The sequence below is a fragment of the Erithacus rubecula genome (genome assembly GCF_903797595.1).
Source record: "Erithacus rubecula genome assembly, chromosome: 3".
NCBI classification, from domain to species: domain Eukaryota; kingdom Metazoa; phylum Chordata; class Aves; order Passeriformes; family Muscicapidae; genus Erithacus; species Erithacus rubecula.
Genome location: NC_136689.1, coordinates 145,265,279 through 145,409,457, shown reverse-complemented (window position 1 = coordinate 145,409,457; position 144,179 = coordinate 145,265,279). Strand labels below are relative to the sequence as shown.

Genomic DNA, 144,179 nt, shown 5'->3' with positions numbered 1-144,179 from the left:
TTGCTCATGTAATGATTCTTTACAAACTAGTACAAACCTTTTCCTTGGTAACTGCTGGGTTAATGGAAAATTATCACTGGTCCATGATAATCATTGTTATTCTTATATTTTGAATTGAAAAGGGAAATAATTGTCACTCAGATTCTTTACTGTGTATGTTTATAATCCTTCTTTCAAAACAAAATTAAATCTACTAAATATCCAGAACAAAGTTCCTAAAGGTTGACATTTCCCATGGGCTGGTGCTTTTGGCTTAAACACTTTTCCTTCATTTCATCATTGATTTTACTTTGTCTGGTCTCAATATGAAGCTCACATTTTCAGGAAGCAAATAGTAAAAGGACAAAAATGATAAGTCCTGAAACGTAAAAATTGGAATTACTCACAGCCATCAAATCTCTGCATAAGTTATAATTATCTCTATTTTTCACCCACATGACAATTAGTAAAGGATATGTTCAACTACTACACATAACCAATTATACCCAAATGTATTGAAGAAATGTAACATATAGTAAGTGCTGATATGTCGCTTAAAAATGTTTAAAAAATGAATCAGGAAAGACACATATTCCTCCAAATACTTTGTACAGTTCTGTCACATTGTCTGATCACACAGATGGACCAGATGAATATTTATTTCTTGATAAACACACAAACACTCAGTGCTCAGTGCTGGTGTTTCCAAATGCAGCACTGGGGAGCTGGATCAGACCTTCTGAGGGGAAGGAGAGAGGAAAAAGAGCAATCTGCAACTCTGACAGAATTTAAAGACTTTCTGAGCCACAAAATATGGTGCTTCATGTCTGCCTTGGACAAGGTCAGGACAGCATGGAAAATTTTAGCAAAGGCACAGAAATTCAAGCTCCAAGAGTTTTCATCATTAAAAGCTGTGCAATAACTAATTTATTAGCTAAATGTAAAAGTTCAAGTCATAATGTTCCAGTCATGCTCCAGTTTGAATAATTCCAGTCTGCACAGCTGAAACCCCTTTCCTGGTTGAGTGGGCATCATCTGTGGGACACCCATTCCTCAGCCTTCTTTAGCACACTTACTTTCCAGGTCTCCTTCTGTTTCCATATCTTTATTTTGAATTTCTTTTGCCATGCATGGGCTAGCTTGAGTCTTTTTCCATGCTGAGTTTCATTTTGTTATTTTCAGCTCAGCTCTGAATGAGTTAGATGATGCTCATGCTGCAAAGCATTGCCAATCTTGTCATACCATCTGTTTCAAAAATTAAAGAAGAAGCTGAATCCCTTAATGGGATGAAATAACTGTACTTTGCTCTGGGAGTTTTCTTCATGGGTTCTGTTTTTTGTTCACTTGTTGATAGTTTTATCCTTTATGGCCCTGTAATTTAAATACCATTATTATGTTTTCTGCCATTAAGCCTCCCTGAAAGCTTAATTTTGCCTAAGACTGCTGATGCTCTCTACAATCTAATTTATTTTGCACTTAGAAGCAGAAAAGTCTTCACAGGTATTTCTAAAATCTCAAGTAGTAACGAAGAACAGCATGTTATATGAGACAATAACTAGATGGTTCTTCTACTGATTTTTAAGGCTGTATCTGCATAGATTTCTATATCATCACCTAAAACAGTAAAAATAAATAATTTTATAATTCCTTTTTTCAAATGGTTATGATTTTTGCTTGAACTGAACCTTACTTATGTTCTTTTGTGAATCCTATTGCTTCTGCCTTAGATTTGGAGGATTTCAGAAGGTCCAGTGAGAATGTGCTCCTCTACCTCTATGGCAAACAAAGAAAAAAGGTCCAAGAGAAAGGTAGAGCTATAGGAGTGAGGAAGCAATTTCTCCTCTGTGTACATCTGAGCATAAGCTTGTTGCACAGCAGTTATACTCCATCCTCCTGCTCCTCTTAGCAAACTGGCACTAAAGGTGAGTTCATAGGTCTGCAACAGCTGGACAAAATGAATTTTTATTTTTTTTTTAAACCATTGAGCATGTATAATACAATTAAAAGCTATACTTTCTCCTAATACACTCCTATTTATGTATAAAAGTGTTGTGGGTTTTTTTCAAAATTATTTCCTTAATTTCAGTGTTTTCTAGTGACTGATGGGCCCTGGTTCCTCCAGAGGATGGCATCTTCCTCATACTAGGGACAAGGAACAGAGCCGAGCTGGAAGAATCTCATTACATGGGCATTTCAGCAAGAGGGCCACCAGGAAATTTTCAATAAATAAATAAACAAATAAGTAAATAAACAAGAGAATGACTGCAGATTACTGCAGTGGCAGGGGATTCAAAAGGACCTGAAAATTCAACACTTGTCTGAAGCTCATATAACAGCTGACAGATTTCTCTGCTTCCAGCCCTGCTACAAGCTGCTAGTGATGGGGAGAATCACAGGTCCTGTAGCTCTTTTTCTCTGCTAACCAGGTTCATCTTCAGCATTTTAAGCTTTCTTTTTTCAATTGAACTTTTTCTCCTGCTGGACTTGCTAGTTCTGGGAAAACAGAAGACAGCTGTGTCTTAACTTAAGTGCTGAAGGCATGAACCACAGCACCAAGCACAGCTAGAAACAAGTGAGGAGTAGGGGTCTGTGGTGTGTCTCAAGCCCATAAACCATCTGCATTACCAGCCCTGCAAAGCACCCAAGTGAGCAGTTCCTCAGCCCATCACCTCTGCACAGATGAGAATTTCTCTCTTCCCTGGGGCTGGGCAGTGGAGGCAAAGCCACTAAACAGTTTGAACTTCCCTCCTAACTCTTTTCTTCATGAAAACAAACCACAGATTGTGAAGTCATGAGAATGGACCCATCCTGCAGGAAACAAACAAATTCAGAGGAGTTAAAATGCCAAGATTTTATGGCATCATCTTCCTTTGTAAAGCACTGTTATAGTTTCAAAGCAGAAGGTGCAAAAAAACGATTAGAAAATAATAATGTCTATTAGGAAGGATTAGACTACAGCTTCAACCTGAGAAGCAGTTTTTCAGATTGGATAATTTTTAGTAAAATGCTCATCCTTCCCCCATCTGATTTCATTTAATAAGTCCTGAAGTCTTCCCTTTCATAGGCAAACTTCTTGTTTCTGTGGGATTTTTTGATTGCATAAGGACTGCACATGTTCACAAGATTTGAGTTATTTTGAATTTTTTATAATCTCTAAGATTAATTATTTATAAGCACTTTTTAGAAACTTTCAAGTTTGGTGTTACTAATTTAATGCATCTTTTCTTCCCAAATCCTTTTGGTAGTGCATTATTATGCAGCTCATTTCAATCAATAATGAAACTTCATTTTTTCATTCCAATTAGTCATCACATTTTTAATAGCCTACAAAATAAAAATGACAAGTGATTTATTTTTCTGAGCCTGCAACCAAAATTTGGTACATATACCCTAAACCACTCTTTTCCTCTAAAGTGTAAATTAGTCTGTGGCACTTCAGCATGTTATCTGCACAAGACTGGACTGAAGCAGATAACATGCAAAGAATTTTGAATTCCTACAGCATCATATGTTTTGTTAGCAGAATAAAATTATTATTAGTATTATTATTATACCATTATACAATACCATTCATGCTGCCTAAAAACACCTTTTTACCTCTTCCCACAGCAGGCTCTCTCCTAAGAGAAAATATTCTTATATTCTGTTCTGTAAGTAAAAGTCAGCATGGAGTTCAGTGCTCTAAAAAGTCTTTGCCACCAGGACTTTCTCAGAAAAATAATGCTATTATGGGGATCTTGCCAGCCAGGAAATTGAGTAGTTAAGCATCCAGTAATCAAAGTTCTGAGCTCATGCTTCTTTGTGAAAGAAATGGGCCATATAGACAATTTTCTTCTGAATCTGTCATTTTGGATTATTTATATATACTGCTTCATCACTGAGGGTTTGGGGGTTTTTGGGTCTTTTAAATTTTGTTAAAGACCACTAAATAATTTGAAACTGAGAGAAGAAATTGCCTAAACACTGATTTATGGCAGGCAGTATATGATGATACCTGTTAGCCTTTGCTGCTAAAACAGAGCTAGTTCTTGAAAATATTACACGAAAATAGACAAAAATTAAAAGATAGTCTCACATAGTCGCTAGAAACTTCTAAATTTTTCTAGGTTTCTTTGATTATTTATATTTGTAGGTGCCTGAATTACCATGGATCCATGTTGACATTTTTTATGGTTTATATGCTAACAGTCTTTAAGTGTTTTCTAAGAACAAATCCTCTTTATTTAGAGAGTTTTTATTCCTTTAATGTTTGCCAAGGAAACGTCCAGCCCAAAACAAGGATCTATCTTTATATAAAACCAGTGACTTTCAAGGAAAAAAATAACAGTGAGTTAACATCATCAGGATGGCTGAGTTGTAAGAAAAATACAGTTCCATAAAACCCTGCTACCCATATCCCTTTTTTGATGTTAGTAGGTGAAATTTAAGAGGTTTCTTTCCCTGCTACATCAACCTCCTTGCCAAAGCAGCTAAATGTACATTCTTACCTCTCAATAGAGGAAATGGCTCAGTTTTCCAGTCCTAGTTTCCTTTAAGAATTTAAGATATGGAATTGCCTTGGCTGGGATAAAGGTTACGGAGGGCTGAGTTTTGATTTGTGTTGGAAACAGCATTGATAACACAGGGATATTTTAATTATTGCTGACAGGGCTTACACAGAGCCAAGGCCTTTTCTGCTCCTCGCAGAAACAAGTGCAGAAGGAGTTGGGAGGGGACACAGCCAGGACAGGTGACCCCAACTGACCACAGGGATATTCCAGGCAGTGTGTGCTGTACTCAGCATATAAAGCTGGGGAAGAAGGAGGAAGGGGAGACGTTCAGAGAGGTTTTGTCTTCTCAAGTCACTGTTATTCACAAGGGAACCCTGCCTTCCTAGGGATAGCTGACCCCTGCCTGCCCATGGGAAGCAGTGAATGAATTCATCGGTTCACTTTGCTTGTGTGCTCAGCTTTTGCTTTACCTAGTAAACTGTCTTTATCTCAACTTATTAATCTTCTCACTTGCACTCTTCCAATTCTGTCCCATCCAACTGGGAGAGAGAGCAGGTGGCTGTGTGGGGCTTTACTGGCCAAGTGTTAAACCATGGCAGAGGTTACATGGCACACTCCTTGGCATATCTGGAGTACTCCTGGGATGCCAACATGGAAAGGTTTCTGACAGGCAGTTTGCCCAAGTGAACCATTCTATCTAATCTAAGGGATGTAAGTGGTAACACCCTGCAGGAGATGAGTGCATTGATGCTGTAGCCTTCAAGGAAGACAGAATAATTTTACTTCTACAGATTCATAAAAGCAAAATACTGTGCTACTTGTCCCAGTTTGTTGTTACATTTATCAAGAGGCTGGGAAGGAGGAAGGAGGGAAACTGCATTGCAGAGAGCAATCCCAACGAGAGATGGTGCTGCACATCCATTCTAGAGGGAAGTTCTATCTCCTGCTAAGTTAGGAGAGAGGGTGGGAGGCAAGTGCTGTCTCCCTACAACACAGTTACAACCAAACCACTTCTTTACAAGAGCAGTACAGTATCAGTTTTCCCTATTGTGGCCAACAGAATTTATACCCACTCTGTGAGATCTGTGCAGCATAAAGTGTGCATCATCTGATTTTTGTTCGTACTTCATATCAGTTACAAATCCAAAAATGACCTCTGAACACTTTCAATTGCAGTCTTCCACAGCTTCAGTAGTACATGTTTTTGCTGCCAGTGATGCAAATATTCACTTCTGTTAATGAAATTATACTCCATAAGCATCTTGGCATAGTAAATCATTATAGGCAGTTCTTCAACTACCACACTTGGAGATAGAAGGTTGGATTTTAGGTATCTAAGTCTCTTTATTACACAAGAAAAATGGAGGCTATACTTAAAAGATAGTGGATCCTATAGGGAATGGTGTGCTGCTCCTTCATACTAACAATCAGGGAAGCCTTGCTGGAGATGTGAAGATTGAGGGCAGCCTTGGCTGCAGTGACCATGAGATTGTAGAGTTCAGTATCAGATGAGGAAAAAGCAGGGCAGTGAATAAATTTGCAGCCATGGGCTTCAGGAGAGCTAACCTGCTGCTCAAGGTGGATCCGAGGTGAAGCTCAAGGTGAGCTCCTTCAGGCCTTGGATCATGAATGAGGCTGAATACCTTGTAGGCAAACTAAAAAACCTGCTAGAACTTGGTCAATTGCTTAAGGGACCTATCCTGAATAGCCATGATCTCAGTCAGATCCATTTGGACACGAACCTCCCAGTGACTGACCCAATGCTTCTCTCAGCCATGATGGCCTAGATATGGGCCAAATACAGAAAGGTAAAAACTGGAAAACTATGAGAGACATTTTAGGGTACCAAAGGGTTTGTGATGCCCAATGAGATGCTGAAGAGCAATCAGCAGCTGGTGGATATCACTGAGAAAGTGAAACCAGAAATAAGTCCAGAGGGAATTGGCTGATGTGGTTGCCATGTCCCTCTTCATGATGTTTGAAAAGTCATGGCAGTCAGGTGAAGCCCCGGGTGACTGGAGGAAGGGAAACATCATCCCCATCTTTAAAAATACAGTGGAGGTTCCTGGGAACTACTGACCTGTCAGCCTCACCTCTCTGCCAGGGGAGATCATGAACAGATCCTCCTGGAAGCCACGCTAATGTATATGAAAAACAAGAGGTGATTTGGGACAGCCAGCACATTGTCACCAAGGCTGTCCTGCCTGATCAACCCAGTAACCTTCTATGGTGGAGTGACTGCATCAGTGAACCAGGTGACACAAGGGAAGGGCTGCAGATGTAATTTATCTGGATTTCTGTAAAGGCTTTGACACAACAGACCCCACAGCTTCCCTCTCTCTAAACTGGAGAGAGCCAGATTTGATGAGTGGACAGATTGAGCAGCCCTGCCAAGAAGGAATTGGGGGTGCTGATGGATGAGAGAATGGACATGACCCAGCCATGTACCTGAGAGCCCAGGAACCCAAACATGACCTGGGCTGCATTCAGAGCACCATGGGCAGCAGGTGAGGAAGGGGATTCAGCCCCTCTGCTCTGCTCTGCTCTGCTCTGCTCTGGTGAGAACCATCTGCAGTGCTGTGTCCAGCAAAGGGAGGACTCCAGCCTGTTGGAGTGAGTCCAGAGGAGGCCAGCAAGATGATCAGAGGGCTGGAACTCTCCTATGAGGAAAGGCTGAGAGAACTGTGATTTTTCAATCTGGAAAAGAGAAGGCTTAGGGGTGATCTAACTGTGGCCTTCCAGTATCCAAAGGGAGCCTACAAGAAAGATGGAGAGAGACTATTTACAAGAGCATGTAGAGAAAGGACAAGGGGCAATGGGTCTCAGATATCTGAAGGAAATAAGAAGAATCTAATTCTTCCTATCATTGCTTAGATCTGATGATAGTTAAGCCAGGCTCATGGTTTTGAAGAGGCAGGAAAATAAGCACAGCAGATTAATATATTTTCAGTGCTTGGATCAGACCTGCACCATAACAGCCAAGATAGCAGGTAGGAAAACAGCCAGTTTGCAATATTATCAGAATGTCTTTCTCTGGTACAAGTTCTTTGTATTAGTGGGAGAGAATGTTCTTTATACATGATGTTGCAATTACTGGTCCTGCCTCAAATATGAGGAACCTAAGAACTGATGCCCCTAAGAACATAGAAGGGAAGGGGCGGAGTCCTGAGTCACTGCTCATGGAGAAAATGTTTATTTGTGACAAGAGTACTTTGCATAAACTATATTTTTCAGCCAGCCAACAAGTTTAAGGGAAGGGTAAATTTGTGGCAAAATGTTCTGTTAGTTTATTTCCTGCAAATATACTTATTAATCCAAACTACAGAATGTATAATAAATGCTTTTGCAATCTGACTGTGTAAAATGCATCATAGACTAGTGCAGAATCTAGGCATCAGTGTCTCAGCATATCCCTAGAGATCCTGAAATTAATAGCTATATTTATAACTGAATAATATTCTGAATCTTAGCAATGGCAAGGGACGTTGTGTATGAACTGAAACACGTTGCTATTCTAGTGAGATACTGTCTCACTAAAGAAGGAACAGAACTGGGTCAGCCCTAGCAAAGGCAGAATTTATGCCTGGAAGAGGGCTACTGCTATCCCTTAAATATTTCTGAAATTTCAGTGCTTCCTTGTGGGCAAAACACTGGGGATTTGTTCTGTGAAATGCAAATATTCAAAGCCTGGTGACTCTTTCCTGCTTTTGATCTCCCAGCTCCAAATGTACCTCACAGCTTGCAGGCACAGTGTCCTGTCTATCCCTCTCCCTTGCTCCCATCAAACAGCAGTCCCTGAAGGCTGCAGGAAGTACTGTGAAGAATGGTCTCAAGCCTCCCTGGTGCCTGAGACCTGCTGATGGGGCCAAAACCAGGCTCTTGCAGGACCAGTAGAAGTGGATAATTAAGGAATGGTACTGACGTTCCCTTCATCCCTTATGTTTCTTTCACCACAGCTTCATCTTTCTTGGATTCTCTCCAGAGACAGAAGTTATCAGAATAATCTGAAGTGTTCTAACACTCACTGTAACACTGAAGGGTGAGTCAGTGTGTCACAGATGAGGAATTGTCTACCTTTTATTATCAATATGCTCCATTCACTTATGCAAGTCTTACAATGCATCCATAAAAGTTTATTTTATAAACATAGAAGTCTATAATACAGATTTGTTAGCACATTCAGTATGCTGAATTAGGTTAAAATTTAAGGAGACTTCACACATTAGGGGAAAAGCTGTAATGGGTGGACTTTTTGAGCTGCTTGTCATTTTGAATTAAAAGTCACAGCAGAACAGTCTGGGTGACCTCAGTTACTGTTCTCAATTCTTTTCTCACCACAGGAAATCTACCACCCCACCACCTAAACAGCATGAGTGTTCAGCTAAGATTTTCATTTCTTGTAGCAGTTTCCTGATCTGTTCTGGGTGTTATTCCTCAGCAAGGCATGGGATGGGAATGTAAGCAGGTCACCTTTCCAGACAGCCATCACAGCTGGAGACACAGCTGGGAGGAAATGCTGTGCCTGAAATAACATTCAGGGAGCAGCACAGGCAAATTATTACTAGTCCTCAAGTTCTCCACTAACCTTTACCTCACCTCCTGTCCCCCACCTTGTCCCTGCCATAGCTTCACCCAGCTACAGTTTAGTTAATGATATCATGGTAATCTATTCTCATAAAGAAAGGACCTTTTCAAGCTCTGCTGATCAAAGTTGTTATCTGTCAAGAATTTAAAATACATAGAGAGTTGTGGGAAAATGCTCATCAGGTTGGACAAGTAATCACATAAATACATTTCTAATGAATACTATGGGACAATAAAAGCAACCTCAGATTAGGGAACCACAAACCCCAACCATTTCCATCTGCTAGGACTCCCTAACACAAGCCTAAGAGACTGAAGGTGAAAGGTTGCTGGAGTCATAATTTTGTTAGTCTTCTCTGAGAAGTAAAATGAAGGTTGAAGTCAAGGATAGATACCAACAACTGTTGGGGTTTTTTTTCAATTTCAACTTGCTTCAAATCCACAATATTGCCTCTAATGGCAGGTTGCTGGAACAAGAGGATCTCTAAAGTCCAATCTAAGCCAAACCATTCTGTGATTCTATAATTCTTCTGACTTGTAAGTAAAGTTGCTTCTTGTCACTACAGAGTTCCTGGAAAAAAAATCAAAACCTGTTCCATCATTTATTTTTATTCTTTCTTCCACTTTATGAAGTTTTGCTTCATGAGAGGAAGCAAAATGATAGTTTGCTGTCAGCCAAGTGGAAAGGTGTAATTTTATGGACCACTTCTCTGTGGAATGGGACTGATGAGGTAGGAAATACCAAGTCTCATAGCACATGGCTTCTACAGCACTATATCTAGAGGGGAAGAGGGATTTATGCAAAACTGTTCCCTTAAAAAAGGTCAAATAGGGAGACAAAGTCTTCCCTTCAAAAAGGCTTTGACTATGTGACAGCAGTGCTTTCCATCTACCCTTTGAAAAAGTACAAGAATACAGGGAATATTGAAGTAACTTCTGAGCCAATAATAAGTAGAGGCAAGATGAAAGTGACTGAGTAATTGCATCAGAAGTTTGCAATTAATGACCAAGATCTGTCTAAAAGTAGTAGGAGAACATGTTAATCTTTTGCATTTTATACAGTACCAGGGGAAAAAAAGTACAGTTTGCTTCTAACATTGTCATTAAAAATGTTATTATTCACAAAATAAAAGTATGTTTCACTCTGCTTTCACTTAAGAAACAAATGTGCAAGCACTAGTTGTAAACTAGGGCCTGTTCTCTGTAGATTTTTAAAATACAAAATAAAAGAGCAATGCTGCAGATGTAGGATGATGCCTGAGACCACAGCCCATTTGTGTGGGACCAGAACATGTTTAGATTCCTTGACAGAAGTCAGATCAAACATTCAAATAAATTCTTTGGACATTATCCAAAATGAGCTCCTGCATTTGGAGATAATAGAATTGCCAGTGTAAATCAGACTGAAGATGGATTAGACTGCAAATGCTGTTAATACATCTGGTGGGTGACACACATCAACTATGAGCAGTGATAAGCAAACATTTTATCCTATGCTTGTAGAAGCTAAACCTGGTTAGATTTATTTGCAAGTGTATTTGTAGTTGCAAGACATTTGGAGGTGGTCAGGAAATGACTGATGTGACTGAGAATTACACCAGGGCTCAGAATTTTTTGGTAGTAGCTGTGGGTTACTCTCCAATATACATGTGGACAGTTGTTGTTTATTTTAAATGACTGATTTCTGATAATTATTTCCATGGTACAAGCAAAGCAAATTTTAGGTTGGGTCTAAGTGAGAAACACTCTCTATAAGCAATGTTCTTTTACACTAGAATATACATAACAAGGTTCATTAAACTTAATATGAAAGACCAGATGAGTGTAAGACAGAACTTCCATTTTGTTAAGCTTTATTCCTTGTGAAATCAGCTTTTCTGTTTTCAAAAACCATAAGGATATAGTACTGTGATCTAAGATTAGTCATACCAATGCAACACATGATGGAATTACTTTCCAACTGCAGAGTGAATGTCGTCATAGAAAAGGGAAGGAGGGAAGGAATGAGGGAGGAAAAGAGGCAAATCTGACAGATCTGCCTTCAGCACTATTTTGAAGTCCTGAAGATTTGATTAATGTCAGTAAAAGGCTAACAGATGAAAAATCAGATGTATCTCACTTGGACCATATTGTGCACAATAACCAAGAGAGTGATTATGTGGTAAATTAGAATCCCACTCCTGTGTCTTTAACATAGAAGTATTTTGAACAGGCCTTTCTGTAACATTACAAAGCATTTTAACAAGGTCCTGAAAAGGAAACTTTTATTTCCAGATGACCTACACCTGTCTTCAGAAATTTTTGTTATGTAATATTCCTGGTGTTACAGTACATTTTGTCTTTGAACCACACATTTTACTATTGCATACAAACCACTGCACACCAGAGTAAAAATGCAACACACAGTAAAAGTTGCACACCATTTTTGTCAGCTGATTCTATGAACTTATCCGAAAAACAAATGGATGTTAGTGGGAGGACAGAGATGACTGCTATTAAAATAGCCAGTTATACTTCCATAAATTAAAAGTAAGAAGTCTACAGGACATTGCTATAGTTATAACATGGTATATTGCTTCTAGGAGTCCTTTAAGATAAAAATAGATATTAAGTTTACTTCATTTTGTTCTTCTGAAGATTCAAAACATTACATAGGGATAAAAGTCTATACTTAAAAAAAAAAAAAAAATCGTGACAAACAAGGAATGGTGCTTCCAATGGTCACACTTTCTTTCCTCTCCATCTATCAACAGGTTGTGAACCTGCTCCTTTCTGTAAAGGAAGCAAAGAGCTATTCACCTTTTCCTGGTCTCCATATAGAAACACAAGTACTTCCAAAAAAAAAATTCAGATACTTAAGGAGCATGATGCAACTGCTTTTTAGACACTGACCCATTTACAGCTTAAATGGCATTTATCATGAACAAGACACCTGATAAAGGTTTGGAACACAAAGTAGTAGTGAAGAGATTCTTGCAGAGTCTATACTTGTAAAATCTGTCCAGCTTCTCTGGATAAAAGGCATTATCACAGGATCATAGAATGGAGGTCTATGAGTCCTTGAGTTGGAAGGGACCTTGAAGATCACCTTGTTCCAACTCTTGCCATGGGCAAGGACACTTTCCACCAGACCAGGCTGCTTGCAGCCCTATCCAGCCTGGCCTTGGACACTTCCAGGGATGGGCATTGCCCTGAACAACCTTTTCCAGTGCCTCACCACACTGACAGTAAAGACCTTTTTCCTCATATCTAAGCTAAATCTACTCTCCTTCAATTTGAGCCCGTTTCTCCTCATCTGTAACTACATGTTCAATAAGCAAACCTAAGGTTTGTGCTTAGTTCTGTTCGTGTTTGGGCTGCAGAGATTGTGAATGTAATCACTGTTCTGCTACAGTCAAAGGAATATCTATCAGTGGGATCATGGTTTATTCACATTTACGATCTTAGATTAAGGACAGAATATCTCCAACAGTAGAATCTAAAGGACTAAAAACTTTAAGTGCTATTATTGCTGCAAGTGCTGAGAACTAGGGTTGACAATCAGGCACAGTAATTTCTTTCAATGACACTTTTCTTAGAAAAAGAAGTCACATTGTTATTTTAACTCAACTAAATTTTTTTGTTTGTTGCTTTTATTTTCTTCAGTACTATGAGATTTTCAATTTAGAAGATTAAAAATGCATACAATCTCTCTTGCTTCAGAAATTCTGAAGTAAAAACCAGCTCAAGATCGCAAAATAAAGATTTTATTCCTTAGAAAAAACAAATTGTTGCTATTCCTGAAATGAAAGTCATAGCTTCTGCAGGCTATTTCAAAAGCAAATCAAATATCTCTTTCATGCTTTCTTTAGAAGGCAAATCATAAAGCCAGCAGAAAATAGAAGCAATTGGAATATATAAGCAATTTAGAGACACTTGTTCAATCTCAGTAATTACCTATTCACAGAAGCAGGGTTGGTTAGACTAGGGCTATAGATATTTTTCTATTTAAAACTTTAAAGAATTTTCTGAAATGTGTTAAATACAGGATAACTGACATCTCTCTTCTGTCAAAATCATACTGAGATAAAGAATAGAATATGGTCAGATAATATTTTCTGCTGCAGTCACAGCAGATGAACAACTCAGAGCTAAATTTTGTCTATTCACATGTATAAAAATCTTGCTTACTTCACTGAATTTCCTTCTGTCAGGCAAAATGATGTCAGAAAGCAATCCTGTCAAGGACTTTCTGAACAGCATTTCTTGAAGTGGTTTTAGAGTTCAGGAACATGAAGAAGCAGTTTTAAAACTATATCCTCTTTATGTTTTTTGTGTAGTTTGGGTTTTTCAGTATTTAAACACATGCTCAGTCCTTCACTCTTTCACTGAGCATCAATCAGCTTGGGAAAGTCAGATGAATTTGCTCCCAGAGAGCAGGAAGAAGCTTCAGAGGACTAAGATATACACAGCACGAATATGGCACTTGGCTAGACGAGTTCTAGATCATTCTGGGCAAAATTAATACATTCCAGTGCTTAAAGAAAAAAAAAAAAGTGAATGATAGACAGCATCAGGCTACTTTACAGACAGCAGTAACCTAGCTGTGGAAATGCTGGCATTCCTGGCTGGCAATTTTTTATCCGTTTTGGCCCTAAGAAATTTTGTGTTCAGGGTGGCACCTACTGTGAACCCTTAATGAAGGACACATGGCTCACAGAATCAGGTTGCAAGCACACAGGAGCAGCTGGCACACCTGAGAGCAAAGCTGAATCCAGCCCCAGATTTGGCAGTCACAGATGTCATGTCAGGGCATGACCTCCTCCCAGGCTGCAGCATCCAACATAAACTAGATAAAGCAACACCTTTACCACTGTTTTCTATTTATGAACTTGGCATATTCATGGCAAATCCATGAAAAAAGGGAGAGGAGAGGAGAGGAGAGGAGAGGAGAGGAGAGGAGAGGGAGAGGAGGAGGAGGAGAGGAGAGGAGAGGAGAGGAGAGGAGAGGAGAGGAGAGGAGAGGAGAGGAGAGGAGAGGAGAGGAGAGGAGAGGAGAGGAGAGGAGAGGAGAGGAGAGGAGAGGAGAGGAGAGGAGAGGAGAGGAGAGGAGAGGAGAGGAGAGGAGAGGAGAGGAGAGGAGAGGAGAGGAGAGGAGAGGAGAGGAGAGGAGAGGAGAGGAGAGGAGAGGAGAGAGAGGAGAGGAGAGGAGAGGAGAGGAGAGGAGAGGAGGAGAGGAGAGGAGAGGAGAGGAGAGGAGAGGAGAGGAGAGGAGAGGAGAGGAGAGGAGAGGAGAGGAGAGGAGAGGAGAATACCTTGCATGTCTTTGGTGTCAGCAGCTTTTAATCAGCATTTCAATTCACTTTATGGCAGTGGCAATGTGGACAGGAAGCAGGGAAAAGGAAAGGAGTGGATGCCTGGAGAAAACCATGAGAAATTCATGAAGGGGCTGAGCAGACCGAGGGGCTGTGAGGCACGCAGGGGAATTACCCTGCTTTTGGGGGATTTTTGGGGGGCTTTTTTTGTGGGCTTTGGCAGTGAATGCTGAGTGATGCCAGTATGACTTGAAGACTTTGAGACACATTTGGTCACAGGGGCTCTGCCTCCACCCACTCTCCTCTTCCTCAGCTCTCCTGAACTATGGGTATCCCCACCTCTCCCATAACACAAAAACCCTATCTTGTCCTTGGCAACTATTTGCATTTTTGCAAATTTTTCAAGGAAAGATTCAACTCACTCCTCTCCACTCATAGTGGTGCAGAGATATTAATAAATGAAATTAATTTTAGAGGTAGGAGACAGGACTAGAGGGGAAACCTCTAGAGGCACTGGAAATCAGTGGATAGTTTATTGACAGTGATTGCTTTTCTGCAAGGGGCCCCTTGGTAGAGCAGTCACAATTGCCCTTCTAGACAAAATTACAGAAAGAAAACCCAAGTTCTCTGCATTGCCAACTCTATGTCCCCAAACTTAATCTGTCTGTGCCTCAATTCAAATTAGGTAAAAGTGTTTTATCTACTCATCTCAAAAAAGTGCTGCAAAAAACAAATTAGCATGCACATTTAGAGAGAAAATAAGTATTGATGAGCACTAAGGCAAAAGTCCACCAGGAAATTAAGTTAAAAAAGCAAAATCTGAAGAGGTAACAAATGCTCCACTGGGGCACACACTGAACAGCAATGAGCAAACAAATTAGGGAAGAGTTTCTCATTTGGTAAACACTAATTGTTATGTACCTCAAATTTGGCAAAAATCCAAGTGGAAGCAAATGCATATATATGATCAGGTATGTACGTGCACTGCAAAACTCTGCTTGAGTCTGAGGGAGGAAATTAGGTGGGCACACGCCACCTCCTGGCACTTCTTAAATAGAGCTTGTGGCTTATTTATCTATTGCCTACACTGTAACTTTGCAGGGAAATGCAAATCTGATGTGTGTGCCAAAAATAAAGATTAAAATAAAAATAAGAAAAAAAATATATCTACTCTGTTATTTTCAAAACAAAATCTCCTGCAGGTTTCGCTCCATATATCACTATTTCAAAATTTATCTAAAAAGACAGAGTGGGTTAAACATTATAATACAGCTGAAAAAAAATCTTCTGGACTCACCTGCAGATGAAACAGGGGTACTTTATTTTTTAAAATATATGAAATTATGTGAGTTGACCCAAGACATTTGTTAGCCACCCTTAACCCCAGTATTTCAAGCTAGCCAGCATTTCCTGCAAAGATGAGTTATCAGCAGAGGGGCAGTGGGATTCCTGTGCCTTCGTGTCTGTTCCTAGCACAGGGAGAATGCTGTGGTGAGCAGAGATTGTGCATTTCCACCTGTGCATTTCAGCCAGGAGGGGCTCCCAGGTTCTGCTCTCCCAGTGCCACCCCCTGTTTCTTGGTATCACTGAGCTCTCTGCACAGTCCCTGTCTCCTCCTGGTGTCTGTGATTCTGGCTTTTGCCCCAGCCCAGGTCTTTTCTCAAAACTGACCCCACTTCCTGACACAGGGTAAAGAAATCTGAAAAGTGTTTTGGGATAGAAAGGGGTGAATATCCTACTTAATTTTTATACTCTTAAATTAGTCGATATTTTACTTCCCTAACATAATTTTATGTCCATTTCCCCAACACCTATTCCTGCCTTTTTCTTTTTTTTTAATATATATTTCCTAGGAAATATTTTTGACATCCTAAACCAGTGGGCAAATTGGCATTAGGTCGGCACAACTCAATTAATTTCTTATTAATCCTGCCAGTTCACACAGGCTGAGAATCTGGCCCACTGTGACAGGAAATTAGGTCTTTTTTTACTCAGTGGAGGCTGTCACCCACAGGCCGTTTAGAAACATATTTGGTTATTTTTATGGATGTGACATATTTTTATCCAAAATGTATTTTTTTTTCTGTGAACAGTGGAATCAATAAATCTTTATTTTGCATGGGATTGCATGCCTGTACCTGTAGCTGTGCTGTGATAATTCAAATTTTTCTCTTGTTTTCATCATGATCTCATTCCACGATATTTTAGTAACCCCCCCACATTCCCTCACTGCCATCTGGGAAGAAAGAAGCACAGTCAGGCCTGGCTTGATGCTGTATCTGCACTGTCTGCTGTTGGTTGTGTCTGTAGCTCTTAAGCACAGCATGGCCAGGCCAAAAAAAAAAAACAAAAAAAAAAAAAACCTGAGTTATTTGATGGTTTTTTTTCCTCAGTGAGATCATTAATTCAGTTCACTTCTGCCTATCATTTTACAGATTTTCACAAAACCTCCAGAACCATTTTACCTGTGAGACTTCCATCATTGCATTGTCTAATGTGATTAAAAAATTGACCTGTTGATTCCCAATTTACAAGAGACTGGTCAGTGTGATTGCAACAGCCTTAGAAACCAAGAAAAAGGAAAAAAAAGTTATGGGACACAATGTGCATTATTTGTTGTCAGTACTTTAAATGACACAGAATAAATAGTTTTGCAGCAAAAGCAAAGATTCTTGGAGCACATTCATTCTTTTCTAGTGGGTACTAATTGGTTCCCCCAAAAAATGTAATCTAGCCAAGACTGAAAATGGAAGAGAATAATTAGATTCTATTTTTTAATGTTATGGTAATCAAAATTTTTGACATTCTTTTCCTATTTTACAGCAAAGGGAAGAGAACACTTCAAGTGAAGATCCACAGAATATGCCAAGGTACATCAGCAGCTCAGTAGAACAGAGTGGGAACTTGACTAATACATAAAATCACTGATTTTGGAGCATAAAATACTGCAGTGTGACCATCTGTGCACGTGGCTAGCTCTCCTTACAGACAGCATCTCAGGAAATCTGAGTTTCACATGGAATCAGGCATGCCATTGCCATCCACTCCTTTGGTAAAACCTCTGTGCTTCATTCTCCTTTTGCCCTCAGCTGGACAAGTTAAATTTTAATCACACAGACCTCACTTGAATATGGTGCTATAACCCCACTTACTTGATAGAAACACTGCCTATTCTAAAAATAAGATGTATCAAGATTGCTTCAATCTGCCAGAAAAATCACAATTATAGACACTCATGATGACAGAAAGGATAAAAAACGTAATTCAATGGAATCAGAACGTTTCCTCTGAATAATTTTGTTGCAAAGCATCTTTAAGGCAGTTACTCATTTAGGAATAAAATCTCTGTTAATCATAAACTATTATTTGTTACCAAATGTACATGTGTGTAATTATATGTCATATGAGAACCTTTCTTACTCCCCTGAGGATTCTGTAATACTGACATGATGTGGAATTAACCCTCCAAGTATATATGGCCATGGTTTTAAAAGGAATTTGGGGATTTTTGCTCTGAGACATCTGCAAGGCTTTTCTGTCAGTGGCTGCTCAGCACTTCCTGGGAATTTCTAAAAAATGTAGCCATCTATTTTTGCTGTCCTTCTGACAGCTGTCATCCCAGTGAGCAGAGCTGTCATGGAGAACTCTCACTTGAAATGAAACTGGGGAAAAAAGCTGATATCAACCAGGAAGTGCTGGATGGTCTGGGTGCAGAATTGGCATGAACTCTCTGCTTTGCTTTTCACGGCTGGTTAATATAGTCAGTTTGCATCCACCATGGCTCCTGACAAAATCAACAATGACAGAGTGAAAGTCCTAACACAGGCCCCAGGGATTTTATCTCTGCAGTTCAACAATGCTGTAATGGATTGACCTTGGCTGGTTGCCAGGTGCTCACCAAGCTGCTCCATCACTCCCCATTAGGGCAGGTGAGAGGAAAAAAAGATGGAAAACAGCTTCTAGGTTGAGATAAGGCAGTTTAGGATCTGAGAGTGTAGAAGAAAAGGGAAACAAGAATTGATCTCTGCTTCCCATTGGTGATCAATGTTCAGCCACTTCCTGGGAAGAAGGGCTTTAACAGGGTTGCTCTGGAATGCAAACATTGTTAAATAATAAATGCCCTCCTATTCCCTCTCCCTCCCTTAGCTTTTATATCTGAAGTGATATCACATGGTATGGAATATCCCTTTGGATAATTTGGGTCAGCTGGCCTACTTGTGTCCCCTGCCAGGATCTTGCCCATTCCCACCCCCTTGACAGGAGAGCAGGGGAGGAATGCTAGAGAGAAAGAGAGCACAGATGCTGTGCCAGCACTGCTCAGCAGTAGCCAAAATGCTGGTGTGTTATCTACTCCCCCCCAGCTACCAATGCAAAGCACAGCACTGTCAGGGAACTCTACCTCAGTCAGACACAATCCCACATAATTTATATATCTTCCAAGTGTTCCTTTCTATTTATTTTCATTACTGGAAGCCATTCTTAACTACACATACAACTTAAAGTACATCCCTAAGTCATCTCCATACCCAACACAGATTTTCATTAACCTCTATCCCCCATTCTTTCACAAATAAATATTATTTTGTCATTTCATGTGCTTATTTCACCCCTCCAGATCCATGACTTGGGCTCCATTTCATCAGGATGGGTGGTCAGGACAGGAGAAGCAGCACAGTTGATCATTGGGCACCAAAAGCAGCCTGGCTCAGGTCATCATTGCATTGTCCTTGTTCCTCAAAAAATTAATTCTGATCAGTTCATGTCATTCCTGATTTTAAACAGACTACTTACCACGCAGTAAACAAAAAGAATTATGAGTAGATTAAAGAAATACAGTGCATGATAAAAAGGTATCTACATTACAGGTAACGAAGAAATAATATAGATTAGGAGTCAATGTAACTTACCACTGAATTGATGATGGAGTACACATAGAATCCTTTCACTCAATTCCCAGGGAAGTAACCACAAAGTTTGCATCCAAACTTCAGGGGCAATCCTACCTGTTTCCAGGGTGTGTGTAGGAGACCTCTGATTTTAAAGAAGGTTTGTGTAGCTTTTATAGTTTGTAAAGTGAAGAGTCTGTCAGTCAGAAATTCCAGCTTATCACTCTACATCCTGTTCTCAAGGTCAGATGTTTATTGTCAGCTGGGAATTCTACCTCTGGCACCAGAGAACTCCCTAGCAGAAAAGGTGCAGCCTGGGTTATCTCACCAATTCATGTGAGGGGGAGAATGCCCAGAGCTGTCACACCAGCTGATAGAACAGATAAGCTCTTCTGTGGTAGGGAAGAGAGTCCTACCACACCTGTGCAGATCCCTTTAGCTTACTTTGCTTTATGGCAAGACCAGCTTTCAGACAAATTTGGATTATTTTCTTTCTCAAAAATGTACTTATTCTGCTGTATTGCCCCAAACAATGATATCATTGATGTATTGCAGGTATTCTGGAGCTTCACCCTTTTCCTTTTGCAGTCTGGATCAGTCCATGGCAGATGGTTGGGTGTGTTTCCACCCATGGGGCAGTCAATTCCAGGTATACTGGACACCCCTACAAGCAAAAACAAACTGTGGTCTGTACTCTGCAGCCAGAGGGACTGAGAAAAATGCATTAGTCATACCAACTGTGGCACCATTTGGCTGCTTTTGACTCCAGCTCATATTGGAATTCCAGCACTGTGGCATTTAGAGGCAGCATCACTTCATTTAGTCCATGATAGTCTCCTGTCAGCCTTTATTCCCCTTTAGATTCTGCACTGGGTACATGGGGCTAGTAGAAACATCTTCTATCATCAATTACATTTGGATAGTAATAATATGTTGTAGTCATCACTCATTTATAGACTCAACCATAAAAATGCAAGGTTGGAAAAATCACTAACAAACAAAGTATTAATAAATATTAACTAAATTATTATCTGGTGTCTTATTGTATAGCATGTGTATATATGTTGTATTGTATGTATAACATTTCATTGTCATTTCATGAAATGCCTGTGGTGGCTGAGCAAGCAATAGAGCCATTGCTGTGAAAACTCCTGTTTTTTCACTACTGAAAGTTGAAATTAATGTTAGAATGGATTATAACTGTTCAGCAAGTGGATTAATAATGTTCACTAATCCAGCCATTACTCATTCATTTTAATAAGTACTGAATGTTTTCTTTTCTCTTTTTCTTTATCTGCAACATTTTTAACTTAACAATATCCTTCTAACACAGGTATAAAAGCATTATCAACCCTCTATTATTCCTGCATTATATCATTGATGGGGAACATTAATTTATTTGGTATTTTTAAATTTTTCTTTCTTTTCTTTTTCTTTAAAATTCCTTGAAGGGCTCATTCTCTTAGACCATCTTAGGCTAACTAATAATTCCTGATACCCTTTGAACCTCCATGAGGATTTCAAACTGAAGTACGTTTTGCTTCTTGCTGCAAGTACTGAACATTTGATTGCAGTCTTAGGTGACTTAGCAATCCAATCAGAAAATGTAGAATTGCTGCTGCCAAATTACTTATGCAATTCACATTTTATTATTGGCTGCTGAACAAGAGGTTTCTATCTCACACTTTAGATGCTACTCAAGTGAAAGCTCTAAAAGCTCTGCTAATATAATAATCATAGAATCACAGAATGGGCAAGGCTGGAAGGGACCACTGTGGGTCATCTGGTCCAACTTCTCTGCTTAGGCAGGGTCATCCCATAGCACATGGCACAGGATTGTATTCAGACATTTCTTGGATATCTCCAGTGAGGGGGACTCCACAAACTCTCTGGACAATCTGTTCACATGCTCAGTCACCCACACAGTAAAGTACTTCCTCATACTCAGGTGGAACTTTCTGGGCATCTGTTTCTGCCCATTGCCTCTTATCCTGTTGGTGGGCAGCACTGAGCAGGCTGGTCCATCCTCTGACACCTCCCTTCAGACACTGATGGGCATTGATGAAGTCTCCTCTCAGCTGCCTCTTCTCAAGGCTGAACAGGCCCAGCTCCCTCCAAATATCTCTGTTGCCATCCCCTGCTCCCACCACTTTTTAAAGAACTGTAAAAGCAGGTCACTTGGGCCATGGAGTTTTGTGCATATGTGGACCAGTAAGTGCACAAACTGTTGCTCCAGGAGATTTAGGAGATGTTCAAGCAAAACTGGCCAGTCCACTTAGACAGGCTTGGGATGATGGGGTGTAAAACCAGATGGTTTGGCTGCCAATTAGCCATGCAGCAATGTTTTGTGTATACAATTCAACTTTTTCTTCATCTTACTGGGTAGTTTGATTCTCAGCCTAGATGTGGCCAAAGGATCAGGTCCATCTTTCATTGACAGTAAATGAAAAATTGGTGTTGGACAAAAATGGTGTCCAGATATTCTTCTGATGTCCTCACTAAAATGAAAAATTCTTGTAATTCACAACTAAATTTGCTATCCATTACACAGCACATAAGGAAGCTCAAAGAGATCAACACATACATGTTCACAGATTACAGCTGTTTCCTCTGTTTCGAAGCTGTATTAAGAAAACAGTTGTTTTAAACAACAACACTACAATTATGATAAGGGCTTTATTGACTTTTATTGAGTATTACACACCACATGGTTTATGCAATAATGTAATAAAATAAACCTTCTTTAAAACATATCAGATGTCTTCAAACAAACCTCAATCCCAACAATGTATTTATTCTGTTATCTGAACTTTGTAAGGCTACTCCATATATACACAGATGTGTTTAAAACAATGCAAATGGGGGAAAACACTTCGAAAAGCCTCAGGGAATAAAGAATTATCATTACAGAAACAGGAACTATAATGTCAGGCAGCTGAAACTGCTTTTAAACTGTTTTAGAGAAATCAGAATGTTACTCACAGTGTTACATTTAATATCTGTGAGCAGAGGCTCCGACCTGACTTGCTGCTTGTTTTGTTTAGACAACTAGTAAAATCTAGCAATTGCACTACTTGCCAGCATTTTGCTGAAACCATATGGCATGATGAGAACATTGGAGCCTGCACACCCTTATGCACAGACAAAAGAAAAATAAGACAAATAGCTGGAATGAAACACTTCAGTAAAGAGAGAAAACTGCCTGTAGCTAATGGCTAGAAGGATGATCTTTGAACTAAAGGTGCATCTGACATGACTTAAGACCATAATAATGCATTTGAATTTTTGGTCAATGAAAAAAAAAAAAAAAAACCTTTCCTCTAGGTTTCAGAAAATGAGGAGGATTATTATCACCAGCTGTACTTAAAGAACAAAGGGCAAATGTAGATCTCTGTAGTTCTGACTGTTGTTGGTAGAAACCTTAATAAATTGGCTAATGCCAACATGTTCTGCTTTGCAGGCAGTGACTCAATACACATATCTATGGGAGGCTGAACTGTTCACTGTCTTATCACTTTAATTGTGTTTGGCCCAAAGAGTTCAAAGCCATAAGCTGTATTTCAGAAATCATATAAGTGAATAAGAAGGACTACAGTTTACTCCTTTAACTTGCTGAGTTGCACCCACATGTGAGAGTCTGTCCAATTTTTGCAAATTAACACGTTTTGGATACTGCTGAAAACTGTGAGACATGTAGACATCTCACTTGCTCAGTTTCACATTTTTAGGGGTTATTTTCAAGAAACATAACTGAAACACTGATCTTGTTTCTACTATTGCTGAAAAGAAAGTTTCAAGTAGTTTCAAAAGTGTAAGAAAATAAAAGTTTTTAACAGAGGCAACACAAGCAGAACTGAAGTCAGTAAAAGATATAAAATCAAATGGATTGGCATGTAAACTCAAATGGATTGACAGAAGGAACTACAACAACAGGAAATGGGCTTTTAGTGCTATAGGCTGGATCGATAACCCAAAACCAATTGTATGAGGTTCAAAAAGGCAAAGTGCCAGCTCCTGCACTTAGGGCACAACAGCTCCATGCAGCACTGCAGGCTTGGGAAGAGGGGCTGGAAAGATGCTGGTGGAAAAGGCCCTGGGGGGCTGGTCAGCAGTGGCTGAACATGAACCAGTGTGTGCCCAAGGGCCAAGGAGGTCAATGGCATCTGGCTTATATCAGCAATAGCATGAGAACATTGACTGTCTCCCTGTACTCAGCACTGGTGAGGCCACAGCTCAACTCCTGTGTTCAGTTTTTGGCACTTCATGCAAAAATGATACTGAGGGGTTGGAGTGTGTCCAGAAAAGGACAACAGTGCTGGGGAAGGAGCTGGAGCACAAATCTGATAAGCAGCAGCTGAGGGAGCTCGGAGTTTTTAGCCTGGAGAAAGGGATGCTCAGGGGGATCATTGTGTTCTCAACAGTCTGAAGGTAGATTTTATCCAGGTGAAAAGCAACAGGACAAGAGGAAATGGCCTCAAGTTGCACCAGGGGAGGTTCAGGATGGACATCAGGAAAACTTTCTTCACTAACAGGGGTGTTAAGCATTGGAAAAGAGTACCCAGGGTGGTGGAGGTGTTCACCACTGGACGCGCCGCTCAGCGCCGGCTTGACAAGGTGGTGTCGGGTCATAGCCTGGGTTCAATGATCTTCGAGGTCTTTTCCAACTTAACGATTCTAAGAAAGAATTCCGATTTCCCCTTCCCTGTCTGGAAAATCTCGCATCAAAGGCATCAAATTTGGAAGACGGCTGTATTATTTCAAGTAAAGCTAAGAGACTAAGAGATTGTGCTGTCTTGGGTTTCACTGATTTTCACCGGAGTTTGGCATCACTGTGGAGGTGCGGCATGGTCTGCGGAGGTGCGGTAGAACTCCGGTTTCAGGGGAGTGTCCAGCACCGCTCGCCCTCCCCTGCCCCTTCCTTCAGTCCATGACTGAAGCACAGCACGGTCCCGTGCCCGGTCCGGACCCACCGGCACCGGCACCGGCACCAACCCCCGCCGGTGACACCGACCCGCCCTCCCGGCGGGGCCGGGCACGGACAGGGGAGCGCCGCCCCCTGGAGCCGGCGAGCCCCCGCAGCAAGGGCCTCTGGGAATTGTGGTCCGCCTGCCGCCTTCCGCCCGCCCGGCCCGCACCTGGCAGGGCTCAGCCGGCCCCATGCCCGGGGCTGTACCCCCGTGCCGTGTCGGGGCGCTTCTTCGTCCGCAGAGACTCCTCAGCGTCCTCTCTGTGTGGGAGGGATGAGTGGAAAAGGGCACGGAATTATTACTGATAGAACTACATCTCCCGGCGTGCACTGCGCCACGGCGGACTCGACGGGATGGGGGGGGGAGGGGTGGGTGAAGATGGCGGCTGCTAAACTGAGCCGGAGGGGAAGCTGAGGTGAGTTTGAGGCAGCCGGGCAGTGCTCCCAGTACTCGTGTTCGCCCTCGCAGTCGCCTCCTCGTCGCGATCATCCCCTGCTTCGGGGTCGGGAACGAGGAGGACGCGCCGGAGGGGGGGCGCCGAGGGAGCGGCGGGAGGCTCGGGCCGCCCGGCTGGCGCGGGAGGAGAAGCCTCAGGGCATCGCCTCAGCCGGAGCCGCCGTGGCAGCGGCTCGGGGGGTCCCTGTGGCCGCTGGGTCCCGGCGGAGCGGCTGCCAGGATGGCTGTCCGCCTGGCAGGGGCTGCTCGCCACCGGGGCTGTGGGCACCGCGGGGCTGGGCACGGCGAGCGGATCCTTCCGCTTCCACCGGACGGGGCTGGGGCTTTGGGAGTGCCCTCAGCAGCTTCTCCTCAAATGCACAGCGAGATGTTAACCGAACACAATGAAAATGGACAGGAGGACGACACTGCGAGCTTTCTTGGCTTCGTCTTTAAAGTTAATCGTGCATCACGGAGCCATGCTTTAGAGAGTTGAGGTGTGGGTTCACAAATCCTATTCCTGAAATCTATAGCACAGGTCTCTTTTTGGATACATCTGGAAAGGTATCCCGTTGTCTTTCGAGCTGAGATACAAGGAAGAAAAGTTGAGGTGTGGATTGTCTCTGTGCTGTTGTAGGACTTGTAGAAAACCTCGAACTTTAAACCAGTTTTAGTTGCTCCATCAAACAAAGCTCATTTTGCTAGCCCGGGCGTTACGCTTTGCTAAGCTGCATCAGCGTTTGCTGCACAAACTGAGTCGGTAAGCTAAACCCAGAGTTAACAGTCATGACTTTGGGATTTTATAGGTAATTACTTCCTAAAGCATTTGTAATTAATTCTACATAATTTGAAATATTTTCTCAAGTAACTTCAAGACATCTTTCTTGAAGACTTGGTGTTAATGCTCTTAAAGATATGGTAAAATTTCTTAGAGAAATTGGTGGAGTTGAAATCTTGATTGTAGTGCCCTGATAGGCCTAAAGGCTTATCCATATGTTTTATATAAGCCTTTTGATAGCAATTTTAGTGTTTGTCTAAAAAAGGCTGCTAGAATGAGATTAATTTCTGATTCAGGAAAAAAAAAACCTCAAAAATTTTAATTAAAGTATAGTCTGTGATTAAACAACTGGTTTAGATATTGCAGATGTTTGTGGTTCATGATGGACAGTAACCTCTCTCCTTCTGATCCAGACTTGTGCAATAGAAAAGAGTGAACAAATTTTATATTGCATGCAAGCTGAAGGAGGTATGAAAATACAATTCAAGTCTGAAAAGTGATCACACTTCTAATTATAAAATCTAAATTATAAAGAGTATGGGCTAGAAAGAGCTTTTGTTGATTTCAGTGACTTTTAAGTGCCCAGCCTAACTCTGTAAGGAAGTAATCCTTGTAACATTATCACACAGCTTTTAAACCATTTTGAAGATCCATCATTTTTGAAGTGAAAGCAAATCATGTTTTCTGTAGTTGTATTCTCAGGATAGTCTCATCAATTCAGCCAGCTTCATAACATGGCATTGTCTCTCCACCTGAGAAGGGCAGTTCAGACTAAAGTCAGGTACTTTCCCAGAATTACACGGTATGTAAATCCATTTTATACTGCATTTTTTGAGTTCTGGGAATTGTAGTTGGAGCTTAACTGTCTATATTTAGAAATGAGCATGTGATTTATTAATCTTATATTGCATTGGCCATTTGCCTACTTTCAAAGCTAAAGGCGTTGATTAATTTTTCAAATAGAAAGTATTAGCAGGGAGCTAAGTGATCTAAAAAGTAATTGTACAGTGTTTTTTTAATTTTTCAGTTCAAAGTGAGTGAATGTGAGGGGTGCTTAAGCCTCTGCCCTTATTTGGCTTGAGTTAGAGGAATGAACAGGAGCCCAGCTGGCAATTTAATTTTGAAGACTCAAAATCAAGTTAAAAATTTATGGTGTTACATAATAACATAACAGAAGGCTTATTGGAAAAAAATAAAAAATCTCAGGTATGCTGACTTCTGTTTCTTTACCTGTAGCACAAGGTTGTATAATTTTTCCATTTTAGGTCTTTTAAAGAGGTCCATTTTATGCAAACTATATTTTTATCCTTGTTCTGATGAAGAATGAATTGACATTGGGTTTCCTAGCCAAGTGATGTAAAAATCTCAAAACAAAACCGAAAGTTTTTCTTTAGAAGAACGATTTTATGAGTCATACAAGTGTTCTTCTGTCTTTTAAGGTACATTCACTGTCTTTGCACTTTGATTCTGATTATGTTTAGAATTATTATTATATCCTCCACAGAAAAGTAGATATGATTTTGTTTACCTTCTTAATATCCAGGAGTCAGTTGCTTTGGTGAAGAAAACATTGTGCAGTACTTAATATCCATAAATTGCATCTTGTGATCTGTCAGATGTCACAAATTGACATGGGGTATGTTAAACAGTAAGTGTTAGACTATGAAGCTAAATGCTATCACATGATTTTCCATAGCTCTCTTTTAATTAGCTAAAATCAGCTTCATCAAATTCTGGGGTGGGTGGGGGGGTCTCTCTTATGTAAAATTTAGTGACAAATAGCTGAGTGGACTCATAGTGAGAAGCTTTTTGGTTTAGTTTAGTTCTGTTCTGCTGTAACAGGTGACAGCATCTGTGGATTAAACTTTGTCCTAGGTCAAGTGAAATGGTGATTGAAGATTTTATGGAGAGGAAATTGAGTGGTCTGTTCTGCATGTAGGGGCCAAGTCACCTCCATATGGAATTTTTGGTCCTCTTACAGATCATAAAATCACTAAAAACTCAGTAAATTATTTAAAAACAAGGTATTTTCTACATGTCTTAATTGATTATACCACTTTTCTAGTAATTCTGCAGAAAACTCTTCTAAGAATCTTCTAAAAGTGAGTTGACTTTGCTGACAACAGTAGTGGTTATGTATTAGGAAAATGTATTAAATTCCTGATTGCCAGAGATGGTCAGTAAAACACTCTTGGCTCTCTGGCACTTGACTCCCTGAAACTCTCACCAGGTTCTCTGCATTTTTATTTTCTTATCTGTCAGTAAATCTGTGTTCTGTATTGTTTCATCTGGGTCCATAATTTCATTCTCAACCAGAGATTTTGCCTTTCCATGTGTCTCTTGAACATGATGATCCACAGCACATTTCCTTTTATAAAATTACACTACTTCTCATGCTGCCTTTGGAGAGAGACAAACAGCTTTCTAATAGATGGGATATTTTGAATAACTTACTTTGAAATACTATTTTTAATCCCAGTTGCTGTCAGCAAATTGGAACCTTTGATTGAAATGCATATATGAGAATAAAATTTATTTTTAGCAACTATGAGCATTACTTCAATATGTGGTCATTAAAACATATGTTGACCAAATGAAATGTTTATTCTCACATTATCCATTTTTTGGGTGTATTTGTACATACAATTATTAGCTGAATATCTTTTATTTAAAATTTTATTTTTTAAGAGAGCAGCACTTACTGTCTAACTGAGATTTTGTTTCTATTTGTAGAAAGATGCATTTATGGTGAGTTTGCATTTGGCAATTAGTAAAATCCAAATGCACTGCCTACAGAAAAATCTTCAAATGATTTGCATTTTGGTGCTAATTAATTAAACAATAGATTTAGCTACTTTTATGTCCAAAATAGATTGTCGTAACTTCAGATGAGTTCATTTTATGAATGTATTTAATTGCATCAAAAATCCTTTGAGCAGCTGTTGTGTATAGGAGGTTACACTCTCATCTGAAATCTGCCTTTTTTGATCCTGGGAGAAAAATGCCCTAGAAATTGCCACTGAGGTTTTTCAGTTGTTTTTCATAGTGTTGAACAGAAACCTCTCAGGCATTTTAACAGGGAAGTGCTGTGGTTTAGATCTGAAGTGGAAGCATCCTGTGAGACTGTGCAGGATTTAGCACCCCAAACAGTGACACTTGGAAATGTCACAATACACAACAGAAAAATATTTACTCCAGCATCCAAGGCAAGAACAGAATGACTGCATTTCAGGAACTGGCAAAATCTGCATCTAGTCTGGTCACCTAGGAGGATATCTGGATTTCTGTGGTAACAGCCCCTTTGGTATTGGAGCTGAAAAATGACTGGCTTATTCTGCATGAGTTACTGAAGATATTTGGGTGTTGATTGTCTAAAGCTCTAATCTTGACTTTGTTTGTTTGTTTTCTTCATAGTTTCTTGTATTTTTGCAAAATTGAGGACAGATCCCTGACTAACAATGCCTGGCAGTAAGTATTCTTAAGTACATTAAGACAATATTTAGGAGTGTTTGCTGTTAAGGTATTTTCTTTGAGGTTTAAATTTTTAAAAAAATATTAAATGGAAAAAGAAACATTATACTTGCTGTCATTTATAAAAATTTTAAGATGTTAATGTTATGTGGTCTCTGCCTTTGTAAATCTCTATATATTATTCAAATAATAATAGGGGCTCCGCATTTGCCTTTTTACAGCTTCACAATACAACACTGAATTTTGAAATTTAAAATATGTTCTGAGATAGTTGGATTAAAAAACTAAGGAAGATATTTCTGATACAAAAAAGCTATATTTTGATATAGTTATAATCCTATATTTGGAAAATGACAAGTAGCGTTTCTAGAAGATAGCATCATTATTTAGAATAAAAAGTGATAAGACTTAACATTTTTGAAAGACTTAAAATTCAAAGTGAGATTTTTGAAGCAAATATTTCTAAGAATCAAATTATTTACTTTAAAGAGGAGCAAATTTCTCAAATAACTCAAAGGATCAAGTTATAATATGTATTACAAAAGTATAAATTAAACTATTCCTATGATTAGTTTCTCTGTTTGGAGAAAATTTTATATCATCTGTAGTAACATTGCTAACATTATTCTTTGAATAAAGCAATCTGCTTTATCTAGAGGATAAAGAAGTATTCATAAAGCTACAGTACCAGTCATAATGAGTACCTTCTAATATAGGTTTATAGTGAATTTCATGGATGCTGAATTTCATGAGGAAGTTTTGGAGCATTTGTCCTTTGCTGTGATTTGCAGTGAGCTGTGGCTGTGGGTATTAGAAATGCTTTACAGTAGTTCTGTGTTGTGTTGTGTTGTTTGAACCCTGATCATGTAAAATACCTTATTATAAATATGTCACACCTGTTATGTGAAGGAATTTTTTTAGCAACTAATCTAGAGAAGTAAGATTTTTTTTGTTGTTGTTAATACCAGATGTGCTTATGTTTGGGGTCATTAATATCAATGCATGTAGAGTTTATATTACAGCAGTCAGATGGGAATTAAAGGAGACCAAAAGAACTGATTGCAGTATTTATCTGCAGCAAGACACTCAGAACTACACAGCCATTTATTTATCTTTGCCTGTATTAATGAGTGTAAGTGCATGGGTGAAGAGAAGGGAGCCTAACAGACATTAGTATGCACTGCAATTCTTGTGAAATAACAGTGTTTTATAATACTTTACTTCCAAAGGTTATGGCAGTGAAGAAGTATGATTGGATTTTAAGACAGGCAAGCATCCTTTTGTGACTGGTTGTACTTCTAATAAGTAGAGATACAGCCTTCAGGAATTCAACTCTGTAGCATATGGAAAAGAAATCTGCCTGCTAATTTAGGCTTTTCTAGGGGTTCCATAGGATTTTTTTCAAAGCATATTGATGAAATAGGCTGCTGCTGCAGTGTTACTTTGAAATCTTAAAGCATTTGTCCCTGAAATCTGAAAAACACAGTTGTTTCTAAAGGCAGATGGGTTTTGTGTATTTTTTTATTTTACTTTATTTTCACGTGGAACTCTCTCATCCCACACATCAAGAAGCACATTGACTGTCTTTAGGATTGAAACTTAGAAGAGGCTGTTACAGTGAGATATTTTTCAAAAATATTTTTTGTTGTGTTGCAGTGACTTCTTTGCAAGTGAAGTAGAAAAATAATATCTAGTTAACAGGAAATTTTGATGGTGTTGTTGGGTCATACTGGGTCCAATTTGGGTCCACCTCCCTTATCCACTATTGTCCTGCTTTGTTTCCTGGGTCTGTGTAGCAGTTCCTGGTGGTAATTTTACCCCCCTCCTTTTTTTTTTTTTTTTAAACAGTAATTGAATGAATGTGTAGGTCTAAAGGCAGTGTTTTGGAATATCATGAGAGATTCAGATAACTGGCATTGCATAAAGACTGAGTAAAAGCTTATTTATTCTTTCTGAGGAATTCAGCTGTACCTGGTGACACTTTAGAAGTCAGTATTGAAGTTACTGTGCATGAAACATTGACAGGACAATATGGTTTTTTACTCCTTCAATATTAACTGTGGAAAAATAAGCATTAGTCAGAGCTAGACTGTGGTGCTGAGAGGGGGAGAGATGAAAAAATGTCATTAGCCAGGGGTGATGGATGCTCTTCTCATTGAACCTCAGCTCAGCCATGGCTGCTGGGCTCTGCACAAATTGTTCATTGCATATTTGGATTATCACATTTTCTACTGATGTTTCTGCTCAGCAATTCCTCTTAGGAATGTGGGGATTTAGTGCTGCATAGAGTCCTAGAAAAGGTTATTATTTTAGTCTCAATGCATTTGTAATAGCCTAAATAGAAAATGTTCAATCTGCTCTCTCATGCTTGAGATGCAAAAGTGCTTGGCTTTGACCAGCCGTGACGTGGCAGTTGTGTTGATGTCTGTAGTGGAGATGTGATGCTCTATCATTGCTGCAGCACTTGGATCAACCTTTCCAAGGTGTAGCTTTTCTTTGTAATTTTTATGTTTAACTTTATATTATGGGTTTGTCTTTTGTACAAAACAGGCGTGTTGATGTGAGTGGTTACAGGCACGGATGGTGTCTTCAGCTGAAGTTGAAATACAGATTCTGAAATGTTGAAAAAGCAAATGTGTTTTCTCATTTCTGTTGGAGTACAGTAGGAGTAGGTTTGAACTACATGTTTTAGTAATTGTCTAAGCTGTGCTTTGTCACAAACTTTGGAGTAAAAGAAACATATATATATATACATACATATATATATATATATATATATATATGATACATATATAGTGCTTTTATATAAAAGCACACCTGGATAACTTAAAACCAGATAGTCTCTGCAGTACAAGCAGTATATGTTTTTCACTTGCTTTGTGTGTTCTCAGTTTCCCTGTTGAATAATTTGTGCAGGTAATATCATTTAGCATACTTTTGTTATGGAACATGGGTGGTTTTGGTAGATTTTTTGCTGGCCACATTCAGATTGAAATGTTATAAATGCTTCTGCTAAGGAGAAGAAGTGACAGTTAAGTCATATCAAAATATTTGTTGAAAACTTTCTTTTTGAACATTATGTTCTGGATATTCACAATTAATCAGATGTTTGAAACACAGCTTGGTAGATAATGAAATTTTTCTTTTCTAGAAACAGCTCACCTACTTACTGGATGTATTCCCTGACTTCAATTAAATGTTTAACCTAAAGTCAGCTTTTATACTAGAATGAAATTGCTTGAACTAAAAGAATTATGTATGCCACAGGTGAGACCACCTGTTGACTATAAAAATATATTTTACTTGTAATAGCTCTGTGTATGACTTTTTTTAACTTTGTCTTAGTTTATTCTTTTCTCTTTTGGCTTATGCCATGAACATAATTGGATATTTGGTTTTCAAGATTTTGTTAAATATAGTTGTTAGTTAAATTGTTTTTAGCTGCTGGTTAGCAGGTCCTTATGACTGACTGCAACATATAAATTAAGGAACAAATAAATAAAAATAAGGGTTTTGCCCAATGTATTTTTCCCACATTCTTCCTTTGAATCATGACTGGGAAATTTAGTAATGTGAACACTTCCCACACTCTTCTGTCAAGTATTTGCTGGTAGGAAAGGGACCGTTCTGATTTAAGAGATACATATATTAGTTATGTGGAAAATATCCCATGATTTGGCATGTTCATGGTTGCAGTGAAGAAACAGTTTTGGTGACTTCAGAATGGCTACAGACATGCTCATTAAACTACATAACATTTTGTTTCCTTGGTCTTCCAAACACTGTGTGGCTTTTTGCCACTTGTGTGTGCAGAGGCAGCTCCACTGACAGCAAAGTGGCTTCTGTGCTTTGTGCAAGGTTTAAACAAACAGAAAATTGAACAATTGAGTAGTGCTTGTTAGTTTCTGTATTCATGCCTGGTACTGATTTCCTTGTGTTTCTTCAGAGTCTTTAAACAAATAAATGACCCATCCCTCCCTCAAACCCAAAAATACCCATCAAACTTTTCAATTTATGATTTGCTATGTGCACAGAGTTTTCTTGCCAAGTGTAGGAGGGGAAAACAGCACTTAAAATGGAATTTGAAATGAGTGAATTCTTACATGGCATTTAACGTTTTTAACACATTTTAAAAGGCAGATAACTTCCTCATTTTGGTTTCTCCTTTCTCAACAGCTTTGGGAAATTCATTTATTTGTGTTTTATGATTTTAGTTTTTACTAGGTATAGTGAAGTATCTACAAGATTGGTGATGGGAAGATCTATCACCCTGAAATAAAAGTTCTGAAATAAAAACTCTGTGAATTAATTCTGGTGAAATAAAATTCTGAAATACCAGTGGCTGGAGTTGTCTTCCTAAATGTGTTGATATAAATATTTCAAGGACAAAGCTTTTTAATGTTTTTTAGTAAAAATCAAGCCATAGTTCTTGCTAATTACTGTCTCCACTCCTTCCATCCAGCATGCTTTTTCCCTCATCTGGAATATGCTTCTCATGTAGCCTTCACACTTTACAGTAGGAGCTGCTACTTAATAAAGTACATTTTGTAATTGCTTAGTTTATTTTATAGGCAGGAGAAACCCTCTTAATTTTGACAGCATTGATGACTACTTAAAATAGTGTTAAATAGGTTATAATTCTGTAACATTTTCATATTTCAGCTATTACAGAAGAGTTACATCAGGGGTGTCTGAAATTGTTTGCTGCATGATTCTGGTGTCTTAGGATGAGAAACATCTGAAGGCCTATCTCATGTCCTTTTCAACTGAGGATCCATGGAAACTTGGAAAACAGCTGCCAGGGGAAGGTCATGGTCATGGTTTTAGGCTTCCTTTGGCAGCTTGCCACTTGCTAGGACTAAGTCAGAAAAGGGAAATAACTGTATGTCAGAATGTCTGTAACTATTATAGTACTATGGTTGCAGAATACATAATGGATTCTTTGCATAATAATATACAAGAAATGCTTTCAATATATTGAAAAGAAAATGTAGTAACTTCTCCAAATATGTCCTTGATTAAGCTAAGAAAAGAAACAAAACAGGAATTGTAGCTGGAAAACTCTTTGTGCATCTGTTTATTTAATTCATGGTACCTTAAGGAAATTTGTGTGCCACCAAGCTGGTGCTTCCTTATTTAATGAATATGCATGGATTTCTTTAGGACTTGTTAATTTGGAGCAAGTGTTCCTTTTGTTGTTTTCTGTTAGCTGTCACTTCTATGTACACATCATCCTAGACCCATTTGGGAAAGTTAATGTTTAGGCCCAGTTCCATAGAGAGTCAAAAACACTCATACTAAGACAAGACATGATGAATGATATCATAATCATCATTCATCCCTCCATTTCTTCCATTTGTTTTGGAAGAAACTTCATTATAGCCAAGAAATGAACAATTACATTTTGTCCATTCCTTGTTAAAACCTGAAGAATTTATTTTTTCAGTTGTTACTTATGTATGCACAATCTCAGCATCTAACATAAAAAATGAAATTCTTTAGATATGAACTTCATTCGGTGCCCATCAAAGCCTTTGTGTGCTTTTAAACTCTACGTGGACATTCCCCCAAATATTAAAATGTAACTTAGTAATTTTCTGGGGCTTTATTAAAATATGGCTGTCGTTGTTATTTACAGAAATGGCTTTGCAACTATCAGTCGATTAATCTTCATGGGCAGCCTTGTTTGCTATTGATTTCTGAATCATGGGACGAAAGGGTAAGAAGGCTCATGCTGATTGTGCATGCAAGTGTCCTATTTTTTTATGCATGATTACAAAGCAAAATTGATTTTGGGGAGCGGGGGTAAGAATTCCATTATATCATTAAGTGCATGTCTCTGGAAAAACCATGGTGAACTCCTTTTAAAAGTACTTTGGCTTTCCCTTTCCTTGCTATATGGACTTTCCTTCCCACCGTTGGCCCCAGTGAACCTCAGTGGCTCTCTAGGGAATTACATTCCATGTGGATTGCTGAAGATGAAAGTTAGCTGTGTACACCACTCTTGGCTTTTGAAGAATGCTATTTAATTTCCAGAAAATTGCATTATTCAAGATTTGATTCATGCAGGAATTAGAGAGAAATTCATAAAAGGTGGGGTCAGTAGATAAACGAACCTCTTCCAAATCTGCTGAGAGTTCAGGAAGCATTTGGACAATGCTCTCTGGCACACAATGTGTTTCTGGGGCTGTCCTGTGCAGGGCCAGGAGTTGGATTTTATGATCTTTGTTGCAGCTCTTTGTGGTCAGAATATTGTACAATCCTATGTTGCCACATCTAACAACCTGTAGACCCCAAGACTTCAAAGATAGTTGGTGCCTGTATAAGTCATGTCCAGCTTGAGTTCTATTAAAGGTCTCAGTCCTTTCATTTTTCAAGAAGAAGAGCACAGTTGTGATTCTAAATTGTACTTGGACCTGTTATGGTATTTTGTTGATAACAGTCTGTACTTTGGCTAGAAATGGGCACTCTGAGTCTTTAATTGTGGTTTAAGAATGCTTACTCATTCCTTAGTTAGAGAGAATGAGAAAGGAATTCCAATCTAACAGTAAGCTATGTAATTATGCTAAGTCAGTGCTCCTTCCTGATACTTGTGTAAAGCTGTTAATAAGTAAGGAAATTGGTGGAGATAAAGCTTCATGGAGATTTTGTTAGAAATGCACCAACAAATACCCAGTAATTTATGCTATTAAAAAAAAAAATCCTGTGTTCATTAAACTAGAATGTAATTGTGTAATGATTAGAAAAGGACTTTAGGATGATGATACCCCATTTATGAACTATATATGTAATAAAATATGAATAGTAATAATTGATCTGTGTCTGACATGATTGACCTAGCAGAGTTCTCTTGTCTCGTCATAAATGCAGTGCAGGCTGTTTTCAAGACTTTCTGTGTGCTTGTGATTTTATTATTAAATGAGTTTGTGATTTGTTACTGATACTGGTTTAGACATGTACTTGAAGTTCCTCAGAACTGCAAAAACCTAATTTTTGAAAATTGAGTTTGGTGTTGAAATTGCAGTGTGGTTAGAAGTGCCGATTGTGGGCAAGAACTGCTGGATTGCTGCAGAAACCAGTGAGCCTGTGTGCCCACATATTCTGTCTGATTTCTACAGCAAGCTGAGACACTCAAGACTACAGGTTAACAAGATGTAGTTATAAAACAACTTCTTTGTTGTTTTGACAGATATGAAGCTGTGTGTCTCCTGCACTGACAATCTTCTAGACTGGCCAGTTCAGTTTGGTAGGAAACAGAAGTTGTGGTAGAAAAGGGTGCCCAGAAGAAAAAATCTGCTGTGTCTATGTTCCTCTCTAACTCATTAGACATTACAGGAGGGGAGAAATTGCTTTTTAACCAGCTGGGATATGTGGTTCTAGATAGGGATATGTTCTAACCTTATATCCCTCTGTTTGGGAGAAGAGCTGCTTTTCAGTTCATTTGGGATACCTGAATTCAATGTGAAGTGCTCTTTAAAACTAATGAAAAGGATAACAGCCATGAGGATATTTTATAATTTGTGCTGATCTAGAAGGAGGTTGTTGATTTTTTTCTTCTTGTGTCTGTGTTTAAAACTGTGTTGCATATACTTCTGTCTGCTGGTTTATTCAAAAGCTGCTCTTCTGTAAGTGCAGGATGACCTAGGTAAAACTATTTGCAGAGAAAGGAAAACATGTGAAATGGAATGTATTAGTAGCTCCAAGGATCTGTTCTTGATAATGTGTGAAGAGATTTATTTTCAAATTTTTGATCCCATATTCTTTTAACATTCTTTTTCTTTTAATAGAAACATGTATGTTTCCATGTCCAAATGGCAAGATCTCATTTTATAAATGCTTTCCAGGAAAATGAAACAGCTAGGAATAGACACAAACAGAGCATTTAATCAAAGATTGGCTTCAGAATTCAAATTCTTGTTTAAATATCACCAAAGTATCCTCTGTGACTGTTTTATGAAGTAACATTTTTGTTCAGCATTTTATTTTTCAATAATGTCAATAACATTGAAACACCTTTGTTACTGAACAGGAACTGTTGCTTTGCCATGTTTTGACCATTGTCTGTGTGCCTCAGCAGAATTGCTGCATTCTGTTTTCTCAGCATAAATATCATAGTATGGTTCTAGATTCACAGAAACACTGTCATCCACTGTTATGTTACTTTCTGTGTCCATTGTGTATGTGTGCAGGAAATAAAATGTATGTAATGTGGTCTTGAACTAAATTGTGAACAGAACTTTTTCTTTAAATCAGGAAATGTTTTTCACAATCTGTGCACATGTGTTGATGCCTGTGGCTGGGTTTGCTCATATGAAGGTAAAACTTGTTTTTGAAGCTATGGCCATGTTTATGCTGGTATTTGGGATGTTTTAATAGATATTGATCTCCGTTACGTATCCTATGGACAGGTGAGTGGTTTATGTTGGACTAGTTAAAGTCTGGTTTCCTGAGCTAAGCTTACCTTCTCCATTAGCTCTGAGGGTTCCAGAGAGAAGGCCTGTGAACTTTTGCTTCCTCATCCTCAGGACTTTCATGCTTTCATCAGGATGTTTCACTCACGAAAACCTTCTCGTGCCTTGTTTTTCAAGTGGCAGTGTGATACCTGCTCCTCTGGTCTGTTACAGCCCCGTGTGCTTGGGCAGGTGAGCTGCAAGGCACCCTTGGGCAGGAGTGCAAAATTAAATCCTCCCAGCCAAATACTGCAGGATACCTGTGATGAGGGGGTGATGCAATGGTTTTGAACATCCTCTTTTCCAAGGAATAAGATGGACAGCAGAATAAGATTCTGGAAGTTCTTACCACTACAGCTGTATTCCTTTCCTGGATTGGATTACGAAAGCAAACTGCGTCATCTTAAGGAAATGGAAAAAGTAGCAGTTGTCAGAAAAATTCTTCATGTGGCTTTTAATTCAGGTTTTTCAATGCAGAAAGCTTCAGGTGCTTTCCTTCTAAGAAGGCTTGAAACCCTGGGAACTTGTTGACCGGTTACTCATTGGTTTGAAATGCACATATTGTCTGTAGGGCAGGTGATAGTTTATCAGTGCCATCCTTATAGCTCTCTTCAAATAATAAAGTATTGACAAAATCTTCATAAAATTCTAAAAGTAGGGAGTGTTTGACAGTTTCATCAGTTTCTTGGTGTAGGGAAGCAACAGCTTCCAAAGCAGAAGACACTACTCTGTAATGCAGATTTCAGTTGACTGAGAAGATAAAACTTTAGACGTCTTGGCAACTTTTGTCTGTCTCAGGGGCCATTCCAGTTTCTTTTGTGATGCTAACCCTGGAATTAAAACATCTGAATAGCAGAACTGTTTGTAGTGTTGAGTTGTTGTTTGTGTACTGAGATGCCAAGTAATCCCCATGTGCTGCTGCCTAAGCTTGAGAACTTAAAGGTTCTGTTAGTTGTAACTCCTGGATTTGTGTTCAGACCTGTGCTGTTGACCAACTTCCCGTTGATTCCCCTCTCATCCTCAGATATACAAGGGAATGTTCCTCTAAGGGCAGCAGCTTAATCCACGAGTTCCTGTAGCAAAACAGAAGTGAGCAGCAAGTATTAAAATAACTCTTTTCCTTGCTGAGAAAGAGGGCTGTGTCCAGTAGTATAAGGAAATTAAATGGACGGGGAACTGTGGAGCATCTAGATTAGAAATTTTAAAACTAACTGGGCACAGGCAGAGTGGCACAAAGAAAGTCCCTGTCAGCAGTCTGCTGTGCTGCCTGAGGTTGGGACTGGGAAGAAAATGTATGACAGCTCAAGCACCTGTAGCCTGGACTTAATCACCGAAGTACTGACCCTTTTAGACAAGTATATATACATATATATATATATTACCAGCTGTTGACAAACCTGATCAGAAGTATGGTTTGAAGGCTCCAGAGGCAGACAGTGACGCTTTTGGAATAATTTTGCCTCTGGCAACCCTCTAGAATTTGCTTCTTACTCGCCTCTGTCCACCTTGGACATAGCCTAAGTGTTGCTGCTTGGCCTGTTGCCTTTCAACCATGCCTTGTGTAGTGTCTTCCCTTCAGAGTCTGTGTCAATCCAGAGATGCACCAGCCTCTTCTGGTCTCCCATGTTAGATGTTGCTCCTTAACCTGCCACAAAGTGAGAATGAGGTGGTAGGACCAGGTGCAGGTGTTGCAACCCCTCTTCTCAGTGGAGTGTTAAGTTAGGTAGCTTGGCCTTTGAGCACACATGATATTTACAGTGTTCTTCTCTGTCACCTGCAACTGTGTTCTGCACCTGGAAAGTGTTTAAGGATGCAGCATTCTGAAAATGGCTCATCTGTTTAAGAGAATAGCCTAGGGTCAAGGTGAAGGCAGGCTTTGAGCAGGATTGTCTGGAGCTCTGAGGCTACTTCTATGCCATGATTGTCTCTGTGCTGGGCACATTTCATTCTCTGGTACCCATGGATGTTGGGAGGAGCCAGGCATTTGGACAAAGTGTGTGAAGTAGCAGGAGTAATGCCTATCCTTCTTTACTACTTTTATTCAGAGTTAAATAGTAGCTGAAGAATGTCCTCCTTGTTCAGTGTGTTACTGGATGTGCCCAGTGAGTGTTTTGTCAGTGTTAGGAGTCTGCTCCATGCTCTGCTTTTTGCCTGGATGGAGGAATAATAGCATGTCATGTGCTTCAGAGAATACACAAAGCACTATGACCCTCTTTCACTGTCTACTTTAGTCCAGTAGTTTATTTTTCACATTTTTCACTGATTCATGAAATCAGTATTTACTTAGAAATAAAGGTAAGATGAAACAAAACCTCAGTGTGTGTTTTTTTTTTTTTTTCCTGTCTGCTGGGTTTATCACCTAGAACTCATTTCCTAACTGCAAACCAAATACTGAAAGCAGGAATGAAAGTTGGACTTTGCCTGTTCACTTTTTTCCCTGGACAGATTATCAGCGCCAGCTGTGATGAAGAGGGGTCAAGGAGATTTATGTAAATGTGTCTTTCTAGTCTTCTAAAGTCTCTTTTTTGTATTGCTTCAGTGATAGTAATCAGAGAAGCAAATTACATTGGCTAGCCTAATAGGAATATAAGTAAGGACAGGTATTCATAGAGCTTTTTCCACTGGAACCAGATTAGTTTTAGGTAATTTTGATTCTGTATTAAAAATAGAGAGTGACACAACTATCTCAAAGCAGGAGAGGAGGAGGCAGTGTTCAGGGAACAGAAACAAGCAAGTAAAGCAAAATTACTATGTGAAACCAACAAAGGTGGGAGAAAGTAGAGGCAGTATGGAAACACTGACAGTGTTGGAACTTAAGGAATGCAACTGGAGAACCTGATGTAATGGAAAACTTTCTTTTAATGGATTAGAAGTCTTTAAAACATACTGTCCCAAAGATAGTATCTTCCTGGGGGATTTGTTCTAATTGCTGCTTGCTCTGAAAAGAATACTTCATAGTAGAAGCTTGGTGGTGAGCGTTATTTGACTAGCTTGGGGTTTTTTCCTATTTCTTATTAGTAACTTCACAAGTTGCACTAGGGTGGTTTAAATTGGATATTAAGAATAATCTTCACAGTAAAGGTCACAGTCACTGGGTTAGGCTGCCCAGGGGAGTCGTGGGGTCACCATCCCTAGAAGTGTTCAGAAAACATGTGGATATGGCTCTTCAGGACGTGGTTTAATGGTAAACCATGTGCTGGTGTTGGTGCTGGGTTGATGGTTGAATTTCATAATCTTAGAGGTCTTTTCCAACCTTAATGATTAGATGATTCCAGTTTAGAAGAACTCTTCTTGAAGTCGTATCACACCGGAATTAACTTCAACTTTTTAGCTTACTATGAGAAATTCTAAGGAGAAAGCTGGGTTTTTTTGGGTGTTGTTTTCATTAGTTTCAAATAAACTGAACACCAAAATATTTTTTAAAATAAATGTAAAATTGTCAAACCTAGGTATGGATGGAATTTCCCCAGTTAGATGTTACTGAGGGTTTGCTGTCATGGGGGTCGAAAGCTCACATCACAAGATGAATATCCTCTTCTCAAGACAAAAATTGTGTCTGCATGTTGGACATTTTCTTTGGTGCATTTTGGTGGAGAGAGGCTGGAAACCAGCCCCTTAGAAGTCAGCTGGCATTTGGGAGAGGGGAGGAGAGGCTTGATCCTGTCTAGGTGATGAGTCCATTGTGCCCTCTGGGAGTGCATTCCAGGGACATGGCAATGGCTGATCAGTCTGTCCTTACAGCAGTTGCTCTTTTTATAGCAGGTTGAAGAATATTTTTAATTAACTCCCTTATATGGCTGGAATAATTTCCTTATTATAAAATATCTGATCTCTTTTTCATAGTGGAATGTGAATGCCCTTGAAAGTCATTTTAGGTTCTGAATTAAATGCATGAATTAACAGTTCAAAAATAATCAGGTATACTAAGTTATGGTTATTTCATGCACTTTCATCAGGATATTTGAAAGAAATTTACTTATATTTCTCGTCTTAGATACAGAAAAATAAGTAAAATTAAATTTTAATGTCTTACAGTCTTAATTTTTTACATAGTTGTATTTAAGTACATTGAGCAACCAAATGTAATTTTAATATTGCTCTGTTTCTTGATATTAGCAAAATATGCATTTTTCTGTATATTGAAACTTTATGTTAATTATATAATTTTTTGATAGAATAAGATTTTTTTAAAAAAGCCTTGGACAATTGCAAATAAAATTTGGGATGATCAGATCCAAGCTTGGAACATAATCAAAATATTCAGTGACTGGACATGAAATCTTGCTTCAAGTTATTAATGCTCTATAAACAGTTGACAACAATATTTGACAACACGACACAACTTTGGAAGGAATTCCAGCATTAGATAAAACAGATGATTTCTTTTCCTAGGTTTTGATGAGAAGATGTGGCAGTTTTAAACTCAGTTGACAGAACTTTATCTTTTATGTTTAAACCCATCTTGAAGCTTTTGTTTTCCTGCAATTTTGTGTAAGATATAGCACAAATATTCAGACACGCTATTTTGAAATACAGCTTTATTGTAATGTGAGTTTTCTAGTTTACAACACAGGGTTTTCTCCAGTAAACTGTGTGGGGATATTTTCTGTGCAGCTCAATGTTTTCTCTGAGTTTATTAGCACTGATCTCTTAACTCTTGAATAGGTGCAGAATTTTTATGTAGTGGAAATTATTAGCTGTGTTTTTATTAAAAACAGTACTTATAATTTCCAGGGCTTATAAAAGTGTCTGTATGAAAATCGTGCATTTTTATATCCCAAGTGGATGTAATGTAGGAAGTGAAACAGTAAAATGCTGAGAATTAATAGGAAGCTGCAATATAACTTCAGAATTGCTTAACTCAAAATTGATTTTCTACCTGATGTATCATAATCATGTTAATGATTTACATTCTATAATCCTTCTTAAATTCTATAATACTTCCTAAACTAGGAAGGATTATTAGAAATAATGTTAATTTTGTTATTTTTAGGTTGTTTCTTTAATCTTAGATGTAAACCTTTCTGTTTGAAAAAGTCTTTTTGGTCAGTTGTCTGCCTTAAATACATTTCTTTCTGTCCATTCTCCAGGAAGACCAAAGGAGTAAGTTTTGCTAAAATATTTATCACTCTACAGTGATATGTGGCAGCTGTCTGATGATAGTTTTTCCTGAAACTTTGTGGAATTTTTTTACTTCTAGTCAGAGAAGTAATGAACTATGTGTTCCAGGCAAGTAGAAGTAACGAAACTTTCTGTACAGTTTCATTGGAGCAGCTGTGAATCACACATAGACAATATATCTTTTATTCTTTTATCTTTTCTTGTGCCTGGCCTTGTTAACAGAATTTGATACTGAAGTTCTTCACGTGTTTGGTGGCTTTGTGCAGATGTCATTGAGCTGAGCAGATAAGCTTACAGTGTTGCAGAGCCCTCCCGGGAAGTAACCACAGCTATGCCAGTGTGAGAGAGCAAATTTCTGGGAAAGGAGACAGTTCTCTGGGAGTGAATTCATATCCAGGATGAGGCAGTATGTGCAAGTTCCAACTGTTGAGCAAGAAAAAGCTTATGATTATAATTCAGCTTTTGAACCGAGACCGTGTATGTGTTTGGGTAGGTGAAATTCCATTTTCCGATGGTGGGGGCTGTGTCATTCTGCTGTTGTGTAGAATAAATAGGTGTTAAAAGAATTACCTGTGCAGCTGGTAAATGTGTACACTTATAACATGTAAAATGCAGATTATAGGACTGCTTTAGCAGAAGAGAATGTGCATGTTTGAGCTTGATAAAAATCACACTATTGGAGAGACAAGCAGTATTTTTAAGCCTTTTACATTAACTATCATGTTACAGTGCAGAATTCTCTGTAGATATTGCTTTAACTCTAATATTTACTTGCATAAAATGATGTAAAGAGGTGTGCAGGGGGGAGGCCATTAAAATGCAAATTTTGTCTGACACTAAAAAGGAATTGTCATAGGATTTTTCCTCAATAAAGCTGCATAAATTAGAACAGTTTTGTTTTTTTAATCTGTGTTCTATAGACCTACAAAACAGTTTATTTATGTGAAACAAATGTAGTTACTTGAATAAATTTTTATCTGTGTTAAGTTGGTATCGAAGGAGTAGGGAATTGTTTTCAGTTAGCCAGATTCTAACCATTTTTGATAAGATTAATCTTTTTGGTCTATGTAGTAAAATGTTCCTAAATTTTATGGATTACTTTTAATGTAGTTTGTTGGTTGATGTTTTGGGGATTTTGTTTTGTTGTCTTTTTTTTTTTTAATATTCATACATTCTTTAAATGTATTCCTACATTTATTTAATCTTTCACAGTTATATCAAAATTATGTAACTGAGCAATGATTAGTTGTTTTTTGCACAAAATCTGTGTCATGACTGTTGACTCTTCTGATTTTTGCTTTTGGTTGTAATTTCTGTGTTGTTTGGAGTACCTGTCAGTTTTATTTCTGATAGTGTTCTGCTTGGAGGCTGAAAGCTTTGACAGAATAAATCTCACTTTCTGATACTTGAATGTTCTGTTTAATTTAGGAAGTTCTTTTGATGGTATTAACATCATATTAATTTTAAGTTTATACTTTGACAGTAAAGAATTTTTTACAAGTTTATGGGTTTTTATCCTAGTGAACATTTCCTTAATTAAATGCATAGCAGTGAAAAGATACTACCAAAATCCAACAGGAGGAAAAAATTTCAAATCTTATGCATTCTTACTGTTAGGCCTTTTTTTGGTGTCAAAATTCACTGTGAAGAGCAGTATTTCAATAGAGCAATATTATGTTTCCTTTAAGTGAAACCGTCTGGTAAGGCTGCCAGATGAGTTTATACTATTATCTGATCTTTTTTATCCATCTCAAAGAAGTAACTGTTCCAGATTTTATGTTAAGTTTATGTAATTAACACAGGTTTGAAACTCCATTTTAAGATTTAAATTGCGGTTCTTTGCAAAGATTTTCCTCTTTCTGTCACTTAAAAGAGGGAGAAAGTAATTCGAAAAAGTATTTTTGATTGCCTTCTTGCAATAGACTATTTTCCTGCTCTTCTTGCAATAGATTATTTTCCTGCTCTTGTTACATTTTAGATAGTTGTATCAAATTATCTTGCTACAGTTTTTGTTAGAATATTTAGTAGCAATATATACTTAGTAGCAATAAAACATTTTGTTTACAGTGGACTAAAGTTAATGGTCAACCATCAGGTAGAAAACCAAGTACAAAGAATGCTGAGCCAAACAAACAGTGCTGCAGACTTGCATACCTAACTAAAGAAATATTTAGCAATCTTATGTGTTTTTTGGTGTATTTTGATGGTCTTACTTGAATTTCCCAATATGGAATGATATACAAGATACTAATACAGTAATCCTTTCTTATTATGATTTTACTTTTAAGATTTTGCGCAGCATTGCTCTCAATAGACTATTTTTGTAGAATTGTCTACATTATTTCTATTTTTAGTCAAGTAGGATTTTAACCTCTTTTTATACCTACATTTTCCAGTGGCATATTAAAGAACTTGGATTTAATCTACTTCGTATTTGCAGCTTTTACGTAAATATAAATTTTTACATTTGTTAGACCTCCATGAGTATGACATTGGCAGAAGTGGCATGAAGAACTTGACAGTAATAACAAAGTACTATTTAACAAAAAAATTCTTATTATTCCAGTTGTTTATTCCTTGAGTGCTTTTTGTTTTCATAATTATGTATTAAGTCAGTGTTGATGTCACTTGTGATACAGGACTCTCATTCCTGAGCTGGGCAGAATTCAAGTCCATTGGGGAGAACTTGAAGTTAATGCACAGTTTTAAAATCATAGATCTGTCTTCAATAATGGTTTTTGATGAAATAAATTGTAAGAACTAAATTTTCAAAGTATGAGCAGGATGCATTTTTTGTCCAAGAGATAATAGTATCAGAAAACAGATGTAATGGAGAATGGCTGCTCCTGTAGTCTTGTAATTAAAACTAAGTACAGCAAGTGAAATCTTTCTCATGAATCTCCCAGATATTCTGATCAGTATGGTTAAAAACCACTAAGGTAACTTAGATATCTTAAGTAAAGAAATACAAGTCTTGGTTCTTTTGCAGAGAAACTGTAATTATCAAAAGTTTCTGCCAAGATACCCTTCATTGGTTTGCATTTTTTACTACTTTTAGCAAAATGTCATAAGATTTTTTTGAGTATGTAAATAGATATCTTTAATAAAACATCTGGAAAGTATTTAGGTGTTGGTTGGTCTGAGGCTTGACCAATTAGTTAATCTGATAATATGCCCACTAAAACATTTAAAACCTGATTTGTCAAAAAATTTTAAAAACAAGGGGACTAGGTCTACCCTGATGGACAGTTACCGAGAAAGTTTATTTTTGGGTTTTTTCCCCTTTTTTGTTGTTTTTTTGGTTTTGTTTTGGATTTTTGTGCTGAGTTTTACCCTGACTCCAAAGTTCTAGTAGGTCTTAGTGTTAGAAAAAAGACCAAACAATGTTTCACAGGTTTGTTACCTTTTTAGAGCAGGCAGTATGACTTTTCAAATTAATAAAATTGAAGTTACATGCATTGGTCTGATTATATGGGTTAGTCGCAGAGTAGAAATGAGATAAAAAAAATAATTTCTCTGCTTGAAGTGACTGTCATTTCATCAGTGCCCAGTAAAAAAAGGGATAAGGGAGTCAGAGCTTGTTTTGTATATTATGGTTTATATGAGTGCCTTTAAAACAGATTTCATTTTTGTTTTCCTTTTTTAGAATAGTGCACATAATGCACATTTGGGTGTTTTGAAGCAGTCATTCAGAATGAAGATAAACCTGCAAATAAAGTAGCTTTGGTTTTAATGTGACTCAGTTTTAAAATGCCTTGAGTTTTCTGCATGCTTTTAAGTATGGATGACAGGTGCATTCCTAGTACCTGAGATCCTTGCATATTTTCTCGTGTGTTCTAGTGTGATAGTCATTTTGCTTATTTGACTTGTACTTACTTTCAGTTCCCTTGGTTCTGCTTTATTGCTGATAGCAAGCTGAATTCAGTGTTATCTTCTTCCTCCATGCTTGTCAGCTTGCCCCTTCAAATGAGTCCCTAGAGCAGCATCCTAAATCCCTTTGGGTGAATCTCTCTGCAGGAGTTTGCTGCTGCTGTGCTGCGCTGCGACCTCGCTACAAGCGTCTGGTAGACAACATATTTCCTGAAGATCCAAAAGTGAGTCATGACTTTAGAATTTTAAGGGATTGGTGTTTGAAAATCTGTGGTTATAGCATGTGCTTCAAGAATTTTTTGAAATTTTCTTTTTTTCTTTTCGCTTTTAACATTTTACCATCGAATCTGCTTTAGCATTTACTAGCTTTGAGAGAAGTTAGTAGAATAATTTATCTGGAGAGGGATCCATAGAGATATCTGGTCTAATTCCATTTCCAAACCAGTGCTGTACACTGAGGAATGAAACTAGTATGTTTTACTCAGAAAAACAGAGATTTCATTGAACAAGGTATTTTTCTGCAGAGGTAGCACTTAATTTCATCACTTTTTAGAACCACAGACGCTTTCTTGTGGTTGCAGATGTGAACATTTTCTGGCTTTCTACAGGATTTTAATTTTTTAACTCTCAGCTTACTGACTGTGAACCTTTTTATAGTTCTGGTAGACTGTTGTGACCATAAAAGGTTTTTCTGGGTTTTTTTTTTGTTTGTTTGTTTTTTTTGTTTTTTTTTTAAATTTTTCCAAGTGCTCATTTACAATTTTATTTCTTCATTTCACTGTAACATCTTGGAGCTATATTAAAGCCTAACTCTTACTCGCTGTGAAAGTAAATGACTTCTGTGTATCACTGAGGAATACATATGTCTACACATAATCATTTGGCAGTTCAGACTGATATGGAGCTTATGTTTCCGCTGCTCTTATTTTTTTAAGTGTGTTACCATATTTTTATATCTCTTGTTACAGTAGAAGTAAGCAGCACAGTCAGTATTTGCATAATATTTGGCTTTTATGTTACGAAGTATGTCAGCTTTTTTTTTTTAATTGTGTTGTTACTGAGTGTCAGGGATTATGTAAGTGCATATTACTGGCTTTAAAGGAAATGTGTTCTGTTTATACAATATATTGAATGCATGGAACAGTATGGTTTTATAGGTTTATTTGTTCTAATCTAGTTTTTGATGCAGATGTAGAAACACCTGGAGATGCTACAATTGTAGTGTTATAGTTTAAATCTGACTCAGTAGCTCTGAGTTGGCACTTAGTCTCTGCTCAGGTTAGTATTCACTAGATCAGTGGAGGACACAGGCCAGTCCATGATGTTTCCCTTGAGTTGGAGACATTCTCTAAAGTATTAAAAGATTTGCTTGATAAAATTCATAAAACAATAATGAATGTCTTAAAGGCTTCTAAGTAATTTATTTGAAAAATAAGTGTCTTTATGTTTTACAGGGGAAAAAAAAAGATAAAAAGACAGAAAACCTTATCCTGCTTACGTGATCATTATGATTATAACCTCATCTGAGCAGATCCATTTTACAGTTCATGTTGGAACTAATATGTTAATCTTTGATCTTGTTCTGACAATTAGCCTCAAATGCCTGGTGGTCAACTTTGTTCAAGATCTGACACTGAAGAAATAAAATATTTAAACTACAATATTAAATATTTAAGCTACAATCTTGTTTTCTATTTTATCAAAATTATGCATTGAATATACTTGGTGGGGTACAGGAAGAGAAAAAAATTACTTTGTCCTATTAGGTAAGAAATGTGTCTTAGAACTGGTCACATATCTCACTGCATACCTTCTCTTAGAATACCTATTCCCTTAAAAAGAAATGAAGCAAGCTAGTTGCTTCATTTCCTTTAAAAATATTTTGTTTCATGTTGCTGATTTTTGCAGCTAAGGTTATGGCAGTTTTGCTCAATGATTTGGGTTTTTTTCAGTAGCTTGTTTCTGTTTGTAAGGCTCTGATCTTTAAATGATAACCAGAAAAAAAAGAAAAACACTTGAAAAACTTTATCTTTCCTATGAACTCTTTAATTATCTGTTTTGTATTTCTGTTTCTAGGATGGTCTTGTTAAAGCTGACATGGAGAAACTGACTTTCTATGCAGTTTCTGCCCCAGAGAAGCTGGATCGAATTGGGGCTTACCTGGCAGAGAGGCTGACCAGGGATGTGGTCAGGCATCGCTATGGGTAAGGAGAGAAGTCATTAAAAATAGATGCTAGCAAGTCATGGAATTTCATCATGTTTGTTCTGATAGAGTCTGGAAAGCAAGACAAACCCAGTCCCTTTGTGGACAGTTAACCTTGTCTGGCTGCCAGGTGCCCATCCAGCTGCTCTCACTCCTCCTGCTCAGCCAGATGGAGAAGGAAATAAAATGGAAAGCTCATGGGTTGAGATAAGGACAGGGAAATTACTCAGTTCCATCATGGGGAAAAAGGGAATTAACTTGGGGAGTGTTGCTTTAATTATTGCCAATTAATGACAGAGTAGGATAGTGAGAAATTAGAGCAGAACTTAAAAACATTTTTCCTCCAGCCATCTTTCCAGGCTCCACTCCAATGGAGTGGAATATAGGGAAACAGAATTATCTTTCTTTTCAGCCCTTTTGGCTAAATCAAATATTTAAGTGAGAAATGTTAAGTTTAAAAAGTGGCAGGAAAGCAATATCCATCACAGACATCCATTTTTTGGCCTTCATGGCATCCAAAGCTGTTTTTTAACTTTATAGAAAGGCTAAATGGCCAAAACTCAATTCTGTACTTCCTTCCCTCCTACACCACCCTGTCTCCTCCCAAAAAAAAGAAAAAATGAGAGAAAATATAGATGTAGAAAATAGCCCTAAGTGTCATTTTTATGTGGTAGGAAATATGCGCCCTTCCATTCTTTCTTTTCTATATTTTATGATAAGATCCTAAACTGAAATGATTGAGTTAGTGATAAATGTAATACATTCTTATATGAGTCTCTCTGATTAATTTTCAGTTATGTTTTAATTGCCATGGAGGCACTGGACCAACTTCTAATGGCTTGCCATTCTCAAAGCATAAAACCATTTGTGGAAAGTTTCCTTCATATGGTGGCCAAGCTTCTGGAATCAGGCGAACCAAAGCTGCAAGTCCTTGGGACTAATTCTGTGAGTAAGCTCAGATCAAATCGGAGTCAATCTTTGCTTGGGAAAGCAGTTTTAGAAGTCTTAAATGATCTGCCAGTTGACATGAATTGAAAGATGCTCTCTGTATCATTTGGGGCTAAACACAGAGAAGATAGCAGCTGGAGGCAGATAAACTGTTTTCCTTCAGTGTCCCAAATTCTTTTGATGTCTGGGCTCATTCCCTCCAAAAATAACTCCTGGAAGGAACAGAAAAGCTATGCTGTGAGTTCATATTTTGAGTTTTTAAGCAGCCTCCTGAAGCCAATATATAGGTTGCACAGTGTTTTGTTTTTTGGCAGCTTAAGCTACACAGAAAGATTCCTGTTAGCTGAAAAGTAGCTTTGGGTATTGCAACCTCACCATCTTATCAGCTTAAATATTTCAGGATTCAGAGTCAGGCTTGAAAGGCATAACTGAAAGTGTCACAATGAAGATTTAGAGGCCTAGTTTTCCAATTAAAGTGATGGCTAAAATCAAAGGTATAGCTCTGTCATAGTTGCTTTCCAACCACTGTATTTTCCAGCTGGTAAAATTGAAATCTCATAAATTGTAGGACTGTAATGTGGACTGTTTTCACTTGGAGTGATTGCTTTTACCTGAGTATAGAGTACTTGCTTTTCCTGTAAATTTTTGCCTTTGTCAACAGTGGGAGGTTTCTTTGTGGAATCAGTGAAGCTGTTGGATTTTTGGGTTTGGCTCCTGGCTGATGAAATTTAATGGAGTTGAAGTTCAGGAAGACAGGAGGGTGTAGTCAAGTGATCTTACCCCAGACAAGATTTCTTGTTATGATGGAATAAAGAGAGTTTTGCTGTAATTTATCAAAGTGTCCCCTTGTTCACCCATGAGCAGGGCAGCTTTACTGAGGATAATGAGACCTATATCTCATTAAACATATTAAATTTGGTTACTGCAAACCTCTGTTCTAATGTACAAGGCTTGTGTCACTTCAAAATGCATTTACAGAACAGGACTCCACCTTAGGGTAATCTGTTTGATATTCCTGATGGTTCCTTAGTCTTTTGTGAGTAAAGGAAATTAATGGACTTCCTGAATTAGGAGATAATTTGTGTTTATCTTCTATAAAACACAGAAAAAAAGAGTTTCCCTATATAAGAGAAGAAACTCTGTGAGGAGAAAAGATTTTTATGGCTCTTGAACAGTATTCCAAAACCATATTTTAGCCTAACTGCTAATTTCCCTCGTGCCTGCCAGAGTTAATGAAGAAAAAGGATACAAATCTATTTGTATTGACTTAGAAGGAACAAAGGGTAACAGCATGTCTGTTACCAAGGGCACTGCTTACTGTGTTCTTAAATAAATTTTATTAGAGTAACAAGGAAAGTTTACTGCCATAGTCACCCATTTTTCTCTCCTCTAGAAGGAAATAAACAAACAAAAACCAAAACACAAGGGGAGGTGGTATGGTGACTGAATAATGCTTCATGTGCTTTAGTTGATGTACCACTCTGGAGTGCAAACTGGTATTCTCTAGAAGAGAAGAATGGGTTGTATATGAAGTAAATGTCTATAAACTGGTGAAAAGTCAGGCTGGAAAATGTTGCATAGTATTTTTAGGAAACTCAGTTTATGGCCCCTAAAATGTATGGAGTATGACTGTGGCTCTAAGTAGATTTTGATTACTTTCTACTCAAAGCTTCATTGAGAAAGAAAGGCAGTGATGTCTTTAAAGTAAAATTCAAACCTCTTTTCTTGAGCTGTAGGGTTTTTCAGCCTCACAGGTTTTGCTTCAGCTGTGGGGACTCTTATGATTGGTTAAAAGGGTTTCAAATGAAGCAAATCTCTGTGCAGAACATCTTTGAGTAGTTTAAAGGCTTGGAAAGATTTGGGAGTTCCCACTGTGTTCTGATTGTGTTTTACTGACTTCAGGTATTTGGTTTTGGAGGCAGAAGTTGTTCTACTTGGTGCCCTATATTTTAAGAAAAAAAAAAATGAAACTTTTACTTAACTGTTTGTCATCCTAAGTTAATTTTGGAATTTAAATTTCATTTAATTTATAATAAAAAGTAGATATATTTTTGAAAAACAAACCTGACAAATGACTATTTTAGATAAATAATTGTTTGAGTTTTATTTATGTACATAAGCCTGATCTTAGGGTTACATATAATCAATTCCTGAGACATTTTAATATGTTGCATTTATAAATTCTGTTAACTTATTTCCTACAACAGCACTGTTTTTTATTTTTTTTACAACATACTTGTAAATCTACTTATATAAAACAGATACTTAAAAATGGTAAAAATCAATGGTGGATATAATGAATAGGTATTGGGGTTTTTTTTTATGTAGACCAAATTTCAAATTGATAATGTCTGTGTGATGCAAAATGGCTTTTCCTAGCACTGAAGATATTTTTGTAGGCCATGTGCTAGGATAGCATATGCTGGTGAGGAAACTGAGAAAATGTGGTGGGAAAAAGTGATATCCTCTTGGCTTATGTCTTAGAGGATCTGAAGGCTGACTGCAATAAGCTTTTCTTTAGAAATTTATGACAATACTTTATTTCTCTCTTTAATTTTTTTGCAGAATTTCAGTAACTGAGTGTCATGTAATGTATCTCCATTGTTCATGTACAAAGAATTTAATGTTTTGTTCAGGTCCATAGTGTTTGTTACTAGGATAGAAATTGCAAGCTTTAAAATTTTGACCTTGTGGTCCAAATTTTTTGGAATCAGAGATCCAATTTATATCTATTAATCTATAACCAATTTATGTTTGTTTCTAAAGTTTTTAAAGAACGTTCAAAAAATTGCTTTAGTGGACAGCTGGTCAAGAAAATCAGATGCATAATTTAGTAAAACTTACATTTTAATCCATATTTACAAGACTCAGTTAAATAAAAACATTTTAAGCTAATTTGGAATGCTGATGGGATAAATTCTTTGTATTTTGTCAGTAAGATATTGGTGTTTCACGTGAAAAATAGCAGATAATATGTGGAATCCAGTATCACCACTTTTAAGTATATACTACAAATGCCTCTTTAGTTGATAGGGTGCTTCCTTTCATAAAGGCAGTTTCTTTGTAGGAGCAGTGAAATACTGATCCCATCAGTGACAGTGTTGAGCTTCCTGTGCATGAGGAGGTGGCTGTTATTGCTGGTTGTCATCATTTGTTATTTAAAGGAAGATAAGAAGACTCCCAGGAGGAAAAGTGATCAACCAGTGCCTGAGACAAGACTTACATATTTGTTAGTGTTGGCTTATAAAAGTGGTTGGTTTGAGCAGAATTAAGTGCATATATATTTAAAAATAGTACAAAATGTCAACACTTTAAAATTAAGCTATGTTAGAATTAATATTCCCAGCAGGGTACTTACCTGTTTGCCTTTTCTACAGTTTGCTAATCTGGAAGAAGCAATGGAAACTCAGCCTGTATTACAAGATGCTTCTTTCATTCCATGTACCAATACAGAATTATGTGTGGTAGTGATTTAATACATAATGGAATAATTCCATCTCTAGGATGTGTCCTGTGTCTGTTTAATAGGACTTAAATCTCAGGGAGACAGATGAGCACACAGCACTCTTTCTCATCCTGTGGATTATTAAATTATGTTAGAAATTGTGTGTCTGCATCTGCTAGAATTTGAGTAAGACCTTTAGGGTCACTGAAAGTTAAGTATTTCTTTCCCCACTTGCACTTGTTCTCTCTGGTTTTGCAGTTCCATGGACACAGTACTGTGGCCCTGTAAGCCAGCATTCCATTGCTGATTTTGTTGCACAATTGTACATGTGGTAGCTAGAAGAATTTTTATCCAAGGGGCTCAAAGTAAAATAGAATGTGAAATTATACATCCTATTCCAATAAAACTGAAAGTGTCTGATGACCCTAAGTATTAATTAATAAACTAAATCACCAGTTTTCATTGCTGAGAACCTTGTAATAATTTTCATACTGTCTTTGTAAAGTTAATGTATCCTGTGTGAAGTTAATGTATCCAGTGTCTGAACCCTTTCTCTTTGGGAAAGTTGAAGTGCTTGTTCTTCTGGCATTTGTTTGTTAAGTGCATGCATAACATTCACACTTCTCATCAAGGCTGTACTGTGTGGTTTGTAAGAGTCTTATGTTTATAGGAGATCATGACTTCCCATGTGACAGTTTCATAATAATGAAATACACTTCCTTGGCCTATAAAAGGTGGCAACTGCCAGTATCAGCACCCTCTTTCCCTGTTTGAAATGAGAAAAAATTGCAGGCTGCAGAAGGCAGACTAGGGAGCTCAGATATGAAAAAAGTAATGCTCAAGTCAAGCCTGGTGTTCTTGCAGAGAGATACTTGAAGTAAAAAGACCTCAAATATGATGGTGATTATTCTTGAATAAAATTGACCTTTTTTAAAGACATTCAGGGACCATTAAAAGTTGCAATTTTTCTCCTAATGTGCTTGCTACATAACAATGATAAAATAACATAAATGTATAGAAGAAATTCTGTCCTTAAGGACTTATAGGATTCACTTGCAGGGCTTGCACAATTTCTCTCTCCCTGGTAGTATGATCCAAGTTTCTCAACTCAGTCTGGAACAAACATCTTTTTAATAAATAATGCGTTTCTTCTTTACCTTGTGATAGATTTATATGGTTTTATACTGATTAAATAATATTAATTTCAAAATAAAAGGAAATAAGGTACTACCAATGTAAGTTCCTTTCTGTACCTTCTGTATTATAAAATATAGAAGATGCTTGTACTAGTAAAACTTCCATAAGTTACCATTGTATGCTTGCAAGCATTTACTGTGGCTGAATGACATGTTTACATCTATAAAAGCTTTGTAAATAGTTCCTAGGCAAGTGCTTGGACTTTCATAGGAGTTTTATCCATTTTTAGGTTGAATAATTCTTATATTTGAAGTTTGTTTGAAATTATATGCTTAGGAGTACAATATTCTTTAATAACAATGGCAAGACCACCACTGCAAAGTATAGACTGATGTCTACTGTAAAATTTCTATGATGGAATGGAATTTTACACTTTACTGGATGATAGTGCACAGCTCAAACTGTTACCACAGACAGCTCTCCTCTGGCCTAAATGCTCAGTCATCTGAATGCTGATCCTGGATTGTGCTTCAGAAATGCTGTATGTTCAGTGGGTGAAACTGTTTTGTTATACACATGAGGACACAAACAACCTTTGCCCTTTCTGGAGCTCTTGCTGTGCATGCTGTTTAGAAAGCTGTGACTTTCATGTGTTTGTGTCCCTGCTGCAAAGCTGCACCCTGATACAGGAGAAGTACTCAGAATGAGGGAGTCCCTGACACTTGCTTGGCCTAAATTCTTCATTTATTCTTACAAAGCAGTTTCTTGATGCAATAAATCTTACAGCTAGCAAAGCAGTTATTAGAGTAGATTAAGCTTTCCTGATGGGAGATCCTGTCAATCAAATAATTAGTACTTCAGATAATAATAGTATTAAAGGCTGATACTACATGCAATGTGTTTTAATATTCTCATTCTCACAGCCACTCCCACAGTGCTCTGTGTTCTTCAGACTTTTTGTTTCCATTTTTTTCTATGCTTTTATGTAAGTTTTCTGGGTAAATGAAAGCTTTTGCCAGGGTCTATTGAAAATGAAATGGTCATTTTTATAATTCTTTTAGAAAAAAACATATGGGTGCTGTTTGTAGATCATCTTTCAGTCTGTGGCAGTGTAAATACAGAATTAGATTTTGACTTCTCTCTCTTTTTTGCCACCTTAAATACAGGATAATTTCTAACAGAAGGACTTGTAAAATGGACTTGCACTATACAATTTTGCTCCATTTTCAGTAAGTCAGCTGAGAATATGGTTTTATGAACTGTATAATTTTCTTCTGTTCCTGTAGCTTTTAGAGAGTAACTGTTAGTGCAACTGAAAAGGATAAGTGTTCTAGATAAAATAGAAAAAAAAGACTAAACAAAAGAGTAGAAAAAAATGGTAGGGTTTGGTTTTTTTTTTCTGAAATGCACAGCTTTCACTTCAAGCTTGAAAACCTCAAACCCTCCACAAATCAGTGTGCCGTAGATTATGCTAAAGTGCTTTGGGCACTGGACGTCCATGGGCAATGTGCTGATGAAAGCAGGTTTTGCATTGTGGCAAATACAAAGGAAATGCCTCAGCCTGTGCATAGGAATTGATAACAATGTTGTGAGTAAAAGCAGAAGGGTCCCTATAGGACATCACCCCACTTCAGGGCAGAATCAGCATGGTATTCAACCTTTCCTGGCAGTGTTCCGTTTTGCTTTTTATTTCCCTCTGTACTCTGTTTTTAGAACTGTTGTGATGGAGAATCCAAAAGGTCTTTAGGCAGTCTACTGACTTTAGAAAGGAGGGGTTTTAATGTCTGACTTAGGCTTTGCTTCAATATAAGCCTATTATTGCTGTCCTATTACCATTGGTCAAAGAAAACAATGTATTTATTCTCTTTTTATAGCTGTCTTCTGTACCTTTTAAGACTGATACTTTTTTTGGCAGCTGTAGTCTAGGTAATTTAGTGTATTTCATTCTTCTTTTACAGATGTTTATCTAAAGCTTTGTCCATCTCTTGAATGATTTGAGAACTGTGTCCATTATTCACCATTTTAGGCTATGATGTTTCAGCTAGATGCACCACTTCATTTAAGGGCTTATTTAGCCCAGTTAGATGACAAAAGTTTCTTCATGGGTGTCACATATTGTTCTGTTTGCCATGCCATCTTATTGGCATTGACTAAGTTCTTTTTGTCCAATCAGCTGTTTTGGCTCAAAATGCTGTTTTGCAGTCACCATTCCCAAATTGCTTTCTTGGTTTTCAGGTCCTATTTCCAGTTGCTCAAAAAACAGGCATTGAGTGCACCTACAGCTCTGGCCAGCTTAGTGTTCTGTACAAATTTGATCAGCCCAGTCTGCTCATCCAAGTCTCTAGTGGAGCTCAAATCATATTTTTGTACTGTAATGATTTACAAGTGTTCCCTTATTTTTTCCAAGCTCTTGTACATCTCTCTTATGGGGAGTATTCTTTTGATAGTGTTTTTCTAACTTCCCTTTGAGAATTTTGTGTATTTTTTTGTCAACAGCATCAGTGAAGTTTTGACAGATGCTTCTTCATCTGGATTCATCAAAGTTATTTACTTGTCACAGGAATAAGATGGATTGATGTGATTTGTTCTTGACAAACCCATGTTGACTGTTATTTACCCCTTTGAGACTTTTTCTGTGTTGGCAAATTGGCATTTTTTTCCCAGTGTTTTTCTGTGACTGGACTAGAATTATAATTCCCAGACTCCTTTTTCCCTTCTGTCAAGATAGAATTGACAGAACACCTCCAAATTTATTTCCCTTGAATTTTGGTACCTCAGAATGTTGCTGGGTAACCTGGTAGTGACAGGGTTGTGTTTGATTTATTGGGCTGCTCTCTACAGCTGCCTGAGAGAGGGTGTAGCAGGGTGGGTGTCAGGCTCTCCTCCTGAGCTCAGAGAGACATGAGAGGAAATGACCTCAAGTTGTGTCAAGGGTTGTTTGCACTGGATATCAGGGAAACTTTCTTCTCTGAAGGAGTTATCAGCATTGGAACAGGCTGCATGGGGAAGTGGCTGAGTCACCATCCCTGGAGTTATGTAAAATGAGATTTAGTGGTGGACTTGACAGTGCTAGGGAAATGGTTGGACCTGACAATCCTAGGGGTCTGTCCCAACCTAAATGATTCTGCCAGTTGATGACACTCACTGTTGAAGTATTAGATGTTTCCATATTGCATAGTTTGTTGTATTTCACACTTCCATAGCTATCTAAAGGAAGTTCTTGTGGAAAGACTTTAAAAAGAAAACTGTCCTATTCAGATTTTTCTTCTTTGAAGTTCCAAAGTTTTGTCAAAATTGGGTTCTTACCTTTAATGCAGTTACTTTATGTTACTTGTTAAATTCTATTTTAGGAAATTGGTATTAAAAGCTTTTTTTAATGTATTTTATTTTCCAGTTTGTCAAATTTGCCAACATTGAAGAAGACACACCTTCATATCACAGACGCTATGACTTCTTTGTGTCCAGGTTCAGTGCCATGTGTCATTCCTGTGACCCTGATCCAGAAATACAAAATGAGTAAGTGTCATTCTGCAGGAATTTCTGAAAACTGTTGACACATTAATATTGTCTGTAAGGCAGCTTTTATTAAGGTGTTTAGTGGAGTAGTTAATTCCATATGAAAAAAATGACAGTCTGACTCTGAGTAGCACCAAATATTCAAATCTTAGGTAGTTAGAACTCCTAGGATATTTAGGTATAATTTTACCTTAATAATGCATCTTAGATTGTGTGGATTCCCTCCAGAAAGGGCACATATTACTGTAAATGCACGAGTTCATAACTTACTTGAGATATTAATGAGGCTACTTACATGAAAAGCAAAAGCATATATTAAGTCTGCTCTTTGAGAATTAGTCATTAAAGCTGCATTTTCTTAGCTATCTGAAGTATGCTCATGTGTGTGAAACTCAAGAGCCTCTGTGAATTCTATTTTTTCCCGTTACATAAGTGCTGCAGTTTGTTTTGCTGCAGCTCCCCCCTGGAGGCTGTGTCCTTCCCAGGAGCAGCTTTTCTAGATGTTTATACCTCCCTCCTCTTCCTGCTTTGTGTGTAGTGCTGTTGAAACTATCTCAAAAGGTCTAGAATGAAATTGGATTCGTCTTGAATGCACAAGACTTTGTTCAGAAATAGCTAAAATACAAACAGCTACAGATTAATTGTTTACAAATTGAAATCTAAGCAAAAATATTTATAGAATGTGGTTCCCTCTGTAGTTCATCTTAGAAGTGTTTTAATTTAGCAAATTTGACTGATCAAGAGCTAGTTAAGTGTTGTCCATAATTGAATCCAGATTTTGAAAATGAAGGATGGATTTTAATAGAAATAATTCAAAATTTTAGTGAGGCTTGTACTTATTTCATTTGATAGCTGTACCAGCTTCTACTTGTTTTTAGGAAGTGAATTCTCTTCCTACCATTTATTATAATGGATAATTTGCTATTATCACTTAAAAAATAATATTTTGCTATTAAAGTCATTGCACTGGTTCTCCTGCAAGATATTTTTGTTTTATAAAATAATGACAATAGCTAGACCAAGTCTTTTTGTGAACTTACGCTTTTTTTCTTTTTACTATTTTATTGCTTTTGATTAGTTCTCAGTCAATTTAATTCAAATTATTCTAGAATGAAAGTTGTGGTTCCTTTTGTCCATTAGGCTTAAGTTGACAAAATTTTCATTTGCTTTTCATCTTGTGAATCTTTCAAAAATCTTCAAAGATCTTTTCTGACAAATCCTTAGTCTTAATTACACCCTCTAATGACACAATCACATGGCTGTGCTAGATATTACTGCAGCTGTATTGTGGTAACTTCCCATTTTTCTTCAATTCTGGAATAGGCTGAGGCTGTGCAAAGTCTCAACTGATGGGTGGGTGATAGATGGGGTAGAGTTAGTGGGGTGCTGTGTTTCTCAGCTTCAGTAGCTCCTCTGTTCCTTCCTCAGGATCCGAATTGCTGGAATCAGGGGCATTCAGGGCGTGGTTCGGAAAACAGTTAATGATGAGCTTCGAGCAACTATATGGGAACCCCAGCACATGGACAAGATAGTGCCATCATTGCTGTTCAACATGCAGAAAATAGAAGATATTGACAGGTAATTGTATTCCTTGTCACTGGCTTGTTTTTTTAAGCGATCTCTAGGCTGAATTTTTATGATGGATAACCTTTTCTTTTTAGTGGAAGCAACAACTCACCTCTATCAGCTGAGGCTCCTTGAAATTGATAGTATAGGTCTGCACAATGGTTCTTAATGTTTCTTGTGTTTAAATCATTTCAGCCACTTTTTTTGTTCTGTTGGTCTAAAAGTTATTCTAGAAATTATGTATCCATATTTTGACTTGATAAAAATTGTAAACTCTGTGTTTTATTCGATCAGATGCAGAGATGAGTAAGCAAAGGCTTTTAGGTGACTCAAATGATTTTGCTATTTAGATTTGTTAAAAATTGTTTAATTCCTTTAGCCGTTAGAAAGAACTGTTTGTCCTGGCTGAAACAGTACTTGGAGTAAGGAATTAAAGTTTTATTTATGTATAGACTGCCTTCTCTTTTTTACTTTGAGTGGCTCCTAGGCATATTACTTGCCACGTTTGCAAAAAGATACTCAAAAACATACCTGTGACAATTAAGGTTAAGGAGATGCCAGTCACCTTACAATTGAAAAGTAACTTTTTTTTTTTTTACTCCTTTATAAAACACTATGTGGGTGTAAAAACTGTTTATTAGGAGCACTGGGAAATTTCCATAACACCAGCTTCAGCAGTGCAAGCAAATTAAATATTCATTCCATGTCCAATTCTGGCAGCTTCAGAACTTGCCTGCTAAGAGGCTCAGCAGCCTTCCTATAGCAACAAGCTTTTCATGCTTTCACTCAGCTTTCTAGATCTATTAGTTCTTGTTTTTTGGTTTGAGTCTTGGCATTTAGTTTTTAATTTCTCATCTTTATATTTGTTCTGTTATTTCTGACTGCCAGTACCTATCTCATCTCTAAATTTTCAGACTGAATAACTAAAATCAATACTTATCTGTCTGTCCATGCCTTATCTATTTACTGCATATAACTGAGGGCCCACACAGTATCTACAGAAATATCCACTTGAATTTTACATCTGAAGAGTGATCTGAGTAAGAGAGAAAGATTTCTGGAGCTGCTGTTAGAGCAAGGAGAGCCTGGTTTGCCTTTGCTTACTCTTACAGGACTTCTAGCTGCAGGTGGGCCCTTTCCTTTGCTACTCTTACAGTGCCCTCGGGCACACTCTTTCCTTTTATAGCAGAAGTAAATTAACTATTGATGGAAAAACTGATTGAAGTGGGATTTGGGTTAACCACTTAAAGTGGATCAGTTTATATGTACTGCAGGAATGATTTTTGTCATCTATGGAGCAAGGCAGTAGTAGTGGTAGAAAACAAATTGTCAAAAAGCAACTTAAATTTCTGAATTGTTGTGCTTGAAACTTGTCCTATTGCGCACACTGAACATGAAAAAAAAGACTAATAAGTGGTGGGTAGGAGCATTTTATGATGTGCATATGATAGAAAAACTGAAAACAATGTTCATAAATTGTTACCTGCTGGTCTTAAATCATGTTACAGACAATTTCTAATTTTGTTTTATGTGTGACTTCATATTTGTGGAGCACAGAGACATCTTGAAGAGTAGGAGTAAGAAGCATATTGTTGTGACAGATGGAGTTAAAGCATTATTTGAGAAAGAGCAGAAATTCCAGAAAACACTCCCAACTTAATTCCGTAGAAGAAAAACCATTTTTGGTTAAAGCTGAAGTACATGTAGGTACTTACCTTGAAATTCAATGTAATTTTAGCTTGTGGAACTTTACAGCTTAATTCAAGGTTCTTTTGAGTACATACCAGATGAGATACTTCCTGGAGTTAAGAATTTACTGTTTAAATAACATTTAAAAAATATAATTGCATTTGTGAATGTCGTTATTTGTGTATCTGAGTGCATATTCTATTTAGGTGCCTATCAGACATTATGCTATGTATATATCTATTTATATGCATCTTCAGAATAAGGAAGGGATATATGAAATTGGTAATTCCTTTACTTTGTAATGTATTCTTCATAACTGTGGTACTAAACCTGCCAGCCTTATTTTAGGCAGAAGTACACTCTAGCACTTAATGTAAACTTGACTTCAAATCCTTCTGATACATCTGTTATGTTCATACAAATTCTGTTTTAGGGGAAAGTCAGAATTTCTTTCTTTCTCAGGATGAGTGAATCATAGTCAAACATTCCTGTATGTATTCTGCTCAAAAGTGGTGGTTAAGTCTCACTTCACATGTCCTGTCCTATCTTTGGGAAAAATGTCCTCATTTTGTGGCACTTGAGAAGTCTCATGCTTAAGTTGCTGAGTTGCTGTGGACTAGTTTAAGTCTGTGATTGGGTGTTTGCTATGGAAACTGCTGTACTTCAACACATCCTCCTTGGTGCCCCTTCTGATAGAGATTGCCCACCAAAAAGCCAGTAGTGCAGCTAAAGGGAGTTGTCCTTGCCCATCTCATTGTAAAGCACATTTTCAGCCCTCTTGCTGAAGGGCATTTTAAGCCCTCTTTCAGCTCTCAGTAGTACAAAAGCTCTAGATGCAGGGGAATACTGGTTTTTTCTTAACTGTTGCAGTTGGATATCTCAGATATTTGTTTTTTATCTCAGATCTTGGATTTATGATATTTCTGTAATAGCCAAGTCAGTGAAATAAATGAGTTACTCATTTGAATCTAGAAACTTAAGAGGCTGTACCGACCTTTCCTATAAAAGTAGAGTATTCAGTATTCATTGTCTATTATCTGACTATGCCAAGGAACATTTACTGAGAAGTACTTTGAAGTAGGTGCTGTTAAAATTCAAATAAAATATAATTCCTGCAGACAACACAAGACAATTTTAGACATTCTGATGTAGTCAAAGAATAACATTTTATACTAAGAAGATTCACCTAAAAAAAGATTTCCAAGCAGTGCTGAGAAGTTCACCTTCTGTAGGTTTGCATATACAAGGCCTTAAAATATACCTTATTTTACTTCATTTTAACTGGAATTCTTTCAGACAAACTCTGAGTGCTGTGCTTTCTTCTTTCCTCCCCACACACCCACCTTTGCAATGCTGTTGTATTTTAGGGAATCTGTGTCAAAACAGCAATGGAAATGACAGTCCTACACTATCTCTTGTACCTTCTCTGTGCTGATAAGGGTATCCATCTCTAGATCAGAGTCCAGGCTGTATAGGGGAAGGAAAAAAAGGGAGGTTGGGTGGCACAGCAGTTTTATAAAGCTGGAGTTTTGTGGTACTCATGGTGGATTGTATACAAACTGTTATACCTTCTAAAATTCTAATCATGCAGCACTTGTAAAACTGTTTCTCCTTATCTAACAGGGTTCCTGAGGCTCTTTTGTTATTAAAATTTTACAAGCTAGCACTGTTGTGGTAGCTCCTGAAGCACTGATGTTTCCAGAGGCAACAGGATTTTCATATGGCCAATTTTAGATTTCAGTAGTATTGAAACATTACAAAATCCTTTTCTATCAAAAGGTGTAGTACAGCTGTGATGTTAACATGTTCATTTGACTAGTGATATTTCAATTTTCAACTTTCTATAATGCTCTAAAGCTTTTACAATGCTTCACTAAACTGAATGCTCTTGGTTGACACTTTCAAACTTACTTAGCACACATGCTTGCACTGCAGAACTGAAATTATTTGAAGTTTTAGGGTTTAGGGTGCTGGTTTCTGCAGTCTAAAATTAAAGATACATAATGTTAATGTAAGTGAATGAAGCTTACTTGAGTTCCTATAATGTGTTTCATGAGAGGAATAAAAAGGTTGCCTACTTGCAGGTCCAGTGACTCTTGGTAGGTAATGGAGGTACTCCAGGGGGAGCTGGCTTCCTTTCTTTGTGAAACCTGTGTTCACCACAGTGCCCACAGCAAGGGGCTCAGCAGTGCCCTGTCCAAGTAATGGTGGAAGACAGGTAGCAGGTGACCAACTTCTGCACTGTCTATTTAGAGGTAACTGTGTGGGTGATAATGTTCTAATTATTTCACTCAGACATTTTTTTTCAACTCACAAGCCATCTGTTTGTGCAGAAGTATTGGAGTTTTATCTAATGCTCACCCACACAGTATGGACTCAGTAGCAGGCAGGTGAATGAGATCATGAATCTGAACAATATTACTAAGATTCTGTCTAAATTTTTCTAGTGGTTCCACAGGCTTCATTAATTTTTAGCAGCACACAGTGTTTCGTCAAAATGTGATAGGTAACAAGTTAACTGAATATTAGCAGCTTTTGTATTTACTATATAAATATTTCCTAATACAGTGGTCAGTACTGAGTGAACAGATGATGATCTATGGTCCTGCTATAAAGGAATAAAATGCTTTGTTCAGAATTCTAGTTTGATTCATATTGGAAATACAGTTCTTGCCTAGTTCAAGAGTGTGACTCATGAATGTTTTAATACCAAGGGTGGATTCAGTAAAGGAAAGGTGAGTATTAGTGAGTAATATAATCAATGTATTTTGTCTTATTTTAGCAGAGTAGGCCCTCCATCCTCTCCTTCAGCAGGAGTGAAAGAAGAAAATCCTTCTGTGCTGGCTGAGAATTGTTTCAGGGAACTGCTGGGACGAGCAACCTATGGAAACATGAATAATGCTGTCAGACCAGTTTTTGCGTAAGTTGAAAAATCATAGATGATCTTAAGAGGTTTTCTTTATTTCATCTTCAGTTTGGTTGCATTAAATTTCTTCCTACTTTTCATCTCAGAAGTTTCCATTCACATTTGTTAAAAAAATTGGCTCTCTTTTATCTCTCCTCTTTTCTGCCTGTCTTTAGAATTGAAGGCAGTTATGGGGGAAAGCAAGTCCTACTTTACTGATTTTAGAAGTGAAATACAATAATTTACATGAGTTGTTGCTTCATCTGGCCTTTTTTTTTTTTTTTTCCAATGGGAAACTTTATCCAAAGTAATAATGTCCCATAGATACGTGTCACAATCAGTGGAGAGACAAACCAAGTAAAATACAAGTAGCACAAAGGAATATTGTGCCCCATATAGTTATAATTTATGTTTTCCTGCCATTTTCTTCCAGGACCTGTTTCAGTATATTTTGAGGAATATCTTTAACAGCTCATTTAGGAGTGCATGGCAGATATGCACACAGTATGCACATTATGTACAAAACCACACAGTACAAATTATACCTGATGTATTAACACTCAGTGCTACCACTTTCAAACCCTGGCTTTTCCTGGGATGAGGAGATGAGGTGATGAGGAGACCTGCTTGCTTCTTCTTGCAGATTTTTCAAAGTGCATCCCACATACAGGAATACATTCCCTTATATGGCCTAGTTCTTCCCACCAAGATTAAGTACTTTATTTACACACTGAAAGACCTTCAAGCTACCAAAAGCCATTTTCAAGTTACCAATGTTAAGAACAGAAATTGCAAACAAAGATAGGGTTGGTGTTGAGGGCAGAAAACTTCTGTAATCCCATGTTTATCCTGAAAAAGCATTGACTACAAAGAACTCTATCATTCCTTTACTTTCCATATGTGTCTGTTATACAAACCTGGTAGGAGTTTCTGTTGCAAAGCTGAGTGTTTTTATTAAAAAACACTCATTCTTTCCTAGATTTAAAATTTGCATTCCTCCAAAATATCTGTGATCACAGTGAACACCTAGGTACTAAAGAGTCTGGATGGACTATTTTTACTGTGCTGCAGCTGCTTTCTCACCACTTCTCAATTCTTTTTGCGTGTTTATCTCAAAACTTCATCATCATTTGCAGTTATTGCAGTCTTTTGAATCATTTTAGTATCAGGGAAGTTTCCTGCAAATAATTCCAGATTCCACAGACTAGAGGTAGTGCTTGGTTTGGGATTTGAGAAGGCGTCAGAGTTGTTTTTCCCGTGGCTAATCTAAAGCCTATGTCTCTGAAGTATTATTTCCAGCCTATTTTCATTTCTTACATGCTATGACTCTAAGGAGCCAGTTGACTCTGTGTGCACCTCAGTGTGCCAGCTGCTGCATTTATTCACCAAAATGAGTAGATAATAACCAGTTACTCAGAATATGTTATCTCTTCTATGAATAGAGAGTCTTTGTAGTCACCATTTTTGTATTCCACTTTGAGGACAAATTGCCAAATGTGTCTTTTTAGAAATGACTGCTGTAAAGGTTTAGTATTTTTGAAGAACAAGAGATGCAGAAAATGCAATTTCAAGCTGTTTTTCCTGAACAAAAAGGGAATGCTCTATCTAATCAGCTTCACTTTGTGAATGACAGAACAGTTAGAATGAAAGTTTGAGATAGACTATTTCACTTTTTTAGATTGAAAAACCTGACTTCTGATTAGAAAACAGTTTCTTCTAACAATGGTCAGCTATTTCCCAGCTTTTAAGGAAACTGCAAATAATAAGGCCTCCTATTACAATGCTAACATGGAGGTGCAGGTTCAGTTCCCCTCCTGAGAGCTTGCTCTGTGCTGCCACTTCTTTGCAAAACTGAGAGAGCAGTGCTGCTTGCATCGTGAGACAGGATTTTTTCAGTGATAGATGGTTTTAAATATAAAGAAGAGAGTAGAAATTTGAAATCAGTCTGCTGTTAGAGGTTTGGATTTACATTAACTCTCCTTGTTTTAGGCAGAAAAATCTCCATGGTTGTAAGTGTCTACTTCTAGGATTAGCTAGAAACTCTCAAATAATAATTTGTAATAAAATCGTACCCATCAATCTCTAATTGCTTAATGGAAGTCAAAAAATGTTACATTAACATTACCTGAAAAACCTTTTTATGTTGTGTCAACAGTCAGAAGTTATTGAGACATACTTAGCATGGATTTGCAATGGTGAGTAGATTAGAAGATTTAGAGAAATCCAGAAATCTGGTAAAACTTCCCAAGTGTGACAACTACATTCCAGTCTTTTCAATTATCACATCTCGTCTGCAGGGGTTTGGAATATTAACAGATTGGTGTTCAGTATCCTTTCATACATGAAAGATGTATGAATGATGCATAAGCAGACTATTTTATGTATTTCCATGCATACATGCTCCTTGGTATCAATTTATCATCTCTTACTTTAAGGATTACTTGCATGTGTGGCCCTGAGAAGGAATTCAGGGATCATTAGTGGATCTTTCCCCAGAAACATTCACTATTGGTTCTCCTGTTCCTTTGAAATTGAGAGATCTAATGGTGCACACTTGCTACATATCTGCAGCAGATCTCAATGGAAGGCAGCTTGTAAATCCAGCAATAGAATGTTTTTGCAATCTTTATTAGATATCCTTTATTGAAGGGAATGTAATTTGGGGAAAAAAAAAAAAAAAAGGAAGAGAGTTAAGATGGGACTTGATTTTAACTGAAGTAAATGCACTATACTAAAAATACCCTTTTGCAAAAACAAAACTGCATTGAATACACTTATGATCAGTAAAATACATCACCTTTAAGAATCTAATCCTGCTGTCCTTAGGAGTATGAAATATGCTGCCCATTGAGCTATAACACAGAGCTTTAACCAAGTCTGTCATCTTCCCCCTGCTGTCTTCCCAGCAGTTCATTTACCTGAAGCAGCCAATACTTGGTCTTTCTGGCAAAATAATTCTGTGTTAAGAGAGGATTTTTTTTTTCTTTTTTGTTAACATGATATGGGTTGCAGTTGATCATAATCTACCTGAATGGATCTTAGGGGCAGATGAATAGGAACTGTCAAGGCTAACAGAGAACACATGCTGCCCTAAAAGATTAAAGGATCAGTTCCAATCAGAAGACAGTGGAGAGTATGATTTTCTATTTGATGAGACAAATAAAAAGCATTAGCTACTATATACAAGATATGATAGACTGTACTGGAATGCTATTAAGAGAAGAAGACATGAATAAATGCATTATGAGCCACTAAGCCTTGAAGAATTACAGAAGTAATTTTGTTTGGTTTTCTCTCCCAAGTCAAGATTAAATACACCTGTGCACAAGAAAGGCAGCTATCCCCAAGAGGTACTCAGGTTGGATATTTAGTAATGCAAATTTGCTGTTGTCTTGGCAGACAAATACCTTTAAAACTCCTGACATTCTTTCCTTTAGGGATTTCTGTTAAAGGTATATGATGTATCAAAATGGCAGAACTTTTTTAATCTCTGCAATGCAGTGCAAGATAATTTAGGGCACAGGAGATGCTTTGTTTCATCTGGTTTAATCAGCCTTGAAGGAGACCTGTGTACGTGGGTGACTGGGCTGGGAGCAGCTGCCCAGGGAGGGAATTGAGATCTCCAGATTCTAGGCAGAGTAAGTTACAGCCAGAACTCCTGTGTTCACTTCTTTCACCTCTAAGGCTTTGGAGTTTGTTGTTTCAAGCAACTTTATATGTTGCCTAAGTTCTTTGAGAAAAGGGAGAGCAGTGATGATTCTATAGCTGAGATACCTGCTTAGGAATGCAACTTAAATTCATTTTGTGTTACAAAGTTTTTTTGTTGATTTGGTATGTTTGCTGTTCATTGGTAAATTTGTTTGTGGATTTGTTTTGGTTTTTTTAAAACTTAAATCATACCAATTAAAATGAATCCAAAATTGCTTTTTCTTCAATCTTCTAGACTGAAAAAACACAGTGATTTGTTTCATGCTTTTTCAGCGACTCAGATCTCTGTATTGCAAAAATCTGCGTTCCCTGTTCATAGCCTTCAACATGTCTGGTGTAGCAGAATATTTTGTATTTGCATGAAACTCTGATTTTCATTTGTGGTTCCTGTTCCATTTAAAGATAAACTGATGCATTTATTATTTGTATTTTGTTTTGATATTTCTTGCAATAAGTGTTGAAATGCTTCAGAGTGTAAAGGCCATATACATATGAAGAGCAGCTGGTTTTTATTTTCCATATATTTGTTTAGGAAACCACTATGAAAACAAAAATATCTCTTAGAGTTTCTATTCTGGATGGAGCATTCAGCCTAATTATTTTGCAGTTTGTAATTCAAAACAGCTTATTTATCTTCTGTAGAGTATAACTTTTCAAGGTGTTACTACCTTTAGCAGATCCCTTTCATGTAAATAAGCATCTAATGTCACAGCATTCTGTGTGGAAACTGTATCATCTTAACTATATATGTTTGGTGTAATTAGGTTCTTTAAATTTCTGGAACAGGAATTTCTGTTCAGCCAAATGTTTTGTGATCACAACCTAAACCTAGAAAACTAATGCTTTTCTGAAGTTCTAAATTTCTCAACTAGTTCATAAGTTATTGTATTCAAGTTTTATCTAAGTCAGTAATCCTTTTGAGGTAAATTTTGAGAAAATTTTTAAGATATACTTTATAATAACTGCAGAATGTAATTATTTCATTATGTCTTAATTTTTTCTTGCAGGCATTTAGACTATCATAGACTATGGGATCCTAATGAATTTGCTGTTTCCTGCTTTAAAATTATCATGTATTCTATACAGGTAGGATTTTCTCCTGGATTTTTTTCCTTGAATACATGTTTCAAGCACATGAGAGTGGTTTCAATGCTCATCTCACCATGCTAGTGGTAGTCAGTAGATGAAGTCAAAGAAGCTAAAAGATCCAAGAGAAGGTAGTGGGATGGTCCTTCTCCAGAACAAGGAGCAGGGTAACCATGCTGGTGCAACATTGTGCTTGACAAAGAAATCTCTCAGGTTGGTTATTTCTCTATGCAAGTACAGCTGTGCTGCTTTTCCAACCCAGGAAACCAAGTTGCAGCTATTGTGCTGAAGATTCTTCGTGGTGGACAACCTGTATTGTGGCCTTAAGCAGAAAGAGGGAAGGTAGAGATTAGGATATTAGGAAGAAATTCTTTACCAGAAGAGTAGTGAGGCACAGGTTGTACAGGGAAGCTATGGCTGCCCCATCCCTAGAAGTGTATGAGGCCAGGCTGAACAGGGCTTTGAGCAACCTGGTCTAGTGGAAGGTGGCCCTGCCCATGGCAGGGGTCTTGGAATAAAATGGTTTTTAAGGTCTCTCACAACTCAAGCCATTCTATAACTCTATGACTGTTGTAAATATCAAGGTATTCTTTGATTGCATCAAACACAGATGCCCAGAAGATAAGAGTACAATTTCAGGTTTGTGGGAGAAGGATGAGTTTTCTCAGCATTTGTATCAATGGTGCTGAATTATTTGAACTGCAGTTAGCTGAGTGAAGGACCACTTCATGCTTCCTCTGAGCCTGTAAGCATTCCTGGATATTTTAAGACTCCAAGCTTTTGTACACAGGGCTGGCTGAATGAACATGTATAGCTTCATCTCTCATAGCAGTTTTTTGAATACATATTTAGTCATTAATTGATTGCAATTTTGGTAAATTTCTGAATTACAATGTTGCAGAATGGGAACATGGTCATGACCATAGATGAGTGCTATGTGAACCTATTCTTGTTAAAGTCCCAGATGAAGTTTTTCTGCCTGTTTTTTTAATAGGCACAATATTCCCATAATGTAATACAAGAAATCCTTGGACACCTTGACGTCCGCAAAAAGGATTCACCACGAGTTCGTGCTGGCATTATTCAGGTTCTTCTGGAGGCTGTTGCAATAGCAGCTAAAGGATCAATAGGTATGTTGTATTAAATTAAAGGCATCAGGTAAAAGGATGAATTTGCAGGGTGGTCTCATTTTCATTTTGGTTTCAGACTGATTGGAAACATTTTGAGAAGGTTTTGTATATATATTAATTTTTTTGTGCACTAAAGTACTTGAAATCTTACTTGCTTTACTCAAAACATATGTACTTGGTTGGTTGGTGGTTTGACTCTTATATAATCCTTTGGGTTGAAAAAATGAGTGAAAAATTGTGAAAGGCAGGTGTTTCTATTTGGAAAGAAATCATAAAGTTGGAGATCTGTGTGTCACTACAAAATGTCAAGAGCATTATTGCTTTGTGATGCAGCTGTGACCTGAGTATTGCAGGAGTAGAATGATCTTTGAGAAATTTCACCTTACTGATTGTGAAGCAGCTGAAATAAGGTGAAGTACATAATTTAAAATTAGGATAGTTCCTTGAAATAAGAGTGATTATGAAGAGATATGCACTCAAATGCTCTGTCCCTGATGTTCTTTGGTGTTCTGCTGAAATATTATTGTTTAGCTTCTTTAGCTTGACCCTGAACCTGTCCTTCCTCTTTACATGAGATCCACTTGCACGCAGAGACTTTTGAAATATTTTACCGTATGATAAAAAGAGCTCATTATTTGATCCAATGTATAGAACTGAATTTTAGTAGCAGGTTTTGAAATAACTGAAGTTCAGGGGCAAGTACCTGCAGTTTATTTTATTATTGATGCTTATTTTCAGCAACCACTGCTATTTTGTATCTAACACTTGCATGGTGAGTTGACTGTGGGCTGTTTGCATTCCCAGGACAGGGGAAATGTAGAAAGAAGGTGAGAAGTTTCATGGATCAAAATAAAGACAGTTTGTTGGGTAAAGCAAAAGCTGCATGCACAAGGCAAATCAGGTTACTTTCAACCTGGCCAGACCCAGTAGTGAATATTAATGGATTATGCATACCTACCTGATTGTATTTTCTAATTCCAAGTTAATTTCTAAAATATCAAGGTGTAGGGACACCTCAAGTTTATTTCTAGTTCTGATGCCTCCAACACTATTTCACTTCATCGTCCTGCTCTCATTACTTGTGAAAATGCATTGAAAAGTGTAGTTTTAATTTTCTTCAGACATTTTCCCCTTGTCAGGTGCAATCACTGTTATTTGTCGTTTCCAGGCCCAACTGTTCTGGAGGTTTTTAATACCTTGTTGAAGCACCTGCGCTTCAGCGTTGACTTGGAGCTGAAAGACAAGCGCAGTTCAGCAGAAAGTGTCACTTTAAGCACAAGCTCCAAAGAGAATGATGAGAGGATTGTCCAGAATGCAATTATTCAAACAATTGGTGAGTAATGCAATTGACACAGGCTCACTTAAAATTCCTCCCTTTTCCCTCTTCCCCGGTGAGATGATATTGGATCAGCTTGATGATGAAGGAGTACTACCAAGTGTGGTTTCTCTGATTGTATTTGCCTCTCATTCTCAGGCTTGCTTTATGTGTTTGATTTCTGAAAGGTTTCTCTTTTAAATGTTAACTGAGCACATAGCCAAGAAGCTTATGAAAATTAAAAATGCTGGTGGACTTAACTTCAGTTGTATTATTATGTGGCCTTTGAAATGTAGAAATCTCTACCTTTGGTACAGAACTGTTGTTAGTCCTTTTATGAAAATCACTGCAAACAGTTGTATACAGTAATATATATTTTAGTAGGCACTACTTAAAAATTGATATAAATGAATGTTAAACATAGTAGCAACAATGACACCTAATGGCCACTTGTGCTACCGTGACTTCACTGAAATACTTTAATGTGCAGCACTGGAAATTATTTTCTTAACAGTGTCTCCTCCTTTCTCAGATTTTCCCTGTGTGATAGTGATGTTGTATATTGGCATTTATGACAAGTATTCCTGTTCTTAAAGAATAAGGGATGTAACTTAATTGTTCATTGATCTGTACCTTCACTTGCCATGAAGCTTTCTAGAGCAGTAACAAGCATATGCTAGATTAATTATTTCTCACTATTTCAGTAAAGCTCCCAAGTTAAAATGTTAAACCCCCACAAAAACAAAACAAAAAAAAAATCCCAGAATCCACATAAACCAACCTTTTAAAGTGAAGCTTCTTTCTACTGAAGTCAACATTATACTATTGCACAGGAGTAAAATAGAATATCTGGAGTTGGAAGGGGCACATAAGGATCATTGAGTCCAACTACCTTCTCCTCCCAGGACTGCACCATGTGCCTGGGAGCATTGTCCAGATACTGCTTGAGCTCTGTCAGGCTTGGTGCTGTGACCACATCCCTGGAGGGCCTGATCTAGTGGCCAAGCTTCTTTTCAGTGAAGAACCTTTTCCTAATGTCCCATCTGAACTTCCCCTGATACAATTATCCCATTTCCTCATGTCCTGTCACTGGTCATGAGAGAGAGATTAGCACCTCCTGTTTCCACTGCCTTCATTGAAGGTGTTTGATGTTCTTAGATCAAGGCAACCAAAGTTTGGACTCAAGGAGTGCAGATGGGACAGTCATGTCCTCAGACAGCTGGTGATGCTGTGCTTGCTGCACCACAGGGCACAGTTGGGTCTTTGGACTGCCAGGGCACACCTGATTCACACCTGACTTGCAATTAACCTAACCCCCTATCTCTCTCCATGGAGAATGTTGGCAATAGCAGTTTTATCTCAGCTCCCTGGGTGCACTGCCACAGCTGTGCCCACTGCTGTGGCTGTGCTGCTTTGTAAGAGCAGGGCCCAGCCTGCAGCATGGCAGCTGTTCAATTGGAGCTGTGTCTGGGCAGCTGCTTCAGTTGTGGTGGATGCAGAGCTGGGAGAGGACAGGGTCTTCTGCAAGTGGAAACCATTTCTCCTTGGTTGAGCTGGTGGAGCTGCAGTGCCCTTCCTGCCAACTGATGCTAGCACTCTCTAATAGATACTTTTAAGGCAGGGGAGGTGTGTGTGCATCTGGCATTTCTCCTGGCCCTGCCCAGGTTTCCTCTGCCATTGTGGCTTTTTCTGCTGCTGTGAAGTTGCCCTGATCCAGGAGCCTTCCCTGTGCCCTGTGCTGGAGTGCTCTTTTCCCATGGTGCTGGCATGGAAGCTGCTCACCTCATCACTCCCCAAGAATAGCAAGAATCATAAAATACTTCTATGTCTCTGGGATTTCTGTCTGCTCACTTATAATATTTATTGGAGACTTAAAAGTAACAATACTGGGTGCCATGAGAAATGCTTTCAGTTCCTCACTAGGTACAAGTTAATAGACTCCAGATATTTAATTTTTAAATTGTATATTTAGAGAAGGATAAAATCAGAAAGTTTTCAAAGATATTCAGAGATGAAAGTGAGTATCATGAAAAAGACTCAGTAAAATCAATCATGAGATTATGTCCTAAAACAAGTCATGTGTTTATTCTTCATCTGTTTTGACCTGTTAATATATTCCTTGTATTTTAAAGGCTTTTCTTATATGGAGTATATATAGCTCTTACTCTTCTGTGGTTCCATTCTGTTTTTATTTAGGATTTTTTGGAAGCAATCTCCCAGATTACCAGAGATCAGAGATTATGATGTTCATTATGACCAAAGTACCTGTTTTGGGGACAGCTTCACAATCACTGGGATCCAGTAGGTTTGTATATCTTACATTTTTAAATTTCAAATTAAAAATCTAGAGTTTAGAATCGTGATAAATGAAGAATTGAAAAACATAAGAAAAGTGAAATGCAAATTCTCACTCTGCAGGGACTGTATTAAATACTATGCAGAACTGAGACGAGCTCAATTTCATCAATAGGAAATCAACCTACAGACATGTTACTGATAAATCTTACTCAATTGGAAGGCAGTTTATTTTTCACTAAAACACTGTGCATTTGTACAATTTTTTTCTGAATTTTCTGAAATTATATATTTTTATGTTTGTTAATTCCATAAATTTTTATATGTAAGTTTTGAGAATGAGAGGAATTCAATTATAAATACATATTTTTAAACAGCTGCATAATTCACAAACTATTTCTCAGGTAGTTTCCTTTTTTAATTCTATACAAGTTGACTTCAGATTAAGAAACAACTGCAAAAATTCCAGAAAAGTTTGGATTTTCCCTATCTATTTAGAAATAGGAAAAAGCTATAAGTGGGCAGACTTTAATAAACTCACAATTTAAAAGCTGCCTTACAATGAATATTTGTCCCTGTAACAGAAATATTTTTTTTTAAAAGACTGCATTTCCTCAGTATGGGGAAGTCACTGAAAAGGCTGCAGCTGTTCTTTCCAGATGTGCACAGACATTTTGCACCACATAAGTGGTCCCCTGCTAGATTAAGTAGGAAGTCATTGTCATTCTCCAGCTTCTTGATAGCTTTTCATACAGTATCCCTGCAGCATGGGATGCTATTTCATGGAAGATACAAATCTGTGCCAGGCAGTTGTCACTCATTAGGGAGGTATTTCAAGAAAAAATGCATATGGAAATCCTTGCTTGGATTAACTGTTGGGGCTGGTAGTTGTTTGTTTTTTAATTGTATGATTTTGCAGTTATGAGATTGTGTGTAAACATGTGCCTGAGCAGTGTGTTAGTATGATGTGCATATGTCACTCTGAGCAAAGAAGGCTTTCTGATTGCTAATAAAATCTTGCATTACTTAGAATTTTGGTTTTAGCTGCCCAAGACATTTGAATGATACAAACAGCCATGTTTGTAGCCCATTAAGGTAGAAGTTTCCACTGTTATGTACAGGCCAACTTTTGTGAAGAGGGTTGATCTTCCTTTACACTATTTAATGGACAAAATGACTTGTACCTTTTTTACTTTCCTGAAAAAAATCTCTTTGAATGGAGCAATTTATGCCAAGTGTGCTTTTATGTCCTAAGATCTTGTCAGAATAGTGGCTGTATGCCTTTAGCTGTTTAGCTGCTTTCAGTATCTGCAGGAGGGAAATAAAAACAGATGAACAGGTCATGTAGTGTTTCATGTACCTTCCTGTGATATAAAAGCTGAGGAGTCTTTTAGTTTTTCTTAATGGTTTTGCCAATAACTTTTTTCCAGTCTCAAAGTTTTGAGGTCTGACTTAAAGAAGAAGTGTCTGCATTTCTTAAAAGACTCAATTGCATTTTAATCCAGAAGAAATTTTCAGTGCTGATGCTTGTGAAAATAACACCAAGCCAGTAGTGGTCAATTTTAGAGATTTCTAAGTAAAACAAAGATTTATATCTGCTTCACATATACAATTTAATTTTTTCTTCTACTGCACGTGCTCCATTTTTAAGCCTTCTTGTAAATTTGTCTTTCTTAAACATTTAGTTATTGCAACTCAGTTGGAAATATTTTCCTTTATCTACAGTCATCCAGCATCCCTTCCAAGACTGCTGTATTCATTTGTCAAAAATGAGAATAATGTCTAGAGTAGGATAATATTTCAAAGATATGCAAGAAAACCTAATTTGCAATTTTTTTTTTTTTTTCTGATTGTAGAAGTCTGGGAACCAGGAGGATTCAAATCATGTTATTGAGATCTTTACTTATGGTAAGCCTTCTGTGATCAGTATTCTATGTTATAAACACACAGTGTTTCACTTTATGTATATATCTGCATATAAAAGTGCAGTATGACAACACTGGATTATGGAAATCAACATACATTCATATTGCATGGACCTGTAATTCTATTGTGTAATATTGTGAAAGCACTTTTCCAGTTTACATTGCAAACAGCACAAGAAATACACCTCCACCTCTTAGAGCACTTCAGTGAATGTCAGTTATAATTGGATCTGCAGATCCAAAAGAACATCCTAGAGTAGGTTGAGTTCTGCCAGCAATACTGGCAACATCAAAGTGAAATCACTTTCATCTCTGAGCCTGGAAAAATCGGAATTAGTAGAATGGCAAATATTTTTAAAACCAGAGGAATGGATACCTCAGACACTGTTGTTCTTTCTTTTCTAAGGTTTCCCAAGTTTCTTGCAAGGTGTGACTGAACTTTTTATCACAAATACATTTTTCGACTGTAAATCTTCAAAGAGTATTTCTGGATATAGACCCAGATGGTAAAAATCAGAAAGTGGGTAGTAAAGGATGCTCTTGCCAGAATCCTGGCCTGTTTTGTTGCAGAAGCTGAAAATTGTTTAGTGACTCAAATAGGGGAATGATTTCACAAGCTAAGGCAGAAGAATGTCCTCCAGGAAACTGAGTTTCTGTCTGTGCTTTGACATGAAACTGATGTATGGTGTTAGGTAAATAGGTTAAACCGTTCTTGACTTATCCAAATCTGAAATCTTAGACTCTGGTTTGCAAAAGAGCTGGGCATTCAGAGTTGCAATTTAAGGATAGAAAACTTAGGAAGTTAGGAAGGACCTCAGGTGGTCATTTTGCACATTGTCTTCATTAAACATAGACTCGGCATGTCTGTGTCATGTTCCTGACAATATTCATCTCACCAGTATCAGACTTCCACTAAAATAGTTAAGCATTGTACTAATGATTTTGGTTGCTACATAGCTTGTAAATATGCTTTAAGGGAGTCAGAGTGTACATGCTGAAGGGATTTAACATTTTGGACACTGAATTTTGGTTTATGTGTCTTTTAGAATATGGAAGTAAAGTCCCATAATGGCACAAAGGCATGAAAGTCATTGTTCTCATACTTAATAAATTAGTCATTGATAAATATTGTGGAAAAAATTCCAGCATTGTACATCACAAAAGAATAATATTTCATAACATAATTAGTCTGTTGTCATGCATACACAGACAAGTTAATGCTGTATAGACAGTTGAAATTTAGCACTTCATTAAAAGTGTGCACTTAGATTTGCAGCCTTGCTGCTTGTAATATCAGTCATTTTCCATTTTCAGAATGATTGATGGGATACCTTCCTGGCCTGTGCTCCTGTCAGCCACATCCCTGTGAACCCCTCAGTTAAGCTGTGGGCACTGTGCTAACTCAGAGGCACCAGGGCCCCAGCCACTCACTCACTCTCCCCAGGGGATGGAGAGAGAACCAGGACAGCACCAGTGAGAAAAGCAGATTGAGACAGAGACAGTTTAGTAACAACAAAGGAAACCAAGAAAAACAAAACCAAGAAATGAGAAAAAGAAATAACAAAACAAAACTCCCAGCTAAAAAAAACAAGTTGTTTACTACAGGCCAAGTAATGGCCAGTCAGTCCCTGAGCAGTGGCAGCTCTCACAAACTTCCTCCTGTTCTGCTGCTGAACATGACACATTTTAGTATGGGATATCCCTCTGGAGGTGTGTAAGTCCTGCTCAGCTAAATAATCTCTGTGTTACCAGCTCTGGTTTGGTCACAGATATAGAGCACAGTAACACATGTGCTACTATCAAGAAAATTATGTATCCCAACCAAAACCAGTACAAGACAGTTCATATGGAAAAGCTGTAAGGGTATGGAATATATATAAAGAGGATACAATTGCTATGTAAGTCTTAGATGAAAATACTATTGCATTTGTTATAATTAAATTTAGAATGATTCTGCTCCCCTCATCATCAAGAAGTTATATATACTCTAATATATTTTGGGAACGTAATATTCTGGTAACCTCCATTTTAAGGGATGGTAAATTTTAAATATTTCTGACTACTGTAGATGTTCAGCTAATTAAAATTTGAATTAGTAGTTAGGGAGAACTTTATTTTTCTTTGTGTACCTGCAGAGTTTGCTTTAATTAAAAGTAATTGAATGAGACAAGTCAGAGGTAGTATTAATTTTTAAAACACTATGGTACCAGATTTCTAAGAAGGTGGTACTTGCTTACTTCATGTTTTGGAATAAAGTAGTATGTGTAAATCTTTAAGGTGTACATATAGGTTCAAATTTCTTATATTTTATTTCACATGAGCTTACTCTACCATGTGTGAACAACTCATAACCTGAAATGGAAAAAGTCTCTATTGTAATTTTCAACTAGAATTACTGTCAACTTTAGTGTATGCCCAGCAACTTTTCATAGGCCATATAAAAAAAATTATCAATCACACCTCTTTGATTTTTTTATTCAGGGTATGTTTTTAAAGGAAGGATCCTAAAAAATCCTTTTAACATAAGGAATTTAATTTGAAAATGTGTGCTAAAGTCCTTCCAAATTCATACTGAGGTCAGGAATTTTCATATTTACTACAATACTTCAATTTAAATCTACCTTGCAGATGCCAAAGCAAACCCTCTAAAAAGTGAATGACAGCTGCTATTAACTCTTATGATGTAATAATGACACATTAATTTTATTTCCAACAATGAACAGGTGACTTCAGGATACAAAGCCACAACAATAAGTAATGCACTTCCTGCCACCTTTCTGGACCCATTGCTGTCTCCTTCACTCATGGAAGACTCTGAGCTCAGGCAGCTGGTCCTGGAAATCCTGCACAACCTCATTGATCGGCACGACAACAGAGCCAAGCTGAGAGGAATAAGGTGGTGCTTTCTGTTTATTACCTACTTGAAATTCCATTCATTACCTGAATGACAGGCACTGTTGACTTTTAAATGTTTTTGCTAATATGAATTATTAATGTACTGTTTTGGTAAATGCACAGTGCTCAGTGTCATTTATTCATGGCAAGTGTTTTACAGGTAAGCCTCAGCACACTACCTTAAGTAACCATTACAAATATCAGTTCAGCTGTGTAGAAGACAGAATTTTATTTTTATTTGATGTAGGTAAAAAATACATGATTGTCATGATTCTCTTTCTGGTTCTTCCTCTTCAACTGAAATTTGAATATCCTTCTTAAGCATGAATATAATTAAAATGAGAATTGGGTCAAGATCTGTTTGGATAATTTCTGTACTCCGCATTCTCTTCAGTTCCAACATTTTTTTCTTTTTCTTTTTTTTTTTTTTTTTTTTTGTTGTTAAAACAACACATTTCTTTCATTTGTAGAATAATACCAGATGTTTCTGATCTGAAGATAAAACGAGACAAGATTTCAAGGCAAGATGTGAGCTTCATGAAAAAGGTAATAGAATGAAACATCACTTTTCTATAAGTAACTGAAACAATGGTTTTGCTTTTCTTCTACAGTTGTGATTCTTGCAGCTAGTCACAAAGATCATTTTAAAATTACTGTAATCAAGTTACAGTGATTTTAATGTTGAGGTGCTCTAGGTACTTGAAAAATAATTCCATCCAATAAAATGTTAATTTATGTCTTCAGTTAAAACCTTTATATGTATGAAATTAGAACAGCATATGTCAAAACCATCATTCTGAAATGATCTCCCTGTTGTTAGATCCCTGCACAGCATCTAGTTTTTGCTAAGTAGCAGTATTTCACTTCTATGGCTTTTATTTTCGCCATATTTTTGTATTTTTAGACAAATTTTTTTTTGTTTACAAATCTTGTTGTAGCTGTGGTACGGGGACTTATGTCTTATGTTTTAGGTAAAGGTGTCAAAGAAAGATAACTTTGCACAAAACAGTTACCTTTTAAAAGATTATTTTCACAGGACTTTGTACCAGGTGATCTCAGTATATTTGGTCCTAGAGAAAAACAGGGTTTTTGTAGATGGTACTTACATGGAGTGACATTGCTTATAGTAGACACCTTGGATTTTATGAGGGAAAAATTAATAAAGCTGTCATTCCTGACTGTGGTTTATCTGTGCAGGAATGTAAACAAAAACCAGAAAATACTGAAGTAGACCAAAATATTGGATGTGTAATAATAAGGAAAATAGAGTTGTACAGCATTCAAGTAACATTGCAAGATAAATGTTCTTGCAAATTTAGTCCAGTTAATATTCTTTCCAGTACATGTACAGCTGGAATAATACAAATATGAAAAATACTCCAACATTGGCAATTATTAGTAATGTGTCTTTTAAAAAGTGAATTAAATTGTAATTAATTTATTTAATATCTATGCTTTAAAGCAGTTTGGATAAGATGTATTTTGCTAGATTAAAGTTGTAGCTGTCAAACTAAATATTTGAATTGTTAATATTGATCTGAAGAAAAGGGCAGAAGAGGAAAAGAGATTCTTTATGATCATACAGGCTTCCAAAAAATATATTTGAAATATATTTCCCTGGGAAATGGAGTCAATCAATGATTATTTGTGTTTCAGGTGCCCCCCCACAGATTAAGAATCCTGGGGTGGTACTGAGCTGTGTGTTCCATACAACACCTGCTGCTTATCCTGTGTTTCTTGTGTTTGCATTTTTCTTTTGTGTTGAGGTAATAGCTTCTTAACAGAGATTTGGTTAGGCACAGTGTGAGAAGTAAGTCACTTTTGAAGTGGAGAGTCTTTCAGTAAATGACCTCTTCACAAGAGCTGCAGCCTCCCTACACAAATCAGTAAATGAGCCCTGCTCACCTTCTGAAACACCTTCTAGCAGAAATTTTTTCTTTCTTTGCTGTTTGAGGGGAGTTGCCTAATGAGCAAATTTGATGCCTTCACGAGGGTAACACTTGGAGCTCATCAGTTACTCAAATGTTCTTGAGAGAATTTCAAGATTACTTTTTGGTTACTCCTTTTCATGAATGGGCAAATATATTTTTTCTAATATTTCAACAGGAAATTAATTCCAACATCTGATAATGTGCAGTAATCATGCAATTCTCTGTATCATCTTCTCTATCTCTACGTTTGTGCATAAAATAGAACATTGCAGTGTCTATAAAGAAGCTGTTGTTAGAAACTTGATGTCTGTTTGATTAATCTGGTACCTGTTTATGTGTGTATGTGTACACATATATTTTATCCTTTTTATTTTTTTTTATTCTATCTCCTATAATCTAACATCAAAGTTGGCCCTGTTTGGTATAGAGAGTTGGACTAGAAGACCTTCAAATATCCTTTCTAGCATAAATTGTTCTATTATTTAATACCCATTTTCCCTTTTATGTCTTTTATAGCATGGCCAGCAGTTGTACAGACACATCTATTTAGGCTGCAAAGAAGAAGACAATGTCCAAAAAAACTTTGAACTCCTGTTTACATCTCTAGCACTTACCACAATTGAACTGGCCAATGAAGAAGTGGTTATTGACCTCATCCGATTAGCTATTGCCTTGCAGGTATGAGTCTGTGCTGGTTCACTACTGACAGTTTATGTGTGTGATTGGAGATGAAATCTCAGAATTTGGTCTGGACTTGATTGATCACTAAGGAAGTGCACTTTGTATGTACAGTTACTAATGAGGAAACTTCATAAAATCAATTTTGTAACAAACGGCCACAACATGTGCTGTTCAGGAAAAACAGCAGATGTGGAAATTTGTTGAAGCATTTCTTAGAATTACTGATACTCATTAGCAGAATGACAGGGTGTTCTCTCAACCTATGATCTGGTGTTCTTTATAAATATATGGACTGTCTGCACCCAGGATGAAAACTTCTGTGTAATTGATTGGTTGGGAAAAGTTACTAAACCAGACTATTTAATCTTACCTTAGAGCAAAATTCTGTCAGTGCCTTAGGATTTATTCCTTAACATTTCATTAATAGGTTCACATATTAACTCATACTTGCATACAGTCCTCAGGGAAACTGGATAACTTACTAAGTTTATCTGTGTTGAAATCAAAAATAAAGTAGAGCTAACATGTGCCCTGGAAATTTGATGAAATCAGGCCCTGTATTCCCAGTTCACTCTGTCATTAACCTTATTCCCAAATGTGCAGCTGCATTATGAAACATCTGAAATGCAGTGTGCATCCTTAACTTTAAAATACAAACCAAATCTTTACTTGATGGAAATGACATTGGGAGTTTTACTAGAGCAAAAGTAATGCAATCTGAATAAACATGGAAGTGCTGTTATGCATTAAATAGTTCTCTCTATTGTGCTCTATCTGTGAATCACACTGGTGGTCTTTATGATCAAACTGCTGTTTCTCATATTCCTGAGAAAATGTTATTATCAACAGGTGGTCAGGACAAGAGACTACCAGTTATTAATGTGTACTTCTGTCTGAGAAACAATTTTGAGTTGAGTAAATTTATTTCTCTTCATAATAGTTGAATCATTTAAACTCTCTAAGTTCAGATCAGTATGTTCCTCATTCAGGAGTGAGCTAAAAGACTGGAATTTTAAGATGAGAGATATCAAAATTTAAGTAGTAGCTGATGAACATCATATGTCAAGTAGTGTTACCAATGATCATTTTGACTTCTGTATATTCAGGACAGCCTGCTAACTTTGGAAAACATAATGCTACCCCTTTTTTTCCAGGATGTTGCCATCATCAATGAGGATAATCTGCCAATGTTTCATCGTTGTGGTGTCATGGCATTGGTTGCAGCATATCTGAACTTCCTGAGTCAGATGATTGCAGTTCCTGCCTTTTGTCAGCATGTCAGCAAGGTAACACATAGTTAAAAAATTCAAGCCATTTAGAGCAATACACGTTTTACTGTGAAATTAGTAAATAATTTGTGTCAGGTATTTGCTTATAGTGTTGATCTCCAGTATTTGTCTCCACTGACATTGTTCTTGATCTTCAGTCTCTCATGGCATTACTTGCTGACTTAAAATTATAAGCAAGATAATCTTCTCTCAAGGTATAGCATTTTTATTTTGCTTATGTCACCATGTATAAAGGGCCAAATCTGGTATAAGACTTCATGGCCCCTCTGTCTTTGGTAAAACAACATTGACATGCACAAGACCATGAGAACCAGATTTTTAATCTAAAGGGTGAGAGCCATAGTTTCTTTCCCTGATTAAAAGAAATCTCAAATGTCTCATTTGTGTTGAGGTGGATGTTAATGAAAGTTAGGTATTTGAGAAAATGACTATGGAACTACTCTATTTGTACTATTTGACTTGGGGTTTTTTTCAGGTCATTGAAACCAGAAGTGTGGAAGCAGCTTATTTTCTACCAGAAACAATTTTCAAAGACAAATGCGAGTAAGTAGATATGAAATGGGAATTAGTGGACAGTGAAGTCCCCATTTTGCTATTAAAAATCATATATAATTGAAAAATGTTCCATATGTGAAATAACCCCAGTGTTTTTATGGTGTTCTGGACAGGCAAAAGAAATTCAAGCATTAAAAGCATGTACACTTGAAGGGGAAAAAAAAAAAAGTGGGTTTCAGACATTTTCATTGTATTCAGAGGTATTTATGTACAATAGGATGCTCAGTGTGCTAACACAGGAAAATAACTTTTCATTGAATCACGGGGTGGGTGAGGCTGGAAGGGATCTCGAGGTCCTCTGGTTCAAGCCCCCTGCTTAAGCAGGGTCACCTAGAGCAGACTGTTCACAGGACCACATCCAGATGCTTTGGAGTATCTCCAGGGATGGAGACTCCACAGCCTCTCTGGGTAACATGCTCCAGTGCTTGGTCACCTTCCTATTGGCACAAAAAAGTGTTTCCTGGTGTTCAGACAGAACCTTCTGTGTGTCAGTTTGTGTCCATTGCCTCTGGCTCTGTCACAGAGCAGCACTGAAAGGTGTCTGGTTCAGAGGCCTTTCCACCCTCCCTCCCTCCCTGGAGCTGTACCCTGATGAGATCCACCTTCTCCTCTCCATGATGAGTGGGCCCAGCCCTCTCAGTCTTCATTGGAGAGATGCTCCAGCCCCATAATCTGCCTTAGTGACCCTTGGTGGGCTCCCTACATGTCCTGGCTAGCCCAGCTTCTGACTGAGCCCTCCAGGTGTGGCCTTGCCACAGCTGAATCAAGGGCAAGGATCTCCTCGCTCGACCTCCTGATGTGCTCCTCCTGATGCAGCCCAGGATGCCCTCAGTCTTTTTTTACCACAAGGGCACACTACAGGCAAATGACAAATATTACAATTAATTAATTACTATAAGTATTACTGTTGCTGTGCAAGTTTATTTTGTTTTATTTAGAGGAGATCATAGTCTCTGAAGATGTAGCAGAATAGGTGAGGAACATATTTCAGAAATAAAAAAAGTGTTAAAAATGCAGAAGTTTTCAGTGGTCTGATTTTAGGTGTGTACTCATTCCTAAAATATTGACCAAGCTTTATTTCCATCAAATCATTACCACTGACCTTTCTTGGTTGCTCACGGACATTAGAAAAATATTTTACTTAACCAACAAATATCTATTGCTAGACAATAACTTCAAATCTATGTTTTGACAGTCTTCCAACATCCTTGGAGAAGGATGAAAAAGATTTATTTTTCCTGACAAACAAGATTGCAGAATCATTGGGAGGCAGTGGATACAATGTGGAAAGATTATCAGTTCCATATGTGCCCCAGGTGACAGGTGAGTGGTGATTAGTAGCAACACCACTTAGTACCAGTTATTAAGAATGTTTTCCTGATGTGTTGTGTGACAGTGAAATGTAAGGTAACTGCTTGGCAACAAAACTTAATCAGATCATTTTGTCTTCTCAAGCTGGTTTTTTTTCCCCTCTCATTAGCTGTTGTATTATTGCTAAGAAGTTTCAACTATTTGTCCTTTCAAGATTTTTTTTCCTTGAAGAATGGAAGTAAGGCAGAAAGTCCAGAACACCCTTTCACTCTTTTTAATTATGTCTTTGCTTCAAAATAATACCTGTGCTAACTTGATCTAGAAAATGAGGAAGGAATGTACAAGTCAGATTACTTTATCCTTTTCATGTAAACATTGGATGAAAGATACTCTGTCCTTTTGCCATATGGTCTTGTGCTGACTGATTTGTCTTAGTTAAATTCTCAATGAGCAGATGTTAATTTAAGCAAGAATGAGATGTTTTCCTCCATCAGATACCTATGCAAGTTTAGTGTCAGGTAACAGTGGAAATGAAGTGTTACCTGAGGAAGGGTTGTGGGAGTTCATGCTGCACAGGCTAAGTGGGTAATGTGAGAAGGGCTAGCTAGTATGTGACATTTGTATGCTTTTGGCTTTTATTTTCAACAGCCAATTAAACAACTGACTGAAAAAATTGATTGAAGAATTTGTTCTTAATCATATATATTTTGTGGCTGTATATAACTGGTTGCTATTGTAATACTCTAGGAGATACCCCAGCCCAAAGCTTGGCCTTTTAAAAGTGCCTATCAGTAAAATGTGATTTCTGTATTCTGTAGCTCACACACAGAAAGAACCAAAGTCCATACAAGCAGTGAAGGCCAGATGTGTTGCTCTTGCAGTCTGATTCAGAGACATTGCTGCCTGCTCTTCAATATGTGGTTTGGATAGTTATTGTTGGAGGAATTGAGTTCTCCAGACAGCAGCTGTGATTATGTCCCAAATGCAAGCAGGCACATTAGTAATATGTTCCAACAAAGCCAGTGTCTGTTTTCTGTTACTGGTTGTCTTCTTCTAAGAAGGATAATGTTCCTGTACTTATTTCTTCTGGCATCTAAAAAACCAGTTCATGTTATATTTTAGTATTGGCAGAAGAGGTGGGCAGCAAGTGAGGAAATGTTACAGGCTTTGAGTGAATGAGAATGGAGTGAGGAAGATAGCCTGGTTTGAAATTTATATTAAGCCTCTTCTGGAAATTCAGATATATTTGTACCCAAATGACCTCACTAAGGTTTTCTTGTATACTTTGCTAAAAATGCATTCCCACACAGGAAGAGACGTAAGTTCTGACATCAGCATTAATTGAGTTTAGCTGAAAGTGTGTGATCAACTGCCTCTGCAGGTGATGAGAAATTGCCATATTTAATTCTAAGTCTTAGCACATGTGAATCAGATGAGTTTGGGGATTTTTTAATTTTTTATAAAGAGCAGCAACCAAAACTTGTTCCTTGACTGTTGGCGTAGCTAGTTAAGTTCACTAATCTCTGATCCTATGGAATATTGAGCTTCCCAAGCTTTTCATTTAACTAAATCAGGACCAATATTTTGGAATATTTTGGAATTCCTAAGCTTTTCCTTTTTTACTGTAATGAAATGTTACACTTCTGCTATTAATATTATAATGCTAAAATGTAGTGTTTCAAGAGAGATCATTAATCTAAATGAAAAAAGATCCATTTTTTGTATATTTCCTGTGAAACCTAGGGTTGTACTCAAAACACAAGGAAATATTTAATCCTAATTATTTCTGGTATTTCCAAATATCAGTGATATGATGCTTAGCAATGATTTATAATTTTGTTATCTTGTCTTTGTTTCATATCTTGATACTTCTTAACAACTAGAAAGACATTTGTATTTGCAAATTTTAATACCTGTTTCTCTTTCTTACTTGAGGAAGGGAGAAAACTAATAATTTAAAAGACTTTCAATCTTTTTTTTTGTCTATTCATTATATATATATATGTATATGTATATATATATGTATATGTATGTATATATATATAATTCAACTCTATTTCCATCAGGCAAAAAACCTCATAAATGCAGACACAAATCAAAAGGTAAAAACGAGCTGTAGGTCGGCCTGCTCTCCTGCCTATAGTGTGTCCCTTTAAGATGTGCAGTCAAAAAATGCTTTTAGAAGGCCTAAAGACATTTAGGCCAGAAATTGTGCTGTACTTAGTGGACTTAGCTTCCTTATGCTTTTTTTTTTTATTATTATTTCTCCCCTTGACATGCCTGTAGCAATGTTGACTGCTGTGGCAGTTTGCTGTTGTGTTTACTCATCATTTGGTACTTTACCAAATGGTAGCTTCCTGTTTTGTTTTCCTAAGCAGGTCATGGAGCCATAGGTATCATTTTTGTGATGGTACTAATTACTTCTTTGAGTGATGTTACAAAAACCTGTAGAAAATTGGAAGAAACTCTCAATCTTTCAAAGAATGTTGATTCATCTTAATCACTGGCCATTCAGGATAATGACTGCATAAGGAATAGAGTCCCTCACCCACAAGAAGAGGCACCTTTAAAGGTCATCTTATCCCAAGCCCCCTGATCATGGGCAGGGACTCCTTCCACTACCCCAGGTTGTTCAAAGCCCCATCCAACCTGGCTTTGAACACTGGCAGGGATGGGGCAGCCACAGCTACTTTGGTCAACCTGTATCAGTGCCTCACTACCCTCATGGGAAAGAATTTCTTTCTAGTATCTAATCTAAATCTACCCTCTTCTAGTTTAAAGCCATTGTCCCTTGCCAAAAGTGATGGATCCCACCTGGGTCACTGAGGGGACACACAGACCTGTTCCATTGCCCCTGGCCAAGGCTTCTGGGACAGTGAGTGTTGGGGCTCCATCAGTGTCCCCGAGCCCCTGGGCTCTTTCCTGTATGTGAATGAACACTGTATCCTATAAGAGAAAAAATGTTAATTTTCACAATGTTTTACCCACTTAATATGTTGAAATTATAGATAAATGGGCATATATCATATGCAAGTTTAGTGAGGCATCCATTACAAAAATGAATTTTATCCAAAGTAGTCCCTAAAATGTATCTTTTTGTTTGTCAGTTGTAAAGAGAGCAGCAAGATGGCAGCAGAGATGTGGTTTTGTCGAGTGTTTTCTCTTTGGAGCTGAGGTGCTTTCCTCAGATTTGGAATGTTTTGGGTCATGTACCAGTGAGCCTTCGGGGATTAAAAATTCAGTAAATCCTTCAGAATGCCATTTCAAATGCTCAGGGCCTCTCAGAACTTGACAAATATTAGTAGAATTCAGGTGTTTTTCACTAATCTTGTTCTTTCACTGCCTCTCGGTCTTAAAATGACATTTCATTTATGCGACTTATGAAAGTTATTTCTTGGTTTTTAAAAGCTGAGTGTGTTCAGCTCTGCTGGAATGAATTTTGTTTGTTCATGCTCAATATTTGCACTGCAAAAGCAGTTTGCTTGGCTAGAAATGGTTTAAACAAAGGTTGCAGAAGAACCAGCATAAATTACCTTGTCATGGGGGAGTTTTACAGTCCTTCTCCTTTTTTTAGTATCAAGTGCCTGTAGATGCTTATAACTTTGTAGTGCATGTCATCAAATAATGATAGCAATAATTTGATCGATCAAATGGCTTGATCTTGGATAAAATGTAAAATGTGATATTGCAATTCATGTTTTTTTTAATGAGATACACAAAAGTCAGGCCACTCAAGTGTCTGTTTGTCAGGGGTTTCATGTGACAATTTTTAAAATGTATTTTTACTGTTCATTAAAATGTTTTATTAATATAATGAATGTCAAAAATGAGAAAACACTAGTGGTGCATTGTCCAAGGACTGCAGGCACAGAAGGAGATTCCATCAAGCATCATTTGATCGTAATATCCTTATGCATTAATTAAATTGTGCTGCTTCTTTTAGTATCAGCACAGTTGGTCTTCTGACAACTTTTTACGCCAGCTGGACCTGCTGAAATATTTGTAGGAAGTGAAAAAGGGAGAGAATTTTTTTCACCCAGTAGATTTTTAGACTTGCTGAATATGGTACTTGTAGCAACAAGAATAAGGAAGGTTTGTTGTTCATTTCCATTCAGAAATCTTTGTTTCTTCTGTCAATGAATCATCTTCCAAGAACCTCTTTTCTGTTTCAGAATACCCTAAAATTAAGATCTTAATATTTCAATATCACAAAAAAAAAAAAAAAATTCAGGCTTTTGTAAAGAATTTTACAGCTATGTATCATCTTGTGCTACAGTATTTATTATGCATTTGAATAAGACCTCAATTTTTTAAATTCTGGACTTTCAAGGGAATGTTGAAAAAATCCATAATGAGAGGAGGGAGGAACTATAAAAAGGTTATTTTTCTTCATATTTAGTAATTTCGAGCAGTAAGTCTAAAGTATCATTTTTCACAATTCAAATGATAAAATAGATGATCTTGGGTTAAACAGGCATATGGAAATAAATCTGCATCTGATGGGTAGAAATTTGACTGATTATTTCAAGAGTGTTATGCAAAAAGTGAGAATTTCTTCTTGTGCTAGATGAGGACAGACTCTCCAGGAGGAAGAGTATTGTGGACACAGTGTCTCTTCAGGTGGATATTCTGTCTGGTGGCAACACAGAGGATAAGGTATGAAAATCACAGATTATTTTAAAGAAGCATCTTAAGTGGAGGGAGGGGGGAGTGCAAGTGAAGTTTTCCCAGGAAATCGGATATCTTAATATTCTAGCAATGGTAAATACTTAAGGGACATTGTTTTTTTAAGTTGTGTGCTTCCAGAGTTGTCAAAGATACTCTTCTGATCTTATTTTATAAAAGAGTAAAGTATTTTGTCACTACAGGTTTTACAGATAGTACTGCAGATTATGGTATAGCAATACATTTATTTACATGCTGAACAACTGATATTATTTATGAGTAAACATTCTCAAATGTTTTCTTTGAATTTTGAGGGATACAATAAATTTCAGCATCTGTATCCCTCTATCATTTGAAGTATTTGAGAGACTTGTTCAACAGCCTGGGGCTGTGAGATACAAGCCTAGAGAAAGAGAATCCTGGTGGGAGACCTGCAGTCTCTGAGTGGGACAGGCTGTGAGCACCAGTGTCAGTGTTCCCCTCCAGAAGAGTTGGCATGCAGCACATAAAAGTCACAGGAAGGATGAAGTAGCAACAAAGAGTTCATGTGTAGGGTAAAGGAGCTGATGCTAATCATTCCTTAGGGAGACCACATTATAATTAAAATTATCCCACATCACTTGGCACTTCATTTGAAGTATTTCTTAAAATAAATTTCTACTTCTACTGAATATTTTTAAAGGTTCTGCTGATTTTTATTAACTGGATTTCTGCTGGCTGCAGGGAGATTAGCTGTTAAAATTGAGGTGTTTGTGCCTCAGATGAGGTACAGATGATTCCTACTTTTGACATCCTCAAGGACAAACTGCCTGGAGACACGAAGAGAAACATGTGGACTGAGTCAAGCTGAGTGTTAATTACAAATTCAGTATTGAACTATGGTAAAGGAGCAATCTTTACTGTACACAGAAGTTGTATGTTTTGCATTATTATTATTACTATTATTATTTCTTTTTGTTTTGTGCTCATGATACCTCAGTTGATCCTTTGTATTCACTTCTTGCTTTTGTGCTTTAGCAAGGAAATAGATAAAAGTTAATGAGAAAGAATAAAAAATGTTTGAAAAATAAGTGATTGAAAAATAATCTGATCTCTAGCTTTCCGAAGCAAGTAAATGCTTCTCATTGGACTGAGGCTGTTTGACATTAATATTCTTTTTTAAAATCACACATTATATGTGCTTACATGTAATTGAACAACTCCCTTGAAAATAGAGTTAAATGAGAGAAGTTTCCTTTTCAGATTACAAGATCTGCTGATGTTATGTCACATTATGTTAGACTTTTTTGAAGTGGATGTAGTGGTTGGACATAAAATTTTTTATAGGTTCTCAGCTTAATGTGGTCTTAATGTAGTCTAGTGTCTTAGATAATTAATTACTTTTTATCTCTTCAAAACAAGAATTTATTAATTAGGAACACAGGAAGTAGAATATTCCTTGTTTACTTGCTTTATGAGGTTTGTTTACAAGTCAAAGGAGAAAACAGTATTTTCCAGTTAGCTGACTGCACCTTCATACCTATTTATGAAATCTGGTTTTCTTGCTGTATAGATTAGTCAGTATAACAATCCATAACCATTAGCAGAACAAAACTGCAAGAAAACAAGCATAAATCTTTATGATTGAGAGGATTACTTACTTAATTGATGGAAGTTTTAGGACATAATGATGTATGGTATCATTTCTGCACTGAGATAGAAGATTGTTTATCCATAAAATAGCTGTTATTGTATACAATACAAATGCAATTCTTCTGCCAGTGGATGCAAAGTTTTTTGTGGTGCCAAATCTCTGTTAGTGAATCCTGTTCAGGGAGGTGAGTTATTCCATAGTTATCTCCAAGTGAAAGCACTTGTAAATGCAGGTAGTGCTTCTGTGGTATTAATAACCAACTATAATGCTGGGCAACATCAGCAACTAATGTGGAGGTTAACTAGCACTATGAAAGGCACCCTTAAACAACTAACATTTACCAAATGTGAGTTGTGTTAAAGATGATTTCAGAACCTGAATATTCTTGATCTGTAGCCATATCCATTAATATTTGTCAAAAATGGTGTTTCCCTGTTTATTTATTATTTTTTATTTATACAGAGGTAGAGAATACATGCTTATTAAGTAAAACCTGTAAAACCTAGAAAAATATAATTTACAGCTGCAGCTCATGAAATAATTCTCATGTAAAAAGGAAGCTGCTACTTCCTTTTCCTTTAGCAGTAGCTCAAGCCAATGAATTAAAACATTGGAAGATTTCATCATCTTTTGAATGGAATAAAGGAATTTTTTGCTACCTTACCTCTTATCTTAAATCTTACTGGGCCATTCTAAAGAGTTAGTATTTATCAGGAAAAATAAAAATGCTGCCTTCACATGTTGGAAAATTTGAAGTGGGGAAGTTCAAACCAAGAAACCGTGTTATGTTCAGGTGAATGCTGTTCTGTCATCTAAACCTTTTCCCCAAATGCCATGAGGGTGGCTTCACTATAAATATATTTACTGCTATAGAAACTACATCTGTAATGAATTGGAATACTGGTAGTTCCTGATGAAGAACATCTGCAGCAGCAAATGGATATTCGTATCAGTAGATTAACAAATTTTCTCATCAGACATAACTTGTTACATGAAGACACTTGTTACATCCAGTGTTTATGATGTAAGCACCAAATTATTTGGATCCACCGAATTATTTGTACCATTCATACTTTGGATGGTGCAAAGTTACCCTAAAGCAGTAACCATTTTCTACTCTGCACTCCACTGTCCATTGACATTATTAGCAACAATTGTCCAAGAACCAGTACTGAGATTTTACAGTATAGAAACACTACAGTTTATTCCTGACCTAAAGGACTCTTCTGCCAAGATCAAAATCCATTTATAAAGTATTATTGCCATAGAGCATCTTGACTGCAATTTGGAAAGTTTTCATTGATCTCATTTGATAAAAATTTCCTCACTAACTTCAGTGGCTTAAAAATGGGAATCTGTTGGCTGTCACAGAAAGTCCAAATAAAATTATTAGAGACTTGTAAGACAGAAAAGTTCTGGCTGTTTTGTCTTTCTGTGTTTATCGTGTTCCTTGTTTTTTCGAATCTTGTATGCTATATGTGATGATTAAGGAGTTTTGTTTCTATGTGTTTAGGTTGATAATACTGAAGAAATCACCTTTGAAGCTTTGAAGAAAGCCATTGGTAAGATTTATTACAGTTGTGTTTGTGCAGCACAGTTCTCAATTACTACGGAATTGCTAAAGAAAAAGGAGAGGCCAGAATAGCATAAAATATTTTATTTATTTAGAACTCCCGTTATTTATTTCTAAATCTCTGAAATTATATCTTGGTAATGTTAGTGAATTCATTTTCTGAAGCTAATAGGACTGAATGAAAAGCATCTGAAAATGCCTGCCATCTATTACATTTGTGGTACAGCAAAGCTATAAATGTGAGATATTCAAGTTACATTGAATGATTAATTATGAAGTAACTTGATTTCTTATTACTGTTATTAATTGCTAATTAATGCTTTTCAGTCTACCAAAATCCTGTTTAAAATATGGATGAAACATTGATGTTTAGAATGGTAGACACATTCTAAATAGTAATTTAATCTGACAGTATTCCAAGTCTGCCTAATCCCTGAGTTACTTAAATTCATTAGATGCTGAAAAGTTTCAGCTGCTTGTAGGTTCAGTTAGCTTATGGAGCTAACTGGCTTTTCCCAGATTCTGATAGAAAACTCTGACCACCTGTCAGTGTGATACTGGGAGATTCTTGTTTCCTCTTCAGTCTGAACCTGTGTGCAGTAAGTGGGAAGTGCAGGCAGTAAAGCAGAAGCAAGCTTGCATGTTATTTATAATTAAAGACTTAGTAAGAAAGGGGGAAAATTGAGTCCTCAAACCATCTCCCTGAAATTTTATCTGCATTTTGCTTTAGAAATAATGCCCAATGACATCTCACTTGAGAATGGTTGCATCACTTCAAGCACAAGACTTGTTCACTTCTGCAGTGTGCATTTGATATATCTTGTATTTCATAGGCAAAGATTGCATTTGTCTTTATTTTGTTTTCATTGTTCTTTTAAGAAAACAATGGACTTGAAGAACAGGAAAAGGAAAAAAGGCGTCTTGTGATTGAAAAGTTCCAAAAAGCACCATTTGAAGAAATTGCAGCTCAGTGTGAAACCAAAGTGAGTTTCTGCAAAATGTTAGCACTGAGGATATCAGTGCATTAGTGGGCATGTTCTGGCTGAAGGTGATGTAAGTTGCCATGTCACTGCTGATGTTACTTCTTTAGAAGTTCAGTTCTTTGTTTTGTCTCCACTGCTATAGTTGTTGGGAGATTCCAGTAATTTGGAGTGTTTTTGTTTCTTCCTAGACCATTTGCAAGGTACTGTGTAACTTCTATATTCTTCACCTTAGTATTTTCCTTGCCATCCTTGAAATCCAGGTTCACAGACCATTCCTATTTCATTCTGGGATAGCTGGAGCAGCATTTAACCCACTATGTATTTTAAATAACTAAATGTATTTCAGGTTTGTTAAACTGCTGTCTGCAACATCAGAATTTGCTGTATAATTCTCGGCACTCCAGAACAGGCTCACTTAATCTCAAATGCATCTTTAGGCTCAGAATCCTTGCAGCAGTGGCAAAGGAAATTAAGAAATGTGGCCTAGATTTACATGTGTAGAACACACTCACCTTGGTATGGCCTGGCACACCCATTGTAGCTCAGTTCAATAGCTAGGAGTTAATAATTCAATTTTAATTTTTTTCCCCTAGGCAAACTTGCTTCACGATAGACTGGCACAGATACTGGAACTCACCATCCGGTAAGGCTTTATGCAAGAAGAATATTGTAACTGGCAAATTACTTTTAAAGCAATTGTAGCTATTTTCACATGGTTATGTCATAGTGTTCTCAAACACATGTAATAGGGAGAAAATAATTGCCTTAACTGAATGCTGTGGTTTAACCCTGATAGACCCCATGTAGCATTATGTAGCCACTGGCTTGACCTTCCTCAGCAGGATGAGGAAGAGAACTGGAAGGGTAAAAGAAAAATCATGGTTTGAGATAAGAGCAATTTAATAACAAAAATCACAGATACTAACAAAGCAAAGTAATAAAGTCATTCACTTCCCATGGGCAGGCAGGTGTTCAGCCATTTCCAGCCAAGCTCTTTGGGAAGGCAAAAGCCATCACTCTGAATGTCCTTTTTTCCTACATCTTTCCTTAAAGCTATTACTGCTGAGCATGACACTGTATGATATGGGGTATCCCATGGGTCAGCTGGGGTCAGCTGTCCCATCTGTGTCCCCTCCCACCTTCCTGCTCACCTGCAGTCTAAACCTTGGCACAGCAGTGTGAGGAGCAGAAAAGACCTTGACTCTGTGTAAGCTCTGCTCAGCAGTAACAAAATATCCCTCTGTTATCAACAGTTTTCAGCACAAATCCAAAATACAGCCCTATACCAGCTACTGTAAAAAGAAATTATGCAAGCCAGAACCAGCACACTGAAAAAGAGCACTTTTCATCACTTTGATTTTCTTAGTACTTTGAATCTTCCTCATAGTGGAGACTGTCTAGAAACCATGTCATTGTGTCTCACAGTAACTCTGTGTCTATCAGTATTGCAAGATGCTGATGTTTTCCCATTGCTGTGTCTGGTTCAGAAAGTAATTAAACATTGAGCACCCCAAGTAGTACATAGTGTTATCATAGAGAGTTGTGCACATCATTATGCAGGATAAATAGTATTTATTAGCAATAAGATGCATTTTGATAGTTCTATCAACAGTGAAATTGATTATATAGATGAGAATATAAAAATCCTCAGGGCATGATAATTCCATTAGAATTTCAGGACTAGAATAAAATGCTGTTAGTATTTTATTATATACTGTTGATATATATATATATGGGGGGGTAGCTTACTTTTGTTTCTTGCCTGTAAGTATGTAAATTTATGAAAAGCAATCCATATAACTATAAATTCTGTGTGTTGGTTGTGCTTCTCACACAGTCCTCCGCCCAGCCCCTCAGGAACGATGACCATTACTGCTGGACATGCTCATTACCATTCTGTTCCAGTCTATGAGATGAAGTTTCCAGATCTTTGTGTGTATTAAGTGTCTTCTGAAGTCTGCTGGACATTATTTAGAGTAGAGTACAATAGAAAGAACAAGATGAGTTTTCAAATTTTATTGTTTATTGTATCTAATTTTAATATAATGATGGATATGAGCCAAAACCAGATTATTTTAGCCAAATTCATGAAACTGTCTTGAATTGTTTTATTCTGTAATATATTTTGAGTTAGGTTTTCCACATACCATGTTTCTTCATTTTCATATTTGAGTACATGTAAAAGTCAGATTTAAAACTTGTCTTACCGTGTAGGTAAATATTTCAGTTACTCTAGGAATTTGTATTGCTTCAAATTCCTTTAATTTGAGATATTGTAACTGAAAAACCTATTAAAGCCTTTTTTTGTTTGTTTGTGTTTTTTTTTTTTTGGTTGGTTGATTTGTTGGTTGGTTTTGGTTTTTTCTTTATTCCTCTCCACCTCAATTCTGTGTCGACCTAGAATGCTTTTGACTTGCTTCATCTTATTCAGTGTAACCAGTGGAGCACTAGCTGAGCTTCCTCTTGTTCATGCTGTCAACTTGTTTGTTTTGGAATAGATGGGAAAAAACCAAAACCTTACACGTGTTCAAATACGTGAATGAATTAATGGACACTTGTTAAGTGTATTTTGATGCATCACATAACATGCTTTTTAGGTAGATACATTCAGTATATGTCCTGTGTTTCTTGCTAAAAGTTAACTCTTAAGCTTTGCATAAGAGAGGAGAAATCTCCTCTTGAAGCACGCAATTGTGCAATATATTTCTTGTCTTAAGATATATGGTTTACAGACTGTACTTTTGAAAATACTGTAGTATTTTGCTGTCTGCTTTAGTATAAATACAGGAGAGATATATTTAGTATAGCAGAAAATAAACTGAGGGCATTTTAAATCATAAATACTAAAACTATATTCTATGAGACATTTCTCTGTAGTTTATAACAGCTTTTTAGTGATATTTTAGAAATTGAAAGAAAACCCAAATCATTTAAAAATCAAGAATTTATTATATATATTTTCAAGCAAAAGCATTTTTAGAGATGCATCTCTGTGTTTGTTTTTTTTTTCATTTCTCAAACCTTTAAGATATCTTTCATAGGTTTATGTATCTGAGCATATACTATTCAAATGTAAATAAGTAAACTAAACTGATAGAGTAAATCATGGACATTTGATGATCATTGTCAAGGCAGTCTTTATGACTCACTAAATCCTGCAGGCAAAAAAAAAAAAAAACAGCATTCATTGATGCCATGAATAATAAGTTTAAGTCCCTTAATCTGTCTGAATCTGACTGGGGCAATGCAAACATGAATGAATGCTCTCAAATATTTATAATAAATGTAGACATTTAATTTAGTGTTTCGGATGAACAGTAAACATGAACAAAGTAGTCCAACTTCAGTTAGCCCTGCTTTGAGCAGGAACTTGGTTTAGATGACTTTGAGAAGTCCCATCCTAAATTAATCTTTGATTGCATAACTCAAGATCTGAAGGATTATGAAGCCCTGCTAATTTGCTGACTGTTTGGAGCATTTGCAAACCTACTCTAAAAAGGATTTTCAGTTTTTTGAACTGTAGTCCAGTATTCTGCCAGACTACATTTAAAAGCCTGATGTGTCATGACATCAGAGAAATATCAGCTACTTAAACCTATGAGATGACATGCTGAGACTTTCAGAAGGCATTCACAAAGCTCAAAAGGTAATTGAGACCTTCTTTTCAGTTTAACAGTGCAATCACAGCTGTTAGTGGATGACGAAACAGCCCCTTATCTACAGCATTCCGTTGTGATTTTTACTGCTGCAGCGTATCAGCCTGATCAGACCACAGTCTACACATAAATAGGACTCTAGCTTTTAGTTTTCACTTTTTATTTTCTTTTTTTTTTTTAAGGTAAGATAATAGTTTTTGGGCCTGTATAAAGAGTGCGATTTTTAAAAAAGTCAATCCAACTTAGGGAAGCAATGTAAAACACCTACCCACTCTGTCTTTTTTTAAGAATATCACTCGGCACTTTTGTACAAAAAGAAGGAGTCTAAGTAATAAAGAATGTACTTCTGTTTGCACTTGGGCAGTATGGAGACTGTGCTGTAAATACAGGATTGTTTCTGTGATTGAATTCTGTTGCATGAATGCTGCATGTGAAAAAACTAGATTCAGCGTTTCATTTTCTGTTCTGTTGATGAAGTATTTTTCCTTTATGGTGATGGTAGGTTTCCATGTTTCCAGTGTTCAGTTTGGGAAATGCAGGTGTTGTGCAGGTGTAGTGCAGGGAGTGAAGAGCTTGTAACACTCTGTGTGTTCACGTGATATTTTATTTCTTCCTTTATGGAAATTCAGGGAATCTGTAAGTTGATAATTGGTTCACTCTGGCCTTTCTAGACACATGGAAGATGGGAGTGACAGTAAAATGTATTGTTTTGGTAGTTGTTGTTATATGAGCCAATGAATGAAACCAAAAGAATTAAGAATGCTGTTTGTTGTACAGTATAAAACTGCTTTGTTTCACTTATCTCTTAAGTTCTTCAGACAAGTTGCAGAACTTAAAAGCTCCGTATGCAAACTGGCCCTGTGTTATCTGCAATGCACTGAGCACTGTCTTAATGGCTATAATTGGTACCCAGATTAAATGTATTCCAGCTGTTGCTTGGGGTTTTCTTTCCTGTTATGTTATCTTGAAAAAAATATAGCTTTTGGTAGTGAGTCACTTTAAGATAAATTAAATTCATGGTAATTTTAAAAGGTAGAAATAACCTGTTGTCCAAAATCAGAGTAGGGCTAATTTGTCTGTTGTTCCAATGGTCATATATTCTGTACTGTACGTAATGAAGCAGTTTCAATAAACGTAAGAACACACTGTGCAATCTATATTTAAGCAATAAAATAAATCAAAATTTAAAAATTAGTATTTTCTAAGGTGTCAGTCAATTTTTATTGCTCCCAATTTATGTCAATTACTAATTTTTAGCATTTAAAATAGCCCTTAGTTTACACACCTTTTTCTTTTTTGCAGATATTACAGCATTGCATCGTTATTAAACTACTACATTTATTTACCATTAAACCTGGACAGGCTTGAGAGGTGAGACTGTGAAAATCTCATGAGGCTCAACAAGGGCGAGTGCAGGGTCCTGCTCCTGAGATCAGGCCAATCTCAAACACAAACAGAGACTGGGAGAAAAAGGATTGAGAGCATCCCTGGGGAGGACGTGGGGGTGTTGTAGGTGAGAAGCTCAACGTGGCCCAGCAGTGTGCTCTGGCAGCCCAGGAACCAAATGTGTTCTGGGTTATACCCAGTGCCCCATGGGCAGCAGGGCAAGGGAAGGGATTATCCCTCTCTGCTCTGCCCTTGTGACACCCCACCTGAGGTCCTGCTTCCAGCTCTGGAACCCCCAAAACAAGGCAGTTGTTGTCCAGAGGAGGCCACAAAGTTGATCAAGGGGCTGGAGCATCTCTGCTATGCAGACAAACGAAGTTGGGGCTGTTCATCCTGGGGTAACATAATTTCTTCAGGCTCTGGGGAGACCTGATAGCACTTGGTAGTACCTGAAGGGGATTCAGGAGAGCTGAAGAGGGACTTTGGGCAAGGCCATGCAGTGATAAGACGAGGAATGGCTACAAACTGAAAGAGTAGGTTTAGATTAGATATTAGGAAGAAGTTCTTTCCTGTGAAGATGATGAGGCACTGGAACAGACTGGCCACAGAAGCTGTGGATGCCCCATCTCTGGAAGTTCATGGCCAGGTTGGATTGCTTTGAGCAACCTTCCCTGATGAAAGGTGTCCCTGCCCGTGGGACAAGCAGAGAATTCAATACTTAAAAAGTTAAAATACTGAAGTAGGAAATATTTGTAGATTAGTAGTTAATACATTAGTTGTTTGCTTTTGGGAAACAGCAAGGTTTTGGCCAGCTGTGCCCCAAATCTATGAAAAATATGGTGTAAAGTGACTGAGAATGAGAGAAGAAAGAAAAACAGCTATGCAAATTTTTTTGTTTTGAATTTTAGCACTGATCTCTGATTATGAATAAATTTAGCTTATCATGACTAGATTTTTTAGGACTTCACTTTATCAACACAATTCGTATGGTAGTAATGAGGGTACAATTTGGGTGTTAAACTCATCCTGAAATAAAAGATGCTGGGGAAAAAAACTCAGAGGAGTTAATGATAACACTGCCTGAACAAAAAACATATTTATTTTGTAATTTCTTTTTTACGTGACTGATTAAATGATACATCTCTGTCTCTGCAGTCAGAAAATTCAGCATCTTTGATTGAATGTTTGCATAACCATGAAGGTAGTAATAATTAGCAGAAAGAAATGGGAGTTTATTTTAAGGTGCAGTGTTCAGAGCAACAGCACCACTCTTGTCAGAGATGAATTGATGTTATTGTTACTCTGCAGTGCAATTCATTCACCTGTTTACAGGCCAGTTTTCCACATTTCAGCTCATTATTTCTCTAACTCTCTCATTGCAGTATTTATTTATAAATTCTGTGAAATGTAATTTTTTGTCCCTATAATTAAACTTGATAAAAGTTGCAGTGTAATGCAGATCTCATCCTCAGCATAGGACAAAAATGGCCACTTTGCACATTTAGTATTTTGCTTCAGTACTGAGATGTCCTTTTTCTGTACAGCATCAAGGGGGAATTAATTAAAATCTTGTCTACAAATAGAATTTCTCACATCACTTATCTGACCTCTTTACCTTCCCTTAAAGAAAGCATTTTTGTTCTGTTGGTTTTTTCACTAGTGCTGATGATGTTGCCACTGGGATCTGGAGGGATTCATATGACTGAGTACCTTTGGGGTTTATTTTGGGAGTTTGTGGTGGGATTTTTTTTGTTTGTTTGTTTGTTTGCACTTTGCAGGGGGGTGGCGGTGTTTGGTTTTTTATTTGTTTGTTTAGGGCTTTGTTTATTTGGGGCATTTTTGCACTGTAATAATCCTTTGCACTTTTAATGTAGGAAGGGGGACATATCACCACCCAAAAGTTTATAGAACATAAACTGCTCATCCAAGAACATTCACAGGAATTTTCACCTGCTCTTTTCACACTGTTCTGTTCACACAGGATCAGATGCTGGGGTTTAGTGAACTGCTGCAGGATCTGGAAGAACAAGGGCAGCATCTCTGCACCCAGCATGAGGATACAGAGTCTTAGGTCTGTAGGAATACTTTGTGACTAAGTTCAGCCCTAGAACAAGATAATGGAGAAGAAATCCAGACCTTTTAGAGCAGCTGAATCACTGGGAGGTTTGTAGCAACATTTTTTGTTCTAGGAAGTGTTGGTGAGTAATAGAATAGGTTGGGAGGGATCTTTAGAGGTTTGTCATTGCCTGATCCTACGCCTCACTCCCTTCAAGTCTGTTTTAAAGCCTGTCAGTATGTCCTGATAGCTCATGAGCAAAGACCCTCTTGCTTGTGTGAGAAGCAGGAATCCCATCTGTCACAAACAGGTCTGGTGTTGTGCTGATATCCCCTTACCAAGAAAAATCAAATTCTGGCTGTGACCCCAACCATGGAGCTAAGTATTGCTAGACTGGGTCTGTCTGTTCCTGCAAGGATAGGGGAAAAAATGACCTGTGCTCCACATTTCCTGACCAGCCATTCCAAGGCACTGAAGTCCCTTGATCACCCTTGGACTGCATGTTGTGACTTCATCACCCCCAAGGTGGAAGAGCAATAAAGAGTAACATATAAGGGCTGTACCAGGCTGGGAAGTTTCCTGCTCATGTCCTTAACTTGGGCCCCAGGGAGGGAAGAGACTTCTCCTAAGAGGAAGGTCTGTCCAGCATTTTGGACCTTCTGTTGCCTTCAGAAAGGAGTCACACATAGCTATAGATAGAAGTGAAAAAAGGAACTATTGTCCTGTAATTAATTAAGCTTTGCTTCTGGGTGTATCCTGCTAAACTCAGTAGAGGAAGAATGTTTGCAAAAGAAGTTGGAGTAGTTGCAGGTTGGTTTAATTAAAGACCTGGAAAACGTGGCAACCATCAGCAAGATCCAGTCTGAACCAAGTGCACAGTTAACAGAAGTCAGTCTGATCATAACAGTTTTTACATAAAAAATCAAGTGAAATTAATAGAACACTGTCAGATAATTATTTAAGGTAATACCTGACCTAGGTAGACGGTCCAGAGTGCTGACCTCCCTACAGTAAGAAGTTAATGCAGCCCAACACCTAATCCTAGTCTATGATTATGTCATTTGTGTGCTGGAGAGTGTGAGGCAGTGTGTAGAGGGTAAGGAGCAGGGCTCAGTGGCTGGAGGTGGGTGGCTATCTGCCCTCCTGTCCCACGGTTCTGGAGCTGCCCGTGTGATGCTGCGTCCCTCTCCTGGCTCTGGGCAATCCTCTCCACAGGGCTCCTTCCTCCTCACTGCTCTCCTCAGAGCTGGAGCCCCCTGTGCCTGTTTCTGTGCCTGCTGGAGGCCATTCAGCAGGGCCCCCTGGGCAGGAGAGCTTCTCCTGGTGGCACTGGTGGCCGTGGGGAAGCCTCAGGCTCTGGTTGAAGAAGGCAGAAGCCATGCACTCGGCCGCAGCCTTGTCGCAGGCGCAGAGGAGCTTCTCGCACGTGCTCCAGCCAATGCCTGAGAGACAAGTTTCACAATTAGTGTTTGAAAGCTCTTTACCTTACTTCATGTACAATTTGCCACAGGTAGATGAGCTTTTAAAAATAAAGTTTTCAAATCTGCCGTGAGTTTTAGTCTCCAAAGTCACCATTAATTACCTAAACAAAAGCCTGACACCAAAGTGCTGGGCAGTGGAAGGTTCTACTGGCTTTAGTTGAATTTGTGAATGTAAATACACAAATAGCTGAATTCTGTCTGCAATTATAAAATGTCTGAATGGAATTTTCTCAGCCTGACCTGGTCACATACACAGCAGTGTAATAATCTCTGTCTCAACTAGGAAAAAAGTTCAGTTTTATAGTAAACATGGCTAATTTTTTGTCAACTATATATTTCTGTCTTCGTACTCAGCTCTAGCAGCTCTGTCTGTGTCATTCAGTCTATCATGTTGATACACTGTTATCAGGACATGAGAATTTCCTCTCACACAAGCTTACATTTTGGTGTGTGATCAAAACATACAACTTCAGATCTCAAATTTCTTTCTGCATTACATCCAAGTTTCTTCACTTGCTCCATACAGCAGTGATGAGAGAAGCAGCATCTAAAATGAACAGTAGATGTCAATGGAAAATATTCTTCCTGAATCACTGAATACTCACAATTATGTGTCTGTCTTTATTTTCAATGCCCATTAAAACTAAAAAATTCTAGTTTTCATACCCTGGAATTATTTTTTCCTATGAAGAACAAAAACCAACCCAAACTGTTCCTATTTTCTTCCTATACTTTTTCCTACTTTCACTTTCCTCTTCTTAATTCCTTTCATGTCATATGTTTAACAGGGGTGTGTTTTAAGACAGACACATAATTACAATTGTAACCATGACCTCTTTTGCCATGAGAAGTGTCTTCCAGTATACAAATCTTGGCTGGAAATTGGAAAACTGCATCATGACACCCAGATCATGCCATCATGTAATCCAGTTTTTCATGTGTGGGCTGTCTTGCTTGTGTGTGAGTTCTCTATTTAGACTGATGTGCCTCAACTGTTATAAACTTCCACAGAGAAAGGGATTTTTAGCTGTAAATACAACAATTCCAGAGCTGCTTTTATTTGTGGAATTCTCTGGGTTGCCCCTCATCATCAGCCATGCTGGCTCTTGGCTGCAGCTCTGACAGAACTGACTCTGACAGGACACTGTGCCCTGTTATTTCTTCTCTTTATAAGTCACTTTCCAAGCCACCTCTTAGCCAAGTTTCATTGTGACCCTTATCCTCATCTATTTGATGTACTCCTTCTGCTCTGCTTACCTCCCATTGTTCTCCTTTCTTATTTAAACTGAGTTAGTAAGTCCTCTCCAAAACATTGAAGCAACACTAGAATGTGGATTTATCACATTAAAGTATTTCATGTTTTATTTAAGTGGATTTTTTCCCCCAAAATGTGACTTGACTACTGCTACTTAACTACACAAGGCCCCAAAAATGATGTACTGATCTTCCTTGGTCCATGAGCACCACAATAACACCCACAGTAATGGCACACCTGTCCAGTGCATCGATGGGATCACCTCTCCCCTCTTGGCCACAATAGCAGCCATAAGACTCAAATTCCTCTGGGCATCTCTCAGTTAAACAGAACAGCATTTCTCCAAGCTGGGGCAGCTCCCTCTGCACTCTTCCACGTCCTCTCTCTTGCACAAAGGTCAGTCGCTCGCACACTACAAAGCAAAGTTGTACATCATGTTTTCACTGGTTGAGGGCTCTCTTGTGAAGATAAAAGTGTTTTCAGAGCTATCAGAAACTTTGAAGGACAACATTTTACCTTCTCTAAATTATTGCTTCAGTCCAAGAATTATGGCTCTTACAATACTGCTGAATGAGCAAGACAGCAAAAGGGCAAGGCAATATTTAAAGGGGAGAAAGATCCCTATGAAGATAAAACATACAAGTCAAATTGGACTGCAATGAGTATACTTAGCAGTCCTTTGTAATCTCTCATAAGTAAATTTTTCTTTTGGAATATTTAAACTCAGCTGACTATTCAGTGGTTTCTGTCTTGTTGTTTAGAAGATACAGTCCTAACCTCTTGTTCTTCCACAGTGATTGCTGTGACCATGACCATGTTTTGCTGAAGGAAAGCATACTTTTTGTTCTCATTTGAAATATAGTTCAATTTGAGTGATGGTGCCCCTAGACCAAATGCAGGAGTGATCTATTATAATGGCTGTTGTGCTGCTGAGGTTTTGGCATCACCAAATCCCAATCCTACTGTCTCTGTGGCTCCCTCTACTCATGAAGAACTGATATTGTGGTAATTATTCATAAGATTTGAAAGAACACAGTGTTCCATATCAGTAGAAGACATCAATGGGGCCTCTTTTGGGACTTTGCTGGGGAAAGGATGGAAGGGGCTGATGGTTGGACTGCAGGAGAAGGAGGGAGGGAAGGATGGAGGGAGGGCTTCTGTTCCCTCTGTATCCTCCTTTCTCCCATGAGTAATCCCATGAGTAATCCCCTCTGCAGATCTAGACTGTTTCCCTGCTCCTGTCAGGGTCAGTCCTGGGTTACTCTCTCCAACAGGAAATTCTACCCTTGTACCTCCTTGGGTCTTGACTCATTCATGTTAATTCACAGAATTAACCACAGGTTCAGACAATTGATCTCTGCCCTCTAAAAGCTGGTATTTTAAAATCAAATTTTCCAGTTTGGTGAAACATGGGGTTGATTCTTCCGCTCTTTTCCAGTTCCAGGACTGCTTGTGTCCTTTGGGAAGCCTAAAAAGATGGATAGGACAGTCCTTGAGTGTGGATTTATAGTTGTGGCAGGTCTGAAATGTCTTAGAATCTCTGAGCAGGAATTGGAACAGATTCAGAAATGGTGAGAGAAAGTCTGACTGACAAGACTGTGGCAAAAGGTCAGAATAAAGAGCAGGAAAATTCCTATTGCTGCTGCTGCTTGTAAAACAAAGTAACTTAAAGATTAAATTACTTCCAACAAACAAAAGCAGGGAGAAACATTCCCTGAGCTCATTTCAGTCACTGCACTAAATGAAAAAAGTGAACTTACAAGTTAATAGTAAGTAGTTTTTAAAGTGTGACTGACAGCATATTGGCAGAAGTGGTTAAAGTGGTGGAAGCTTTTGCAGATGTCTCCACCTCCTGTTCTTCTAAATACCAATACATGTTTGCTTATCTAACTGGCTTAAAATAACTATTATTTTATATGTAATACATACCTGCTTTTAATAAAGAGGTTGCTGAATATTTAATCAGATGTAATGGGGAAAAACCTCTTTATTTACCTTTTCCTGCAGGTCCCCTCTCAGACAGTCCCAGGTCCAGAGCCATTCCAGAGGAAGCTGTGCTCAGGCCACCCCTTGCAGGGCCTGTCTCTGGACATGACAAATGCATAGATTAAACTTGTGAAGGTAGAATAAACTCTTCTTTCAGGAGTGTGTCCAAAAAGTACATATTCTAAACTATTATCAACTGCAAATTTCTAAAATTTGTTAATTCTTAGTGGGAGGCTGTTTATTTCTGGTTAGTTAAGGTTTCCTTGTCAGGTGGCAGTGAGTTGACCTTTCCAGGACAGTCAATGTTATACATCCTGTATGTGAACTCCAGATTTAAGTAACAAAATAGTTTCATTCTGCATATCCATGAAAAGTGCTGACTCCTCAGATAGCTGGGAACAGAAATAGGTGAGTTCTCTAAATTATAAAAGGTGTAACTCATTTTTCACTTGCCTTTTCCTTTTGTCCTTGCAGGTGTGCCTGCAGGACTCTTGTTGGTGGGGACAATTTTGACTTGCATTGAGTTGCTGTCTCCTGGGAATGAGACTGGGGAGGTGGTTATCTCTTCCACTGGGCCCAAAGCTTCCATAAATCCATCTTCTTCTGAATAAGCAGAAAAAAGAAAGCAGAAGAAGAAACAGAAAATAAACAGTAAGATTTTAATTTTAGATAGTTGGTGAGAGTAATATCCTCAGGCAGAACGAGTGTGAATTGATGGTCATAGAGAAGGAATATCTAAGAGGAAAATTGGAAAAGCTGAGTGTCCACACTGATCATTTATTCACATCTCTTGCCTTTCAGAAGAAAGACCTGTGGTTAACTATGAACAGTTTAACTGCTGATTTTTTTATTTTTTATTTTTTAGTTCTTTATGTACTGAGACAAAGAGCTGTGCCAGGTGCTGAAAATCATACTGTTTGCTGCTTAGTCAGCTGCACTGAGAGATAAAGTACAGGTGAGATGTCATGAGATGTCATTTGCTAAGTAAATTGCTTTAAAGGTTATCCACCTGAAATTTCTAAAACTGAGAGTAACATCAGTGAAAGGAGGAAACATCAGTAAAAGGAGGAAATTATTTGACTGATGCAGACCTGGGTGACTGAAGGGTTATAACCCCAAGGAAATATTAATGGGAAAATAAATTGACAAATAATTGTTTGCAGGAGATTCTTCATCCCTAAAATTAAGTTTTGTTTTTAGATTATCTTTATTGTTGATCAGGAATGTTTTGTTGAATTTAGAGGTACTTAAATATTTTTCTTACTTTTTAAACCTTCTTATATATAAAATAATTTGTAAATGAAAACACTATTATTAAGTGGTCTCATTTTTTCTTAATGCCAATATGAACAATGTGGCATTTCACAAAATAAATACTTTGAAAATACTAATGAGCATGTATTTTCATACTTTTAAAGCTTTCCTTTTGAATTCTTTAGCTGAATTTATTAATTGGACTAAACTCAAATTCATTAAGCTTGTCCTTCTGATGTTCTAGTTATAGTATGTGTTGGAAATAACCTGTCACAGGATAAAAAAATAGATTAAAATAAATAAAAGTACTGCTAAGAACACAACAAAGCCCATGCAAGGTGTCAGAAAGGGATCAATAGTCACACACTGCTTTTGATAGCTCAGCAAGGTGCACATTTTATGCCACTTTGTTTGGCAGTGGAATGTTGAAATGGAAGTGATTCCTACTAGAGGTAAAAAAATAAAACCAGAGTTTGGGAAATTCTGCACTTAACTAAGAACAGATTATCACAAATAATCTCCTGGGGGCCATGCAGGCCTGCAACACAATACACAGATTTTCTGATACATTCAATTTAATGTAGGAGAGCATTTAGAGATGTTGACCAGTGCTTAGTCCAGTAATGCTGAATTCATTGAGGTGGGACATAGGGATATTGTTAGATGGTGTAGTCAGACCCAAAAAATGACTGCTTTCTCCTCTCCTTATGCAGTTTTCACTGACATTTTTCTGGTGGATTTCAGCCTGCCTGGATACTCCTTTCTACAACAAAAGGGGTCACAGGAAACTTCCAGATCTACCAAGGTGCTCCATTTTCAGCTGTACCTACTGGTGAGGCTGTGCTCAAAGCATGGATGCCTGTGAAAGCTGGAACAAGTTTTAGATTGGGAGAGAGTTCTATCAAATTGTCTATAATAAAGGAGGAGGCAAAATCAAAATGAACCCTTCTGGCAGCAGATGCTGAGAATGTAATTTACAGAAACAACCATTATGTCATAAAGCCTTATGTGAAGAGGCTTCCAGAAATACTTGGATGAGGAGTGCAAATGAGTGGCTGGAGGCAAGGAACAGCTAATGCTTCTCAGCCAGGTTTTATTGTCTGTGTATCTGCTATCTGACCCTGATCTAAATTTGATTCTCCAGCAGCTCTGTTGCTACCATGCACAGAATTTTAACTGTGACACTTTTAGATGATGAATTACTGTATCAGTCAAAGAAAGAGGAAAACTGAGGGTCACTGACCTTCTGTTGAGAGGATGGGGGGAGCAGGAGCTGTGCCTCTGTGGTCCCTTGAAGTAACTGTACAAAAAACAGAGGCATCGTGGTAGTGACCTGCCAGCTGAATTTCTGCCATGCATTTCTGAAATTACTTAAAGCATTATAAAGCTTAACCAAACAGCCTGGATTTATAAGGATGGTAATTAGGAGAAGCTAAGTGTTTTGCTGACAGGTGTGCAAGTCAGCAAAAGAAATATTATCCAGAAATCCTGTGCTAAAGATTTTTGACTGTGACACTATAGAGCTTCATAAATTAAAATCTATCTTCACCTGGAGTCAAGAGTGCCAAATTTGTCAACAAATGTTTAATGACTCTTACCTCTGGCTTTGGAAGTTCCCAGGACTATGTCACGGGGCTTAAAGGAAACCACTGTTGAAAATAGAAAATATAAGCTCAGGAAACACATTGCCAGCACTGTTATGAACAGTCAGGCTGCTGAGAAGAGCTTTTTCTGACAACAGGAAAATTCAGACGTATCATGGATAGACATTTCCCTGTTCTTCTCACTAGTTACAGACAAAGTGATACTGATAAATTAATCTCACTGCATGTGAATAATGTCCTTAGCACTAACACGGGATTTTTTGATTCCATGAAAGAAGCAGCATAAATATGACTGAATTAGGAAATCCAATATTTAGTCCATTTGACAGACAAATAGACTAAACAGGATTAGGTCTGGTATCCCAGTGTTGTGCATAGAAGGATGCCACATTCCTTGTGAACACTTGTGTTTGCCTGCACTGAAAGTCAGGTGTGAATGGGCAGCCATAAGTCCAAATAGCTCCTAACCTCTAATTTATTTCCTTATCTGATAAAATTATTCTCTCAGCTACCTTTTGATAAATTATAAACATAACATCAAATGATCTAAAAAATCATCTCCACATTTTTCTGTGTTGGGATTTTGTGATGTGAAGAATTGTTTGTCTTTGAATGAGTTTCTCAGTAATACCTAGTTTTGGTTAATGGAGCTTCCACAGTTGTCAATGTCAAAGCTTCTTTGGGCTTAAACAGGGAGAGAACTAGTTAAATAGTAAGTGGTTCTCCAAATGTTTCCTTCAAAGATTGATTAGGAATGTTTTCTCCGTTCTTTTTATCTTCCTAAAATTCCTAATACAGGTTTTTATTCCTTGGCAATACTTGGAACCATATGATGGACTGTGCCTCATTAAGGAGCAGGAGCAGTTGTTTCTTCAGGAAGTAGAAGATTGCCACAGAAGTGCAAATACAGATGCTCTCATTCCTTCAGGAGTTCTGCTTTCTATTACAAAGTGTCCCAGAAGCAGATGGAAAAACGTGAATTAACACTGCTGCTAGGTGAGAATGAAAAATATGGTAAAAAACTACTTTGCTAATACAGGAGAGATATGAAGGAACAGCCAGCACTTCTATTCAGCATAAAGCCATTTCAGGGACCTACACTTGTGCATATTCTGCTATTTAAAAATAAAAAACCAAAAAAAAAAAAACTAACAAATAAACCCACAAATCTTTAAATATCAGAAACATTAAAAAGGAAAAAAAAAAAGGAAAAAAATTCCATGTGCTTTTCATTATTCCAGATTCATACTTGGGACAATGGCACATACAGACGAGCATACTAAAGCTTGAAATCAGGTTCTTAGGTTCTCAAAAAAATCCAGCTTTCCACCTCTCCCCATGCAAGCTGGTCCAGTGGAAAATGTCCCTGCCCACAGCAGGAGGTTTGGAATGAGATTATTTTTAAGGTCCCTTTCAAAACAAACTACTCTGAGATTTTCTGGGTTAAGCTGTGGCCTGGTTGCACACATCTAGTGCATGTTGCTTGTGTGCTTGGCAGATATGGGGTATATGGGGTCTGTGAACTGAGAATCATAGAATTGTTAAGATAGGAAGAGACCTTCAGATGACCCCATCCAGCTGTGAGCCCAGCACTGTCCCTGTAACCCCTGAACCACATCACTCAGCACTAGATCCAGACATCTCTTCAACACCTCCAGGGGTGGTGACTCCACCACCTCCCTGGGCAGCCTATTCCAATGTCTGAGCACCTGAACAGTGAAAAAAAATCTTTCTAATATCTAATCTGGACCTCCCCTGTCTCATCTTAAGAACATTTTCTCTGATTGTTTCCCTGCAGGCACAGTAGAGATCAACCCTCATGTCACTACACCCCTGTCAGGTGGCTGTAGAGAGCAGTGAGGTCTCCCTGAGCCTGCTCTTCTGGAGACTGAACAAACCCATCTGCCTCAGCCACTCCTCATAAGAAATGTTCTCTAGCCCTCTCACGAGCATTCTTGCCCTTTTCTGGACACACTCCATGTTCTTTTTAAAATGAGGGACCTGGAACAGAGCACAGCACTTGAAGTGCAGCCTGATGATGCAGAGGAGTGATCACTGCCCTGGTCCTGCTGGTCACACTATTGCTGCCATTGGCCTTCTGGGCCACCTGGGCACACTCTGGCTCCTATTGAGGCAACTGTGGACCAGCACCCCAGTCCATTTTCCAAACAGCTCTGATGCCACTCCTCCCATAACAGCAGTGTGCCTTTGCTTGTGATGGAGCCACAAAAAAAGAGTGCAGCAGCTGAACTGGGTAATAGTCCAAGACTGGTTGCCCTCTCTACTTCATATCTTGGCCCTCTCATACAAGGTCCCCTCTCAGAGCTACCAAGGCCTTTGGGTGCTTCTGCAGCAGTGAGGTTTTGCAAGTACCCACTCCTCATAAGACAACCATTGATTTTAGAAAAAAAAAAAAAAAAAAGACTCTTGTAAGAACCACTTGGTCTTGTGAGGATGGATCTTTTCATTACAAGTAAATAAATCAGGTGGCCTTTGGCACAAACCATTCTCAGAATTTCCTTGTGCTACTGCTTGATCTTAATTAATTCAGTATCTTTTAAAGACAAGAAGTATGCAATTGGCTATGGGTCCAGTGGTTGGCACCCACAGAGGGAATCTCTGCCAAACAGCTCACCTGCTCCAACCTGAATTCCCAGAGAAAAAAGGCTGTTTTGATGAAAACAGCTTTTGCTGTAATGTTCATTCTCAGCCCTTGTACTGTAAACACCAATTAAACATATTACATGCACAAATTGAAAAATTGCATCTTCCCATTCAATCTTGAACTCCATCACCAAAACATTACACCTAATTTTACATCAGTCTTTCTAGAAGGTCAGAAAGAAAGCAAACATGGTGAAGGTGAAAGCAGGACTTTTTTCACTCTGTCACAAACCTTCTTCCACAGATGCAGTCACAGCCTGTGTTTCATCAGTCCCTTGATAAACCAACTCTGCAAAAAAAAAAGTTTTATTCCAGAAACTCATGGCTTAGGTGCTCCTTTGCACCATGGAATAACATGATCAGAGTCATCAAAAGGGAACTTATTTCTAAATAGTAATATGCTTACAGCAACAGTATTAAAATATTGCTTTGCTATTTATACCCTGCTGATACTAAATTCTATTGAGCTACATGCAGTATAATAATAAAAAATATAAACCCAAGAAGTTTCAACCCTAACAAGAGGAATTGGCTAGCAGTCAGCATTCTTTAAATTCCCATTTCTGCAGCTTATTTTTCTGAGTATAGGTTGGTCTCAATTTAATACATTTCAGACAAGGAATTACAGAAGTGACCTACCCTCCATGTGGTGTATTGTCAGCTCTCTTTTGCTGGTTGTTTCTGAAAGAGAAAAGTCTCTAATAAAGTGTGAGGAGATTTTTTCATTATTTGATATGAATAGTACAAATCAGGAGTCCATTGAATATATTCCTATTAAATCAAAGATTTAGTCAAATACATGCCCATTTCACTCTTTTTTTTTTTCTCTGTAATGAACAACTTACCAAAATCCTTTGCCTATGGATTCATCAGATAGGGGTTTGTTTTTTTCCAAATTCAAAACTGGACCAAGCAGCTACACAGAAGGTTCATAACATGAGTGAACATTAAATGAAAATGTTTCATTCAAAGTTGCTTTTTTTTTCCCCATCAAGAAATATAATCAAGAACCTAAAATTAGCAGAGGCATCCAGTGAACTAAACTTCAATTTATCTTTATCAGCAGTGACAAAATCAGCATGATCTTCCTGTTAGCACCAATTTCCCCTTTATTTTTAGTGTGTTGGATGTACCAGACTGTACATTAGAGACATCTGATCCCAGTGAAACATTACTGTCTTTAAAAAAGACAACCACCTGGCTTTGTTGCAAACCTTCCTGGGGCATTTTCTTTTCCCTTATGCATTCAGGAAGGCATGCACACATCCAGGGTGTGATGCAGGTGTGTGTGTCTGTCCTTAGCACTGGAGGCTGTGACTGTGAGCCAAAGTATTAGGAAAGCTAAACCTGCTTTTTCACATCTCCCTCAGCTTGGGAGCCCAGAGGTCCTGCCATGCTCTGATTGCTGTCCATATGAATGAAGTTTTTAATCCAGGCCTGCTCCCAGGGCAGGCATTTGGTCTTGCCAGGCTGTAATTTCAGCTACAGAGCATGGATCAGTGTGTGAGCATGGGGATAAACATCCCCTTCATCCATAGCAGGGATTTTTCCTTCCAGAATAGAAACCAAGTAACTGAACAGAGTAAGCCTATTTTTTGTTTTTCCACACAGTTTGTGAATGGTTGAAGGGAAGATTTAGGTTAGCAATATTTTCAGCATTTCCTGTTAGTGACCTCGTCACAAGCATCACTCATTCATTCCAGGTGACAGACCTTCCTGAAGAAAAAAAATTCACATCTAACTGGAATTTCCCTCTTGCAGTTGTGTTCCTTGCCTCTTTTCCTGTCTCTCTGCACCTTCAGGAAGAGTCTGGCTCCATCTTCTCTCCACACCCCACTTGGTATTGAGAAGAGCAAAAAGATCTCCCCCAAGCCTTCTCCTGTTTCCTCATGGGCTCCAGCCCCTTTCCCCATCTCTCCTGGCCCTGCTCCAGGACAGCAATCAGTCTGCCACCACCTTGTCTCCTGGTGTTCACCCAAGTAGCAGTAAATGGACAGGACACATGAAACAGAGACCAGATTTATGGCAGGAAAGCACCCAGCTCCTGCTTCATTCTCGCTGGGTCACATTTGATGCCAGCAGAAAATCTGGCAGGAAGGGGCAGTCAATCAGATCCCTGTTGTTACCTGTAACTGGAGATGGGCAGGAGGAGACATCCAGCCCATTCAAGGAGGAGTTAATCTGTGCATTCAGCAAGCATTCAATGGCATCTTTGTCACAGGTGCAGAGGAACAGTTCACAGGGATCCACAGACTCTGCAAATAAAATTCCAAACAAGGCAATATTGAAAAATCTTTTCCACCTGTTTTTTCCTCCCTGTAAGGTTTGTGTCTATATTTTGTTAGTGCAAACCTGTTTATACTGTGCAAAAATGGTTTTAATTTGAAAAAAAGAAATGGAAATTGGATCAGGTTGTTGCTTAAATGGGATGTGAGGGTATTAGTTTGGGGATTCTGCTCCTCTTTGTTGGTATCCTCAAACCATGTTCTAGCATGGTCTTTTCTGAGAGCCAATACTTACAAAAAATTATATTACGTGTTATTAGGCATTAAAGAACCCCACTGCACTCTTGCCAGGCCTGTAGCAGCATTGCATGGAATTGCTCCTGTTACACAATCTCTGCCCTCACTGGTGATAGTGCTGGAGCTGAGGAGTGTGTGTGACCCTCTGAACAAAGAGTTCAATCCCTCAAAGTGCAGAAAAATCAGGCCTTGATGCCTCAGAAGAAGATTGTTTTTCAGGTCTCTCCTCAACATCTGTTGTATTTCTGATGTGTGGATACATCTCAAGCAAGTCTTTGTGGTCCTGCAAAGTAAGGGAAACCCCAGGAAGAGGCTGCCTGTTGGGGGAGCTCTGGGAAGTGGAGGTGGTTTCTGATTGATTTGTCTGTGACTTTTGGGAGGTAGACCAGAATGAACTGGTTGCAGTGAGGCTCCAGTGCTAAGCTCTTTTGACAGATCAGTCTCACCACAGGTCAGGTTTTTAGTGGAGCAGCTGACATCTGCAGCAATCTTTGATGGGTCCCACGTGCACTCCATCTCCAGCGCCTCCTCGTAGCATTTGCGGTGCTGAAAACAGCATCTTAAAAAGGAGATAACACAAAGAGCTGTCTTAACTTGGAGCCAGTCCTGCTCCAGCCTTTCTCCCTCTGGATTTGGAGAACTACAAATGGAGGGTTAATGGCTCTGCAATGTGAATTCCTGTGTCTCACTGAGACTCTATAAATACACACGATTTTATCCTCTATTTTTTTGTACTTCTATCCAACAATCACAACTGAAATGCATCATTTAGCCATGGGAAAGAGCCACAAAATATTTTTCTCACACTGGAATAAAAGTTTTCTCCTGCCACTATACAACATAGGCAGTCAGAAACCTTGTGTTTTCCTGCACTCCTGCTGTCCTACCAACATCAAATTGCCTACAGGGCCACTTAAGCTTTGAACAGGAATAAAAAAAATCAGCTGAACCAACAAGTTCTTCTTCACTTCTCTCTTCAGCTCTTTGTACAGATAAATCATCTACACAACATCTCTGTGCACTGACATCAGCTGTAAATGAAAACCAATGAAACTGTCATTGTTTAACCCAGGTAAAATTGTTACATAGATTAAAGGGTCTTGCTCTTAGATTCAGATTTTAATACCTCATTTCAGAGAAATTGACTCAAAACACAGCTCTGTTATTGACTTGCATCAATATTGGACAATGCTGAAGGCAAGGATAACACAAACATCCAAACCCAGCATCTGCTGCCAGGAAGGCTGACACCTGCTCCTTGCCAGGCTCCCTTTTAGGAAGCTCTTCTGGGCTACACAGGCACTTTTCCACCTCCTACATTTGGAAAGAATTTAATATTTAAAATCACTGACTGTCTTAATAAATAATGATCACAATATTTAATTTGTCTTCACAACCAGAGAAGGAGTCCAAGGGAATGCATGCAAAAAAAAAGTGAGGGCAAATAGCATTCAGCAGAAAGGCCTGATGGCTCCTCTGCACCACAAATTCTACTGTGCCTTGTTCCAGAGATGAGGCTGAAATCTGTGAGCTCCATCAGGAACAGGGTTTTGAACACCTAACTGGGGATGTCTCAACACTTTCCTGACTCTACCTGATGTCTAGTGAGGTATTAGCATCTGAAAGCTCCTCTAAGAGCATAAAGTCTAACACAACTCTCTGCACTTCTTGTTTGTTTAGAGATACATAATTACATCAACATTTGCTGCAACAGTTAATCAAAAAATTTCTTAATTTCCCTTTGCAAGCAGGACATTTTAAGATATGAATTACTTTCTGGGCCTGCTTCTCTTTCACAAGGTCTGTGAAGGCAAACTTGGCTTTTAGTTTAGGTATGACAATGAGCTGCTCTGGGAAATGGGAAAAGGTTGGTCTTACAGGCACTAGTACTTTCCAATGCCTTAAAAACCTGCTGTGAGGCACTGAGCCCTTTTCTGTGGAGCAGAGATGGCACAGAAAAGCCCCAAGATTTGTAAAAAGTAGTTTCTAAGGAATAAAATCAGTGAAAAAAATTGCAACACTATGAGAACTGTCCCTGGGAAAGACGTGCAAGCCACTGGTTTGGAGGCTCCCTTGAACCAAGAGCTCATCTCTGTCAGTGGCAAAGCAATAATCAGTCTCTGTTTGCTGCACACAGCAGTAGGAATTCTGTGCTGATAGGGAAACCTCACCCCAGGGCTGCAAAACAATTTGTAAATACAAACTGGCTGTGTGGGTGACTCTCAGGACAAACCTGCTGATGGATGTTTCTGCACTTTCTGGGTTTGTGCTGCTCTGCATTAAAATGAAGCTGAGTGAAGCAAAAGCCCAGGTGCTCAGCTCTTGGGTATCAATCCATTGAACTGACTCAAGCTCCTGTTTCAAGATGTCATCAAAATTGTTCAGAAAAGCTTTTACAGAGAAGTCCCATGGCTTTTTTCCAATAGCAGGGTTAGATCTCCATTTTCCCAGCCATCCCATGCTGCAGAGTGGATGGATTAATTTCCACCTATCTATAGGCTTAGCCCTTTCTGAGCCATTGCTGTCTTCACTCAGGGAATTAATACATTACATTGTTGGAAAACTCATTTTCTTCACAGACATGGATGTATCTTGATTCTCTTTGAATTTCCTTTCACATCTCCTGCTGATAAAATTGAACAACTATTTGATTGTCCTGGCCTGAAGTTATATTTTCTCTCACTAGAGACAGATGTTGTGGGTCTTATTTATACCCAAATACATCTATCTTTTTATTAGTGCTTTTACATCATTTATACAGGTGTTATACTTTGGCTAATCAGGCCATGAGGGTATTTATTGCCAGTCAGGATAGAAAATATCTCATGGACATGACTTACTCATCAGCTTCATCCACGGGGAGCCCTTCCATCTCAAACCGGCAAGAGCAACCGTAGTCTTCAAAATCCCTGGGACAAAACCCAGTAACACACTTCATTTTGTTCACAAAGTTGAGAAGGGCAGGGAAGTTAGTGAAGATGGACTGTATCCAGGTGAAGTGAGAGCCCAGACAGTCTGGAAAGAGAGCAGCCATGAAACACCTGGTAAGGGGAGGTTAGGCAGGTGTGGGTCACACACAGATGATGTTTGCATGAACACGGAGCCCAGACAAGGCAGGGACATTGGGCAGTGCTTGACACTCAGCAGTGTTTAGTGTTACAGGGGTTTTTGGGGAGATCTGTCTGCACAAAGATCCCTGTTTCATCTTAGTAAATATATAAAAACAAACCCACAGGATTTCTGTTCAGTGCTCAAGTACAGCTGGAGCAGGTACGTACCAAAAAATAATGCAACACTTTCCACATTTTGAAAGACTCCGTTGAAGAGTGTGGCATTGTCTAAATGAAAAAATAAACAGACCATGCTTACTTTAAAAAAATAAATGACAATAACTGTCCCCAGACTTCCCCTGGTCTCACTTCAGTTATTAAGCCACTTTGGGATGAGTTCCTAGCTATTTGCTCACACTTCCCTGTGGTGCTTCTGCAGTACAAGGATTCCCACTGCCATGCAATATTGCAGAAAGTAAAGCTTAAACCTTTCTTACTTAAGATTCTTTCAGGTGTGTTAAGCAGCTCTGGCAGGAATGCTGGCGGCTCCAGTTCTTGGCCACCTACCTCAGCAAATAAATTTGAGAAGAGAAAGATTTAAAAGTAAAAAAAGAAAAAAAAATAAGTGCCAAAAAAAACAAATCCCAAAAGATCACAACAAATCAGCAACATATATTTCATTATGACATTCTGAATATCTTCCTATACTGGTAAGCCAAATTATCAAAGACATGAAGTACTTGCTCAGCTCCACCCCACCCTGGGAAGGCCACAATTGTACTGGTGTGTACTGGTGTGTCCTGGTGTGTACTGGTGTGTACTGGTGTCTATTGGTAATTCACATCCACTTTAGCTCAAAACCCATTCTCTGTTAAACAGCTATTGCTGCTGAGGATGAGCTAACCCTTGTCTTCCTGGTTTCATCTGAACATTTGTCCCCTTACTGGGACAAATTAGTAGAATTATATAAAATTTATTTAGTGCTCACCTATGTCCCAAATACTCTGCAACCTGTGCTATAATGAGTTATTTAGCAGGGTTATTTGAAGTGCTTTGTTTTTTCTGAGTCCATCTTGGCTATTGCCTTATTGGCTCATTGTCTCTCTTCCTATAACTCTTTATATTTTAAATTAATTATCTCCTCTTCCTTTTGAAGATGACATGGTAGATTTGGAGTATTTTCAACACTTCATTTTTTTTTTGTGTTGGCCAAGTCCTGAATTAGAGTAAAATGTAATATTCTCTCCCTTCCCGGTTTTTGATCTGTTGTTTACCTCTGCATGATTTCAGAAGGCAGTGCATTACTTGGGATTTATCTAACCTTGGCTTTTTTAAAAAATTTAGTAAGTAAAGGGTATTTACTGTCTCAAGAATAAAGATACTTAAAACAAAAAAGTCCATAATTTCAAATTCATGGCATAATTTATGTCTCAGAATAAGTGGCATTAGGAAAGCTGTCCTTTTTCTTTATAAAAATTGTGGGAAAGAGCTGACAGTTGTCTTGCTCATCTGTTACATTTTCCTGCAATAAATATAGGTGCAAAAGAGTAAAAAAGGGTAATGGGGCTTTTAGATAGGAGGCTTAACTCTGTATTTAGCAAAGGATTAGAAAAATAGGATTTTTTTTTTTTCTGATCATATATAAGTGCCTTCTCAGCATGTCCACAACTTTTGTGGTGTGAACAAGATTTTCATGGTAACAGTCATATGATCCCAGCAATTAATTTCTCAAGGTCAGTTGCAGAATATGGATATAGGATTGAGGATTGAGTGAGTCAGAAAAAGGTGCTTCCTCTAGTATTATTTTTTTTTCCTGAAATTCTTGGTCACAATGAGAAGCTTTTAGATAAAGAGTAATCCATCAGAAGTGTCCCTCTCTGCAGAGGACTAAGGGGAGCAGATTGCTTTCCACAAACCAGAAAAAGTCTCCCAATAAAGGCTGATCTTTTCACAGAACAAGTCTTTTGAAAACTTCATGACCATGAGGAATTCAGCTTCAGGTGAAATAATGGCATGCCTTGCAAAAACCAGCATTTAATGCTATCTACAAATATATGTGTGTGTATATATATATATATATATATATATATATATATATATATATATATATACATGCTTGCTAAAGAAAAACTAACCTTTATTTTCTGGCTTAAACCCTGTATTTCCTCTGCAATGACCTGGCCCAGGTTCTGTCAAGTGCAGCTGGAGCCACTGCAGAACACCACGACTCAAACTAATACTCAATACTAAAGTATTGATGAACAGCCATTTATCATTTGGTCCTTTCAGCAAAATGTTTGGAAAATGAAAATCCAAATCCCATAGAGTTGAAATGCATCAGAGGAGAAAATTGACAAAGCCATGCTCCAGGGGGGCTGGAAGCTGTGATTGCTCCACTATCCTTCACTTGCAATTAGTTCTTCTGAGCAAACTGAACAGTGTACACCCAATTAACACATAAATGTTTGAAATCCCTCTGGAGAGGAATGTCTGCTCAGCAATTTGGTAAATCATTGGCTCTTCTAATCCTCTCATTACAGACAAAAATACTTCTAATTGTCACCAAGTCGAGATCAATGAATCAATGTTTGCTAACAAGATTGCTTACTTTTGTTTAAATTGGGGTGGGGAGGAACAAGGAGAAAATACTTTCTGGAGTAATCTCCTGTTTTGGTATCATGCATTTGGAACTACTGTTTTTATGCTATTCTCTATAGAAGCAGTGGAAGTTTTCACTACAAAAATCAATCCTCCAGAAAACCCTGGGGATGCCAACTTGTCTTATCTCTCTTTAAAACCTGTTGAAAATTTCAGTACATTTTGAGAAGACTTGTATGATACATCAGCTCTTGGGTTTTCCCATTGTGCACCTTATCCATGGAATTTCTTTTGATGTTCAGTTACATATAAAGTTGTTTCTGGACTGCATATGTGATTTTCCCACCTGACAACAGTTTTCTGAAATTTTGTCCAAAAAAATCCCATCAAAAAACATTATTGCACCCTCAGTTGTCTTTTTCAGCCATGGCTCACTAAAATGTCCTAATGCAGGGCATGGATGTACTCATTATAATCCTTGGGAAGCAAAAATCTTGACTGTGCCAGAAAAAGTCAGGGTGCAGCAAACCCAAACTATTTGATTTATTCAAGGTAAATCACATCAGTTCTTCTCAAAGATGCTGTTTCATGCACAGATATTTGCTTCAATCTCAAAGCAGAGATGAGCAGAATAAATCCCACAGAAATATTCATCAATAATCCTCCCCAAACCTAAACATGGTAAGACTTTAAATCTTCATGTTCTGATTGTATTTGGCTAGGGGGAAAGAATCCAAACACTGTTCACAGCCTTTTAAAGTTTGGGGGAATTTGTCTTCAAATGTTTTGTCAGCAAAATGTACAAATGTGCAGATATTTTTGAGTGCACTATCAATATAAAAAAAATATTTTTTTAAAATAAACAAATATTGCAGGTGTTTTGGCATTCCACAGTTACTGCAGTGGGAAATGTGAACATTCTCTCTTATTTCTTTCTACATAGTAGGAGCCTTAAGGTTCAGCTTCATCATTTTAGCTTATATGTTTTGTGTTAGACCTGTTTCTTTTTTGAATTGCAATGTAAGCAACCCCTCAGAAGAGAAGCAACTGGTGAAGCTGATGAAGGTCAGTGAAGAATTTTTGTATGCTGGATGCTGAGTTTTCTCTTCCCTTTAGAAATATCCCTATGGATTAACCAGAAATGGTGATAGACTTTCTAAGAGTCCTTCTCTTCGCTTGCACATCATCTTACTGACATTCCTACACAGTGCAGAGACTGCAGAAATTTGAGATGTTTGCCCATCCCTGATGCTGGGAAGTTCATTCACTCATGACAATAAAATCTAAAGAGTTAAATGAAGAAAGATCCCTATTCATCCTAAAATTCAAAAGAGGAGGACATGGGCTGTATTTCAGAATGTAATGAATGGTTTGGACAATTAAGACATTACAAATGTATTTAATAAGTCGAATCTCTTTTTATGAAATGTATGAATTTGGAGTCTTTATGACTTAAATAAGGACAAAATGTTAGCAAAAAGAAGTTGCAATTTTTTTGTTGTATTTTAAACCACACTACATGTTTTGTTGCTTCACTACAAGTCCTGAGAAAAATATTTTGTAAGTATTTCATAAAGAAACACCTTCAAGTGCATTTGTGTATTGAACACTAAAATTTGAGGAGAGGAGATGTGTTTCTAAGAGATTGTTTCCAAATGCTCATACTTCAAATAGTATTTTGACATAATGTCAAATAATCATAAAAATACATTGCCACTTACCACTGTACACCACCATGGACATAGACATCAGCAGAATTACAATCATTTTTTGTTTAATCCAAAGACAAGAAAAAAGTCACACAGCAGACTGGTGTGCCTGGTGAGTTAAGTAAAATATTAGAATGTTATCTCTTCAATCTGGGAGTGGGAAGGCACCATCTTGGGAAATCATTCTTTTGTAGACTGGATACATTTCTGCTTGATAAAATTCAGTTTTTACCCATAAGTAAATGCACTTATTACAGGAATGATAAGCCTTATATATCTTTATTTTAACAATGTTCTCTACAAGTCTGACTAACAATGTTTATTTTGTCATTGCTTTGAGTCAACAGACTCTATGAAACTGCCACATAGCAATAAAATGGTGGAATTGCAGTTTCTGTGTTGCAAACAGTTTTCACACCTTCCTTCATCTCACAGAATGTTCAAATAATTCTTATGTTTAAATGAAGATATTGTGAAAAGTGCAAATGAGGAGTTATTACATCTATGAAATCCAGTTTATCTGCAATCCATTATATTTGTTTCATATCCCAACAACTTGTAGCCAAACATTTATTCTAATGTGTTGAAACTGATCTAATATATAATAAACTTTCCTAATGAGAAATATGATGTTATTTGGAGATCTTCAAGAAACGTGTGTAAAAAATTCTTCTAAATGTGCTGCACTAGTATTCATTAAATGGAAGATGATAGATTGGTTTTTAACTGCAGTCACAAATTATGTTAAATTTAGAACCATTTTCTAAGTAAGTCAGGCATAGAGCTTTTTACAGCCAAATAAATGAACATATATACCTATTAGTTTTCAAATATGTACCTACTGATTATTATCTGCTTTTCTGAACTCAAATATGGAATTAATTTCTACTAAAAAATCTTCTAATGTTTCATCAGGAAGTGAGGCTATAAATCTAACAACTCTAAGTATTTCTAGTCTATTTCCCCAAATCTCTTTCCTATATATTTGTCTATTACTCCCAAGTCCCAAATAGCTTATTCTACATTGTTTTCTTCCTGCTCCCCTTATAATAGAGAACATCCAGAAAGACTTACCTTGAGGGATATTATCCCAAAGCAGCTGGATGGAAGACAAATGAATATCAGCACAGCCAGTACTAAGTTATTTATACCCACTTGGATATAGACCTCACCCATGTGATCACTGCCTTTATCAAACCCACTTCAACATTTATTAATTAATTCTTCCATGAGATTCCTTAGAGTCATTATGCCCACAGTGTATCTGGTTATATGGCTCCAGCCATGTAAAGGATCTATACTGAGAAGTCTGTTCTGCAGGTGCCTTCACCATATAATAACTTTTCTTAATACTCTTGGCTGTAATTAAATAACAGTCATCCCATTGTTATTAATCACTCACAAAATCTCGGGCATGTGAATATGGCTTTAATAGCTTAGCAAGAGGTAGTGTTTGGTGATGAAAGATGAGTGAGAGTTTACACAGCTTTAAACACTGGCATTCCTCAGGGCTGGGAAGTCTTCTTTAATCTATCCACGGTGGCTCTGCTCCAAGGCTGAGTGAAATCCAGGGGAATTCAGTGAGCTTTGGGAAGGCTGCTTTTCATCAGGAAGGTGTGCTTTGTGCCAGCTCCCCTTCAAAGAGTCCATCAGCAGAGACAAACTGTCCACTGAGTTGTAGCATGGAGAAGTGAGAAGTCTGACAATTGGGAATTGTGAAAATACTTACATGAGGCCCTTTGTGACCTATGAGGTTTTCAGGAAGGCTTTGACACGTCACCTGTAAGATCCTCATGGAGAAGCTGCTGATACCTGAGCTGGATGTGCCTGGGGAGGTGGGTTGAAAATGGACTGGTGGGGCCCCAAGGATGGTGGCCAGTGGCACAAAGTCTGTCTGGAAGCCAGTGACTGGTGGGTCATTCCAGCAGTCAGTGCTGGGTGTCCATTAATGATCTGGATGGTGGGGAATGGACCTTCAGCAGGATGGCAGGTGACCCTGAACTGGGATGAGTGACTGGCATTTCAAAGGGTCACTGCCATCCAGAAGGACCAAAACAGGAGCTCCATGAAGTTCAGCAAGAAGTGCCAAGCCTGCACCTGCAGAGGTGCAGCCTCATACACTAACATGTGTGGGGGCTGCCCAGCTGGGAGCAGCTCAGCAGGAAAGAACCTGGGTCCTGCTGGTCACAGGCTTGAACAGGGCTAAGAGGTGCCCTGGCAGCAGAGAAGGCTCAGGATGTCCTGCCTGATTGAAGGAGGAGTCCTGCCCCTCTGCTCTGCACTGGTGAGGCCACACCTGCAGGGCTGTGCCCAGGTCTGGGCTCCCCAGCAAAGGACAGACATGGAAAAACCTGAGACAGTTCAGAGAAGGGGCACAGAGATGATGAGGGGACTAGAACACCTCTCATGAGGAGGGCACAAGGGAGCTGGACTCTTCACTAGAGGAGCCCTGGGGGATCTCATCAACCCTGCAAAGGGGACAGAGCCAGTCTCTGCCCAGCGGTGCCCAGGGACATGACAAGAGGCAAAGGACACAGACTGAGAGCTGCTGCAACAGGAGATCTCTCACAGCATGGCAGTACCACAGCCATGTCATGGCACTTCTTGAATTCATGAAGTTCCTGCTGGCCCATTTCTGGGGCCTGCTGAGGTCCCTCTGGAAAGCAGCACATCTTATTCCCAGCATATACTCACTGTGCCAACAATCCTATTGATCCCATTGGCCTTCCAATATCTGCTCTAATTGGTACTACTCCAATCTATCCTGCTTTTTGACATGACAGAAGTTCTCTCATACTGTTGAGCACAACACTGAAATGCATTTTGGAAGAGTATTACTGCAGCCCACCTCTCCCTGGGGTCAGCATTGCTTATATTGCCATTTTTCTCCTTGGCTTTCCCTTGGAACACAACTTTCTTCAGTGGAACATCACTGTTTCACTGCAGCAGCTGTAGTGCAAATAAACTTCTTATTTTAAAACAATATTAATTTCTTGATGACATACTCTGGGTAGACAGCAGCATAATGTTGCTGCAGCATAGAAAAATATGGGATCATGCAATTTATTTCATTTTTTTCAATCTGGTTTTTAGTTCACCAGACTTGCACATGAAGGACATTAAAGCTGGGTTGGAAGTGACCCTGATCAACCTGATCTAGTGGGGTTGGAAGTAGATAATCTTTAAGGTCCCTTTCTTCCCAAAACATTCTACAATTCCATGTTCCTATGAATCTTGGGGAGCTCACACAAGTATATCTCAAATTACAAGAGATCCTGTCACTTCCTGGGTTGACACTGCACAACAGTCATTGCTAAACTAATGAAAGTTTTTGATTTAGAAGATAATCTTCATGTGTTTTAACACCAGAGAGTCCTTCTTGTCTTCAGTATTTCAGGTTGCTTTTAAATTACTTTGCATTTGTTAGTTTTGATTATCATGTCTCAAATGTCAATAAAATAAATAGAAGCTATTTGCATTCACAAGCCAACCATGTAAATATCCTTTATAAAATAAGATTTTTTTAAAGCCTTTCAATGCTTTTATTGCAGTTACATTACTTGTATAAAATATCTCTTTTTTTTACACATTATTTTTACAATGCCTTGGAGGAGGAGACATTTCTAGGTTAACATCTGGTTATTAGCTTGTCTGATTTCAAATATTTGCAAATAACATGTTGCTTTCTGATTTTTACACTGAGAAATCAAAAAGAAAACTAAAACTGCCACCAGTCTTCCATCTTGCAGGAAAATTTCTCAGTGCTCTAAACTGATGTACAGATGTTTTTAAGGCATTTTTGCTTTAATGCTGGAAGAACACAAGAAAATATTGGTTAGAAGAGGTTTTACAAGGAAATATCAAAACATGCATGAAGGTAAAATAATACTTTTTTAATCCTTTAAAAATCATTATCAGATAAAATAGCTATCTGATGAAAGACAGCAATTATTCTGTGGATATGCAAAAACCTTTGTTGTATCTTCATTATAAGGTATGTAGAGATACAGAGATATAAAGTGAAAATGTACTTACTGTGGGAGTAGGCAACTCTTTCGACTTTTTCGCAGACATAACTTGCATTTTTCACAAACCAGGAATAGTATTCAACACAGTACCTGAAAATACAGTTACAGACAGGAGATGCAGTTAAAGATAAGAGGCTTGTTATCTTAAGGAGAGGGACTTTGGACAAGGGCATGCAGTGATAAGGTGAGGAGGAATGGCTTCAGGCTGAAAGGGGGCAGGTTTACATTAAATATTAGGCAGGAATCCTTCACTGTGAGGATGGTGAGACACTGGCACAGGTTGCCCAGGGAAGCTGAGGATGCCCCATCCCTGGAAGTGTTTCAGGTCAGGCTGGATGGGGCTTGGAGCAGCCTGGTCCAGTGGAAGGTGCCCCTGCCCATGTTGGAACCAAATGGTCTTTAGATCCCTTCCAACTCAAACCTATCTATGGTTCTGCAATAAGCACAGGATATCATGCTGCTTTTACTAAATACTGAAATAAAAAGCTAGATTCCAACCTCAATGATACCACTGGGTGTTTGGAAAAATGCAGGTGGGCTTTTTTCACTTAGATGGAATACTGAAGCCAGACCAGGTACTGATCAGTGCACTGGGACACATTAAGGTCTCAGCCAGTGGCCACAGACCCTCCAAAATAATAATTGGTGATTGAAAATTTGGGGGGGGAAAAAAGCCTGAAGGAGTATTTTAAGCAGACAGAGGAAGAAAATCTAGTGCCAGGTTTTACCTCATGGCTTCCTTCCTGGAATATTTTCTGTGACTGACACAGAGGCACAGCTGAAAGAACCTGCAGAGCTCCATCACACAGGGGTTGATCCTCTGCACCATGAGAGTGACAGGAGGGGAGGTGACACGGGGCTCTCTGAGCAGCGCCTGTGGGCACCCTGGGGAGAAAACACAACTCTCAACTACCCAGACACTTGCCACACTGAACTTCTGGCTCTGTCTGGGCTATGAGCTCCAAAGCAATGCCTTCCCTATTCCAAGAGAAAGAAAGAAAGAAAAAGAAAGAAAGAGAGAGAGAAAGAAAGAGAGAAAGAGAGAGAGAGAGAAAGAGAGAGAGAGAGAAAGAGAGAGAGAGAGAAAGAGGGAGAGAGAGAAAGAGGGAGAGAGAGAAAGAGGGAGAGAGAGAAAGAGGGAGAGAGAGAAAGAGGGAGAGAGAAAGAGGGAGAGAGAGAAAGAGGGAGAGAGAGAAAGAGGGAGAGAGAAAGAGGGAGAGAGAAAGAGGGAGAGAGAAAGAGAGAGAGAAAGAGAGAGAGAGAGAGGGAGAGAGAGAGAGAGAGAGAGAGAGAGAGAGAGAGACGGAGAGAGAGAGAGAGAGAGAGGCAGAGAGAGAGAGAGAGAAAGAGAGAAAGAGAGAAAGAGAGAAAGAGAGAAAGAGAGAAAGAGAGAAAGAGAGAAAGAGAGAAAGAGAGAAAGAGAGAAAGAGAGAAAGAGAGAAAGAGAGAAAGAGAGAAAGAGAGAAAGAGAGAAAGAGAGAAAGAGAGAAAGAGAGAAAGAGAGAAAGAGAGAAAGAGAGAAAGAGAGAAAGAGAGAAAGAGAGAAAGAGAGAAAGAGAGAAAGAGAGAAAGAGAGAAAGAGAGAAAGAGAGAAAGAGAGAAAGAAGAGAAAGAAAGAAAGAAGAAGAAAGAGAAAGAAAGAAAGAAAGAAAGAAAGAAAGAAAGAAAGAAAGAAAGAAAGAAAGAAAGAAAGAAAGAAAGAAAGAAAGAAAGAAAGAAAGAAAGAAAGAAAGAAAGAAAGAAAGAAAGAAAGAAAGAAGAAAGAAAGAAAGAAGCAGCTGTGGTGTGATGGTCAACTATTTGTTCCATTTGTGTAACTTGTAGCAGGCTTTGGCCACGTGTGGATAAACTGCCTTACCTGCTGACTATAATCCCTTTAGACACTGTAATTGCATTTCCAGGTTCACATGTCTCACACACTTTATAGCTCTGGGCAAAGCTATGTTATGTGATAGCAGAGGTTATGAAGGTTAAATTTGGACTAATGAAGTTCTGTTGAAATAAGCTTGAGTCATCTGCTGCTGACATGAAATTTAATATAAAATGGCATTCTTGGGCAGGAGGAAAATCAAGGTTCTGCCAACCTGAAAGAGATTGCTATGAAACTATTTCTCTCCTGGCAGCACTTGACCAAGATAGCAGGAGTATGTGAGGAGTAAGGCAGCTCCCAAACTCACGGGCTGCTCTGAAAATCTGCTGTGTGTCAAAGGCACTGCACAAATATCAGCTGTAATTAGCCAGAGATGGGCAAGAGGGAGACTCATTTCACCCCAGCAATTTCACCTGAATGTCATTAAGCTTTGTCCACTCAACAGCATTAGACACACCTTGATATTTTCCTACATAGAGTAAATTAAAATTAATGATTCCTTGCCTAAATGAACATACTTCATGCTAATAACCAAATATCAGGCAATGAGGTTTTAATATAAGTTGTCCCTGAAAAGTAATGTTAAAATTGATGAGAAATAATAAAGTTGATGAATAATTAAAACTTGCTGAAGGCCACCATCCTGCAGATTTCAGCCTTCACAGAAGTGGGTCTTCCTCTCCTGCCAACCAGGTGTTAAATGTTTTACTCAAGCTATATATTTTGCCAGCAGAAATTCGGTTTTATCTAGCTGCAAATTTAACTATGGCAATTTCAATTTGGAGTCATCTATGTGAGAAAGAGAAGTCAAACAAAAATGCTGAAAGCTAAGGAAATTGATTTGGTTTTCATTTTTGACAATCACTTTAAATTACCACTGTATTTCCATATCACCATATTTGTTTAATGATTAAATTCTTTTTCAATTAATTTTCTATTTAATTTTTTGATTGCATAGTAGATGCACATCACATCATTGAAATTTAAATTTTTACCTGTTCATAGTAATGCTTTATACCTCTTCTGTAATAAATTTCTACTGTGAAATGTATTTTTTTGTGTTCTGTACATAAGTTCACAAAGATAATTAAAGGTAGGAATTTATTTCAGAACTTTCTTCTCTAAGAATTCTCTTTCTTAAGGAAGTGAATTAGTCAAGAGACCAGAAAAAGCAAGACCCACACCTCCTGTGCAGAGATTTCCTCCTGTGTGTCTCAAAATGCCACATTACTGTCAGGGGCAGTGAAGTGACCAGGAAACAGACAGTTCTTTTATTAATTCAATATCACATCCCTGTGACACTGAGATTAAATTTTGCTGCCAGTGAAGAGCAATGTTATGGTTCCTGTGAATGACTCAGACTCAAAATATCCCTCCCTGCACACTCCAACACGCACGTTTACATGTTTTATTAGCTGACACTCACCTCTGTGATTTAAGAAATGAATTATTGGAATAATGAGTCATCCCTCAGAACAATGTGGGTGCCCTTTCTTACTTTGGGACTCCACTGTTGGATTTATTTCCCCAAAGGTGTGATTGTTAGAGTCTGGCAGGCAGCCTGTGCCTCCATGGTTTCTCACAGAGAGGCACTGGGTGACTCCAGTGTGCCCATCTCACTGAAATCCATGTTCCCAGCCTTTTCCAAACATCCTAGGTTCTCCAGGGTCTGTATGCTGCACACCAGAGGAGGACTCTGGTATTTGGAGCTCTTTAAACAGAAGTAAGGTGAGAGAAAACTAAATCTGATTTCAGAATTAAATAGCATTATAAGAGCTAAAAAGATGACCATGAAAACCAAAGTTATTTGCCCAGTATTTTAGTTCCTTAAACTCCTCTGTTTTTATCTAAAATATCAAGCCTAAAGGATATGAGACACCCCTTCAGCTCAGGCTGGTATGTTATCTTTACCCTGGATCTGTGCTTCTCTTAGACAGTCACCACAAAGAAACACAAGCAGATGAGAACTGAGCTTTCATGAAAATCTAGTTGTTGATGACCCTTTTTTCAGCTGAGGAAGTATTTTGCAATATTGTAAATTCAGAACAATTCTGGGGATTTCGTATGGCATGAGTAGGTTTCATCATTTCATTTATGATGAGATTTTAAAGCATTGTATTTTCTTTTGGAATTACTTTCAAGAATGAATTCTCTGATAACCAATCAATGCTAAAATCACTGCACAGAGTACTTATGTCAATTCTATCACCACAAAATCATCTATGTTTTGAATTTGCAGTTGTGTACAGTTCACAAACAAAAGGGAAGCAGTTCCTTGGATATTTTGAGTGGCTTACACACATAAACTACCACAAGCAAATGAACCATGTATGTTTTTTCTGCATGGGAATGTTTCCACCTTGCATTACTTTCAAACATCCTGTTATTTCTGCTGCATGAGGTGCATTTACTTACTGGCAGCTGAGTAAAGTTTCAGTGTCACACCAGGTCGGTAGGAAGGTGGCATAGACAGAACTGTGGAAGGCAAATCTGGTGGGAGGGAGAAGAACAGAACTTGCTTTGACACCTTAAACAAAAAGGCAAGCTTATGGAAGGAGGAACAGAAAATAATAAAAAATTAACCCTAAACTCAGAGTTCATTGATAAACACTTACATAGACAGTGATGTATAAATTCATTACCAGTCATCTATTTCTATATATAACTTTCTTGTTGATAAATGTGCCAGCTGACACACTTGATTGCAATCCCAGATCAGTCTTACCTGGCTCTGTTTGCATCAGTTTGCTGGCTCCTGGTGGAGACACTGTCTGCATCCAAAACATGGACATGTCAGCTGTGGGAGCAGAGAGACAATTCTTGTTATTCATTATTCATCTGTCTGCTGAGAAGAATTGCTGTATGTGAGATAGCTCAACAGCCGGAATCCTTCACCCAGAACTGACAGGGACATAAAAATGGCAGGATGAAACAGAACAAAAACTGCACTTCAATAGAACTTGAAAAGCCTGTGTGGTGCATTTTGGCTATAGGAGCCAAATAGGATAATGCAACAAAGTTCTTTGTGTAATGGAGAAGCAAAAGAGATATTTATTTAAAGAAGCACTACACTTATATAGGGTAGATTGTGCAAAACAAAATAGAAAAGACTCATTAGTTTGAGAAGGCAACACCTTCTTTGAAAACATGCTTTCTGTAAACATCACAGGACCCTCACATGGCTCTCACACACCCTGCGGGTGCAAATTTTTTTCATTGGATACTGCTGAGAAACCCCAGGGCTTCAAGACTACTTTTTCCCTGGTTCCCAGCAGTATCCAGTGATACCTGTGGATTAGGGAAGGGCAGGGTTTCAAGAAGGCATGTTTAGGGGACACCAAAAAAAGCATCTCTATATTGCTTTTTCACAGGTCTCACCAAATTTGGAGTAAAATGTGATGGAAGATCCAAGTGGCAGAAGTGTTTGTGGGAAGCAAGACCAAGTTTTTCCCCTAAGGGTAAGAAACTATAGGATGGAAAGTAAAGCTGTTTTTGACATTTCTGCAATAATCAACTCACTGGTAACCCAGAGTGGGTGTCCCTGGAGGTCTCTCCAAGCACACAGCAGTGGGGTGGGGCAGGCTGCAGGCTCCTGGCCATACTCACTGGGGCTGGGCTGCAGGGCTGGAGATGGGGCCAGGCTCCCCCCAGGGCTCAGGGGGGCTCTGGCCGTGCCTCGGGGCTGGGGAGCATCCCCATGGGATGATGGAAACCAGGATCCCTTGGCTCCAGCTGTCCTTGGCCACGGGGGGAGCTTCGTGGAGGGGATGTCCCCCCCTTTCTGTGCAAGAGGGATCCTGGTAGCTGGAGAAGCAAGAGGGCAGAGAGAGGGCACCAGCACACTGGGGGTGCTGGTGCCCCATGGCAGCAGCAACTGCAACACACTGGGGGAGAATACTACCTAAATATACCCCAAAAATCCCATCTACCCCTTGAGTGCTTCTCTGGCACTTGAGCAGCCACTTCTCCATTTAGTTTAAAATATGGAAACACAGGCAGCTCCAATAATGTTTGAAATTTTAACTGAAAACATTTCAATGTGTGTGTTTTCATAAATAAAAAAACCAAAAAGAAACTGAAATGTTGCTGCAGGGTTTTGGTTTTTTCTTCATATAATTTGTGCTTAATTTCCTGAACTGCTTCACTGGAGTAGAAAGAGAGAGAGGTCTTGCCTGTTTGAAGGTGAGCAGGCAGGTGCTGGAGGGCAGGTGCTGCAGTTTGAGAACTGACACTCGAGGCTACAAGGGATAACAAGATTGGCATGTGGTTAAGGAAATTTTAGACATTTATAAAAGACAGCAGACTAGCTATGGGAAATGCAGGAATTTTGTAGAAGACAGATACAGCTGCAATGACAAGGAGGTATGAAGTCAAGGTCTGAATTTCTATTGATTTCTACTGCAAGTGAGCAGGTGCAAAGCTTTGCTTTTTGGTTTCCAAAATGGGGCAGAGCAGCACTTTTCTATATTGTAGCCCCCTAGCAAATTTAAATGTACTAAAGTTTATTAAATGCTCAAGCACAACTGAATGTCATATAAAGAAATAGAAAGAGAATAATACAGGGGGAAAAAATGACCATAGAAAATAAGAGGAAACATTTTAAATAACCCTATTGTTTGGTTTGAAACCAACAACCAGTTTTTCTCTTCTTCTCTGCCTCTTTAGAAAACATATTTTTTCTGGTAAAATGGCTTTTCACAAGAGTTTTTCTATCTTCCACCTCTTCATTGCATTATTGACATCACCTGCTGATTCAGAGAAATTTTATTCTACCCTTTATTTGGAGTTAACATCACAGTTAACTGTGCAGCAAACACACATGATCACTTGTCAAGACATTGATCAAGGGGAACACAAATTTAGGTCTGACAATACTTGCTCACATTTAAATGTCCACACATATTCTGCTGATGAATCCAGGGTCTTGTTTGGGTCTTCTTGCAATTTCACAAAACTTGAGAAAACCGAATCTAGGTCTTTGAGATATGAGAAGACAAGGTTAGAGCACTCACTGTCCTCTGCATATTGTGTGAGAAAAAGGAAAGAAATTAGATTCTGCTACCACAGAAGCAGCTCTTGTTTCTAATTTAAGGGGGGTTTGGCCAAGTGTCATCTTTTTTTTCTTGTTTGTTTTTAAAAGGAGAGAAACATCCCACAGCTTTCAGCACACACTTGCCACTGATTTCAGTCTGCCTGCAGGAATCTATCATTGAAAATGGGAGAGAGTGATGGGCTACAGGGAAAGCTGAGCACCTGAAGTGCAGCTCAAACTGGCAAAGCAGTTTTGGGTGGAGGAACCACACAGGACAATGACTGAATGTGCTCACCTCCAGTCTGAAGGTAACTCAAGAAAAGGTAGGAGATCATTTGTGCTGAGAGCTATGGAAGGCACCCAGCAAGATTTAAGAGCATCAAGGACCCTCCCCAGCCTAATGCTGAATTCTGTAAAAGCTCTCATCCCAGCAGGTTTTGTTTGCTCCTCCACCAGAAGACCTTGAAATCTAAAAGTTTGTAAAAGTTACTTACATTTATAATTATTGTATTAAATTTTCAACATATAAATCATAAAAATAACATATATAATATATAAGTAATATAAAATATCGTAACTGTAATCAAATACATAACACTATGCAAATATATAAGCAATAATAAAAATAAATTAATATTTATAGTAGTAGTAATGAGGTTGGAATACTCATTGCCAGAGCTACCTGGACATGATTTTCATTCTGGTTCCTGTTTGCTTTTATTCCCCAGGATGTACTTACCCAGGTCAGATGATGTGTTACTGGAAAAGGTGTAATTAATAACAGGAGACTTTTCTAGTAATTCCAAAAAATCAGACAGATTTTTCCCTGGAAATAGAAATGCTTACAAATATCAAGAAAGACTTGTTTCCAGTATAAATCCTCACTGAGGAAAATTAGGGTAATATTTTTGGGTGGAATGATTTTAACTTTTACCTGTCTGCCCTGCCATCACACAGATGTAGATACAATCAGAGTCATTGCTCTGTCGCACTGAAAGGCAAAAAAAACATAAAAGAGATCATGGTTTCCAGTTTTCATTACATGGAATTATTATTAAACAGTTGAAAGCACAAACAAAAAATGGCATGTGGCTTTGGCAGCTGACCAAGTATATTCCTTCTGATCTAATTTTTGATAAAAACCTCAAACCACCATCAAATCCAAATGTTAGTATCTTCAGGGAAAAAAGTTCCTGTCTAAGTAAAATTATAAATTAGAAATATTTATATATGGAAAAGAATCTTCAGAATAAATAGCCCCTAGTTATTCTCTAAAATATCAGTAATAATCCTCAAACCCACCAATTTTTAGTAATTAATTATAAAACATTCAAGCAACATAACTGCTCATAGAAACATGTACATCTCTATGTTACACACATACACATTATATGTGTGTCTTGTTCCATTTGTTGCAAGAAAAATGCTGTTGAGTAAGAGCAATAGGCTTTTATCCATATTTGTATGGTTGTTTTCATGCCAGGAGTAAATGAGACAGATAAGACAATGATAAATGTTCAAAGGAAATGCAAACCTGAGAGAATAGAAGTGGATTTGAAAATTTCTGTGAGATAACTGGTGGAGTTTCCAATGATATCAACAAGTAGAGCTGTAAAATCTAGACAACAAAGAGACAAAGTTTATTATTGCAAACACATATCCTATCATGTATGCCAAGTCAAAAATTCACTTCTGTATGTGATATTTTAGCTATATGCTCATACATGACAACATTTAGAATATTTTACAGGTTAAAATATTTTGCTGGGGTGGACTGAAGAAACCATGAGAATCCTTTCAGAAGTATATTTCAAAGAAATGCCCAAAACTAAATCAGTGTGTCTAAAAGCAAACTTGAATAGAATTTGTCTGATCAAGAGAACATTTTAAAGTGATGCTCTACTTAGTCTGCTTAAATGGAGAAGGAGATCTAAAGCCTGCAGGCTTTGTCTGCTGTAATTGCCTGTCTCCTGTGTAGGACCTCTCAACAGGCACTGGATTTTTTCCTCTGGGGTCTGCTTCAGACATAGTGATGATTCAGATGTCAGCCCAAGAAATGGCTGGTGGTGCTGTGGTGGTATTTTCTAGCAGTAGCAGGTCACTGTTCTCACTTAGAGACTGATGGACCTGAGCCCTGAATTTTTGCTGCCTTGGAGAATGCTCCAATCTCCAAGATATTCTGGAATTGCACCAGGAAGATTAAAGTGTCTCTGTTATTCTCCAAGGCAAACTGGGTAACTATCCATAAAGGCTTGTGTGGGTCCAGATAAAGCCATGAGAGGCTCTGTGGCTCATGCAGGGTCACCACGTGGGGCACAGAGGGTTTGGGGTCTGGTCTGCAGCTGCTGATCTGCTCTTGATGCCCTGCATTAACCACAGAATCCAAACACTCATGCACCCTGAAATGTGAAATCCTGTGAAATCAGGGTGTGAATGAGGATTTCAGGGGAAGGGTTTGCCTGGCAGTATTCTGTAGTCCATTCAACAGTCCTATGAAGATGTTAGTCCTGGCTTTTCTGTTCTCGTGGGCTCACTGAAGGGGCTGGAGCCTGTTGGTGCAGAGCAGCCCTTGTCCATCTCCTGTGGGTTATCTCAGGAGAGAAATAGTGGCCAAGGTGATGTATCACATATTGCTGGTTGTCTCTCCTGTGCTGCAGTTTGTATTCCCAGGGGGAAAGGGAGGCTTTTGCCAGTCAAACCACGCCAGGGAGGTGACTGATGGCTCCATCCCAGACTGGCTGGGGCAGCCAGCTGACACTGAGGTCCTGGAGTCAGAGCAGCCACTTACTGTGAGTTATGGATGCTGGCCTCAGTGCGCTGGTGGTAATCACAAAGATGAAGTCTGCAGAATTCAGACTACAGCCTTCAGCTCCAAAGGAAATTATTCAGCTTCAGCACATGCAATTGCCAGCCTTTTTTGTGTACTCACCTGTCAAGTCATTTGTCACATTATTCAAACAGTAGCAGTAGTGCATAGGGAACTTGCCAGGGTCAATGTTTTTTGCATTAGAGACTGGAGGGACAGACAGAGAAAAGAAAAAAAATCAGTGTCTTGTTGCACAGGCTGTGGGAGAGAAACTGCTGCTGAGCCAAGCAAAGCACCAACACTCACGGTTATAAATGGTGACTGACACTTTGTGGAAGGCAAACGAGCTGTAAGAGGTGACACTCAGCAAAGAGAAGAGTTTCTTGGTACCTGCAGAAACACAGGTCCCTGCTATTAGTGCTTGGAACAAGCTGTGAGTGAGAACAGTGTGTTTTGTCTCTGCTCATTTGGAGCCTAAAGGATTCCCGAGGTGCCAGGATGATACAGCTGCTCACACTCAGTCCCTTCTCATCTCCACTGAAGGAAACAGCATTTGTATTGCTCTTTCCTTTTTATTTTGTTTTTCTTTTAATTGAAATGGATCTAATCTAACTGGATTAGAAAGTGCTTTCAAAAGGCGTCCCACAAGTAATTATATTGTATCTATATATAAACCCACACTAATTTCCAAGGTCTCCGGGGTAGGCAGCCACCTGCAGTATAAATACATGAAGGGAACCTGCTCCAGAAGTAATTCTGGAGGCCAATAGCACATGTTTACAGCTTCTCCTGCTACCATTGTTACCTTTTCTCTTAACCCTTTTCTCCTGCAGTGCTGGGCTGTGACCTGCCCAGCCAGGTCCCATTACCTCTGAGAGCAGTGCTCAGCATCCCATTCACCAGCTCTGTCAGGTTAATAGCAGCCAGGTCCAGGGACTTTGCAGGCAGCTCTGAAAGAAAAGGGGTGAATGAGGGCACAAGGAAACAGCTGTGCATCCACTGCTTCTGTGTGCTAGAAATCTGACGGGGGGGGGAATCCAAAATGAGATTACGTACTGGGGAGCACCAAAAAAACACTGATGGGGAAAATAAAATTCCAGGAGCACAGAGATCAGTGTAGAAAATAGCAAAATACAGCAGCAGTAGAATGGTGGGCAAAAATTCAGGTCTGCCAGCTGTGCCCTTGGCCATGCCCTTGAGCAGCTGCAGGACCCAGCCAGCCCTGGCATGCTGGTGCCCCCTCCTGCTGGGTGATGGGTGTTTGCTGCCAGCACAGCAGCAGATCTCATATCATAAAAGGCAAGAAAGTGCTTAGGAAATGTTCCCCCTTACTCAAACCTACAGGAAAATACAGATTTTTGTTTTTCAACTACATCGATGGCTATACTGCTCCCTACAAGAGAACAATTTTGCTGATGCCAAATTACACTTTTTATCTTAACATGTTTCATTTCTATTGATGTTGCTTATTTGTTTTTCCCAAGTCGAAATTGTCAAAGATATTTTTTGCTCCCCTCCCACAAAGGCATGCTGAAGCAGAGCAGCAGAGTGTCAGTGTGAGGGAGGAAGGTGTGTGTGAGCATGACAGAGAGAGGAAGAACAGAGCAGGACAGAAAAAGAAGCACAAAAAGCTGAGATGAGAACAAAATTGAATTTGGAGAGAAATGCAATTTTCCAGTGAAAATCAGTATTATTTATAACCAATTTGGAGCCAAGCTGCACCCCAGGGCTGAAAGCAGTGCTTGTCCACAGCATAGAAGAGAGAAAAGGAAAGACAAAAGGGAATGAAGAGCTGGGAAGGAGAGAAAGGAAAAAGAGGAGAGTAGATTTTGGGAAGGACTGCTGTTAACCTGGGCAGGGATGGATTGGGTGGGGTGGCCTTGCAGCAGGGGTGGGCTGGGGCTCACAGACCCTGCAGGAGCCACCCCCATGCCCAGCCAGCACCTCCCACTGCCATTAACACCAGCCCTGGGCTCCTGATGTGCTGTCTCTTACCTGCAGTAGCCAGCACTGCCACTTGCTTCTCTTTCTTATTTTCTTTTCTTATGCACGAAACTGAAAAGTCAAGAAAGAGACTGAGAAACAGTTTTGCCTGTTGAGTTTGCCCCTCCATAATAAAAATTAAAATATAATAGTAAGTATTTGTAGAGATCTTCAGTAGGCTTGCACACAGATTTTGCTGCAAGATACAGAGTAAAATAAGGCCAAATCCAAACAATTCTCCCTTCTCTGTGCATGTTTGTTATCAGAGCAGTCCTGCAGTGAGGACTCCTCAAGGGCTGTGTGCAGGAGGAATAGGCTGAAACTGGGCTCAGGACCTTGGGCTGGGTTTCTGGGATTTGCTCAGTGACCAGCTGAGGTGCACAACAGTAAATGAGAGGCTGCAGGACAAGTTGAAGATATGCATTTCAGGTTGAGGTTGAGGTTTTCCCACCAGAGGAGAGCTGAGTGCCTGCTAAAAGTAATCCAAAAGGATCTCCAAGGGAGTCAGTGCCAGAAAATGCCAATCTGTCATGATCCTATGAAGCTTCAGCTTCCCAGCCCATCCAAATTCCCCTTTTTATGTGTTTATAAAGGAGAAATACCCAGTAGACAGTGTATAATCCAGGGCTTATAAATTGTGCTGCAGTGTTAATCAGCTGTATTAACAACCCTCAATTAGTCAGAGGTGGTAGGGGCTCTTCTAACCCTTCTCTCTCTTTCCTTATAAACCTTTCTGATTCCAGGTTCCTGGCATGGGACCCAGGAATAGGCATCACCTGGGAATGCTGCATGTCACCTGGAGCTCCAGCCTTGCCTACACAACCAAGGCTGCCACAGGTGTGGGCATGGACTATGGGAGCAGCTGGGAAAGAGGCACCTGGGTTATTCCCTGGGGAGCACCAGACCATTGTCCTTACCTGTGCTGAAAACCAGAAAGAGACATAGAAACCCCAGGCTCATCTTCACTGCCACATGCCAGCAGAACCCCTGCATTGTGGATGCTGACTTCCAGATTTGGCTGGTCTAGGAGAGAGAAATGCTCCTTTGGTGGGGTTAAAATTTTAGTATTGAGAAATTTTGTCCAGTCCTTGTCCCAGAATTATTTGACCACAGGAGAAATATCAGATTTCTGTGATGCAGAGAAAGATTAGTGTTGGAAATGACAAAGGAACAGGAATCCCACAATTTCCTCAGAGATCACTATTTCCTCTGTGCCTCTCAAGTTTTGAATCCTACCTACCTGGCTTTTCCAGGGACTTGGTAAGGTTGTCAACACAACCATCTGCTGTGGCAGGATGAGCTCTGCCTAAAAAGCACCTGACACATCAAGGGCCTAAAGCCTTTCTGTTAAAACAAGATAAAATTTGCTTATGTTTAGTTTCGAACAAGAAATGTCAACTGAGGTTCTCTTCCACAGAAATGTTGCTTTTCTGATCATTCCTGATCTTGTGTTTCTGTAGTTACTGTCACCAGGTTGGGTCCTGTGCTGCCTTGCCTACCTGCTTGGTAAGGTTTAAGTGTTCTGCCTTTCAGACCATGAGCTGCTCTCCAGGTTTCAAAGATTTAAATAATCATGGTTAGGGAGAGGGGAAAAAAAAAAAGGTTTCTTTTCATGTTTTCCATTTTTGCATTATCAGAACATGTCAAATAGCTCTGTAGTTGTCAGAAAAGGAGGGATTATAAAATCAGCAAAAAAAAGTCCATAATTTTTTAATATCCTGCTGGAGCAGCTAATCTTGCAAGTATGCAGCAAATCATTATTTTGAAAATAATATTGTTTGATTAGAAAACTATTATTGTCATATTTAAAATACTTTTCATATTGAAGCCACTAGAGAATTAATACATTTGAAAAATGGCTTATTTCTATTTAGTGGCTCTAAAGAGACTCTTCCTTGGGATGGTGAAACAATACTAAATATTTTGGCATTGGACATGTCTGTGTTTGCTGGTCTGATGAGTGGAAGGTGTGTAAGTGCCAGCTCTGCTAATCCAAGCAAAGCTCTGAGAGCTTCCAAGCAGTTCATCCTATTCAGTCCATCTGCCCAATCCTTGTTACTGAGTCCCAAGCCTGGGCTCATCCACAGTGTCTGCACAGCATGGGCAGAAGAAAAGAACTGAGGCAGAAAGTGTTGGCCAAATCTCATTCCCAAACTTCATACTCCATTCCCTTTCTGTGGAGTAATTAGGCATGGACAGAATCCAGTGTCCCACAGACTAGTCTAGCACCAAAAATCCAAATTCTTGCAACAATATTTGGGATCTGGCAAATTGCTAGACTACAGACCATGAAGATGTTGCTGTCATGAAAATCACAGAGGCTGTCTCCCTGGCAAGGCTATCCCCTCTTCCACTGTCTGGTGTTATGAAGCCTCCTCAGACTTGCAAAAGCTTTTTTGTTTGTTTTTTTTAATGGATCTGTGGACATTGTAGTTAGGAGACCAGAGTGACATCTCAAGCCTGCTCACAGGCTGATGTGGTGGAAGCAATGGAGGTGTAATCTGCATGGAGATAGGTGTAAAACCAATCCAAATCTCTGGATTCTGATCATATTTGTATCATCTTTGGTTTGGTTCAACAAAATAGAGAGGAGTTAGTGAGAGTTGCTCCTCAGTGGAGCTGAGTATGAGGAACTGGTGCTTTGCAGAGCTGTAGGGAGGTGGCTGAGGTGGAAAGTTGGTGATCATGGAAAGGCAGGTTTGTAACCACTTGTGATTTGGAGCAGGGGTCTGTGGTGACAGGTGCATCTAGATAATCAAGTCTCCTATTAAAGGGGAACTATTGGGTTTTGTTTTTGCTTGAGGTGAGAAGTGGAGTAATTTGCTGTTTTTTTAATAGAACTTAATGAATGTTGATTGTACTATGAGAAGTGTCACCTTAGCCCTGCAAAATCTGCATTAGGAGGAGTTGTGTGTGGTGATGGTGCAGGGCTCATGGCACGTTCCCCATGAGCTGCTCCATGCTCTCAGGAGTGACCAGGCAGCACAGCCAGCCCTGTCCCTGTGCACCAACACAAGGGACATCAGGAAATACAGACAGCAGAAGTGCTGCCACTGAGCTGTGCCTGAGGTGCAAGGCTGGTCAGTGCAGGGTCTCTGCAGCCCTGGCTGGTGAAAGACCCCACACCTGTGCCCTTCACAAGGATTTTGGCTGTGTGTGAAAGACCCAGATCTAGGAGGTGGGAGAGGAAGGCATGCCCTGCCCCATTTCAGTCTGTCCCTGATCAATGGCCAGTGCTCATCCACTGTGAGGAAACTTGAGTTCCAGGACTGCTTTGAGGAATCTGGGCTGTCCTGGGTCACCAGTGAATCACACCTACACTGAAATCCTTGGTCAGAGCATTTCACAGAGTGATGTGAGAGCACAACTGTTTTTAAAAGGTTCCTAAGGGAAAGGGTAGATAGCAGATAATTTCCTATCAGAGATCTAACTTAGTACTAATTTATTTAACCTGGCCAGAGTTTTTCATGGCAGCAGAACAAGGGAAAATCATTTGACAGAGGACTTGGTGTAGCAAGTAGGGGCAGGGTTCTAGAGAGACCACATTCCTAAAAGACAGAGAAGAGGCAAGAGGATTGACACATGAAGGGATCATCTATCTTAGGAGAGAGAGAAAAGCTGTAAAAGTACAAAACAAAGTAGAGCAAGATAAATTGTGCTTGGAAGCATTCCCCACACACTGGGTGAAGCTTTCTTGCTCACCTGAATTGTCATTTCTCTGCTGTCCTCCCCACTGAGCTGCTCCTCTGTGCTAACCAACACACACTCTTCTCCACACACAGATTTCCAGCCTGATTTCCAGCAGGAATTCAGAGGAGGCATTAACCTGGCCTATCACACTACAGTCTCAACCAAGCAAAACATCTAATGATAGGGACAACAGATTCATGAGAGTGCTTGTTTTGCCTGAATGCCAGATTTAGCACTGGTGTGTTCCCTGTCCAGCACAAAATGCTTAAAAAGAAAATGTAGATAGATCTTAATACTAGGGATATCACTCCAAAATGGACCACCCTTGCTCTTTATTTCGTAGAGGCTTTGATTTAAATTTGAAGCATCAGCTTTTAGCTGCTTCCCAAATTTTTTTCCCAGCATTAGCTCTCTGAAATTCATGCTAACTAAATTTCAAAACCATGTGTGACCACTATTCCTAGAACTGTTCCCTGAAATATCTCTCAGCAATGTGGATATTAGTAACATTAACTCTTGCAATGCATGTCACTTTTGTGTTATTCTGGTTATTTAATATCAAGATTTTATTTATCAGGAGCAAGTCATTATTACTTTGCAACTGTATCTCTCTTGAAGTGACTCCACTGTGATGACTGAAATACAGATTGCAAATATGAAACCCTCATTGTCCTCCAGGTCAAAATCACCATTTCCATTCCAGGCTATGCTGAGATTCACAGGCACTGAAGGTACAGGTGCCCCACACCCCCGAGCAGGCAGACAGATCCCAAAAACTGACTCAGAGAAGGTTTTCCTTCCAAACATTTCTCTGATAGAGGCTAAGGGTCAAGCCTTTGGTTACAAATTCACCTTCACCTCTGCTGGATATAAAAGCTCTCCTCTGCTTATTTTAAATTGAATGAGATTAGTAGAATCTATTTTATTTAGAACTGTTGATCCAGAATTCCCTGAACTGCTGCACTGGAGATTTTAATCCAGCTCAAATTACTTCCATACAGGCATGAAGAGCTCTTATTAAATCCCTCTCTGTTACTCTGGGTTAACAGCAATCTCAAGGCAATGTGTTTATTAGCTGTGCTTCAGCAGAACTCCTTTTAATGTGGCAGGTAACCATGAAGTTTGGATTGTTCTCATTTTTCCTGCACAAACCTGGTGCTCTCCAATATCAAGCAGTTTTCTTGTGTCTTCACGCTTAGCAGAGCGGAACAGAAATTAAGAGAACAAAGAAATAAAAGAGGAAAGTCCTTGAGTAGGAATTTCCTTACCTTCATTCAGTTGCAACATCTAAAGGTCATGTCTCATTTTAAGCACACCATCATCCACCAAGTCTAAAGAAATATTTCAAATGTGAAAATATGCCCGAGTTACAACTGCACGCTTCATTACATTGATACAATTACTTTTTAAGTTAGGATTTATTTGTGGGAGAATGCAATAAAATGCAATAAATATAAATTTAATAAAAGATAATTTGATTCGCTACATTTCCACTGAGCACTAATAGCACAGCTGAAATGGTTTCCTCCAAGCACAAGCAAAACCACCAAGATCTGGAATAGTTAATATCAACTTACCTGATTTCTCATGACAAAAATTCTCTTCAGAGCCTATATAAAACTGGAGGTTATTGCCAGGTCTTAATAAACACCTTGTGAAAAACTTTGAGTAGACAGGTTTGATAATCTTCCCTTAAAATCCTGTGAAAATTGTTATCCTAATCCCTGAAGGACTGACTAGAGGTAACACAATCGTAAGCACACAAAGTGCCTGTTGAGTCCTGCATGGAAAGGCTCTGTGGCAGGTCAGGTGGGGATTGGAAGCTCCTTTTGGCAGTAGAAATGAATTGTGGAGGATTTTTTTCTTCCCTTTTAAAGGAACAGCTCTGCTTACTGCAATTAGACCAATGCCACCTTTGATGGTGGAAGTAGGCAAGGGTGAACCCCTCTGGTAAAGCTTTGCCATCCTTCAGCTTAAACCAGGGACATTGTCAAGAGGGCAGAGATGACTCATGAAGTGTATCTTAAGTGGAACCTCAAAAGGAATAAAATGTGAGTTAAAACAGGAAAAAGTGCCTGGAATCATGGTTAAGTGGTGAGGAAGGGAGAAAGGTCTGGCCAGAGCAATGGCATAAGGCAATTTCAGTGATGCTGGGTGATGTTTAGTAGTATCCAAGTAGTATATTTAGTAGTATGTTGGAAACAGTCAGGAAAATTCTGCTCCCATTTACTCCAGTGGGCTGGAAATAATTCCTCTGAAATCAGTGAGTTTAGATGCAGGACAGTTAAAAGCCAATGATCATCCATTCAGTAATTCTATCACAATCCACCAAACATTTCCACTTGTGAAATCACTCAAAATGTTGTAGCAATTAATAAAGAAAATCTAAGTGGATTCACAGTTGGTTTATGAAACAAAAAGTGTTTTAGTGACCATTTTATGTGTGTGAGCTGTGTCTCTGTCTAACAGTCCTGCCTTCAGCAGGAACTTCTGATGCTGCAAGGCAACTGCAGCCACATGTAACAGAGCTGTAGCTGCACAATTTTTCCTTGTTTACATTCACTCTGCCTCTCACTAAAAAAACATTATGTGGTGAGGTGTTGCTGCATCTAATATTATTTAATTCTATATGGAATTTCCTGTTGTGAATAAAGGAAAATTTTTGAGACTCGTGACTGAATGCTGCAGCTGGAGGAATATGGAAGCACCTTTTCTTTAACAAGACTTACTTTTACTGACTTAATTACCAGTTGCTCAATATCACATCAAGAAGGCTGGGATGAAAGTCCTCTCTGTAACAGCTGACAAAACCAGGTATAGCCAGGAAAATGTGTGCTGGGATCAGTTCCAGCCGTTTGATGTTTGCCTGTGAGGATAATTAGACTTTCAGCAGGTTTTGCCTCATGCTGTGTTTTACCCTGGGACTCTGTAATTTTAACTTTCCTCAGCTGCTGAACACTGCTCAAGTGACCTGGGAGGGGGCTTTTGTTCAGCCCCCATTTTGACTCTTGAGGACAATGCAGTGTTCTCACTCAGAACATCCCTCTGAGCAAGTAGCTTTCTCAGGAGTATAGTCTTTACATGCCTCCTTTTTCCAGTATCCATTTGTGTGGCAGCACTGTGTCCATAACTAGCATCCCAAAATCCAAAACAGGAAAAGAAGACATTTCTAGTGTCTCTTTGTAACAGAATATTGACACACAATTCATATAATTACCTAGTAAATGCATCTATTTGCTGAAGGTTGCACAGGGTAAGGCCCTACTAATGCAATTTAAATAAACACAAATGCAAGGAAATGCCTGTAAGAAATTATCTGTAAAACACAGTGTGGTGTGACCTTCTGGTAAAGAGGGAGAAAATGAAGTCTGGATGTTGAAGCTCTGTCCCTCTGTGGGCTGAGAGCACAGGGTGAAAACAATGCATCACTTCTTCCTTCTGGCTTTTTCCTCAGGTGTTTAGGCATGATTAAAAGCACACATTTCTCTACAGAAACTGCAATGTGTGTGAGTGACTGCAGGAGCTCCAGCCATACATTGCTGTGCCCAGCTGATGCTCTGTGCAGCTGTGACAGTGTCCCCAGGTATGACCACCCTGCCCTGAAAGATGAGCTGTGGCACCTGGAGCACTGTGGTACCTAAAGCACCTTGCAAAAGCACCTTGTTAGAAAACACAAATCCAGCTGTGCCTCTCTCTCACCAGATGCTGAGAGAAGGAAATGCTGCTGTTAAATAGAGTACAAAGAAGCAAACTTAAGTTTACTCCAGAGCATTGAAGTTTTATTTTCAGTTACACTTCATTTTACTGTGGCAAAGGTTTCCACGTCTTTGAGTGGCCGTTGAAAAAATTTTGTTTAGAAAAGTATTGAGTAAATTTCATTTATTCTGAAAACACCTGATTGCACTTCAACACTTCTCTGTTAGTCCTCTACCAATACAATTTTACAAGATACTTAGTTTATTTTATTAAGAAATGTACTAGTTCTATAATGTCTTCATTTCAGATTTTACAAATATCCTTCTATTATATTTATTTTTGGAACAAGTTTTATTAAGGACAATTCTCTAAATGTATTACTGTTTCTTTGTCAATCTTTTTTTTTTTTTTTTTTTTTTTTCCCAGAAGAATAACATTTCATCTCCTAAAAGGAAAATTATATAAAGAAATACAAAATTATTACATTTGGAAAAAGCTCTAAGATCATTGAGTCCAACCATTAAACCAGCACTGTGAGTCCACCCCTAAACCACATCCCCAAGTGCCACATTTACACATTTTTACATACCTCTAGGGATGGTGATTCCCTGGACCTTCCTGGATGGCTTGTTCCAGTGCTTGACAACCTTTCCATTGAAGAAATTTTCATCATAACCAATCTAACCTCCCCTGGCACAACTTGAGGCCATTTCCTCTTGTGCTGTCTCTTGTTAACTGGGAGAAGAGCCTGACCCCCACCTGGCTACAGTCTCCTTTCAGCAGCTCTGCAGTGATGAGGGTCCCCCTGAGCCTCCTTTCCTCCAGGCTGAGCACCCCCAGCTCCCCCAGCTGCTCCTCACCTTGTGCTCCAGACCCTTCCCCAGCTCTGCTGCCCTTCTCTGGACATCCCCCAGCCCCTCCATGTCCTTTTTGTAGTGAGGGGCCAAAAAGTGGGCACAGGATTTGAGGTGTGGTGTCACCAGTGCCCAGCACAACCCCTGGAGCATTGCAGGGGCTTTGGGCTCAAGTGCAGAACCAAGCACTTTGCTTTGGAGAACCCCAAATATATAGTTATATATATATATAGAAACATTTATTTATTCCCATTCATAAACTTCCTTTCCCATTTCAGAACATGTATTTA

General features: G+C 38.4%; 3 protein-coding genes across 3 annotated transcripts; 1 reads left to right on the top strand and 2 right to left on the bottom strand.

The window, feature by feature from the left end:
• The first annotated feature begins 42,777 nt into the window (after positions 1-42,777).
• Positions 42,778-97,559, top strand: EFR3A (EFR3 homolog A). The gene is made up of 23 exons (XM_079300695.1): positions 42,778-42,944; positions 46,473-46,549; positions 48,402-48,529; positions 49,323-49,473; positions 57,453-57,574; positions 59,003-59,152; positions 63,612-63,749; positions 68,450-68,528; positions 69,523-69,658; positions 70,827-70,991; positions 73,170-73,284; positions 75,125-75,176; positions 77,917-78,089; positions 78,559-78,634; positions 80,536-80,697; positions 81,855-81,986; positions 82,465-82,532; positions 83,740-83,867; positions 88,423-88,511; positions 91,667-91,715; positions 92,606-92,709; positions 93,303-93,352; positions 94,547-97,559. The coding sequence occupies exons 1-23, from the start codon at positions 42,854-42,856 to the stop codon at positions 94,650-94,652; spliced, it is 2,541 nt and encodes an 846-aa protein (XP_079156821.1). The 5' UTR covers positions 42,778-42,853; the 3' UTR covers positions 94,653-97,559.
• Positions 97,560-100,930: 3,371 nt separating this feature from the next.
• OC90 (otoconin 90) lies at positions 100,931-116,310 on the bottom strand. Its single transcript, XM_079299574.1, has 10 exons — positions 115,414-116,310; positions 113,020-113,132; positions 112,178-112,306; positions 110,284-110,340; positions 107,382-107,432; positions 104,983-105,132; positions 104,539-104,628; positions 102,781-102,967; positions 101,729-101,835; positions 100,931-101,249 (listed from the first exon to the last, which is right to left on the bottom strand). The coding sequence occupies exons 1-10, from the start codon at positions 115,605-115,607 to the stop codon at positions 100,939-100,941; spliced, it is 1,389 nt and encodes a 462-aa protein (XP_079155700.1). The 5' UTR covers positions 115,608-116,310; the 3' UTR covers positions 100,931-100,938.
• Positions 116,311-123,273: 6,963 nt separating this feature from the next.
• On the bottom strand, positions 123,274-141,038 carry HHLA1 (HHLA1 neighbor of OC90). The gene is made up of 18 exons (XM_079299573.1): positions 140,917-141,038; positions 140,608-140,670; positions 136,567-136,672; positions 135,662-135,721; positions 134,536-134,616; positions 133,973-134,056; positions 133,790-133,873; positions 132,395-132,478; positions 131,795-131,851; positions 131,600-131,686; positions 130,712-130,804; positions 129,822-130,066; positions 129,435-129,729; positions 128,554-128,625; positions 128,244-128,318; positions 124,687-124,843; positions 123,966-124,048; positions 123,274-123,740 (listed from the first exon to the last, which is right to left on the bottom strand). The coding sequence occupies exons 2-18, from the start codon at positions 140,611-140,613 to the stop codon at positions 123,697-123,699; spliced, it is 1,713 nt and encodes a 570-aa protein (XP_079155699.1). The 5' UTR covers positions 140,614-140,670; positions 140,917-141,038; the 3' UTR covers positions 123,274-123,696.
• Positions 141,039-144,179: the final 3,141 nt, after the last annotated feature.

Excerpts from the sequence above, each read along its gene's own strand:
- HHLA1 (XM_079299573.1), bottom strand. Across the intron at positions 132,479-133,789 it reads TGTGACAAATGACTTGACAG|ATTTTACAGCTCTACTTGTT; the intron begins GTGAGTACACAA and ends TTTGTTGTCTAG. Across the intron at positions 124,844-128,243 it reads GAAACTTTACTCAGCTGCCA|GGTGCCCACAGGCGCTGCTC; the intron begins GTAAGTAAATGC and ends TTTTCTCCCCAG.
- EFR3A (XM_079300695.1), top strand. The coding sequence starts at position 42,854 with ATGAGGCAGTATGTGCAAGTTCCAACTGTTGAGCAAGAAAAAGCTTAT. Across the intron at positions 48,530-49,322 it reads GTGGTCAGGCATCGCTATGG|TTATGTTTTAATTGCCATGG; the intron begins GTAAGGAGAGAA and ends ATTAATTTTCAG. Across the intron at positions 91,716-92,605 it reads AGCTTTGAAGAAAGCCATTG|AAAACAATGGACTTGAAGAA; the intron begins GTAAGATTTATT and ends TGTTCTTTTAAG.
- OC90 (XM_079299574.1), bottom strand. The coding sequence starts at position 115,607 with ATGGCTGCTCTCTTTCCAGACTGTCTGGGCTCTCACTTCACCTGGATA. Across the intron at positions 105,133-107,381 it reads GGGAACTTCCAAAGCCAGAG|AAGAAGATGGATTTATGGAA; the intron begins GTAAGAGTCATT and ends CTGCTTATTCAG. Across the intron at positions 101,250-101,728 it reads TTTTGATCACACACCAAAAT|GCATTGGCTGGAGCACGTGC; the intron begins GTAAGCTTGTGT and ends CTTGTCTCTCAG.